Source organism: Phyllostomus discolor, chromosome 8 (genome assembly GCF_004126475.2).
Source record: "Phyllostomus discolor isolate MPI-MPIP mPhyDis1 chromosome 8, mPhyDis1.pri.v3, whole genome shotgun sequence".
NCBI lineage: Eukaryota > Metazoa > Chordata > Mammalia > Chiroptera > Phyllostomidae > Phyllostomus > Phyllostomus discolor.
In genome coordinates this window covers 49193532-49301930 of record NC_040910.2, presented here as the reverse complement: position 1 = coordinate 49301930, position 108399 = coordinate 49193532, and the positions used below count along the sequence as shown (strand labels likewise).

The 108399-nt window shown below is 51.8% G+C and overlaps 6 protein-coding genes across 20 annotated transcripts; 4 read left to right on the top strand and 2 right to left on the bottom strand.

The window, feature by feature from the left end:
- The first annotated feature begins 4643 nt into the window (after positions 1-4643).
- Positions 4644-6942, top strand: LOC114503366 (nuclear receptor 2C2 associated protein). Of its 3 annotated transcripts, none has more exons than XM_028520900.2 (6): positions 4644-4792; positions 4895-5021; positions 5164-5254; positions 5468-5573; positions 5656-5723; positions 5964-6942. In XM_028520900.2, exons 2-6 carry the CDS (start codon positions 4984-4986, stop codon positions 6078-6080), a joined length of 420 nt encoding a protein of 139 aa, XP_028376701.1. In that variant the 5' UTR covers positions 4644-4792; positions 4895-4983; the 3' UTR covers positions 6081-6942. The 3 variants fall into 3 exon arrangements, with proteins under 3 accessions (XP_028376701.1, XP_035888528.1, XP_035888527.1); XM_036032635.1 differs by having other exon boundaries at positions 4652-4785; XM_036032634.1 differs by having other exon boundaries at positions 4652-5021.
- RFXANK (regulatory factor X associated ankyrin containing protein) lies at positions 6133-11352 on the bottom strand. Of its 6 annotated transcripts, none has more exons than XM_036032630.1 (9): positions 11263-11352; positions 9771-9965; positions 9013-9093; positions 8813-8878; positions 8462-8616; positions 8181-8306; positions 7760-7826; positions 7424-7504; positions 6133-6364 (listed from the first exon to the last, which is right to left on the bottom strand). In XM_036032630.1, exons 2-9 carry the CDS (start codon positions 9955-9957, stop codon positions 6294-6296), a joined length of 834 nt encoding a protein of 277 aa, XP_035888523.1. In that variant the 5' UTR covers positions 9958-9965; positions 11263-11352; the 3' UTR covers positions 6133-6293. The 6 variants fall into 6 exon arrangements, with proteins under 6 accessions (XP_035888523.1, XP_035888522.1, XP_028376697.1 ...); XM_036032629.1 differs by having other exon boundaries at positions 11267-11336; XM_028520896.2 differs by lacking the exon at positions 11263-11352 and adding an exon at positions 10461-10660.
- On the top strand, positions 11332-37744 carry BORCS8 (BLOC-1 related complex subunit 8). 4 transcript variants are annotated; one of them, XM_036032638.1, is made up of 6 exons: positions 11332-11488; positions 14009-14121; positions 14577-14641; positions 17053-17163; positions 18770-18843; positions 37659-37744. In XM_036032638.1, exons 1-5 carry the CDS (start codon positions 11452-11454, stop codon positions 18801-18803), a joined length of 360 nt encoding a protein of 119 aa, XP_035888531.1. In that variant the 5' UTR covers positions 11332-11451; the 3' UTR covers positions 18804-18843; positions 37659-37744. The 4 variants fall into 4 exon arrangements, with proteins under 4 accessions (XP_035888531.1, XP_035888530.1, XP_035888529.1 ...); XM_036032637.1 differs by lacking the exon at positions 37659-37744 and adding an exon at positions 20445-21313; XM_036032636.1 differs by lacking the exon at positions 37659-37744 and adding an exon at positions 19177-19397.
- Positions 37662-42100, top strand: MEF2B (myocyte enhancer factor 2B). 2 transcript variants are annotated; one of them, XM_028520784.2, is made up of 8 exons: positions 37662-37741; positions 38242-38445; positions 39373-39507; positions 40482-40629; positions 40810-40943; positions 41037-41130; positions 41241-41352; positions 41654-42100. In XM_028520784.2, exons 1-8 carry the CDS (start codon positions 37688-37690, stop codon positions 41874-41876), a joined length of 1104 nt encoding a protein of 367 aa, XP_028376585.1. In that variant the 5' UTR covers positions 37662-37687; the 3' UTR covers positions 41877-42100. The 2 variants fall into 2 exon arrangements, with proteins under 2 accessions (XP_028376585.1, XP_035888521.1); XM_036032628.1 differs by lacking the exon at positions 41241-41352.
- A 5004-nt stretch (positions 42101-47104) lies between these two features.
- On the top strand, positions 47105-66855 carry TMEM161A (transmembrane protein 161A). Of its 2 annotated transcripts, none has more exons than XM_028520002.2 (12): positions 47105-47199; positions 49752-49855; positions 50652-50732; positions 51078-51175; positions 51316-51472; positions 52603-52754; positions 64037-64097; positions 64177-64320; positions 64422-64535; positions 64691-64865; positions 64980-65076; positions 65266-66855. In XM_028520002.2, exons 1-12 carry the CDS (start codon positions 47146-47148, stop codon positions 65517-65519), a joined length of 1491 nt encoding a protein of 496 aa, XP_028375803.1. In that variant the 5' UTR covers positions 47105-47145; the 3' UTR covers positions 65520-66855. The 2 variants fall into 2 exon arrangements, with proteins under 2 accessions (XP_028375803.1, XP_035888520.1); XM_036032627.1 differs by lacking the exon at positions 47105-47199 and adding an exon at positions 47730-48292.
- Positions 66856-72752: 5897 nt separating this feature from the next.
- On the bottom strand, positions 72753-103624 carry SLC25A42 (solute carrier family 25 member 42). 3 transcript variants are annotated; one of them, XM_028520813.2, is made up of 8 exons: positions 103521-103624; positions 82460-82572; positions 79530-79635; positions 77917-78187; positions 77380-77546; positions 76760-76876; positions 76059-76210; positions 72753-74860 (listed from the first exon to the last, which is right to left on the bottom strand). In XM_028520813.2, exons 4-8 carry the CDS (start codon positions 77965-77967, stop codon positions 74553-74555), a joined length of 795 nt encoding a protein of 264 aa, XP_028376614.1. In that variant the 5' UTR covers positions 77968-78187; positions 79530-79635; positions 82460-82572; positions 103521-103624; the 3' UTR covers positions 72753-74552. The 3 variants fall into 3 exon arrangements, with proteins under 3 accessions (XP_028376614.1, XP_028376613.1, XP_035888518.1); XM_028520812.2 differs by having other exon boundaries at positions 78162-78187; positions 103521-103619; XM_036032625.1 differs by lacking the exon at positions 103521-103624 and adding an exon at positions 86629-86948 and having other exon boundaries at positions 78162-78187.
- Between the last annotated feature and the right edge of the window lie 4775 nt (positions 103625-108399).

Here is a 108399-nt window from a genome sequence, read left to right as displayed (position 1 = left end):
ATTGATGATTACCAGGGGGGCTGGCAGCAGAGGGAATGGGGAGTGACTGCTAATGGGTACAAGGTCTCCTTTTGGGATGATGAAAATGTTCTAGAACTAGACAGAGGTGATGGTTGCACAATAATGTGAATATACTTAAAGCTACTGGATTGTACAGTTTAAAATGGTAAATTTCATGTTCTGTGTATTTTACCACAATGAAAAATGGAAATGAGGGGGGAAAAGAGCTTAAAGCGGTCAGCCCCTGCCCCTCTTCCTTCCCACAGTCCCAGTAGCTCAGGGCTGACCATAGGTTGCATGGGGCAGAGGGTCTTTAAGTCCACCAAGGGGCCTATGCCTGTGTGTGTGGTGTGTGTGTTTGTGTTTCTGAGGGTGGGTTTCAGCTTGGTGGGGGAACAAACAGGGGACATGTTAATACTTTCAGCAAAATTACCAAAGAGGGACTGGGAATGAGTGGAGGATGAGGCAAGACCCCGGGGAAGCAAGTCCACACATATGTGTCAGTTCTTGTGTGTGTGGATCCAGCCTGCTGGGTGAGCAGTGGCCCCAGGGGCCAATGCAACACACTGGGGAGCTTTGTTTACTCTCTGACTCATCATCCTAGAGGAGGGACAGAGGTCAGGGATCACACTGGTGTGTCTACAGGACAGGCTGGTGTGACAGCGTTGTGGCTGATTCTGGGGTCTGGGTATGGTTGTATAGAAGCTGGAAGCTTGGCTTCCACAAGTCCAGCATTCAAACCCCTCTCCACCTCTTCTAACAGAGTGACTCTGGGCCAGCCACTTTGTTTTCCTGTGCCTTAGCTTTCCTGTCTGAAATGGGGATAATTAAGAGTCCTCACCATACAGGATGGCTTGGAAAATGAGAGGGGAAGGAAATACACAAGATGGGGGCTGCTAGCATGCTGCTGCCCACTTTCCAGCCAGGGAAACTGAGGCTCAGGGGGACCCACAATATGGGTCAAGTGTGTGCCCAGGTCTGTGGCCTCAGAGCCAGGATGACTCCCACCTCAACACCCCCCACCCCTCCACTCCCTCTTCTCCCCACCCCATGGTCCTCCTGGCTGGTGCCAGGGCTGAGCTTAGAGGGGCTGGCCTGGGGCCCAGGGGGTGGGCTGTTGCCGGGGGCTTGAATGAGGTAACCTTGCCTGGGAATCTGCTGGGCTCAAAGAGCTACTTTATTTATAGACCAGCACTGGGATTGGGTGAGCCACCCCCAAGCCCTGAGTGCCTTCTCTGTCCCCGCTCCTCACAGGGGCCCCGGGCCAGGGGCTGCAGTGAGTGGGTGGAGGGAGCAGGGGAGGGGGGCTGGTGGGCCAGAGCAGGCTGGATCCTCAAGAGCTGGGTCTCGGAGGTAGACAGTGTCTCCCAAGTGCCTCTCAGTATACCCAAGGTGACACACAGACACAGCACATGCAACCAGACTCACATCTTTTTTAAAAAGATGTTATTTATTTATTTTTAGAGAGAGGGGAAGGGAGGTAGAAAGAGAGAGAAAGAAACAACAATTAGTTGCCTCTCACATGCTCCCAACTGGGTGCCTGGCCTGCAGCCCAGGTATGTGCCCTGACCAGGAATTGAACCGGCTACTCCTTATCTTGCAGGACAGAGCCACACCAGTCAGGGGGAGATTTACAGCTGTCTTATACAATGTCACAAACAACTGTGACACACAGTCACATCCTAGACACACAGTGACTGCACGGGGGGCTCATATATGACCACACCTGGCAAGACAACATATAAGTCAGACAGACCACAGAATAGCCATACACAAGCCACGCCTGCTGCACAAACTCACGACTGTGAGTCCAGCCCCATATAGAGTTCCCTCACATTTAAATACCTACTGCTGCTCACACACCCCTATACCTCAGACTTCTTGGCTGCCATAAACATCCCACATTTGCCCCATGTTGTTCACACCCAGCCATGTTTGCAGACGTGGGCATACCTACAGAGAGCCAGCACCCAGTCACTATCATCTGGCACCACATCACCAGCATGGAGACACACGCTCTTCCCAGGGCCACACTCAGCAAAGCCACTCACGCTCACCACTCAACACACCTAGTTGTGGCCCAGGGTGTTCCCACATGAGCTCACTTCAGTCCCTTCATGCTCGGCCACCCTCCCACTCCCGCTGTTACCCCCACTTACCCAGACTCCCAGGCTTACATCCTGCCAGGATTGACAGGTCCAGCTGGCACTGAGGGAGTGTCCATCTATTCTCAGCCAGCCCTGCTGGCCCCAGGCAGGACCCAGTGAATAAATCAGACCCAGACCTGTCCCTAGGGGGCTGCTGGCCAGAGGACCCCATCACACTCACCCTTGAAGACTCTCCAGGTTGGGGCCATGGGACAACCTATTCCCAGGGGGAAACCAAGGCTCAAAGCTACTAAAGCTTCTTTCCCTGCCCTCCTCCAAGATGACAAACTCATGGGAAGTACAACTATTTTCTGCCTTCCCAGAGAGTCCCTGCTGACCAATACTTGCTGTGTGACTTCAGCAAATCCCTGACTCTCTCTGAGCCTCCATTGCCTCTCCTGAAAAAATGCAGAACTCAGCTCAGTTGAAGGGAACTCCAGAGTCAGACCGGGGTTTGAATCCTGGGCCCCTTGGGTGACCTTAGCCAAATGATTTTGCTTTTCTGTGCCACAGTTTCCCTCAGTGAACCAGAATTGCAGCTTCTTGTTCTTCTAGAGCACCCTCTGCTCCACCCCTAGGGTGAGGGGGAAGGGACGGCCCAGTCTCTCCTCGCTCAGGCAAATGAATGGACCACTTTTGGCTGCCCTGATGGGAGCTTACAGCTGGTAATTCCTTGGAGAAACAGGAGGCCCTTTCATGCCCAGGCGCCAGTGGGGTGAGGAGGTGGGAAAAGGGTATGAGCTGGCTTCATCCCAGTGGGCAAGGCAGCTCCATGCCAAGACCAGGAGTGGCGTGGAGGGCCCTGGGACAAGCACATCCTCCCTGGGGGACCTTGGCCCAAGTGGCTGTACAGTCAGTCAGCTGTAAAGTGTAGGTAACACAGACCAGCACAGATGTTTTAATAAGCCAGTGGATGGAGACGAAACGTGGCTTCAAGTTAAACACAGGGTGAGCTCTCAACAAAGGTCAGCACTATTGTCATGTGTCATCCTAAAGAGCTCACTAAATTCTCCAGCGGTTCTAGAAATAGAATTCCCTCTAGTTCACAGATTTAAAAAAATGCTCAGATGCTCACATGGTTGGTTGTCCAATGTCACACAGGTAGTTAGTGAGTGGCCCAGCCAGGATTCAAACTGTATATGGGGCCTCTGGGGTCCATGCTCTTCCTAACTTTCTCTGGGGGGTTGGAAGTGTTTTCTGCCATGTCCAACCCTGATTCTGAGACCAGCAGAGCCAGGTCTGGATGGCACCAGGTCATGACTGAATGCAGGCAGTCCTGGCAGGCAGGGGCTGATGGGGCAGCTCTTCCGCTAGTGTCCCAGTTTCCCAGCCAGCACCGCCTCCTAGAGCAGGCTTGTGCAGACGCTAGTAGGATGCCAGGAGGACCATTCCCTCAGCCCTTGAAGAAAGGGACTGGGTCCCAGACCATTCAGCAGAAGCCAGGAACCACAGCCTCCTGGCAGTAGCTAATCTGTCTCAGAACCCTCCATTCATGTAGATCAGATGGCATCCTGCCCTCTCTCAAACAGTTTCCATGACTGCTCCAGGCTCAGGAGGATCTGGCTCCACGTATTTTATTCAAATTCATGGTCTTTCACCCAACCAGGCTTTTGGTTATGCTGTTTTCCCTGCCTGGACCCCACAAAGCCCCAGATTTTTCTCACTCTGGTGCAGCCACAATATCTCCTCTCCCAGGAAGCCCTCCTACACCAGTTACCTAGGCACTATCTCTTCCCCTGGCTCTGCCCTGGCCCCATGGGACTGGGAATGGGTGTGTATAGCTCTGTATTACCCAGATTGAGGGTTCATCACATGTGGGGCTGGAACTGAGGCCTCTCACAGTCTGCAGCACCATCCAACACAGGGCTGGGCAGTAGAGAGTGGCAGGAGTTGTTTAGTGTGAATCAGTGAACCAGGTCTTTAGCCTGGTATCTGAGACTTTCTGTAACCGGTTTGGCAAACACCTGTTTATCCTTCAAAACCCATTTCACAAGCCCCCTCCTCCAAAAAGCCCATCCCAGGCAGCGTTTACTGGAAAAACAGGTTTAAAGGTTGGGCCACACGAGACTGATGAAGACGTCTTGTAAACATTAATTAGTCCCCTCCCGTGTGCACCCTTTTTTGGAATCTTTTTAAATTTATTTTTTAGAGAGAGGAAAAGGGAGGGAAATAGAGAGAGAAACATCGAAACATCAATCAGTTGCATCTCTCACATCTCCAACCAGAGACCTGGTCCACAACCTAGGCATGTACCCTGAACTGGAATCGAATCATGGTCTTTCGGCTCGCAGGCCAGTGCTAAATCTACTGAGCCACATCAGTCAGCGTTGAACCCGCAACCTGCTGACGTACGGGAAGACACTCTAATCAACTAAGCAAACCCGACCAGGGCCACAAATGCTTGCTTTTAGGTACCAGCCTTCTTAACTCAAACACTGGACTAGGGCCCTTTAAGAGGCGGGCGCTGAGGGGCGGGGCCCAGTTCAAACCCCGCCCCGGGAAGGACGCCGCCTGAGTCACATCGCTTCTGCGCAGTGTCCATGCGGTTCCGGGTCTACGTTTTGGTTCTCCCTTCCCAGAGAAACTGAGACTCGGAGCCGAGACGACCGCCTGAAACGCACAGGACACCTGGCCTCGGGTCATTGGTAGTTTCCCCAAAACCCCCAATTTTCCGGCAAGGGATTAATCAAGGGGACATTTAGGACTGGAGTGAGTGGGGCAGTGACGGTTCCTGTCCGGTATTTCAGGTGAGGACGTTCAAACTCAGAAGATAAGTTCTCGCTGTTCTGGCTGCCTTGGATCGCACCTCTGAGCCGTGAGGTCTTGTGGAGCTGAAATGACCCACTCTTTGGTTTGCGCAGACACAATGAGCAGGTGAGGGCCCGGGGAGGTGGGGGCAAGCAGTGGCAGTACCCTCCTCGTCTTGGGGTTTGAGCTGTCTGTCGACAGAGCTTGGGGTTTGCGGAGCCGGTGCTGGGTTCAGTCCCTCTCCTTGCGGTGATTCTGGTGCCTCCAGGGTGAGTTCGGTGCTGAATCGCAACTCGCGGCAGTTTGGAAAGAAGCACCTGTTCGACCAGAACGAGGAGACGTGCTGGAACTCGGACCAGGTAAGGAACCTCCCTGGACCCTCTACCCATCGTATGAATCAGATTCAGGGGTCCAGGGTGCCTCGAGAACTACAGAGCACCACAGCTGGGCTCAGTCAGGTTGGTCAGGAGGGACCATGTCATGAATCCTCCCACCACCAATCGACTATTTGAAAGATTGCATAGTACTGCCTTCATCCTAGAGTGACCAGGGGGCTGTTTCTCTGTTTCCAGGGCCCCTCCCAATGGGTGATACTAGAGTTTCCCCAGCGCATCCGTGTCTCCCAGGTGCAGATCCAGTTCCAGGGGGGCTTTTCCAGTCGCCGGGGCTGCCTGGAAGGTACTGGAAGGCCCTGGTAGGGGGGTAGAGGAGGGTGGAGGGGGCAACAAGGCTTCACAGTCTGCTCCTTTCTCTGCTGCAGGTTCTCTGGAGAGTGAGGCTCTCAGTAAGATTGTGGACTTCTACCCTGAGGACAACAACTCAATTCAGATATCCTGCCCTGACCTCTGGAGTGGGGGTGGTCTATGTCTCTGAAAGCTGAGGGCCTTGCGTATGACCTTGAGCAAGTGGCCTCTAGGCCTGCATTACTTCATCTGTGAAGTGGGCTGATGGTAACCTGCTCTGTGAGTCTCAGAGGGGCCCAAAGCTTGGTGTCTGAGCTGGGACTGCTTGGGGCTTGGCAGACAGTCTAACAACAAACCACCTGTTTCCCTTGACTGCTATGCTCACACCTTCCCTGTGCCAGCTGCTGAGGTGGACCAGCTAAAGGTAACATTTGAGGACACCACTGACTTTTTTGGCCGTGTGGTCATCTACCACCTGCGAGTGCTGGGGGAGAAGATATGAGACCACGGGGCAGCCGCCCCCTCTAGGAAACCCTCATGGAAGCACAGCCAAATCTTTCAAGTTCTGCACAGGTTTATTGATTTCTTCTGGCAAGGACCCTCTCCCACCATCTGTCCAGGAGCTGCCTTTGAAGCCAGTTCTGGGTTCCCCCAACTCTGGGTCAACCATCTTGTTCCCTGAGTGTCTGAGTCCCTGGGGGACAGGTGACGGTCTTCACTCGGGGTCGTCAGGCACCAGATTACTTTGGAAGAGTTTGAGGATGTGGTTCTCAATCACCTGTTGCACTGGAAATAGGACAAGGAAAAGGAGGGCCATGAATGGAATTGGGACTGCAGAGGCACTAGACCCACCTGCATCCTCCCTTCATGGGTTGAGCTGGGGGATCCTGCCCTGAGAACTGCACCCTCCCCCAAGTCCTCTCTGCACTGGGACATGGATGGAGGGCCCACTTCATATATGGGTAAATCCACACCCCTTCCAGGACACAGCCAGGAAAACGGAGGCCCCTATTCCAGGAACCTCAATTTCCCCCAAGTTTATAAAAATGTGTTTTGGGAAGCATTTCCGAGTTATTGGTGAATTGTGGTATTTACAAAAGGACAAGAAGGGCTATGAGGACTGATGTCCCAAACAGAGGAGGACTCCTTGAAGCAAGGAGGGGTATTTCCCAAGACCTCAATTCCCCCTACAACCCCGGGGGATTGATTCTGTTACAGTCACCCTGTTTCATGGGTGGTGAAGTGAAGGCAGAAGTAAGGAATCAAACTGGGATCTGTTTACACCCACCTCCTACCTCAGAGGGTGGCCTCAAGGTCCTGTGTATTGTGGCCAGGCCCCCTTCCTCTGGGTGCCCTCACCCGGCCAGGCCTCTGTATATGCTGTTCCTCCAGCCTGGACCAGCCTTCCCTGGGGTCCTCAGGAAGCCCTCCCTGATTACCATCCATCCTGAGGTGGGGCCAGGGTCTCCTTTGGGCCTCTCAATGCCTGAGTGTCCCCCCATCATGACCCCAGTCACTGACATACATTGGCCTCCACCCCCAGCTCATGGGTAGCCCTCTGAGAACCAGGCCTAGCACATACCCAGGCCATATACACAGGGGCACTCAATGTTTGCAAACAGGAACTCCTGTTGCCAGCATCTGACATCCAAGAGGGATGCCCTGTGTATCCTGTGCCCTCTGAGAACCAGGCCTAGCACATACCCAGGCCATATACACAGGGGCACTCAATGTTTGCAAACAGGAACTCCTGTTGCCAGCATCTGACATCCAAGAGGGATGCCCTGTGTATCCTGTGGCATCCCACCTACAGCAAGCTGTCACTACCATGTGTCTCAGGCTGACCTTTCCGGTATCCCAGAGCCACGGCGAGGTCCATAGGGGTGTAGCCAGAGTCAGCCTCAGTGGTGAGATCAGCTCCTCGAGCTACAAAGCAGGGCAGGTTCTGCGAGGGGGGACTGGAAGCCCAGAATGGGGCACAGACTCTGGAGATCCAGTGACCACCAATAATGCAGCCCCAGGTCTATCAGTTGCCCATGTGGCCTTGGACAAGAGTCTGAGTTCTGAGAATGTGGTCAACAGAACCCCCACCTCCAAGGTCCCCGAGGCCAGACCCCTCAGGATTCCTGCAGTGCCAGCTAGGGCTCTGGGCCGCCAGGGCCAGCCTCTAATCCCACTTACCCAGCAAGGCTTCTACACACTTCACGTGGTTCCCACGCACAGCATACAGCAGTGGCGTCCCTCCATTCTGTCAGGGGCAGGAGCAATCATCACTCTATTGGATTCTTGTATCACCCAGCACACTCCAATTTAATGTGGTTCCTTTTGTTTGTCACCTGGCCCATCTAGCTCCTCCTTTGGGACTTGGCTTAGATGTTCCTCTTCCAGGTAGCCCTCCCTGACCTCCCTTGGTTGTACAGGCTGTCTATGCGCCTGCCATCACAGCTACATCTCAGCTAACTGTTTATGTATTGGCTTCTCACTACCCCCTAAAAAAACTAAGAGCTCTGTGAAACTTGGGAATAGCCTGCCTTGTGTTCTTATCATCCAGAGCAAGCCTGGCACCCTGCAAGGAACCCAAAGCTGGCAGGTGGTGCCTCACCCAGTCGTAGATGTTGATGTCCACATCACGCTCAAGCAGCAGCCCCACAATGTCTGTGTAGCCACCTGTGCTGGCCAGTGACAGGGCACTTTCCCGCTCCTTGGCCAGGATGTGGGGGTCGGCACCCTGGGGGAAGCAGAGGTGGCAGTGACAGGAGGGGGCATAGAAGGAGTGGTGATGGGAGGAGTAGGGGAATCCCCTGACATCCTGAGGTCCCCATGGCAGCTGAGACTTGGCCCGCCCTCAAGTCCCTGGAAGCCCCCAGCTGGACAGGGACGCACCCACTCAAGCAAGAAGCGGACGGTCTCGATTTCTCCAAAGGCAGAGGCCCAGATGAGGGGGGTGAAGCCACGCTCGTCCGGTTTGTTGATGAGGTTGTCGCCTGGCAGGAAGGGTTGGTACCACTGGGCTGCACCCCTGCCCACTATCCCCAAAGCTGTGGGAGTGGGATCATGTGGGCAAGCTAGGGCCAGATGGGGGGGACACATGTGATACACACAAGTGGCTGCACTTGTACACACGTGTAGACAAAGACATATGTACACTCACAGGTCACGACAGCACCCACATGCACACACCAGCACATGAGGTCAGACAAGGACGGATACCAGTGCATGGATGTGGACACATACCTTTCCTCAGATGCTCCTTCAGCTGGCTCAGCTCTCCCTGGGCTGCGAGCTGGTGGATGGACAGGGCTGGGGCCAGAGAGAGGCAGTGTTCTCACCTGTCCCATCCCTGCTCTGTGCCTTAGTTTACTTCATGTGCCAAGATGCTTCTCTCTGCCCAGCCACCCTGCTACCCCACACCCTGTTGGAGACGGGGTACTCACAGTCCAGGGTGGCCGGCAGGGCTGAGATCTCATTTCCCCGCTGCCGGTTGGTGAGGGTTGTGGAGTGCTTCAGGGAGCTGCCTGGTGGGAGACAGAGGAAGGGTTCTGTGTCTCCAAGACAGACCATGCTACCAAAGACACAGTGTGACTCCCCTATCACTCTCCACTGATGCTACTGGAGTTGAGCCCTGAGAAGCTGGAAGCTGCAGGACCCACTGCCCAATCTGGACATGTCCCCATAGACATCAACACGTCATTTGAAAACCTGAAGAATTTGAAGACTCTTGCTCCTCAGAAAAACGCAACTCTCAGAGTACCCTGAGTAGGTGCGTGGGTTCTGCCTGTCACCAAAGATGTTAAATAAGTTATGGGGCAAGGCCATCAGGTCTCCTGAGATACTGGCAGCTTTGGGGTCCTGCTGCTTGTGTGGAAGTCATACCCCAGGTTCCTGAGGAGTAGCCCAGGTGAAGTTCCCTTTTGGGGTGATGGGAATGTCCTAAAATTATAAACAGGCTGGGGTTACACACTACTGTGAATGTACTTACTGCCACAGAATTGTATGCAATTATGGTCAAAATGGTAACTTTTATGTTAGTGGATTTTACCACAATAAAAACAAATAAGCAATCCTTCACTTGGTAGAGCTGGAAGATATGCATGTCCTAGGTGCTGGAACATAAAGACAAAAGCCCACATCCAGGACCTGACATTCCACAGTCTTTGAGTCTCAGAGGCTGGAGCCCAGGGCAAGTACCTACCCTGAGGTGATGAGGCACCAGCATCCGGTTCAGGATTCCCAGGCTCTGGGGTGCAGGGAAAGAGACTGAGCACCACTGTGTCTGAGCCATCTGGGGCCTCATCGATGGGATCTTCAGGGTCCCCAAATTCTAGGATGGGGGGCTGCTGAGTCAGGCTGAGGTCCTCTGCAGGCTGAGAGGACTCCATGGGGGAATCTGGAGGCAACAAAAGGGGAGAGATGACAATAATTATCAAAGCTCTTGCTAAGTGGGTACCGACTGCTTAATCAGCCTAGCACAGTGAGGGTGGGTAAACTCAAGCTCCGCCAGGAAATTAAATCAGAGTCCAGTTGCTTTGCAGGCCCACTCCACCCCACCACCAGGACACATACGACAGGCATTGCTTAAAAGCCTTGGTTCTGGGGTCACTATTTGGGATGGAATCCTTGCACTTACAGGCTGTAAGAACTTGGGCACATGCCTTAACTACTCTGAACCTGTTTCTTCATTAATAAAATGGGGAAATAAGGTCTAAAATAAGTCATGTCTGTACATAGCTGGGCAGGGGGCCTGAAACACCGCAGAGCTTAACAAACGTTTGTTGTCGTTATGTTTTGGAGAGTGGTCCCCATAATGATTGAGGGCTCAACAAAGATGTAATTGGTTCCATCCCACCCGCCCCTCAGAAGGAGATCCGGGAGGTCCACTCACCTCCAAAGAGCTTTCTCTCACCCCTCGCCGCAAACCCGGGCCCCCCAAAACTTGGAGGCCTAATTCACAAACTTTTCTCCTCCAACTGAGGCACCGAGGAGCAAGCTGGAGCCTGAACCCCGGGCGCCCAGGTTTTTCTACGGGACAGAAAGCAACTTGATACGCGACCACTACCCCCCACCCCAGAGCTTCCCCACTGCGCCTGCGCACCCCGCCCCCCAAAAGTACGGAAGGGCAAAAGCAGTAGAAGCTGCTTCTGGCCCTTTAAGAGTTGGGGGAGGGGCATGCTTTCCGCTGGGGACCTAGTATTGCAATAGCGCTTGCGCGTTTTACACCCTGACCCTCCGGTAGGGGGCCCCTGGTGAGGGGGAAATGGGCGGAGCATCAGAAGGCTCTGAGGATCTAAATGCGGCTGTATTCCATCACCGCCCCCAGCTCCGCCCACAGTTTTTTGGGAGCCAATCGGCTCCAGTACCGGGCTGATGAGGCAGCCCTTTTGTCAGTGGGAAGGCGGGGGCAAGGAACCAGGCGGGGCATCCGGAACTTAAAGGGGCAACACCACTGTCGTCCAACTCCCGAACAATGTTCCTTCTGAGGTGCTAGGGGCTCACGAGCATGTGCAGGGATTTGATAGCAGCAGTGGGGTACAAAGAGGCCGTTTATACGGCCCAAAGTGATTGGTGTGTGGAGCATTTTCCTAAGCCATCCTCCCCTGGAAAAGGGGTTTTCAGGAAGGGAGGACGCCCTGGCCCCTCCCCGCTTTGGTGTAGATTCAGGGGGTCCTTGCTCCCTCCTCACCTACCTACCTGTGTGCCCCCTTCTCCAGTTTCTCACTCACGGCCCTTCTCCTGTCTAAGTACAGAGAGGAAAGGCTAGTTGGTACTGGAATTGTGGCAGGGCGAAGTCGCGTTTCGCAGGGGAACGTTTAGGCAGCTGTCACCACCTCCAGACTTCCGCTTCCGGTTCCCAGGTTTCACGAGCGGTTGGCACTATGGAGGAACCCGAGATGCAGCTCAAGGGGAAGAAAGGTGATGCGAGGTCCAGGGCTGGACAAAGGACCCGGGAACTCGCGGAGGGGCAGCCTGATAGAGGGAGGGAGGGAAAGGACGAAGGGAGGGAAGGAACGTGAGGGGCAGAGATTGAACTGCTATCGAATCCTCGCGGCCGCTGACTAGTTTTGGAACCTTTAGAAAGTCCCAGTGTCTTACTTTTGTCATCTGTAAAATGAGGAGTATAGTCTCCCTCCCTCCCCTCATAGGTTTGTGAGAACTCAATGACCTGATATTTGTACTGCATTGGAAGAAAGCTTGGGATATGGCAATCGCTGTGCGTATTGTTGCCATATAGACTTGTGCATTTGTGTATGTTTACATTGACTCAAATATTTATAAAGCACATAGTTACAAATTACAAAATGCCACAGACTTTTAAAATTATTAAGTTTTTTGTTATTTAATTGCACATGTTATTTCTAGTTAATTAGTTAGAAGGTACAAGTACATTTAATTCCACCTCTTTTGTAACAACACTGAGCTCATTTGTGAAACAAGGAGGCCTAAGAGGGTAAAAGGTTCTATAGTCTATACAGTTTGTTAGATTGTATTTACTTTTTTAGAGAGAAAAGAAGGGAGAAAGAGAGGAAGCAGAAACATCAATATGTGAGAGATACATTGCTTGGTTGCTTCTCACACTCCCCCAACTGGGGAACCTGGCCAACAACCCAGGCATGTGCCCTGGCTGGGATTCAAACCTGTGACCTTTTGGTTTGTAGGCTGATGCTCAATTCACTGGGCCACACCAGCCAGGGCTATAATCTATACAGTTTGAAGAGAGAAGGCTGGCCCAGTGAGCTGTATTCACACTGGATGGACTCATGCACAACCTCCTTGACTCCCGGACACACCAGGGTTTTCTGTCTTGCAACCACATTTCCCTGGGCAGTAGCACAGATTCCATCTCTGTAACAAACCTCGAGGGGGGTACTGTTTTCATTGCATTTTTACAAATGAAGAAACTGAGGCCCAGAGAAACCCCTACCCTCACAACTCCAAGCTTTAATTTTTTCCTGTAAACACATAACCTAGTAAAGAACAGAATTCACATATAAAAGAAATGAACAAGGTTGTTGAGAATGAGGGACATCTGATTAAGCTTGGTGACCAGGGGAGGCTTTGCCCAGGAGGTGACATTTCAGCTAAGATAGGAGGAATGAAGACTTAAGACAGAGGGAAAAAGGGTGTGTCAGTGGCAGGAATAACAGATTAAAAGGCCCTATGGTGGCAAAGTGCTCAGAGCCGTGCTTTAATATAGTAGCTACTGGTCACAGTATTTATGGGTGCTTAATTAATGTTAGATAAAGTTAAAAATTTAGTTTCTGAGTCACATTGGTGACATTTCAAGTGCCCAGTAGCCACCTGTAGCTAGTGACTACCATATTGGACAGTATGGACCATAGAACCATTCAGTCATCAGAGAAAATTCTTGTGGACAGTGCTGGGAGGGTCCAAGTAACAGCCAGGAGGCCATTGTGTCTGGATGAAAGACAAAGAGGATATGGAGGTCCACGGTAGGCAGAACACGCAGGACCTTAGGGGGCCATGGTGAGCAAGGCAGATTTTGTTCTCTGGCTAATGGGAGCCATGGGAGAATCCCAAACAAGGGAAGGACATATCTGATGTGTTCATTAGTTCACTCCATCTGTTGTGTGGAGGTGGGACTGCTGGCAGTGGGGGAAACAGGAAGAGCAGGAGGGGCTGAGTCTGGCGTCCAGGTGGGAGGCAGCCATACCTGGACCAGTGGAGTCAGTGCAGTGCTAAGAATGGGTGAAGCTGGGCTTTTGTTTTGTGGCAGAACCAGAAGGATCTCCCTATGGATGGCATGGATGACCAGCTAGCTAGGAATGCAGACCCTGGGGTGACGATTTGGGTGTAATTAACTTACCAGGAGAGCCCCACAGGAGAGAAAGGGAAATAGGACAGGGCTGGGGAGGAGGCTAAGCAAGGAGCAACCTCAGGTAAAATCCTTCAGAGTGAGGCCTCACCCTGCTTTGGCAAGGGAGTTTAGGGAGATGAGTCACTCCTCTTGATTGTCCCAACAGAGCAGGGGACATGGACTTTCATGTCCCTAAATGGTCAATCATGGCTGAGGGCTACCCAGAGATATAAATGTGTAGGCACTTTTAGATCCAATAACCAGTAGATTCTTCGAGGAGAAATCTCAGTTTTATTCACTGGGTTAAAAAGAATGCAAGGGGATGCGAGTGAGCAGCAGCAGTGTCCACCACCAGTGGGCTGGGGAGTGGAAAGACCACAAGTTCACCAGATGCATTGACAATACCATGAGCAAGGCCTCTGTGACCATCTTCAACCTATCACCTGGGCTACAGGTGACCCACCTGCTGGGGGTGGGGGAACACCAGACACTTTTCACTGCTCTGGCCGGACTTATAGATTGAGCAATCAGGAGTCTTATGCTTTGTCTCTGTATCTGTGCACCCCCTTCCCTTATTCTACTGCCTTCTACACTCTGACTGTCAATCCTGGACCCAGTTACAGACAAGTTCACTGAGAGCGTCTACGTCCTGGCCAATGAGCCGTCTGTGGCCCTGTACCGGCTACAGGAGCACGTGCGCCGCTCTCTGCCAGAGCTGGCCCAGCATAAGGTGAGCTGCATGCACCCCTGCCACCAACTCCCACAGGGTCTGCACATCATAATATAGGGCCTGCTGGTAGAGCAGGGGTATTGGGGTAACAGTCCAGGCTGGGCCACCAACAAGGAGGCATGTGGTCACTGGGCAGGTTGGGACCATGGGTAGATAGATCTGGGACAGATTTGAAAGAAGGGGCAGCAGGCCTACTTTAGTTGTGACCTGTACGATGAGAAGGAGGCAGCTGTATGAAGACTAGAGGGAAGAGCATGACAGGCAGAGGGAACAGTAGATGCAAAGGCCCCAGGACATAATAGCCAGCTGTTCACAGAAAGTCTGGACTCATGAGGGAAGGGAGGGGATTGGAGGGGGCCAGTCTCTGCAGCCATGGTTACCAGGTGCTCAGTCCTAGAGAGTTGGGAAGATATACGTGGCAGCCTCTCCCCCTAACAGTCCCCTACCTCCCACAGGCCGACATGCAGCGATGGGAGGAGCAGAGCCAGGGAGCCATCTATACAGTGGAGTACGCCTGCAGGTGAGCACCTAAGGTCGCCTCCTGGGCATTCAGCGGCATCTCAGCTAGCTCCCTGGTGAGCCTTGTCCTGCCGACCCTGAGTGGGGAGGCATATGGATCTCAACTCACCTGGCCACACAGCAGATTCCAGCCTAGGCCTGCACTTCTCACTGTGCTCAACCTCTGTGCACCTCTGGCAAGTGTCTTCTCGGTGCAGACCTCCTTCCCATCTGTTGTGGGAGGGTGTAATAAGGATTGGGAAACATAAAATTTATCATCTTAACCACTTTTAAATGTATAGTTCAGTGGCATTAAGTACATTCACAATGTTGCACAACTACTACCACCATCCATCTCCAGAACTTTCCATCTTGCATAATTGAGACTCTGTCTCCGTTAAACACTAAGTCCTCACCCCTGTTCCCCTATCCCCTGGTACTCACCATTCTACTTCCTGTTTCTATAATTTGACTACTCTTGGGCCTCACATGAATGGAATCACGCAGTATTTGTCTTTTTGTGTCTGTCTTCTTTCATTACGCATAATGTCAAGGTTCATCCATGTTGTAGTATGTGTTGAAATTTTCTTCCTTTTTAAGGCTGAGCAAAATTCCACATTTTGTTTATCCATTCATTTGTCAGTTGGCATTTGTGTTGCTTCCACATTTTAGCTTTTGTGAATAATACTGTGGGTGTACCATTTTTGTTTGTTTGTTTAATTTTCTGTAAATCTTCAGATTGGTTGTTTGCCCCAAGGGGAAAGATGCCTGAGGGTAGAAAGCAGTAGCTGGTGTCTCTTTACTTCGTGGCAGCTTTGCCAGCCTTGTCTCCTGTGCTTTTGTTGGTTCCCTCAATGGTATTCAATGCCCTGGCTGGTCCATTTGCCTCAAGATTTTGGCCACTTTATTTAGAGGTGCCATTTGTCCCTGGCATGACCTGTGAGTCATTTGGTGGAGGCTGGACACTCCCAGCACTTCTCATCTGTGGCACTGTGGGGTTTGCTTGCCTGTTTCTGTCGTGTGGGTGAAGGTTCCTTGACAGGAAGTCCTGCTGCCAGGGCCACTGAGCTGAGTGTTCTGCCATCAGCAGGCAGCCCCTCAATGGGACAGGAGAGGATTTGGACAGATGGCGTCTTCCTGAGGATGGTGGTTGCAAGCACTCTCCTCAGCTCAAGGAAGAGTAGGGAAATAAAAATGTTCTCTCTCAGGGCTGCTGAACAGCTCTGGGACAGCTGTGACCTCGTCAACAAGGTCCATGCTAAAGAAAAAGTGTGTCAAAGTCTCTACTTTCTCCTGGTCCCTCTAGCTGTACCATTTAACTCAGGAGCAGGGGCCACCAGGGCTGCACATTTAAATGCACGTATGCACTAAAATGAAATAAAAAGAAAGATTCCGCTGCTCAGTCTCTCTAGCTACATTTCAAGTGCTGAGCAGCTCTCTCAGTGGATAGAGAAAGTATCTCTCAAATTACAGAAAGTTCCACTGGCCCACGTTGGACAAGGAAGGAGGCCAGTGTGCCCTGAGCTGTGGGTGCTTCTCTTCAGTGAGATGTGAGTTTCTCCAGTGCTAAAAGAACATATTTCCTTTGTGGACCTGAAAGAGCCCTTGGCTTTTAGTTGTTTGAAATGCTTTATGCAGTGTTAACAGTTTGTGTAAAACTGAAAGATGTTAGATTGAGGTAAAGTATTCAGTAGTGAGCTTATATTAGTGAGTTTTTTAATCAAGTTGGGCAGCTGAATGCTAGAAAACTTGACTGCACTTGGTGGCCTAAGATGAACAAGCTAACAGAGTGGGTGACAGCAAACACCCCTCCCCTTGATCTCATTGCCATTTTCAAGCAGATCCCTCCCTGATAATAAATAGAAGTGATTTTTCTTCTTTAGGAGAAGGACTTTAAAACAACACTTTTACTTTTATTGGAGATGGTGTTACACGAGTGACTTCCTGGCATTAGCAAGGCCCTGTGAGGCTTGGTAAATGTTTGCCTGTAGTGCCATCCAAAGGGACATTCACTAGACGGTCATCAGTGCGGTGCTGCCCCGTGGGCTGAGTGCAGCTTTGCAGCAGTGCCCCCTAATGGTAATGAGTTATCCTGCTTCTGTCTAATTCACTTCCAGAGCTGTTGGGTCGAGTTGATAAGCTTCCTTCAGAGGCAGGAATAGATTATCTAAGAGGAAAGCAAGGTATTTATTTTTGAGGCCATCTTTACATGCTTATAGTTCCTTCAGAACATTGGATGGCCTTGCAGCAGGGATCGTCACCCAATGTCCTCTAGGCTTGTCACATAATGTCCTCTAGGCTTGACGGGAAAATCTAAACTTTGAGTTCATGATGACCCCTCAGGGAAGCCCATGGAATCCCCCAGGTACCTGCTGAGCTCCACTTGGTGAGTGAGGCAGGGTGGTGTCTACTGGGTATGCCCTCCCATTATAGTGCCGTGAAGAACCTCGTCGACAGCAGCGTCTACTTCCGCAGTGTGGAGGGTCTCCTGAAACAGGCCATCAACATCCGGGACCACATGAATGCCACCGCCCAGGGCCACAGGTAGCTCTCGGGACCACAAGCCCCTGCTGCTGTCACCCTCCTCTCTGTAAAGTCCTTTGCCACTCAGCCAGGATCTGCTGCTTATTGCTCCTTGGACAGCTCCCTTTCCTCATCTCATTGTGTCTAGTGGCTTCCTCTTGTCCTTTGGTGCCTGTGACAGAAGGGGTCAGTCACTCAGTATCCAGATCCTGAGCTCTGCTATATGCCTGGTCCTGGGCTGGGTGCTGGGGACAGAGAGGTGACCGGGACAGGCACATTTGTGGTCTCACAGGGAGACGCACAGCAACCAGATACACATGGAACAGATGCAGAGCTTTTCAGACATGTGCAAAGGAAAACAGGGAATATGGGGTTTCTCTAATGAGTTGGAGGGGTTGCGAGCAGAAGCCTGAAAGACTTGATGGAAAGACTCGGGATGATATTCAAGTGGGACAGTGGTGAGGACAAAGGCCCTGGGGCTGGGGAGCTAGGGGACAGTTGTGCCTGCAGTGGCTGAGCAGGGAGATGGGGTCAGGGAAGTGGGCAGCAGGGAATGCTCCCAGAGCTAGAGGAGGCTTTGAGCTGAAGACCAGATGGTCTAAAAATGAAAGCACTTACAGTCCTTGCACACTGGGAAGAGTTTTCAGGAAAAGAGTGCTTTTTGCTTTTGTTTTCATTATAACTTAATAAAGATGTGTTTGAACATGCACATACATTCTGTAACTCTACCTTGAGATGTGTCTGGCGCCTGCAGCTTGGGGGTCTGGCCTGCCTGTCCTCCACAGGGTATTTAGAAAGAAGACAACCTCTGTGTTGTTCTGTATGAGAACTAAGACAGGAGAATTATCAAAAACAAAAGCCTTGCCCTGACTGGTGTGCCTCAGTGGGATGGGCATTGTCTTGCAAATCAAAAGGTTATGGATTCCATTCCCCATCAGGGTATATGCTTGAGTTGTGGGCCAGGTTCTGGTTGGGGGCATTGCAAGATTGATCCATGTTTCTCTTGTATATGGATGTTTCTCTCCCTCTCTTCCACCTTTCCTGCTTTCTAAAAATAAATAAATAAAATCTTTTCTTTCTTAAGCCTTGAGAATTTATAAAAATGTATGTGCAACAGTTTCTCCTCTGAGGGTTGTGTGCAAGGGTTCATCTAGGTTCATTTGCATTAACGACTAGCTTTGGCTTCTGTGCCGCGGGATTTGGTGACAGCATCACTAGAGTTGACTCCACAAAGTGCCTCGCACAGTGCCCTGTTTACAGCAGAGCCTCAAAAAAGCAATAGCTTTTACTTTGAACTCATGGTTTCCCAAGTGCTTTCAAATGCCCTGCTTTTGCCTGCTGTTTTGAAAATGCCAAGTGCTTCTGAAAGCCTGGAGGCGCTGCTAGCACCTCTCTTTGCTAGGCCTGTGGGCTCGAAGTGCAGACATGCATGAGCCCGAAGCGTGACCTCTGAAGCTGGTGACTGGTCCCATCTTTACAGAGGATGCCCTGTAGGCTCAGGCCAGGGGTCTTAGGAGGGTGACCTGAACACACACTCCAGCCTAGTTAAGTAGACCTGATGGCCTCTGACCTCAGCTTCATAGCCTCTGACTTTGGCCTCATGGCTATTGCCCATGTTTTATTTCAGCCCCCAGGAGTTGCCCCCGCCCTCCTCAGCCTGATCCCAGAAGAGATTCTGAGGGCTTTGGCCCCTCCAACCAGGTCAGTGCTGAATAAAGCAGGGGCCTTTCTGTCCTCCACGCTCTGAACTAACCTACCCTTTAGTTGTCCAAGAAGAGACATGCCATCTAATCCTCAGGCTTGTAGGATGGTTTGGTCAGTGGGAGGATGCAGGGTGCGGGGGACCTTGTACCCTTTGCCGCTTCGGGTGACTGTCAGCCCATATCCCTCATGCTCTCTGCCATTTCCCCTTATTCAGGCCATAGGCCTTATCCCAATCCTACGGACTCCTCCAGGGCAGAAAGGGCATCCCACATTTCCCTGCCCTGCCATATGCCAGCTGCTGGCTTTACTTACACACCTTCTCTCAGGCAGAACCCAGCATGGCGGTTACCACCCAGCTCTGAACTCTTCGCTCCACTGCTGACCTGCTGTGTGACCCTGAGCAAGTTCTTCCCCTCTCTCTGCTTTTCTCTTCTGTGGAAGTGACTCAGAAGGCAGAGAGGGCACTGCTGCATATGATGATGTGTAGTGTAGCAGTCAGCTGCTGCATGACAAACTAGCCCAAAATTTAGTGGCTTACAGCACCAATCTAATTGCTCATGATTCTGTGATTGGGGCTGGGCTCAGCTGGGGGCCAATCATGTGGCAGTCAGAGCTCCGTGGGGCCAATAGTCAAAGGTGGCCTCACATATCTGACCCTTGACTGGTACCATTGGCTGCAGGGGATCCAATTCTCAACCTCCATGTGGCCACTCCAGCAGGCCAGCCTGGGCTTCTGGTGGCTGGGCACCAGGAGGGCAGCCCCAGTGCACTCAGGCTCTTCCAGTCTCTACTTGCTTCACATTTGCAGATGTTGCATTGGCCACAGCTAGCCATATGGCCAGGCTCAGAACCCGATGATAGAGAACTGCAGGAGGGCACTAATACTGGGAGGTGTGGTTGACCATGTGAGGAGAGTGTGGCCTCAAGACAGGAGTGGTATATTGTTAATTTGTGCCCATGCAGTACAGACCCTGGCCAATCAGAGGTACCTGAGGTAGTTACTGAGCCCCTGGCTTGTGAGCTCTCAGAGCCTCTGCTCATCTGCTGTGATGGTATTCTGTACCATGGGGGCCCTCTCTGAGGGTTGTGGATGCATGGACAGGGACCCTGTGGCCCCTAGAGCAGCAGCCCTCAGAGCCAAGAGGGAGCAGAGTTTACACACATGCAGTCAGAGCACCAGCCAAGTGCCAGGCCTAGCTCTGGGCTTGGGGGTGGCGAGCAATCCCACAGACTGTGGGTGGGATCGCTGGAAGGATATCTGGGAGGGGCTGCTGAGGTGTCTCCCAGTCCCATCCCCTGAGCCTTGGTCCCTCCCACCCTTATACCTCAAGGATACTGCCCTGCTGCACCCCCCACGCCCTCGGTAGTCTGCTGTCCCTCTGCTGCTGTACCCCTTGCTGAGTAAAACACTCGGTGCTCCTCCTGATCCCACCTTTGTCCCTACAGACACTGTTCTGCTCTTCCCCAGAACTGCCACCCAAATTCCCCTCTTAGAGCCTCCATTCCCACTACCCCCCCCCCCACCCGATGTCGTTGGTGACTTTCAAGGGGTGATGGCTTGGCCTCCCCCAGCCTCTTTCTTCACTTGCCTCTCCCAGGGTCCTACATACAGCTCTGAATTTTACAGAAGAGGAAACAGAGGCTCAGATGGGCAAGGCAGGGTCACCACTCATGACTAAAAGTGCAGTCACACCAAGACCTCCAGTGTCCTGGGGCTTCTCCTCTTCCCCTGCCCCTATCAGGCCCCTGCCTCAGGTATCACCTTACTGGGGTCATCCTGAAGCCCCAGGGGCCTTTCAGACCTCCTTGTCCTGACCCTTGTCCTGCCTCCCCGAGCCAGACCAGAGTTGGACCCTTGAACACAACCTCGTGAGACCTATCAGGGTCCAAAGACTGAGCAAGTGTGGCCAGCACAGTCCTCTCACTCCTGCCCCTAGCTTCCTGAGACGAGGTATTGTTGTCCTTGGACTCCTACCCCACATTAGCCACATCCCTTCAGACCAATACTGCCACTGTGTTAATCCCCATTGACCACGCTGTGTTTGTGGCTTTGCCACAGTCTTCTTTCATCTTTAAACAGCCCAATAAGGTGGGTATCACCCTTAAATACAGATGGGAAAAGAGAGGCTTCAAGAGTTGGTGTGACTTGTACAAGGTCACACAGCTAGAGGAAGCAACCCCCTCCCTGATTTGGTCCCAGTCTGCCTCTGACATGCTGTGTGACATGGGGCCTAGAACTGGCCCTCGCTGGTCCTCCATTTCTCCATATGGACAAGGAAGGCTGGACTGGACCTTCTCTGCAGGTTGAGGTGGACATTCATGTACATGCCTGTCTGGCCTCCATTCTGCCTCAAGCAGAAACACCCATCCTGGGTGTAGGCCATATGGTGAAGCTACCATGGGACCCTGGATCCAGCTGTACCTGACACTAATGCCTAAATTACTGTATTTGCCAAAATTGCTTTGAGTCTGTGTCTGCTAACTACAGAAGAGTCAACACTGCTCTCTTTGAATTCTAGGCCTGGGAAGTTATGACCCATAGTCTTTACACCCCCAAGGCCAGCTGTGTGCCAACACAGTGTTGTGCAAAATGTGTCAGGAAGATCAGAATGGAGTGGTTTGGGGTCCAAGGCCCACTGCTCTGGAAGGATCCCCCCATACTGCCCTTAGCACTGTGGGTGGTTAGGAGAGAAGGGTGGCAAGGGCCAGGGAAAAGCTAGGGCAGAGACAGAGGGTTCTGGTGGGATATCAGGGCTGTGGAGGACCCTGAGGGCCTGGGAGAGGGTTCAAGGACACAGGAGGTGTTAAGGAAAGAACCGCCTCCCACTACCTGGAAATGGGAGTCAGTCCTCTTTCCCCTCCTAGGGTGTACTGGGGGGGGGGGGCCCTGTGCTGCTATTCTGCGTCCCCACTGCCCCAGCTCTGTTTGAGGTCCATTCCATTGAGGCCCTGACTGGTGTGTGGCCCCTACAGTCACCCCTCTTGACTAATCTGACAGTGCCTCACATAGTCTCTCCTTCCGCCTGTCCACCATGAAGTCATTTATCCAGGATGTATTGACTGCCCTCTGTGTGCCAGGCCCTGCCTGCCCAGGGGATGCCCTGGTGAGCAAGCCAGGGCAGCCCTGGCCCCAGGGTTCAGACCTGCGGGACAGAAAGGCAGCTAAGTGAGGTAACTGCACATATCCCAAGGGCACTGTAGGGTAGTAGGGGGCAGCTCTTGGGTACCCCAGACCTTTCGAGGGCCACCTCCCACCCACAGCTCCTGGACACAACCTTAGCCAGAGACTGACTGACAGTCATCTCAAAGAGTTCTGTGCAGGACTCTGGCCAGTCAGATCTCCCAAACCGAGTCCAAGGGCCTGCAGGGGAAGCATGTGGGGAAAGCCTGGTAATTTGCATGATCATCCCGCCCTCTAAACACTTGTAAACGACCCATCCTAGCTGGTCGCTAGAGGGCGCAAGAGGCAAAGGTTTGGCCGGGCACTCGGCTTCCGAAGGGTCAAGGTCAGAAGTCCTGGCTCATTGAGATGGATGCATTGTGACCCTTAGCCCTTTTTCCCCTATGTCCTCGATTCCATTTTTCAGAGAGCCAACTAAGTCTCCTTGAGGCTGGACTACTCATCAAGATCTTGCATCTGCCCCCATGCGTTCTAGACGGGCTGGAGGTCTCCCTCCTCAGAGTGTAAGATGTTCCTGCTCAGTAGGACTTGCTCCCAACAGAGCCCCAGAGATAAGGAGGGCGGCTGGGAAAGAAGCAGTGAGCTCCCCGTGCCTTGCTTGGGCAGGAGTCTAGCACACATGAGTGTGAGAGGCATCTAGAAGGGATACCAGCCCTGGTGAAGTGTGGCTTCTCCACCCACTCCCACTCTTGCTCCACCCAAGTCTCTTTCAGATCTGTGGATAGGGTAAAAGGAGGCCCAGGAGGGCAGCAATGCCCCAGCTTGGGCCGCAGTGGTCAAGGTGGACCTCGGACTTGAGTTTGGCTTTTTGTCCTTATCCCCTAGTCCAAGTCATGGTTTTATTTCAGTTCTGCTCTGAGGGTCCTGCCCTGGTACATCCCTTCCTAGCTCTGCCATATCCCTCAGTGAGGCCTCTGCATGCTCCAAAATTGGTCCTAATGCTCCTCCACCACTCATATCCTCTCCCAGGCTCTCCAGTTCTGCAAGAAACCCCTGGAGATGCCCCTTTGGTGCTGCCACACACTGGGCCTGGCCCCAAGGAACCCTCAGGCTGGAGGAAACAGCTGCACACAGACATCCCAAACCACTGGGTCAGCACTGAACTGGGGATGGAAGAACCCCAAATGAGAGAGGGAGAGAGAAGGATTTTGGAGAAGGGGACATTAAAGGTGGACCTTAAAAGTGGGCATTGGAGCTGGGATGGGGACCCATGGTCCTTTAACTAAAGGCCCTACCTGCTAGACCACACTATCCTTGCCATGGAGAGTCTTTCAAAACCTTCCTCTGCTTGATATTATGGGAGAGGATCTGGAGGAAGAGGACTTGGGAGAGGTAGCTTCACCACACTACGCTCCCACCCCGGTCTCCCCCATCTTCAGATCCCTCCACCTGACCTCCTTCACCCATTTCTCCTCACAAACCCCCCCCCTCCACCCTCCAACATCTTACTCCAGTAACTAAGGTGCCTCCTCATCTGAGAAGACTGAGGTTGAAAATCTTGACTCCCAGTGGTGGACAGGGGTCCACAAAGAGTGACACAGCCAATGGTGGAGAGAGTACAGGAGAAGAGCATAGGATAGGAACAGCGGCAAGGGAAAAAGGAGGGGCCATTATAGGAAACAGGATGTGAATGATAGAAGATGGAATGGGGGTGCAGGAACAAAGGAGGGAGCCCAGTAATGGGAGGGGGCAAGAGGTAGGTCCCACCCTTCCCACTATGCCCCTGCTGCTCCCAGAGCTGCTCCAGCTGCTGCTCTTATGTAACCAGAGCCTGCCTGTTGCATCAGAGACAGCAGGCTGCCACAGGTAAACAGAGTGGCCCTCGGGGGGCCTGGGGCTCCCCAGCCACTTCCACACTCCCCAAGCCTTGTTCTGAACCTTGGAATCAAAGCAGAAGCCCCCCAGACTGGCCTGGGCTCCAGTGTGTCCTTGGGAAACCGGAGTATCTGTCATCGGACACTGAGGTGCAGTGGTGGCAGTGGTGGGGGAGGCAGAGCCCCTAGTCCACACCTTATGGCACAGCATGAATCCTGGGTTTATGTCCAAGGAGAAATCTGTGCCCAGCCTAGAAGTCCAAACTGCCCATGTCACAGATGGGTAAACTGAGCCGTGGGAAGGAGCACGAGCCTGTTCCCTGCCTTAGTGTCCCCCACACATATTTCCACATGCTCACTCCTGAGTACAGAGGTACAGCCATCTCCTGCTGTCTTCTCAGAAGGTGGACACCGGGCTGTCATGTAACCCACCTGCATCTGTCCGAAAATGACCACCTCCTCTCCATCTCCCAGCCTCTCCCTGGGCTCCCAGCCACATCTGTTCCTGCTCCAGCTTCATCTTCCTCATCTCTCCCACCAAAGAACCCTCTGCACTCTTCCTCTGCACCTTTGCAAAGGCTGTTCTCTCTTGGAAAACCCTTCTTCCAGTGGCAAACTCCTACTCAGCCTTCAAGACACAGTACAAATTATTCCCCTTTTCTGGGAAGCCCTTCCTGACATCTCTGGCCCAGTCCTGACTCCAAGGGGCTGGAGGAGTGTGTGGCAGCTGCTCTGCCTCCTCCAGACTGGGGGCTTCTCTGGGATCACCGAGTCCAGCATTATCTTCACCCTGTAATTCTTTTCACATTGATTCACTCACCTGTGACACTCCTCTGGACCTGGCTGGGCAGTTCTGGGATCCCAGGGAAGATGTGGATTTAGAGACCTGGGCTGGGGCCCAGTCCTAGAAGCCCCCATTGGCTGCCCTTTGAAGTGGAGGAGGGTGCCCAGCAAATCGAGGGTCTGTCACCCATCTGCAGATGAATGAGGTCACACAGATGACTCCAGAACCCCTTTCATCTGAGAGCAAGGGTCAGTGTTAGCTTTGAGAAGGGCTCTGTTACTGGGACCACCAGGGACGGATTTATATTTCACTCAGGATAGAGTAAGTCTAGTGCTGGGGCTGGCTGTGATTAAAGACAGGGTCTGAATTAGGGTCAGGATCACAGTAGGGTCAAGGGAGCCCAGTGCAGGCGGGGAAAGTCTGGCAGGTCTGTTCCAACCCCTTCCCCATCCCTTTCCCTCATTACACCCATCTCACCGTCCTTCCCAGTCTGTCTCTTGGTCCTGAGGTGGGGCCACGCCCTAGTGCCCGCCCTCTATGCAAATGATATCATTCCGCCCAATCATCTCCAGGCGGCAGGGCCCCGGCTCTGAAGGCACCTGTGGCCGCGGAGCACCGGGCGCTCCGTGCAGCTGCTGCAGTTCCCTGCGCTCTTCCGAGGGTCCAGGCGGACAGAGCAGGTGCGTGTGGCGTCGTCGGGACCAGGCTCGTGCGGTGTCCTTTGAATGTCATCTGTGGGCTGGGCTGCGCTTGGAGGTCTGAGTGTGCTGCTGTACATCGAAAGTTCTATGTCTAGTGGTGTGAGTCCAAGGAGTTGTGTGTCCAAAGGGTGTGAGTGAGTCAGAAGAGTGTGAACCCTAGGGGTGTGAGCCTGAAGGGCAGGGTATGTCGGCGGGGGGGCAGAAACACAACTGAGTCCTTCAGTTGTGTTTCTGAGAGGTTGTGTGTCCAAGGGGCATGTGGCTGAGGATTTCTATGTCAGCTGGAGAGGAATTGTGTGTCCAAAGTCGGGGTGCCAGACTCCCTGTCATGTGTCTGTGACCTGTGTGTCTGGTCTATGGGCTGCAGTGTCCTCCTCTCCTGAAACACCCTTTTCTGTACCCTTGAGGCTCCTGTGCACAACCCCATGCCTTCCTGCTGTGGATGTACCCTCATGTGTCACGGCCCCAGAGCCACATGCGGTGTGACCATCTCTGTGTGCCTGTGACCGCTATGACCCTCACCTGTGCATGGGGTCTATGCCTCATGCAACAAAAGTGGGGCCTCTGCTGGACCCACGGGGTGCCCATACAGTAGGCACAGAGCTCTGAGGTGGTGGGTCACAGCTGCCTTTAAGGGTGGGAGGGGGGCTACCACTTTCCTTGTGCCTCAGTGTCCCCATGTGGGACACGGGTATAGGAACAAGACTTACCACCTGACAAACTTGCGGCTCTTACTTTCATGGTAATGGTCCTCCTCTTTCCACCTTTCTCAGAGTCCAGGGCTGCAGATATTGGTCAGCAACTGGGGTCCCTGGTCACCCTCAGTCCCCAGCTGCAGACTTGAGAAGTCAGAATTAGCTGAGGCCTCCTGCCTAGCCTGACCAAGAAATCCTCCCTGGGGGATGTCAGGACCTGTGGTTCTTTGGCATCTGGATACAAGAACTCTTAGGCTCTTAGCGTAAAGGAACTAGGTTCCAAAAAAGTATTTAAACTTGGAAGGACTGGCGTGTGGGGTTTGAAGTAAGGCTCACCCCCTCCTGTCCCATGCCTGCCTCCTACCACCTGTCTGAGCTGAGGAGTGAATCTTGGCTTACAGGGAATGAAATTTCTGGATATTCAGGGCCCCGGGGACTCATCTAGGAGAGCTGGAAGCTGATTATCTGGTCTGAAGTCCCCACTTTGTAGGAGGAAAGACGGAGGCCAGATATAGACTCCCGGGCACCTCAGAGAAAGGACGGAACACAAGATGGACCCCCAGACCCTGAGAGAAGAAAGCTAGGAATGAGGGGCTCCAGCTTTCTGTGTGGTCTCAGACAGGTGGCTTTCTCTCTCTGAGCTCTGTAGCTGCCCCTGTGACCTGTCATTTAAGTTCCATCTTACCTCCCTCCCATCTCCAACTACCCAACCAGGCAGACATCTGAAAAATAGAAATTAAGAGGAAAAAGGGAATTAAAATCATTTATAACCTCAACTCAGATGCAATGAGTGTAGACATGTTGGGGATTTGGACTTCTGGAAGATTTGAAGCACGTGTACCTGGAGACAAATATGATTTTTCAGAGAGCATTTATCATATGCCTGGGATCCCATTTGGGGTGAGAGAGCTCACTGCAGCCCAGTCCTTGAGGTATACACAGAGGTTGGGTCCCGTTTCTGAGCTCCCAAAAGTATCTCTCCGGGTGTGTATCACGGGGATTTGTGAGGCTGCCCCGTCACCCCAGGCTCAGGAACAAGTGTCTCAGACTGCAGTGGTGCCCAGGCCCTCTTCCCAGATGGGGTGGCCACAGGACAACCCTGCGGTACAGGCCCAGGCTTGAGTAGGGATCTGAGGAGTCTTGTCCCATGGCCCTGGGAAGAAGCCCGCTTCCTCCTGTGTAAAATGCGGCAGCTATCTCCGCTTCACTGGGCTATCTATGGGTCAGGTGGGCCATGTGTATAAATGAGGTGGTGCGTGGGCCCAGGCATGAGGTGCCATCCGAACTGTGACCAAGCAGAGGTGCCTAAGAGCCCCATCCAGGTTCACCCCATCCAGGTCCACCCGACCCCACCCTCCACCAGGGGCCAAGGAGGCCTCAGGTCCAATGCCCTCACTGGCCTGTTCTCCAGGCTCAGCTTCACCCAGGGTCAAGGTGGGGACCTTGAAAGGGAGCAATCAAGACTTGGCACAATGAACCATGGCTGTAGGAACAGGATTGTGTCATCCACTTTCCACACCCACAGCCCTCACTGTCTCCTGATGGATGCTGTCCTGGCCTCCTGCCCACACAGGGCTCCTCCCTACTGCAGCCACTGGTTCTGCTGGAAATCCTGAATCAGACTGCAGCACTCCCCTGCTCACACACCCTTCACAGTTCCCCAATGCTCTATAGTCCGACCTCCTACCCTGATCCCCCAGACCCCTTGCAGCCTCCATGCCCTCTTTGGTCTCCATCTGCCCCTCACTTGCCCTGTCCCAGCCACACCAGCTTCCCCTGTGCCTGGAACCTGCTCAGCATGTTCCTGCTCAGGGTCTTTGCACCTACCATTCCTTCCACAAGGCAGTCTGTCCCCCACAGACCTACATGGCTGGTGTCCTGTCATCCTTGAGGTTCCCTCCTTTTCAGAAAAGCCCTCTGGCCCCTCTGTTCAACGCAGCTCCTACCAGCACCACCCACTGCCTCCCCCTGTTGAATTTCTTTCTTGAAGACCTCTGTCCCTGACACAGTTATATGTATGTTCCTACCTCCCCCACAAGACTTGGCAATGGAGGAGGCCAGGCTGAATCTGCCCTTTCCCTACCCTTGTGTCCCCTGGCACCTGGTGGGCTCTCAGACATTTATGGGAATAGAGTGGAGACCAGGGATGTCCCAAGGCCCTGTCTTGGAGTCCCTGCTGACTGTGTCTTGAGTCTGTGGGGCTGTGGGCTGAATCCCTTCCGCCCAGCACTGACAGATGTGCTAATTTCCCAAGCAGGGAGGCCTGGGCCTCTGGGGATGAATTTCTGGGGCCCCACAGGGAGATCTTTCTCTGGAACAAAGAGAGGGAAAATTTGGGCTGTTCCTGCAGCTGCATTGCAGCTTTGGGGACCTTGCTGGGGGTCTTGGGTGGCCCTGGGCTCCAATCTGCCTTGGACAGCAGCATTGGGTTCTGAATGTAGAGTCTCTCTGGCCCCAGGAGTCAGGATCCCGAGTCCCTCGGGAAATTGGATTGGACAGCAGGCCTCCATTTGCATTGTCTGTGACAGGGAAACCGGCTCAGTGTCAGGTGAGCATGTGCTAAGCTGGGCCTGTCCATCCTTGGGACATGGTTTCTTCCGATGTGGCCATGGGACCTTTGCAGGGTCAGTCCCTCGGCCTGAGAGGGCACAAACACCATCCAGCAGGCTGTTGTGCTGTTGGCTCTTCAGAGCAGGGATTTCAAACTGGCAGCCTATGGGCCAGATGGGAGCCTCAAATGGGTTTTGTGGGTCACAAGGTGTTTAAAAGAAAACTTCAACAGTTGCCAATGTTTCTTCCATTTGCTAAGTCAGTGTTTGCTCGTTCATTTGGGAAGGGTGACTGGCGGCCTGCTGTATGCCCAGTGTGGAGGAGGCCATCCTTGCCCTCACAGAGTAGAAGCCCTCATTGGGGGGACACTATTATTGAAGAAAGCAACAGAGAAGCACAAAAGTATCCGTTAGGGCTAAGTGCTGCAGGGAGAGAGGGATCCTGCCTGGGGAAACTGGTGCTGCCGGTCCTGGAAGGACAGCTACTCAGACCTGGGCATTCCAGGGGGAGGGCATAGCCTGGGCTTTGGGAAAGTAGAAGGGCTCTCTGGGGTTGGTGTGTCAGGTGCCCAGAAAGGGACAGAGGTTGTATGAGAATTTGCTGGTACTTGAGGCCTCCCCAAGAGTAGGAACAAGGTGTAGGAGGAGCTCCTATAAACAGGGAAACTGAGTCTTGGAGCACTTCAGGCAATGAGTGTGTGGTGGAGCCAGGATTTGAACCTTGGTCTGGCCAGGTCCACAGCGGCAGCCCACGCCTCTCAGTGCATGGCCACAGTGGGCCCTCCTGGGAGCAGGCCTGGGGAGGGGTCTATGAAGGTGGGTCCGAGGGTGCCCCAGTGGGTGTCAGTTTCCCCATGGGTGCCAGAGGGAACTAGGAACAAAGGGGTCTTCTTCATCTGGAATATTCTGGGCTTCTGGAATTCAGAGCTACATATGGGTGATACACCCCACCTTCAGACCCCCAGCTTTCTAGGGGTGCTGACTGCCTTGCCTCGGAAAGCCAGAGGGTGGGTGACACCACTGTAGGGATGAGGCCCCACCTGTGTCTGGGTGCCTGCACATAATGGGACACCAGCTTGGCGACTGCATGTTGTTGGGGGGCCTGGTGTGTTTTGGGGTGTTTGCATGTATTTGGGGATCTATGTGCCTTTGAGAGATTGGCATGTGCTGGAGGCACAATGTCTATATGTCGAGGGGTCTGTGTTTGGGGGCTGTAGGGTTTTGTAGAGTGATGTGGTTTTGGGGGGTATGTATATATTGCGGACTGCATGTTTTGGGGTATTTTGTATGCAGAATCCATATGAGTTTGGGTGACAGATGCTTCTGGGAAACTGTGTTTTAGGCACCTGTGGATTTCTTTTTGGGGGGCACTTGGGGCTCTGCATGTGTTTAAGGGAATCTCCCTACCTCTGCTCCGTCAGTCCATCTGAAGAATAGGCCTTCTCCCCACCCGCTGTTTCCCAGCCTTCTTCGATATGCCTGGGGCCCTCTCTCTAGGCTGAGCGCCCTCACTTCCTGCTGAGGAGCAGTGATCCAAGGTCAGGGCCCAGTGACAGATGAAGAAGAAAAATAGCGCCTATAGAGCACCTACATCTGAAGCCCCCCTCAACTCAGGCACCCCTGACTCCCTATTTTCCAGAAGATAAAACTGAGGCCCAGAGTATTTTGGCCACAAGAGAGGCACTGCTGGAGCCCACCTCGTCCCCAAGGGCAGATATGGGGCTCCAGGGGCTGCTGTGGGCTGAGCCAGGCCCTAGGTCACACACAGTAACCCCAATCTGAGGTGTCACCTCCCAGGCCCCAGGGAGGAGGCAGGCTCAGGTCCTAGCTGGAAGGGGGGGTCATGAGCAACTGGGGTCAGAGCCACTAGAGCCCTCAAGGGGCGGGGGGGAGTCCTGGCTTTCCAAGGGGCTCTTCCTGTCGCCAGTAATGAGGTACTTGGGGAGCAGGTGATGAAACCACCGCCTGAGTTGCATGAGGCAGGCCCCTGGCCTGATTCGCTGCAGCGGCCCAGGAGCAGCGCCCCCTCCCCGCTTCGCCGAGTCCCTGTGCACCCTCACCTCCCCCCACCACCCACCTGCCTCTCACTTCTCCTTTCCTACCCTCCTTTCCCGGCCTGGGTCCCCAACAAGCTGTGCGGCCTCTGGGCTCAGGGGTCTGGCAGCACTCTGTCGCTCATCCCCCCTATTAGAGTCCCACTGGGAGACCAGAAGAGGAACTTGATTCGTTCCTGATCTCTTCTCTTAAACACTCACAGCAAAGCCTTTGAGGCCACGGTTCTGAGACAGATTTTATAGGGGAGGAAATGGGGGTTTGATGTCGCCAAGCGTGTCCTGTGCTTTTAGCCATGATCTTGCAAGATGGCATGCTGATTCAGTGTCCCCAGTCCCAAGGCACAGTCTTTCTGACTTCTGAGAGGCCACAAGACAAGGTTGAGAGGCATTTTCCTCCCCTCCACCGCCTTCCTCCCCAGCTGGTGGAAGAAGGATTCTTACTCCCGTTCACAGGTGAGAAAACTGAGTCCTCCATGGAGCGAGGCCAGAGGAGAGGGCCAGTGGGAAGGTGACATCCATTTCAGCCCCCATTTCCATCACCAGGGGCCTCACCAGGCCAGGAAGTGACAGTCAGCCCTGACGGACCCCAGGGATATTTGTCAATTGAATTAGTGACCACATGTCTCAACGTAGAGAGTTTATGATACTCCAGTAGCTCATGAAAATCTTCCTTCATACCCCCAGTGCTTCCCCAGCATAATGCTCAGGCCGGGGACCTTGGACTCTTCCCCCACCCCAGGCATGTGCTACCAGTGTGTCCTGTCCCCTCCATCAACAGCTGGTCCATGCACTTCTGCCCACCTGTAACCCCGTCTCAGTTCAGGGCCCCGTCTCTAGCCTGGATACCTGCTCTAGCCTCTTCCTGTCACCTCACTCCTACCTGGAGCCAGACACCATTCCCCATGGCAGCTGGAGCAGGCAGAAACTTTAAAAAAAATCTTTGATAGAATTAAGTCATAGGAATCATTCTGAGTAGAACTAATGAATGTGCACAAACTGAACACATCTTTGTGCCCAGACCTTGAACCAGGCCAGTAGAACACCCCTGGCCCCAGGACCCCCGCTGCCCTGCCCTTGCGCCCATGTGCTGACTGACATCCATAAGTGAGCTTTGCCTATTCTGGAACTTCATGTAATGGACTTACACGGCATGTCACCTCTGTGAAGTCCAGCACTGTTGAATTGGGACAAGTCTGGGAGACTCCCCCAGATGGCTGCGTGGGGCTTGAGTGCATCCTTTTTCTGTGCTATTGTAGAAACTACCATCGAGGGCATTTGGGTCATTTCCAGTTTGGGGCTATGATAAATGAAGCTGCTGAGAACGCTCTTGTCTGTGTCCTTTGATAAAGCATAGACCCATTTCTCTTGGGTGAATACTGAAGGGAGAGATCGCGGTGTCCCAAGGCAGACATATGTTGATGTTTAGCAAAAGCCAGTTTTCCGAAGTGGCTGTACCTCCTTCTCCTCCCACCAGCAGTGCATGCGAGTGCTAGGGGATTTTTATATCCCAACCCTCCCCTGCCCCCAAACTCTCCATGGCTTCCCATTGCCCTCAGAATAAAGCCCACAAATACCGACTGACCCAACCCCTCAACCCTCCCCACCACCATCCTACTTGCTTCTTCCCTTTGATGCACTGTCAAGCCATACAGGCTTCTTTGATTTTTTCAAAACACTAACCTCACCATCATTCTGACTCCGGCCCCTGCTGTTCCCGGGATGGGACCACCCTCCCCCCAGATCTTCCCACCACTGACTCTCTTCCTTCATTTGACTGGCTCTTTCTTATGCTTCAGGTCTCGGGTCAAATGTCACCTCTTCAGATAGGTATTTCTTGAAATCCCTAGCTAACAATGCCATTTTTGTAGTCAATACTTCACTCTTTTTGGACCTGGGTAGTTCCTATTGTTTTCAAAGGTCTGAGTTTGTTTAAATAACATTGCATTTTCCTGTCCTATAAGGTGTGATAAAACAGTCATAAAACCATCTGAGCCAATAGTATTTTTATGATAGGTCACTTTTCTAGTCATCTGTGGCCACTGGTCTACTTATACTTTCTACTTCTAATGAGATTCGTTTATCACAGTGATTGGGACATGATCTTAATAAATGAAGCATGAGAGTACAAAGAAAGGGGTGAGGAGGGGATTGTCTCTCAGCTTCAAATGCCCACCCCACTGCCTGTTTGCTCAGGATCCCATTCAGTCTCTCCACTGAGGCCCAAATACATGCTTCCTCCTCTGAGATGCCCTCCTGGATTTCTCGTGACCCTCCATTCCCTGTCGATGGGTCCATCTCTCTGCCTCTCTGCTGGGCAGATGCCACAAGCTCTCCGCTTTCTGGCTAGACGTTGGTGTGGGGGGTGCACAGAAGAGGCTTCCCCAAACCTCAGCCTCCCTCCTCGTGCCTGGCACATTCAGCAACCACCACCACCTCCCCCCAGCAGTTCCGATCACGCCAACATCTGGAGAACCGGCCGCTGGTTTGTCTGCGGCTCGGAGTGGGGATTTGCATGTAAGTACAAATATATATGCACACCCTGGGCCTTCCACCCCCACATTCCTTGGCTGGCCCTTCACACCTGGGCCTGAGACAGGTCCACTCAGTGGTTGGATTTGCATGCGCGTGTATTTCTGGGTAAGGGAGTCAGCTGGGGGAGTCTGAGAGGAAGTTGTTGAGGGAAGCTGTGGGGAGTTCAGATGTGCCTCTTTTGACCTGCTCTATTCACCAAATCTACTCAGTCACCCCTGTATCTTATCCTGAGGGGCTTCCAGTCTGGAGGAGACAGAGCTGGATACACACATTCCTGGCCCGATGGGGTCAAAACTGAAAGGAAGGATGGGGGCTGTAGCAGTCGGACTGAGGGCAGGGACGGCTTCCCGGAGGGACGAATTTTTTGAGCTGGCATTTGAAGTGTGAAGAAGAGATGGCCAAGAGCCCTGATCAGTGTAGCTCAGTTGGTTGGGTGTCATTCTGCAAAGTGAAGGGTTGTCCGTTTAACTTCCAGTTAGGACACATGCTTAGGTAGTGGGTTCAGTCCCTGGTCAGGACACACTTGAGAGGCAGCCAATGGGTGTCTCTCTCTCTCTTTCTCACATTGATATTTCTCTCCCTCTCTTTCTCCCTCCTTTTCCTTCTCTCTAAATAAATAAATAAAGTCATTGAAAAAATATATAAAATTTACTATTTAAATTTTTAATTTAATTTTGTTTTTTAAAGATTTTATTTATGTATTTTTAGAGAGAGGAAGGGAAGGAGAAAGAAAGGGAGAGAAACATCAGTGTGTGGCTGCCTCCTGCACACCCCACACTGGGGACCTAGCTCGCAACCCAGGCATGTGCCCTGACTGGGAAGCAAACCAGCAACCCTTTGGCTCACAGGCCAGTGCTCAATCCACTAAGCCACACCAGCCAGGGCTAAATAAATAAAATCTTAAAAAAAAAAAAAAAAAGAGTTGGCCAGATGAAGAAGGTGCTAAAAAGCTTTCCAGCAGAGAGCGTCTGTTGAAGGCAGAGGAACGTGGCCAGGAGCTGACTGGGGCAGGGCCAGGCTGGGAACTGAAACTGTCTCCTGATGGTAGCAGGGAGCCATGAAGAGTGTGTGAGCAGCGAGGGTCATGATCAAAGCTTTGTGTTGGGTCGATCCCTCGGGGCCAAAGCTGGGGATGATTTTAGTTCCTGGGTGAGGACTAGGGGTTCCAGGGTCATTGAAAGTCAAAGGAGTAGAACCCCTGGGTGAGCCCATTGGTGCCTGTTGGGCCCGGCCCCAGAAATGGTGGAGGACCTGGTGCCTTCTGGAGGACCCAAGGAGCCCTGGAGTACAATGACTTCACCCACAGTCTCTGCCCAGGTGGATGCAGCCCTGGCCTCCCCTCCAGTATCCTGCCATCTCTACCCCGCACCTCCCCCCCACGGCAGCCACGGAAAAACATTTCAATCGTAAATCAGACTCTGTCCCTTCTTACTCAGCCCCCCCCCGCCCCCATGGCTCTCCGTCACTCTTAGACTCAAACTTTCAGCCTTCCCCACAGCTCAGAGGACCCAGAGTGGCTCTGCCTCTGCGACCTCTCCCCCGGGCTCCGAGCGCCAGTCTTGTTGCTGTGTCTCTCCCTCCTCGGGCATTTGCACCTGCTGTTCCTTCTGTCTGGAACTCATTTCCTGTCTTGGCCTTTGGGTCTCAGTTCAGAGAGACCCCCTTTACTTTTTGGCTCATGGGGCTCCCCCATTATGTGACCCCTGCCATAGCAAGGATGTCCTTGTCTAAAATGGGGACGGGCTGAGAAGTTGGATACTCCAGGCCCAGATTCTCAGGTTTGAGTCCCGTGTTCCCATGAGACCCTAGGCGTGGGGGGCATTTCCGGAGTCATCTTGGCACTGGGACCTCCGGACCAGTGCCCCTGTATGCCCCCAGGGACCCATCAGGGCAAGAGCAACACATCCTAGTCGTGGGAACCCGCCCGATTCCAGCCAGGGATTAAAATTAGCCCCAGAGGTTAAATTTAGCAAATCAATCTGGAGCTAGGGGGCTGGGGCTGGGGCATCTGCCAGGCTCTGAGTAGTTGTGACTGCTCAGAAAGCCAGTCCAGGGAAGGTAGAGGGCACTCCTGGGATCTCACAGCAGGCCACGTAGGACGGTCAAGGCACCTTACGCTCCTGGGCCCTAGGACCCTGGGAAGCAGATGTGACTACTTGTGAAGACAGACCTACAGCACCATACATTTCCCTACACTTCCCCAGAGCATGTTTCCAGGTCTGTGCCGGCTGCTCTGCATTTCATACCCACCTCACTCACAGAACAGCAATGTGAGGCCCAGGGAGAGGTGTCCCTTCCTGAGGGCTGCCCAGTGGGTCAAGACTGGCTAGGACCTGAGCGCAGGTCCACTTACCCTGGGCAAGCCTATGATATGGCCTCAGTCACCTGTGACATAGAAGTAGCTTGTGGTCACAGAATTGGTGGAGGGGTGCCAGGGATCTTGGGGACCTTGGGGTGGCTGACTGTACAGCACGATGGGTGCCACTCGACAGGCAACATGATTTCTTCTTCCCAAGGATCCCTGTGTGGTGGGCACTGGGGAGGGCCCAGACCCCAACACGCTCCTTGTTTGAAGACACGCTGCCCTGCTTGAGTTGCCCATCCTCACCTCTGGGGACTCCACTGGGGAGATCTGAGATCCCCGTGAGCAGGGTCTGAGGTGTCTCCCAAGCTGCTCTGGGCCCAAAGCGTGAGCTGAGGGCTCCAAGCCTGAGACCTTTCCAGGGTGTCCCCACCTCCTTCTGGCAGAAGATGAGACAGGGTTAGTTTCTGTTATTTAAAAAAAGATTTTTAATCAGGGCGGGTGGCTCAGTTAGTTGGGGAATCACCCAGGGAGTATGTGCGGGTGGTAGGTGGGGTGCGACAACCAATCAACATCTCTCTCTCTCCGTCTCTCTCTCTCTCTCTCACATCAGTGAACATGTCCTCAAGTAAAGATAGAAAAATAAATAAATAATTAAAATTTTTTAACAGAAAGAGTCCATAATCACTGGGGGTGAAAGTTAGAAAATTCAGGTAATCAAAAACAAACAAAAAAAGCCCTGACTGACATGGCTCAGTTGGTTGGGCATCGTTCTGCAAACTACAAGGTCGCTAGTTCAATTCCTGGTCAGGACACATGCCTGGGTTTCAGGTTCAGGGATTGTAAGAGAGGCAACCTTTGATGTTTTTTTCTCTCTCTCCCACCTTTCCCCTCTCTCTAAAAATAAATTAATAAAATCTTTTAAAAATTATTTTTATTTTTGATTTTAGATAGAGGGGAAGGGAGCGAGATAGAGAAGGAGGGAAACGTTGATGTGAAAGAAAAATGTCATTTGGCTGCCTTCCTAAAGTGCCCCTACTGGGGACTGAACATGCAACCCAGGCACATATCCCAACTGGGACTCAAACCAGGGACCTTTCAGTTTGGGGGGACAATGCCCAACAAACTGAGCCACACCAGCCAGGGCAATAAATATAATCTTTTAAAAAATATCATCAGCTGAGGATATATTTTTAAAATAATTCTTTAAAACATGAAAAAAAAGACACAAAGGGTCACACATTGTATGGTTCCATTTACATGAACTATCAGTGGTTGCTGGGGCTGCGGGAGGGGGTGGGGAGTGACTGCTCATGAGAGTAGGGTCTCTTTTGGGGGGATGAAAAATTTTTGGAACTAGATAGAGGTGATGGTTCTACAACATGGTGAGTGAACTATATGCCACAGAATTATGCACTTTAAAATGGCAAATTTTGTGTGATGTGAATTACACCTCAGTTTTTTAAAAAAGGAAAACCAACCTGTAAATTTCCATCAGATGGTATCTCCCACAACAAGCTTTTCCTTTTAGTCTTTTCTCCACACTCAATACAGTTTTTAAATGTATATTTGTTTTGTGGGGGGGGGGGGCGGTTTACTGCAGCCCTTGACCTTGTTCCGGGGGCTTTTGTGTGCTGAATGAGTTGAAAGGTCCCGGTGGGCGGGCCAGGCACAGTTTCAGAGGCTCAGGATTACTGAGTGCTGCATCGGGTGTCCCTCTCACCTGGCCTGTTGAGGGCTTTTTTAGGCTTTTGCCAATATTCATAAGAGCAGCACATAAGTGGCACCTGCTAGGTGCCAGGCAGATATAGGTTAGCTCATTTTGTCCCCAGCAACAATGAGCAGTACACAACACTGTCAGCCCTACTGCACAGATGGATGTCCAGAAAGGTCAGGCTTCCTCAGGTACCAGTTACCAGGGGGTAATTTTTTTAGATGCTGCGACAGAAGCACCTGTACCTCCATCTTTAGTTCTGGGTCAGCCTTGTCCTCACGTGGAATTGGTGCAAAGCTGTTCTTTGAGCATCTACAGCATTCTGGGCTGGCTGAAAATGGGGGCCGTGGGGGTGGCCCAGCCTACTGGGTTTCCCCCAACACCTCAGCTCAGAGTCGGGCAGGGGAAGGTGGAGCGGAGAAGGAAGGCTGGTCGCCCGGCCCCCTCTCCACCCACGCACTCTGTCCTCATTTCTTCTTCCCTCAGACCAAGGTCGCTCTGCCCAGCCTAGGACAATGGGGAGGAAAAAAATACAGATCTCACGCATTCTGGACCAAAGGAATCGGCAGGTGGGTTCACTGGGTAGAACAGTGGTTGTGGGAAGGCATTCATGGCAGGGGACGTGGCCTGGGCAAAGGCCTGGCCGTTTGGGGGAACTGTAGGGGAATGAGCCCTGATGCCAGGTCTGTAGTTTGAGATGTAGCATTTGCTCACTTTCGTGATTACGGAAGCCCTGGTCACAGAGGAGATGGAGCTTGACACAAAAACACCCAACTCAGGGCTGGACCAGAGGGAGGCACAGAGCTGGGGAAGCTCAGAGAGGGTGTGGGCTCTGCCTAGGAGGCCGAGGAAAACATCCCAAAGGAGAGGTCACTTGGTCTGGGTTTTGAAGCATCAGTAGAATTTTGCCAGGTTGACAAGTGAGACGTACAGCCAGAAAGAACAGCCTGTGCAGAGGCACAGAATCATGAGGTGTGTTCAGGAAACTGTTACACCCCTCCCCCTCCCCCTTCCCCATGCCACTCCAAATCCTTGTTTTCTCCTGCTCACCTGTGGGTCCTGGGTCTAGGTGACATTTACCAAAAGGAAGTTTGGGCTGATGAAGAAGGCCTATGAGCTGAGCGTGCTCTGTGATTGTGAGATTGCGCTGATCATCTTCAACAGTGCCAACCGCCTCTTCCAGTACGCCAGCACGGACATGGACCGTGTGCTCCTGAAGTACACGGAGTACAGTGAGCCCCACGAGAGCCGCACCAACACCGACATCCTTGAGGTACCCTGGACCCTGCTCCCCGGGCCCACAAAGCCAGCACACTGTGGGTTGGCTCAGAGACTAGGGACTCTTGGTTTGTACAAAAGTGTTGCAATCTGGCTTTGCTGCCAGTTATAGCAGGTTTGGGGGGGATGGATTGTCCCTCTGGGGCAGTTACCTGGATAGTAGAAATAAAAACATCAACCACTTCACATGGACGGCTGCACCGTGTGCCCCCCACACATCATCCCATTTAATCCTGCCACCCATTTGGTGAGCATAGAACAGAAGATAAAAGGCACCATGGAGCAAGCAGACCTTACTGAAATCCAAGACCATGCAGGTCACTGGTCTCAGGTAGCTGAGGAAATCCCATAAAATTGTCCTCAGGTGCTCAGTTTCTCAACATTTATTGAGCACCTCCTGCATGCAGGCTTGAAAGTAAATGTAGATCAGGGGTATCAAACTCATTTTCACCGGGGGCCACATCAGCTTCGCGGTTGCCTTCAGAGGGCCTAGTGTAATTTCAACTCCTTAACTGTTAAGGAGTAGTTACATTTATACAGTCCTAAAATTATTTTGGCCCTGTGAAGGCAACTGCGAGGCTGATGTGGTCCCGGTGAAAATGAGTTTGACACCCCTGATGTAGATGCAGAATGGAGATACCCAGAGTTGTGTTCAGGAGGAGTGTTAGGACAGTGCTAGCAGGCCTCGGTGGGTCTCTGGTTTCAGGACAGGACAGTCCCTCTCTCACACACAGTGAGAGGGAAAGTTGAAACTTACCATACAACTCACTGAGGGCTTTGGTCAATGGAATTTTACTGGAACAGACTGTACCTTCACTCTGCCCCACCCACAGTGCTGGGTAGGTCTCTCCTGTCACCCATACTATCAGACTCCCTGGCTAGGATGGGAGAAGTTTCACCCTGTTATGTTTCCTCCCCGCAGACACTGAAGCGGAGGGGTGTGGGCCTCGATGGACCAGAGCTGGAGTCAGATGAGGGACCTGAGGGGCCCGGAGAGAAGCTGCGGAGGCTGGCAGGCGATGGGGGCGATCCAGCCTTACCCCGGCCCCGACTCTATGTAAGTGACTCCCTGTCTTGCCATGAACGTGGCCCTCTCCCCATCTCCTAGGCCCAAATGGTCAAGACTAAGGCTGAAAAAAGGCCAGGAAACCTAGAGTTTGATGGTAGATCTCTGCCTAGATAGGCAGGAAAAGCTTCCTGGAGGAGTGGGCATTGTAGCTAGGGCTTTGAAGGATGAATGGGAGTCCAATAGGCAGATAGTTTTTCTTTCTTCCTTCCTTTCTCCATCTCTCTCTGTCTCTCTCTCTTCCTTTTCTTTCTTTCTTCCTCTTCCTTCCTTCCTTCCTTCCTCTTTCTTTCTTCCTTTCTTCCTTCCTTTCTTTTTCTTTTTTTTTTTAAACATTAGGTGATATGTTTTTTGTTTTTTAAGATTTTATTTATTTGTTTTTAGAGAGGGAAGGGAGGGAGAAAGAGAGAGAGAGAAACATCAATGTGCAGTTGCTGGGGGCCGTGGCCTGCAACCCAGGCATGTGCCCTGACTGGGAATTGAACCTGTGATGCTTTGGTTCGCAGCCCGCGCTCAATCCACTGAGCTACGCCAGCCAGGGTATTTCTTTCTTTTTCTTTCTTTCTTCTTCCTTCCTTCCTTCCTTCCTTCCCTCCTTCCTTCCTTCCTTTCCTCCCTTCCTTCCTTCCTTCCTCTTTCTTCCTCCCTCCCTTCCTCCCTTCTTCCCTTCCTCCCTTCCTCCCTTCCTCCCTTCCTCCCTCCCTTCCTTCTTTCCTTCCTTCCTCATTCATCAAACACCTGGGAGGCCTATGCTGAGTGAGAAACCACATCCCTGGGCCTGGCTGTCAAGGAGAAACAGATCCAGACACAGGCATGCCGGGCCATGTAAGGTTAGGCCACAGGGAGGAGTAGTGAGGGCTTCTGAAAGATGGAGACTGGCCCTGAACACATTGGGATATTCTGTCTTGGGCTTGATGCCCTCACCTCCTCATTGCTCCAACCAACCCTGTCCTCTCTGCCCTCAGCCAGCAGCCCCTGCTATGCCCAGCCCAGACATGGTATATGGGGCCCTGCCCCCACCAGGCTGTGACTCCAGTGGGCTTGGGGAGGCCCTCCCTGCCCAGAGCCGCCCATCCCCCTTCCGGCCAGCAGCCCCCAAAGCTGGGCCTCCAGGTAAGCATGAGGCACAGGCAGAAGCAGAGGGGAGAGGCAGGGGAAAAGATCCCAGGGGAGCATGTGGGGGTGTGGATCTTGACTCTAGCCCTCCTTGGCTGTGTTTATCACCTCTGGACCTGAGACTTCAGTAGATGACATGTCTGCCTGCCCTCTCTCTCGGGGTCTCCTGCTCTGCAGGCCTGGCCCACCCTCTCTTCTCACCGAGCCACCTTGCCAGCAAGACACCACCCCCCCTGTACCTGACAGCTGACGGTCGGAGGTCAGACCTGCCTGGTGGCCTGGGAGGGGGCCGAGGGGGACTGAGCACCTCGGTGAGTGAGGGGAAAGAGGGTCAGGGCTGCCGGGGGCAGGCAGGGTGGCCTGAGTGTGGGCCTCAGTTCCCCCGTCCCCCTTTCTCTGCACAGAGAGGCCTCTATGGTAGCCTGCAGAGTCCATGTTCTGCTGCAGCTCCAGGACCCCCACTCGGAAGCTTCCCCTTCCTCCCAGCAGGGCCCCCAGGTATGTGCCCCCCACAGCCCTGCCTGCTGGGCAGCCCACACTCCCCCACCCACCACCTCCAAACTGGCTAGTGGGGGCCTCAGTTTACTTCTCCTGCCCCCCCCCCCCAGAATATGGCCTTGGAGACCCCCCTCCGCCCCCGGGATTGCTGCAGCCCCCTACCCTGGCCCCCTGGCAGCCGTCGAGGGGTGATGGGCCCCTAGCCGCCTCTGCCCAGCCCAGGTAAGTGCTCTGACTGCTTCTCCTACCAGTCAGGCTCCCCGGTGGGACCTCTCCACGTCTTCCGAAGCCCCTAGCCACTGCTGACACCTGGTGGCCACTCCTGTTCCTGCACTCAGCCCTTCCGGAGTGCTGGAGGAGGTGGGGGTGGGGGACGGCTATTTTGGAGGCCCCAAGAGAGATGACCACCCCCTCCTTTCCCAAGGTCCTCCTGCCGAGCCTTTGCCCAAGCCATGCCACCTCCTGGTTTCCCTCCCTTCCTCGCAGAGCTCACGGCTCTCTCTCCCTCCTCCTCTCTTTGCAGTGGGGGCCGCAGCCTGGGCGAGGAGGGTCCACCAGCCCGCGGTGCCTCCCCAACGACCCCCCAAGTCAGCATCAAGTCTGAGCGTCTCTCACCGGCACCCGGGGGCCCCGGCGACTTTCCCAAGACCTTTCCCTACCCCTTGCTCCTGGCCCGGCCCCTGGCAGAGCCCCTACGGCCCGGGCCCCCGCTGCGCCGGCTACCGGCCGACGGCTGGCCGCGGTAGTGGACTTGGGGGTGGCACTGGCCCTGCCCCCTATTCCAGGCTGGGCGAGGTCACGTAGGCTCGCCACCTCCCTCCCCGTGTCCTTAGAGAAGACCCAGTGGATACGGCCTCCTTCACGGTGGGGGTCTGGAGAAGGAAGGTTGGGTTGGGATCCATGGACATGGGGCTCTGTTTCCCCTTCCTGAGTGTGTACCCACCAATAAAACATGTATGGCCTCCGTGGATGAAACGATCTGTCGCTGCTCAGAGCCACCCCTACCTGCACCAAGGTCCTCCCACTTCCTCCAGTAGCCTCATTCCAGCCTTGCCTGGGTGTGGGGTATTCCCGCCATAATTCCGCCCTGAGTGAGGATTCAAGCACGGGTCGGGTATGGGGAGAAATTCCTAGGGTGGGATGGCGATGTGAGGACAGGGGCTCTGCAAGGGGCGCAAACGAGCACGTGACAGCAGCAGGGCACCAGGGCTGGCCTTTGGGGAACATGTGGAGTGTGCCTCTAGAGGTTCCATCCCCAGGGTGGGGAGGGGGGGCTGGCTATTTACCCTCCAACTTTGGGGGTGACTGGTGGTAGGCTCAGGGGCAAGTCCTCAGGCTGGTCAAAATTGCTTGCAGCAAAAAAGTAGCTGAGAAATTCCAATGTTGGGGTACTATGCTGTTTCTCTTTTAAATGTCTTGTCCCTTGACCCCTTGACTCAGCAGTTTTGTTCCATGGGAGGGAGGAGAGAGCCCCTCGGTTACCCGCTTACTCTGAGGTGCACACTACACTCCCCCCGCTCCCTGGCCTGTCCCATGTGTGGGCAGACTTGAGGATATCCAATAGCGCAAGGGAGCTCTCTCTGCTCAACCCACCTCCAGTCACCTTGCAGGTGGTCTCAGTGGGACCTTTATGACACTCAGATAGGCCCTTGACAGTCATAGCTCCTCAGCTGCCCCACACACTCTGCCCCTGTCCCCCACACTGACTCCTGATGCCCCTAGAAATGCTTGCAGTTCCATCCCCAAGACAATGCTAGTCCTTCCTCCTGGACCACCTCCCTCATCCCCCAACTCATTTTTTTTAAAAGGCTGCTTCCTACCCTCCAAGGCCTAACTCTATGTCCGCTCCTCCAGGAAGGCCTCTGCACTGCCCCAAGCCAAGAAATGGCTGCGACTGCTAAGGCAAGCAGACAGAGCGTTTGTTGAGTGCAAATCACCAATTTGGACAGGAATGTGAACACAGAATATTGGCATCAGCGCCTAAAAGATGTGTCCACCCCCCCCCCCCCCCCACAGCATTCTACAAAGATCCAAAGCTGATTGGTTCAGCTTGGCTGTTGAAGACCCTTGTCTCCTCTTGTCACCCCAGCACCACACAGAGGTGCTTTTGCAGTAAACTCCAAAGCCTTGCATCCCACCATTCATTCACACAGTCACAGATGGTGGGTAAAGAGGGGAAGCATGTGCAGAACAGGCTTCAAAGTCAGTCCCAGTCCCTGGAATTCAGCACCTCCTCTTCTGTAGTCCTCATTTCCCCACCAAGACTTAGGGCTGACTCCTTCCAGGGGTGGGGAGAGGGCAGAATATGTGAGGTGGCAGAACTTTCTGTGAGGTGGGGCACTCTAAGTGGTTGTGCGCAGGGAATCAACACCCACATGCCAGACCCCAGGTGGGCTTTGTCCTGCACGGAACTTTGAGTCCTTGACACATCATCCCCAGTAGAGTAGGGGTCTTGGGGCCCCAGTTTCTCAGGGAAGGGACATGGCATGATCAGGACTCCCATGGTGGAGGGTTCATTAGGGGGGGCAATGGGCAACAGCAGCAGGAGGCTGAAGGGCTGGGAGGGAGGCGTGTTTGGGGCAGAGCCACCAGGATCCCTGGATGGCTCTAATGTGTGGGTAAAGGGAAGAGGGTGCCATAGACAACTCACAGCCTCTGACCTGGATAAAGGTGTTAGGGGGGCCCCCACCTGTGCTGGGAGGCCTGCGGAGAATGCAGAGGGTGTGGGGTGAACTCAAAGCCTCTGTAGGGTGTCCAAGTTAGGGTGGGGAGTCCTCTCACCCAACTCAGACTCAGGTCCTAAATACTCTTCACCTGCTCCCTTGTGCCCCAACACAGCCTCAGAGGAGTGAACCCCTGCCCCACACCAGCCCATAACAGTGGACTCTGGGATCCAGGCCGTGCAGACACCCTCCGCCATCCCCAGCAGCAGCATCAGCACTGGCATGGTGGTCACCTCGAGAGTGCAAATTTTCCACCTTCTGGGGATCCCCTCCTTTGGGTCACAAGGACCCTGGCCATCTCCATGAGGTGGATAAACTTCCCACCTGGTGGATCTCACAGTGTCATGGTCACAACCCCCCATACAACCAGACACAGGACCCTTGGGGGACACTGAGGCAGAGCTAGAGAGGGTCCCTTCTCAGCCTCTGGGTCTCACCCTCGCAGTGGACAAGAAGCCAAGCCAGTCTCTGTAGTCTGTGCGACAAGCTAAATGCTCAGTGTGGAGTTCATAAAAACATGGGCTGCTTCAAAGAGTGGGGGAACCCCAGGGCACCTGCATGTAGCCTGCACTTTTGCCATCTGCCATTAGGTGGCGCCCAAAAATGTGCTTTGGACTCTGAGCTTCCCACTCAATATTTTAAAATGAAATAGAAATAGTAATACATACATAAAATCCATCTTGGCTTCCAGGGCGTTCACCCCATATCTTTAGGCTCCTAGCCTGGGGACTCAGAAAAAGGCTGTGGCATGTGTTGTGTGTGTGTGATTATGCATGTACAGTGTGCGATGTCCTAGCCCACAAAGGAACCGTGGGCAGGCTACTGGGTTCTAGAAAAACCTCTGCATCCAGACCCTGGATATGTCCCTTGGCTCTATTGGGGAGGAAGCAGGGAAGGTTATATGGAAGTGTCCTCCCACCAGCCTTGCTAAGGACCTCCTTTGCTAAGGACACCGTAGTGACATTGGCCAGGGCCAGTGTTACAGTAAGGCCCGAGTCCTCTAGGAGCTCAGTCACTGGCTGGAAGCTCCGTGGGAATTATGGCCTGGGCACAAACACAGTGAAGGGCGTTGGATATCTGAGAGATGCATTTTCTAGAGTACTGTAGTATGACAGTCAGTGTGGAATGAGAGTGTGGATCTCAGTATGGTCACAGAATGTGGGACGCTGGTGTGGACAGACATAGAAATCATCCAGTAAGGATCGGGGGAATGGAATGCCCAATGGAGAGGACAGAGACCAAGGAATGTCCAGTGGAGAACACAGATGTTGAGCAAACAATGAAGAGTGGAGCACAGAGACCTTCCAATGCAGAAGAGAAGGCTTTGGTTTTGTTCTGTGTGAGTTGGGAGTCATGGATGGTTGCAAGCAGAGGAGCAGAGGAGGGATGTTAACGTTTGAGTCATGGCTCAAAGTTAACAGGTGCTCTCAAACTGCTCAGGAGAAAACAGACTGTGAGGTGGGGCTGGGGAATAGAGAATGGAAGCCAGAGACCAGGGAGAAGGAGAATGCAGGCAGGAGATGACGGAGGCGGGATTGGGTGGAGGTTGTGAAGGGAGTGAGGCTGGGTGGAAGTGGGTTGCACTTGGAAGGTAGTGCCATCAAGAGGAGCTAACAGATTAGGTGTGGGGTAAGAGAGGAATCAAGGCCAACTCCAGGGTTTGTGGATAAGGACCAGGAAGATGGAGAGGCAGTGGAAGGAAGATTGGGAGCTTCTGGGGCCAGGATGTGTGTGAGTTGCCTGTGACTCACCATGTGGGGGCACTGTGACACTCGGACACAGGAGTCCCATGCCCCAGGAAGAAGTCAGGTAGAAGCAGAGATCTGAGCCTCTCGGGGCCTCAGTATTTTCATCAATTAAATGGAGACAAGTGTCCCACTATCCTGGCCTGCTGCAGGGAGTCCCATTGTGGCATGTAGTGGGCCTGCAGCAAATGCCCCCACACCCCACCTTTTCTTTCTTGTTCCCTCTTTTCCGACACCTTCCCCAATCCCATCTTCCCTGGCTCTCCTCCCATCTTCCCTGGCTCTCATCTCTTCCCTGGCCCTGGCCCTGAGGGGCATGTCATGACCTTGATGTAGGTCCTGGTAAATCCCAGAGACCCTCACTATCTCTGTCATCTCTCCTCTCTCAAAGGGACAAAAGTCACAGGGAATCCTCTGCAAAAACACATCCACAAAGACAAAATCAATAAAGACAAAATCACCCATAGAAATAAGACAATCAACCATACAGGCCCTACTAACAGGTACCCACCCCATGAAGACATTGCCCCACCCACCTGTGCATCGACACTCATGCAGACATACATCCATAGAAACAGATGACAAAACTTAGGCACCTAAGCCCTTACTTCCAAGCCTGGAAAGAGAAAACATTGGATTCCGTTCTGTCTCTCCCTTATGGAACACGGTACCTTCACCCCAGCCCACTCTAAGCTCTAAGGGTTCTTCTTCTGACTCTGTAACTTGTTTCTGAGCCCACGAAGCCCAGTTTGATCACTTTTTTCTACCTCTGTGAGGTTCTAAATAAACTTTCGCTTGCACTTGAAAGAAAGAAAATATAAGATTCCTGAGGCTGATGTTTGATTCTTGATCCAGCCATGCCTGAAGTTGATGCTATTTTTAGAGTTTTCTGTTAGAGGAACCAAAATTTATCTTTTTTTGCTGGAGTCTATTTGAGTTGGAATTTATTTATTCATTTGTTTGCTTGTTTGCTTAGGTTCACAACCAGAGTTCTGGATGATAGAAATGAATACGACTTTTGTCAAGTGGAAAAGATTGAGAAAGGAGTCATTCCAAGATGGAAGACAGCATTAACAGAGGCTTGGAGGTATGAGATAGAGTGGCTGGTGGCAAGCTGTACTATAAGATGCACAACCCTACTGGCAGCCAATTGAAGTCAGGCAGAGGGTTCTGAATTCAGCACTAGCACCTGAGCGTCTAGTCAACGGGAGCCATTTAATGTCCTTGATCAGGAGGGTTTCATGTTCAGAACTGTCCTGCAGGAGACAGTGAGTGAGAGGACGAATGAATGTATTGGCCGCAGACCTGTGACACAGGTCCAGATGAGCAGCCTGAGCCTCAGGGAGGGAGGTCACACAGGTGTCCCTGATACAGTCCCGATTCAACCGTGGCGTGAGCGCCTCTGGAGTCTTTGAACTACGACTTCCGGCATGCAACGGGAACGAACCCGGTTCCACTGTGTATGCTCCGCACACAGGCCTAGTGATTGGTCGCAAGGGCTGCTTGTCATACCAGAGTCAGGCTCCGATTGGTCGAGTTCCCAGAAAATGCCCAGAGCCTGGACCCGTGGGTCCTCGAACCGCGCTCCAGCCCGCGACATGGTAAAGGGGTGTCCTGAGACTCAAAGGGAGGGGGTTTCTTTTGTAGGGATTGGAGGCTCGCGCAGAGTGACGTGTGTCTCTCTCTGGGGTCAGAATCTCGCTGCGGGACTTATGAGGGGTTGGAGGGTCTTGCCGAGAGGACTGGAATCCCCTGAACATTCTGAGGGTCCTACTCTCTAGGATCCTGAGATCCCCTGAGAGTACTAGGGACCTGAGCTCGTTCGCGACCCCACAAGGGAGGTCTGGGGTCCTTCTGGGACTCAATCTAGGGACAGGGTCCTGCGGGAGCGCCGGCGAGTCCCTGAGGGTACTGGTATGTGCAGAAGGGCCTGAGGGCCCTGAAAGGAGGGGGCCAGGCTGACGGGATCTGGGTGACCTGAGGGCGGCAAGAATCTCAGTTTGGAGACAGCACAGTTGGAGCACTCAGGTCTCACACGGCTCTAGGTCCAATCTTTGAGTTTGTTGTTAAAATTTATGCCAAGCTGGTGCCTAGCGAGGGTGGGGATCCCCTCAGAAGGAGGCCTGACCCTACTAGAGGCGAGGGGGCAAGGGTTTCCGAGGAGGAGCGTTGGAGGTGGGCCTGAAGTGAAAGCACTGATGAAGGGGGTGTTCTTGAAAGTGGGAGTCATTCTGGGATGGGTGGAGATGCTATGGGCGGTGAGGGACATGGCTCTCTGGACCAGAATGGAGGAAAGATCCAGAGAAATGCCCTGAACGGGGGAGGGAGTGGCAGGCTCCAGAAGATCTTTGGAGATCTGCAGAGTGTGGATCCCAGGATGCTGCTGGTGGCGGGATGTGAGAAACATCCCTGGACAGACCTGGGGGGTGCTTAGGTGGAGGACTCATGCCTTCCTTCTATCCTTCTTAGCTTCCCTCTGGTCCTCTCTTCCTGTTATGGGTACTGGGACCACAGTTCCTACTATGGGCCCCCTCCCTGGGAGCTGTGGGGTGGGGCCAGGCATTGTGGTGGAGTGATCTGAAGCTGGGCCTGCCAAGCCTTGCAAGCTGTGGAGCAGAACTGCACATTGACTGTGAGACTGAGAAGCTGTGGGGAGCCCTGGAGGAGCCACATGCTGTGTTCTTGGAGTGAGGCGTGGGTGCTGCCCCCTCCCCCCCAAAATGCCTGGGGAAGCAGGGGTCTGCAGTTTTGGCAGAGAGGTCCAGGCTGGGGGTGCGGCTGTCTTGAGGTCTTACTGGGCCAGGTCAGCGGTTAACATCCAGGCAGAGTGGGGTTATGGGAGAGAGGCCCACAGAGGGAGGAGAAAAGGAGGCGAGGGCGCTCAGAGGCTGCGAAGTTTGGAGAACGTTGGTGGGAGGCACTGGGGGTCCCCAGAGGAGAGGAGAAGGGGTCCTGGGGGAGAAGTGTGGGTGGGAAGCCTGGCCCTCAGGGCTTGGGAGTGCCCACAGACCTTGACAATGCCGTGGTCATTAGTGCCCGCTGGCCAGTTTGTACTTGGTGGGGGGAGGGTGAGCAATGAGACTAGATCAGTGAGATGTAGAGATCAGAAAGATGGCACCCCACCCTCATTACTGAAAAACTACTTATGGTCTCAGTGTACAAGTCACAGGCATAGAGAAAATGTCCAGTGAGTTGGTTATTTTAATGATGCATTTCCCAGCCGTTACTTCGATTTACAGTGCTAGGCCTGATATTTATCCCACTGGAGCTTTTCCTTTTCAAGTTAGCTTAGTTTTGCCTGATTAAGGGTAATTTAAATAATTAATATTAATCCATCTCATTTTAGTTGTTAATTATAATGTCATAATACTAGTAGATAACTCTCCTGAGCACGTTTTACATAATTACATAATTACTGATAGCAGATCAGTATTTTCTACATTCAAATAGCTTCAGACTGATTATCAAAAAACATTTCTCCTAAAGCGTTTTAAAATAAGCGCGTGAAATGTGTTATGGATTTTTGTTAAAAAGGTTGGTGTATAGAACTTGGTGAGAAAATTCCCAGTGAAAAAACAGTCACCCCGCTCAAAGGGTTGAGTCTGTCCCAGAACAGGTAGCAGCCGGCCGAGGAGGTTGATGACAAGGGGAGGTGCAAGAGGAGAAGTGGGTGACCCAGCCAGCAGGGTGAAGGTTGGAGACAGAAGCTTGCCTGAAACAATTGGTGCCAAGACTGGGACCATGATGGGAGAGGAGCCGTTTTCACTGGGTGCACCGGGGTCATCGTAGGCCCAGCAGGCAGTCACAGTGGGAAGCACTTTGTTTTCAGCTGACGAAAACCAGGCTGCGGAGGTTAATACCTGAAATTCATGGTGGGGACTGGAAGCAAACCTGTCTGAGCCTGTCTCTGCCCCAACACATGCTCTCCATCCCCCCAGCCAGGTATGGGGTTCTGTGCTCAGCAGAGGCTCCCAGGATTGGGTCTGACCTCACCCCAGTCCTCTTCCCCCAAGATGCATCTGGAGCCAGGGAAGCCACCCTCCCCCACCTGGCTCTGCATCTCTATAAATAGCTGGGTTAAGAAGGAGTGATCTTGGAGGGAATGATCTTGTTACTCTCTGGCCAGCTCTACCTGTCATGTCCCCTCCCCCAGGCTGTCCTTGGAGTGCAGCTGGTGGTGACCCTGCTCACTGCCACTCTTATGCACAGGCTGGCCCCGCACTGCTCCTTTGCACGCTGGCTGCTCTGCAATGGCAGGTGAGCAACAGCCCCTCCCAGAAGTGGGAGGGGCCCAGTCTTCTCTGGTTCTCCTCCGCCCTGCCTTGGGCCTTGATGGTAGTTTTTTTCTCTTTTTTTAAGATTGTATTTATTTACCTTTAGAGAGAGAGGAGGGGAGGGAGAAGGAGAGGGAGAGAAACATCAATGTGTTAGAGAAAAATCAATCAGTTGCCTCTCACATGCCCCCAACCAAGTATCCCACCCACTACCCATACGTGTGTCCTGACTGGGAATGGAACTGACAACCTTTTTGTTAGCGGGCTGGCCCTCAATCCTCTGAGCCACACCAGTCAGGGCTGGTAGTTTTTTAAAAACAGCTTTACTGAGATGAGTTAAATACAGCAAACTGCATATTGGGAAAGTGCACAGCGGATTGGTTCTGACAGGTGCACACACAGGAGACCACCTCCACCCTCGGAAGAGCAGCTGGTTCCCCCACTTCACCCCTCTTTCACTCCACTCTCATTGTTAGATGTAGATGTTTCCAGAACTACTTTCTGTCCCTGTTCGGGTCTGGGGTTTGGTGGAAACTGCACACTTGCTCCTTAGGACAGCGTGCACACCTGTCGTGCTGGGAGAATTAGCCAGCAGACACGGGGGTGTCCATGACCCCTGCTGCACTGCCCCAGCCCACCTCCTGTGCCTTGCCCTGGCCTTCCACAGTCCCTGCTCCACCTGTTGCCAGGTGTGCTAGGGTGCAGCCCTCCCTCTGGCTCCAGTCCTGGGTTCCGGGGTTCGCCACTTTGACATCCCCCCTGCCTGTCTTTGTCCTCAGTCTCTTCAGATACAAGCACCCTTCAGAGGAAGAGCTTCGGGCCCTGGCGGGGAAGCAGAGGCCCAGAGGCAGGAGGGAGCGGTGAGTGAGCCCCCTGCCTTAGGGGAGGTTGCCCACTGCAGGCACTGCTGTGGGCACAGAGGAGAATCCGGGACACTGTAGGCTGAATGACTTTTATTGTCATGCATAGGCTGCCTTTAGTAGGCATTGAATGCTTAGAAGTTTGCTGTGGGAAGGCCCCATGGGTGGGTGGTACCCACACTCGGGTGTTTAGAGGAAATCCAAACTAGGGGAGAAGGTACCTCCCAAGCCAGCTCCTGTGCTCTGTGGGTGGCACTCGGCACCTCCCAAGCTGGGGTAGGGAGAGGTGCACTGGACTGGGGAGGAGAGAGTGGAGGATGCTGCTCTGACTCCCCCAACCTGCAGGTGGGCCAATGGCTATAGTGAAGAGAAGACTTTGTACGTCCCCCGAGATACCCCTTTCCAGCTTGAGACCTGCCCCCTCACAGCCATGGATGCCCTAGGTAACAGCCCAGTGGGTCCCCAGCTCCCCTCACATTGCCCACACCCTGGCAGGGTGAGTGGGTAGGGGGAGACCCTGGGACCTCGGGGGTTTGGGGGAGGCCCTGGGCAGGCGGCTTCAACTGAGCAATGTGTCCCACAGTCCTGCACTTCTTCCTGGAATACCAGTGGTTCGTGGACTTCGCCGTGTACTCAGGTGGCGTGTACCTCTTCACAGAGGCCTACTACTATGTTTTGGGCCCAGCCAGGGAGACCAACATTGCTGTGTTTTGGTGTCTACTTACCATCGCATTCTCTCTGTATCCTTCCAGCTCCAGGTGGGGCAGGTGGGGGCACGTTCGAACCTGACTAGGCTCCCTGTCTCCCTGAAATTAGTCATTGGTTGTGGGCTACTGTGACACAAGCCTCCCCCAAACTCAGTGGGGTAAAGCAGTCACTATTTCAGTTGCTTTCCTGGACCAGGCTCAGCTGGATGCCTGGTCTGTGCTCCCTGTAGTGCCCCTTCTAGCAGGCTGGGCCAGGCTTCCACACTGCAGTTTGGCAGCAAGGAGGACGGGGTGCCGCGGGCCTCCAGAGGCCTTGCCCCAGCTGGCCCGCCACGTCCCTGTCCATCCTCACAGTGAAAGCAAGTCTCCAGGCCCACACAGACGTAGGGCTGGGAAGGAGACGCTCCTGCTACAATTTTTAAATTTTTTTACTTCATGCAATTAAAAAAATGTTTTATTTATTGATTTTTAGAAAGAGGAAGAGAGATAGAAACATCAATTTGTTGTTCTGCTTATTTATGCATTCGTTGGTTGATTCTTGTATGCACCCTGACCAGAGATCGAACCTTCAGCCTTGGCCTGTCCAGACGATGCTCTTGCCTATTGCGCTACACGGCCAGGGCAATTTTTCTGTTAAGCTGCACAGAGAGCAGAGGTGAACCCGTGACTTTGGGGACCCAAGTAGGAGAAAATGTCCTCATGGAGTGGGCCTGGGAAGAAGGGAAGCCCATCCTGGGGTCCACACGTCCCTGAAAGCACTGGGGTCTCTTCGGGGCACGTTGGGGACACAGCCCTTGTGTCTGCCAGCTTCTCAGAGAAACAGGCCGTGAAGGTAGCCAGGTAGCCAGGCGGGCCTCCTGAAGAGACTGACCTTTTGGTGGTTTCTAACTGGCCATGCACAGAGTGGTAAGCCAAGCCGGAGACCTGGCCCAGGGGACCTGCCACGTGCATGGCCCCATGCTGCGGTCACAGGTGTGAGCAGCATTCTCGAGTTATGTCCTGGGCTTGTTGATCGGCTCACTCTTCTCTTTGGTCACTCCCCTGCTCCCCAGAACCCCAAACCTAAACATGGTGTTTGTGCTCTGGATTTGGGGTCTCACTGGCTCGGGGTGGTGGAATGGGCAGGGGCATCGCAGGTGGGGCCTCCTTAACTCTGCCCCCAGCAAGGTGTTCCTGACAGTGACCCGGCTGTACTTCGGCACTGAGGGGGGTGGCGAGCGCTCCGTCTGCCTCACCTTCGCCTTCCTCTTCCTGCTCCTGGCCATGCTGGTGCAGGTGGTGCCAGAGGAGACCCTCGAGCTGGGCCTGGAGCCAGGTATGTGCATTAGGGGTGTGGTGTGGACACCTGCCACCCCCCGCTCCTTCCCGTAAGCTGGTGAGTGGGGGGTGTAAGTGGTTTGTTTTACCTGCACACTGTAAGTAAAAGACGTGGCTCCTGGGGCCTGACAGTCTCTGTGGGTTTCTACCCTCAGTCCCCTCCCCGCCCCCCACCCCGGCACCCCCTCGGGCTTTGGGATGAGAGGACATCCAGCCTCACTCTCCAACGGACGCCAGCGGCTGTAGCTGTTCACACGGCCCTCCTGTTCCCCCGCAGTCTGCCCTCCACCCAGCAGCCACAGTGAACATTTACCTATTTTTGTTTAATTTATGGGAGGAAATAGGTAAATGGTACACAATTCATAAAATACAAAAGGCTATAGAGTGAAAATTACCCTTCCACACTGGTTCTCCTCCCTGGGGGACACCTAGGTGCCACTTTTCCTTATAAAAAAAGTAGTGTAGGAGTCTCTACATCTTTTCTTTTTCCCTTAAAAGCAATAAATATTGGAGGTTGTCCCACCATGTACATACGGTACTGTTTCTTGGGACAGGCACATGGTATTTCATCTTTTTAAAATGTTTTCCTTTCTTATAATGAAAAGGTATATTTAGGGGAAAAGGGGCTGGAATCCCCGTGAAGGTTAAAACCTTATCTCTTCCTTTTGAGAACTAAACTAAGGAGGGGACCGAGAAGGTGACAGTGAAGGTCAAGTCGGAAGGTAGTATTATAGTTAAGAGATCCATTCACAGGCCAGACTTCCTGGTCTCCCAGTTTGTATTGAGGCCAGGTCGTGTCGCAGTAGAGAGTCAAGCACTTGGGCTCGAGGTCGGTTAATCCCAGAGCCTTTCTTTTCTTTTCTTTTTAAAGATTTTATTTATTTATTTTTAGAGAGAGAGGAAGGGTGGGAGAAAGAGAAGGAGAGAAACATCAATGTGTAGTTGCTTCTCATGCACCCCCTACTGGGGACCTGGCCTGCAACCCAGGCATGTGCCCCGACCAAGAATCGAACCAGTGACCCTTTGTTTTACAGCCCATGCTCAACCCACTGAGCTACCAGCCAGGGCAGCCTTTAAGTTCTTTTTTTTTTTTAAGTTTTTATTTATTTTTAGAGAGGGAAGGGAGGGAGAAAGAGAGAGAGAAACATCAATGTGCAGTTGCTGGGGGCCGTGGCCTGCAACCCAGGCATGTGCCCTGACTGGGAATCGAACCTGCGACACTTTGGTTCGCAGCCTGCGCTCAATCCACTGAGCTACACCAGCCAGGTGAAGCCTTTAAGTTCTTAAGTAGACATCCCAATGGGGAGACCTGGGGCGGGATCAGCTGAGTATTGCCCACAGTGAGAAGGAAGCTGGGTGAGGAGGAGGCTGTCTGTAGAGACCAGAGAGATGGAGAAGGATTTGGATGCTTTCTCCAAACCTCGCGGAGACAGGGTTAGAGAGTGAGCCGGGGAAGAGCTTCTGTTGCCCACTGCTCCCCTGGCCTCAGCTGCCCACAGGTCTCAGCTGGCCGGAGGAGTGGGAGAAATAGAGATTGTCTCCATATGGGCCACCAAAATGTTAGGGCCATTGGTGATGCAGGCTGTGAAAGAATTCACAAAGAGAAGAAAGAGATTTTATTCGGTCTCCAAGAAAGAAGAGGGGCATGGTGTGGAGAGATGAACCAGCTGGTATTTCATCTTAAGGATGCTCTATTAATATTTACCCAGGCTCCTGAGTATAGACATCTAAGTCTTTTGCCATTAAGTGTTTTTGCACAAAACCATGTTGTTGCAGAACATGGTTTTGGATGTTGGGAATAGCTTTGTGCCTGTGGCCCTGTGCAACAGAGTGTGTTTGTAATTTTGATAATGTTGCAAGTTGACCTTCAGGAAAGATGCACCATCCAGCCTGTTTCCCCACATCCCGCCCCCACCCAGTGTGTTTCCTCAGACTGTTTCGTCTTGGGTAATCTAAGGGGTGAAAATGTAAGTGAGGCTGAGAATCTTTTTATATGCTGAAGAGCTACTCCTCTTTCACTTCCAGAAAAGGTCTGTTCTTTTGCCCAGTTTTTAATGGGTTGTGAGCCTTTTATTGATTTGTAGGAGCTCTCTCTTTCTATATTAAGGAAATTGGCCTTTGTGTGTGATAGGAGTTGCAAATATTTTTTCTTAGTTTCTCATTTTTCTTTTCACTTTTTTTATTACTTGATCGGTCTTTTAAAAACATAATTTGGATCATGTCACTTCTCTGCCTGACACCAGACTCGAATGGTCCTTGGAAAAGGACCAAAATCCTCACTGTGCCTTACATGGCCCTGTTGATTACTTGAGCTTCATCTTTTCCAATTATCCCCGCTCTTCTAGTTTTAAAATTATATAACGTTTGATGTACATAAAAGAACACATGTAAATTACAAAGCAAAATAGTAGCGTAAACACCCATGAACTAATCTTCCAAGTAAGAACTGGCCCATTCCCGCCGCTCATGTGTGGCTCTGGTGTTCCTCGATCCTGCCGCCTTCGCCCTGTTCCCTGCCTCAGCCAGTCTCCCAGCTTTGTGTTCATCCTTCCTTTGCCTTAAAAAACAAACAAACAGTTTCATCACATGTGTTCCTGTCCCTGAAGAATTTATCGTGCAGTTTTACAATGTGTTGTCTTCCAGCCGGGCTTTGCTGTCTCTCTCAGACTGTTTCCAAACTAGGCTGCGTGGGTCTGGGTGCCTTTGGCTCGTCCCTCATCACCATGGATGATGTGGTCAGACTCCGCTCCTCTCTGCTGGCCCTTTCTCCTGTCGATGGACATCTAGGTGGTTTCCAGAGTTTAGCTTTTTCCAGTTGTTACAGGGAACATTCTTGTACATAGTTCCACATATTCACGGCAGGCATTTCTTTTGGGTACAGACTTGGGGACTGTGGGGACATGTTTACCTTTATGAGATGGTGCCTCAGCATTATCAGAGCAGTTTCCAGCACATCCACCAGCCATGTAGCCTGGGGTCCAGAGCATGGACGCAGGGTTCAGGCTGCCCACTGAGTCCCAGCTGGTTCGATTCCCAGTCAGGGCACATGCCTGCACTGTGGGCCTGGTCCCTGGTTAGGGCCTATGCGAGAGGCAACCAATCCATGTCTCCTTCCCTGTCTTTCTCCCTCCCTATAAATGAACAAACATAAGCAAATAAATAAAATCTTTTAAAAAAACCTATGGTACTGGTCTAGCGATGTAGAATGAAGCCTTCTGAGTCCTGATGTGCATTTTTCTAGTGACCTGTCAGGGGCGGGGGTGTTGAGCCTCTTTTCCTCTTTGTTTTTTTCCTCTCGTTTCCTGTTTATTCACAATTTTCTTTCCTCTTTTGTCAAAAGCCTGTTCATGTTGTTGCCCATTTTTCTTTCAGGTTGTTTGTGTTTTTAAAAATTTCTTTTGTGGTAAAATATACATAATATTATTAACATTTACCATTTTAACCATTTTGTAAACCATTTTTAAGTGTACGGTTCAGTGGTGTTCAGTCCATTCACAATGTTGTGTGACTGTCCCCACCATTCATAGAAATTTCTAGTTTTGCAAAACTGAAACTCTGTCCCCATTAAATACTAACTCCATCCCCCACCCCCTAGCCTCTGTTGCCCACCATTCCACTTTCTGTGTGAGTCTGACTACTCTTGGACTTCCAAAAGTGGAATCATACAGAATGTGTCCTTTTGTGACTGGCTTATTTCATTGAGCACAGTATTCTCAAGGTTCATCCATGTAGCTGGTGTTAGAATGCCCTTTTTAATGGTGCATAGTATTTCATTGTATGAATGGACCACATTTTGCTTATCTATTTACCAACCAATGGACACTTACATTGCTTTCATGGTTTGGCTCTTTTGAAAAATGTTGCTATGAATATGTCTGTACACATATCGTTTTGAGGCACTGCTTTTTTTTTTTTTGTCTTAAACAACAGCAACATTTGTTTTGCCTCAAAACTAGCGAAAAATTCAACAAACATTTTTAAAAAGTGACAGTGCCAATGAATTCAAACAAGACTATTTAGCCCTGGGTTGAAGTGTCATCCCACACACCAAAAGGTTGCAGCTTTGATTACCAGCCAGAGCATGTGGCTACGTTGCGGGTTTGGTCCCCAGTTGGGGCACATACGGGAGGCAACTGATGGATATTTCTCCCTTATATCACTGATCAATGTATGTGTGTGTGTCTCTTCTCCCTCCCCCTCCCTCTTTTTCTCTTTCCCTTCCTCCCTAAAATCAATCAACATATTCTTGGGTAAGGATTAAAAAAAAAAAAAAAAGAGCCCTAGCTTGTGTGGCTCCATAGATTGAGTACTAGCCTGTGAACCAAAATAAGGCACATGCCCAGGTTGTGGGCTGGTCCCCACTTGGGGGCAAGCAAGAGGCAACCAGTGAGAGTTTCTCTCACACATCGGTCTTTGTCTCCCTCGCTCCCTCTCTCCCTCTCTCCTCCTCTCTCTGGAAATAAGTAAATAAAATCTTTAAAAAATAAAATAAGATAAAAAATACTTATGATAAACAGTATTCTTTCAGTCAGATGGATTTGGGGGGACCCCTCTGCATCTCTTATATGTTATTTCCATGATTTTATTTTTTAGTATTTTTATTTTTTAAATTACATTTTATCGATTGTGCTATTACAGTTGTCCCAGTTTTTCCCCCTTTGCCACCCCACTCTCTCAGGCAATCCCCCCACCACTGTGTTCATGTCTATGGTTCATGCATAGGTTTTTTTGGCTTCTCCATTTCCTATGTTGTACTTTACATCCCCATGGCTATGCTGTACCTATTTGTACTTATAAATCCCCTCACCTCTTCACCCATTCCCCCACACCCCCCTCCCATCTGGCAACCATCAAAACTCTGTCCGTATCCATGATTCTGTCTCTGTTCTTGTTTGCTCAGTTTGTTTTTTAGATTCACTTGTTGATACATTTGTATTTGTTGCCATTTAATTGTTCATAGTTTTTATCTTTTTCTTAAATCCCTTTAATATTTCATATAGTAATGATTTGGTGATGATAAACTCCTTTAGTTTTTCCTGGTCTGGGAAGCTCTTTATCTGCCCTTCGTTTCTAAATGATATCTTTGCCAGATAGAGCAATCTTGGCTGTAGGTCCGTGCTTTTCATGACTTGGAATATTTCTTACCAATTCCTTCCAGCAGGCAGTTTCTTAAGAGAAATCAGCTGATAGTCTTATGGGAACTCCCCTGTAAGTAACGAAATGTTTTTCTCTTGCTGCTTTTAAGATTCTCCCTTTATCTTTAACCTTTGGCATTTTAATTATGATGTGTCTTGGAGTGGGCCTCTTTGCATTCATCTTGTTTGGAACTCTCTGTGCTTCCTGGACTTGCATGCCTATTTCCTTCACCAAATTAGGGAAGTTTTCTTTCACTATTTTTTAAAAATATATTCCAATTTCTTGATCTCTCTCTTCTCCTTCTGGCACCCCTATGATGAGAACGTTGGAATGCTTGAAGTTGTCACAGAGGTTGCTTACATTATACTTGGGTTTTTTTTTTGGATTCTTTTTCTTCTTAATTCTGATTGGTTGGTTTTTGGTTCCTTATGTTCCAAACCATTGATTTGATTTTTGGCTTCATCCACTCTACTGTTGTTTCCCTGTAAATGTTCTTTATTTTAATTAGTGTGCCCTTCGTTTGTGACTGGATCTTTTTTATGCTGTTGGGATCCTCACTAAGTTCCTTGAGCATTCTTATAACCAGTGTTTTTAACTCTGCCTCTGATAAATTGCTTATCTCCATTTTGTTTAGTTCTTTTTCTGGAGTTTTGATCTGTCCTTGCATTTGGGCCACTTTTCTTTGTCTCCTCTTTCTGGCAGCCTTCCTGTGTTTGTTTCTATGTATTAGCTAGAGCTGCTTTGACTTCTTGTCTTGATAGCATAGCTTAATATAGTAGGTGTCCTGTAGTGTCCAGTGGCACAGCTGCCCCTTTCACCCAAGCTGGGTAATTGAGGTGCACATTTTGTGTGGGCTGAGTACACTGTCTTGTGGTTGAGCCTTGATTACTGTTAGCAGATCAATGGGAGGGATTTACCCAGGCCCATCAGCTGCAAGTATTGGCTGTGACCACTGACTACCACCCTCTGCCCTCAGTGGAGGATCAGCTGTGCAGGGGCAGGGTGGTGGTGCTCCAACATTGTCTGTAGTTATCCACTGGGTGCACAAGCTCTGGAGTTTCTCAAGCGGTACAGGCCAAGGTCAGTCCCCACTTGTGTTTTGCCTGTCACCACCCTGCCTGAGCTATAAAGCAATCTGAGATGGCTGCTTCTTGTGCTGGATTGGAGGTTCCCAGGAGAAGCCAAGCTGTGAATCTAGGCTGGCTGCTGCTAGTGCCAGGCCTGTGGCCCCTTAGCAAGAGATACGGGGGTTGGGGGCTCACTGACACCACCCACTGCTTGTTTGAGAGGATTTAGGAAGTTGTGCAGCATGAGCCAAGACCAGCCATTCATATGGAAAAGTCACTGGGGTGGGCCTGTAAGTTGATGGGACAGAATATCTGGGGATCTCCAGGACAGGGCAAACAGTGTGAACCAGGTTGATGGAGTCTCGTGGCTCTGTGGGTGGAGGGGTGAAAAAGGAACAATGGCCTGCCTTTCTGTCTGGGAGAAGGCTGTCCCCCAGCTCTCACCTTGATGCCAGACACTTTACTTTCTCCCTGTATGCCACTGGTCCCTTTCAAGCTGCTACCCCAGTGCTGGAGCTCAGAGGGAGTGAGTATGATTAAGTCCATGTGTGGGTTCTTTAAGAGGAACTGCTTGGGACTCTAGAAGTTTCTTCTACTGACTCAATTCCCACTAGTTTTTGCAGCTAGAAGTTGTGGGGGCTTATCTTCCTGGCACTGAAAACTTTGGCTGGGAGGCCTGGTATGAGGCTGGGGTATCCCTCCCGAATCTCTGTCCACCACCACATGACCACACGTGGGTGAGGGACCAACCCGTTTCTCCTCTGTGCCCCCTGCCCACCCTGCCTCCTACCAGTCTGGATTTTAAAGATTTTATTTATTTTTAGAGAGAGGGGAAGGGAAGGAGAAAGGACAGGAGAGAAACATCACTGTGTGGTTGCCTCTTGCACGCCCCCCACTGGGGACCTGGTCCGCAAACCAGGCATGTGCCCTGACTGGGAATCAAACCAGCGACCTTTTGGTTCACAGGCTGCGCTCAACCCACTGAGCTATACTAGCCAGGACTGGATGTGTTTTCTTTAATTCCATAGTTGTCAGACTTCCATGCAACTCGATTTCTGACATTTCTGGGTGATGACTGATCTATACTTTAGTTGTAATTTTGATGTGTAAGTGGTTGTGCGAGGAGGCAAGCAATGTTTACCCATGCCACCATCTTGACCGGAAGTCAGTATTAGAAAACATTAAAAAATAGACAAATGATAACTTTGAGGATGACATGAAATCAACATATGTAGATGTCCTTTTAAAAATTTTTTGCAAATATAAAATACATACATATTTTATGAAAAGGATTTGTCAGAGGGAATGTACTTGAACTGTGATAGAAGAAAACAGAAGTGTGGAACAGAAGAACATTATAAATCACTACAAAGCATTCTGTAAGAACAGATATGCATGTACATATGTATCCTCCCACCAAAAGAAAATGAGACTGGGTGCTGGACCACCTTCTTTAGACTGAGATTCTGCTTTTAATCCTCTTGGGTATGTGCCCAGAAGTGGAATCGCTGGCCCATGTGGTAATCCTGTGTTTAATTTTTGAGGAACTGCCATAGTGTTTTTTCCACAGTGGCTGCAGCATTTTACATCCCCACGAGCAATGTACAAGGGTGTCAAGTTTCTCTACCACCTCCTCACTGACACTTGTTGTTTTGTTTTGTTTTTGGTTTTGTTTTTATTATTTTTTTGTTTTTTTAAAGAGTAACCACCTAGTGGGTGTGAGGCAGTATCTCATTGTGGTTTTGACATGCCTTTCCCTAATGATTAGTGATGTCAAGCACCTCATATACTTAATGGCTGTTTGGATGTCTTCTTTGGAAAGATGTCTGTCTGTTCAAGTCCTTTGCCCATTTTTGAATTGGATTGTTTGTTTTTTTTGTCGATCAATTTTAGGAGTTCTGTATATGCTGTGGATATTAATCCCTTACCAAATACCTGGTTTGCAAATATTTTCTCTCAAAGGGTTGCCTTTAAAAAAATGATTTTACTTATTTTTAGAGAGAGGGGAAGGGAGGGAGAAAGAGAGGGAGAAAAACATTGATGGGAGAGAAATGTCGACTGGTTTTCTCTTATGTGAACCCTGACTGGGGACTGTACATGCAACGCAGGCACATGCCCTGAACGGGAATTGAACTAGCGACCTTTCAGTTTGTGGGGGGATGCGCAACCAACTGAGCCACACCGGTCAGGGCTGTGCGTTGACCTTTCACTCCACTGATAGTATCCTTTAATACACAACATTTTAAAATTTTCATGAGGTTCACTGTTTTAAATTTTTTTCTTTTGTTGCCTATGCCTTTGGTGTCATATCTAAGAACTCACCGCCAAATCTAGCATTGTGACGCTTTTGCTGAGCTACATGTCTGTGTTTTTCTTTTTGATTTGTAGGGTTTCTTTACATATTCTTGGTACTGATCCTTTGTTAAATATGCGGCACGTACTTCATCCTATCAAATTTGACACCATTATTTCATGAACTGCCAAAAAATTATTAAAAACACTGTTAATTAAACAATTGCATGCTGTTAATTATTATATGTATCCCAATTTTAGAGAAGTTAAAATGTGAAAAAAATGTGTATCTTGATACTGACTGATATATCCCCCATCTCAAGGCAGTCACGAGTAAAATTAGGTTAAATGCAAAAACAGAAAGTATATCATGGAATTAAATTCTCAGTTTATGGTGAGAATTGGGACAGTGAAAAGACTTTCACTGTCTTTGTGCTTTTTTTCTTTATAATTTTTTTCTTGCCCTGGCTGGTGCAGCTCAGTGGATTGAGTGCCGGCCTGTGAAGGTCCACAATTTCAATTCCCAGTCAAGGCACGTGCCTGGGCCACAGGCCAGGTCCCCAGTAGGAAGCACGTGAGAGGCAACCACACATTGATGTTTCTCTCCTTCTCTTTCTCCTTCCTTTCCCCTCTCTCTAAAAATAAATAAATAACATCTTTAAAAATTTTTTTTCCTCTAACAGAGAAGTTGATAGAAAGCTCTAATGACCTCACATGCTCTTGACCTAGATTCATCTGACCACACGTGCACTGTTTTCTGTGCACATACACCACATTTGTTTTGGCTGAGCCTTTGAATGTAGTTGCTGCCATCACTTCTGGTGTCTTTTGACGAACAGAAGTTTTCCTTCCGTTCTCAATGATCACAAAGATGGTGTATATTTTCTTCCAGAACATTTCAAGTTTCATCAAGCCCTTAAAACTCCTGGGCATTCACTTTTATATTATGAATAGGGGTCACACTGACTTTTTTCTAGGATACAATCTTGAGAAACAATTGCGTTTTAGTGAATTGTGGGTTCTTTTCCAATCCTTCTCCTTTTATGTGGCTGGGACTTGTGGATTTTAGAGCAGTACTCTGGCAGACTTCCTCTCCTTGTTTCAGTTTCTTAGTTGGCTAATTAATTCACTAATTTTCAGCCTCTATCTGTTTACAGCAGTTAAGGCTATAAATATTTTCTAACTCCCATTCTGTCTGCCGCAAAGTTTTGACTTGTATTTCCATTATCATGCAGTTCTGGGTATTTTATGTTTCCATTGTGAGTTTTAGCCTTTTAAAAAAACTTCAAACATGGAACTTGAAAAAAATTCTTGTTTATTTCTAGCTTAATTGCACTGTGGTTACAGAAGACGGTCTATTTGAAATAAGTCCTTTCATATTTGTTAAAACTTGGCTTATGGCCTAGAATGGGATCAGTGTCTGTGGCTGCCCCGTGTGTTCTGGGAGAACACATGTTCACTGCCTCTCCGTGTGCAGTGAGTTTGAATCTCCCTCTGGAGGAGAGGTCTCAATTTCTGTAGCCTTTACAGTTTTCTTTTGATTAGTATTTATTAGCCTTCGTAACATCTCTTTTCTTTCAACCTTCCAGTGACCTCATGTTGAGGTATGTCTCTAAAAAACACGTAGCTGGGTCTTTTCAGTCAAGTCTGACCATCTATGTTGTTAACTTCGACATTTAATCTGCCTGTGATTATTGTGATTAGACATACTTGGCCTTGTTTCTGCCATCTATTTTACTTTATATCTGTCCCTTTTCTGTTGTTACTGGTGACGTTGGCTGCCAGTCTAATTGTTCTTCCTTTCTAGGTGATCTTGGCTTAACTCCCTGGCTGCTTTGCAAGCTCTTTGTGTTTGGTGTTCTCCAGTTTCACCAGCATGTCTAGGTGTGGATTCCTTTGTGTCTGTGCGGTTCGCTGTCCTTTGTGTGCGGCATCCGTCCTGCAGACTTCTCAACGCTTCTCTGGCAGTGGCCCTCTCCCCCTTCATTCTCTCTCTCTCTCTCCTTTTGGGGCTCTGACCTGATTTTTGCTGGGTTTTTATTCTGTCCTTACCTCTCCATCTCCCTTCATCTTCCCCACCTGCTTGCCTTTCTGAGTTGGAATCTGAGTAACTGCTTCAGATCCAATGCATGAATTCTTCTTTGGCCGTTTCTAATTTCCTGTTTCATAACCTATCATTCCAGTAATTATATTTTCCCTTTGGAAGAACTTAATTGGCCTCTCTGCAAATCTGCCTGATCATCTGAGGTAGTCTTGTGCCACCTGTTCTGTGATTCCCTCAGTCAGCTTTTATTTCCCTCAGTCATTTCACATGTAATTGATAACACCATTTCTGAATTTCTCTGGGGTCGACACTTTTCTTTTGCTGACCCTCCTTTCTGGTGATTTTTTTCCTTGTGTGTTTGGTGATTTTGGTTGTGAGTTCATGTTTACTTGTTTTTACTCCGTGGAAAATCTGGGGGCCTGAACTGAGGGTCCCTCCCAGGACTCCGGTTTCCTCCCGTGGGAGCCCATTACGCCCCCCGATTCCTGGTGTGGTCCTGTGAGCTCCTGTTCAGTGCTCCTTTCCCGGTGTCCCCCAGTCCAGTCAAGGGTCTGCCTGGCACTTTCTCCTGTTCTTTGAAAAGAGCCACAGGTCACTAGAGCACTAAAGCCCTGGGCATGGGTCCTGGCTGCCACCAGCACATTCCTACCTGAGAAGCAAGAGACATCTTGGAGGTGGTTGGAGAAGGCTCTGAGGCCCCAGGGGTCTATTCTACCCCACCCTTCTCCTTGTCTTCGCCAGGCCTGGCCAGTGTGACCCAGAACTTGGAGCCACTTCTGAAGTCACAGGGCTGGGACTGGGTGTAAGTCCTGGGAAGGGAGAGGGGGCAGGGGCAGGGGCAGCCAGGCTATGGGGTTCCCTGACCCATCTCTTCTTCCCAGGCTTCCTCTGGTCAAGCTGGCCATCCACGTGGGGCTGGCGATCTTAGGCTCCATGCTGGGCGCCTTCCTCACCTTCCCAGGCCTGCGGCTGGCCCAGACCCACCGAGATGCACTGACCATGTCGGAAGACAGGCCCGTGCTGCAGTTAAGTGGGGAACTGGGTGGATGGGAGGTTAGGGAGCCTAGGGGAGAGGATGAGGAGATGGTAAGTGGCTGGGCCTCACCCCGCTGTATCCTTGCCCCAGGTTTCTCCTCCACACCAGCTTCCTGTCACCCCTGTTCATCCTGTGGCTCTGGACCAAGCCCATTGCACGGAACTTCCTGCGCCAGGCACCCATAGGGGGCGCACCCGTCTCCCTGTGCGTATGTGGGTGGGGCCAGGAGGGAGCACAGCTGGGGGCCCATCTATGTACTCCAGTCTCTGAGGCTCAGGGAGGAGCCTTGGGAAAACTGTGGATCCTGGGGAAAGGCCCTGGGGCAGAGGGGGGCCTCATTAGCCCCCTCTACTGTGCAGGCTGTCGGACTCAGCCTTTGACTCACTGCGCCTCTGGGTGTTGGTGGCACTGTGCCTACTGCGGCTGGCAGTGACCCGGCCCCACCTGCAGGCCTACCTGTGCCTGGCCAAGGGCCGCGTGGAGCAGCTGCGGCGGGAGGCTGGCTGCATCAAGGCCTGCGAGATCCAGCGGCGGGTACGGGTGCCTAGAGGAGGGAACCTGGGGTGCGGGGCAGGCCTTCTAGTCCTCCCATGCATGAGGCCCACCGGCATCCAGAAGGTCACCTGCTACCTGCTTCCTGTCCACCAGGTGGTACGGGTCTACTGCTACCTGACAGTGGTGAGCCTGCAGTACCTAACGCCAGTCATCCTCACCCTCAATTGCACACTTCTGCTCAAGACGCTGGGTGAGAGGAAGCGGCCTTGTGGGGAGAGGGTGGGCTGCGTGTGAGTCCCTGAGGCCACCCTGGCCTCAGCCCCCCTCCCTCTCCTTCCTTCCACCTCTCATCCTCCTGCCCCTCCATCTCCTCATTCCACTCCCCTCCCCCCACCTATCCCTCCCTCCACTTCTCTCTCCCTCTACTCTCTTCTCACAGGTGGCTACTCTTGGGGCCTGGGCCCAGCCCTCCCTCTATCCCCAGTGCTGGCAGCAGCCCAAGATGGCTCAGTGGGCCCAAAGGAGGACGAGGCCCAGCAGGCAGTGGCCCGGATCACTGGGGCCCTGGGTGGCCTGCTCACACCCCTCTTCCTCCGTGGCACCCTGGCCTTCCTCATCTGGTGGACTGCTGCCTGCCAGCTCCTGTCCAGCCTCTTCGGCCTCTACTTCCACCAGCACTTGGCAGGCTCCTAGCCACCTGAAGACACTCCTAGGGCCCTGTCGTTGCCCCCTGTGTGCGTGCCTCCGTATATCCAGGTGCAAGTGGGCCTGGGAGTCCCCACTGTGCTCACCTCCTCACTGCAGTGCCTGAGCGGGCCCCTGAAAGCTTCTGTCTCAAAACTACATCCTAAGGCCGGTGGCAGAGGGCCCCTCAGCCATTGTTCCTGGATTGCGTGTGGACATTCAGGTTTGACAGCAGAGCAAGGGAGCCATTCCTCTGCATAACTGTGGGGCGGCATTTTACAAACAGGGAAGCCAAGGGAGAGAGGGGTGCGTGAGCCTGTGGTGCTGGGCTGGCCACAGTGGCTACTGCCCACTGCCACAGGTGTGTGGGGACTGCTTTCCTATAAAGGACGCACACGGACCAGTGGGCACATTATCGAGGCCATGGTGACCCAGGGGACAGAGGATGAGAGGCCTTCTCCGACTCCAGCATTTTTCCGTCACCATGGCTGCAGTGGGATTCCGGTATGTGTGTGTGTGCAGGCGTGTGTGTGTGTAACAACATATGTGTGGCTGAAAAGCCAAAATTCAACTGAGTAAATTTTAATGATTTTAATTGGCTTTATTCAATGACTCATGAATCAGGCAGCATCTCATGCTTTTGTTATGTGGATAAATATGAAAAGTGTATTAAAAACAAGGGTTAAAACTTGGGTTGAGGCCAAACTAAACACATCATCCAATTCTGATCCTTCTCAAACCCCTAACTACAGAGGCTTCAGTGTGTTCCAGAAGGTGGAATTAAGGGAGGAACCACAATTGACTGCTAAACCCTAAGGCCAGGAAACAGCCTGATTTACCTGTAGAACCTTCCAGAGGCACTGAATGCACCAGGTCCTAAGAGGCAAGGCTGAGGGAGCAGGGAGACAGGGAGGCCACTGGCGTGGAAGCTGTTGGAAAGTTCTCAGGTGCGTGTGTCCCTCCCACAACACCATTGCACAGCCAGGAGGGAAGCCAGGCTGGCAGGGAGTGTGGTAGCAAACAGGGTTAGGCAGCTACACGTACGAATGCTAAGTGGAAAGTGCTACCATCCCTCGCCCTGCCCGTGGAATTCAGAACCTTCCAGACGTGAGACTAAAGAACTCTGGGGATTCCCACTGGCCCAGGAAGGATCTAATGACAGTGGCACCACGGAGTTCCCATCAGCCACCAGCTTAGCTGTGAGTCCATGTGTCCCCCACACTCACTTGGTCTTCCACCTGCTCGTCTCAGCCATATTCCTCACTGTGAGCAGACAACCAGGAGGACCCAGGGGTCTGAGGAAGTGTCCAGTGTGGGGAACAGACCCAAAGAGAAAAAAAACAACTTTGGGAAATGGACTCTACGGGGGGAAGAGAACTTAAAGAACAGTTCTTGGAGAAAAGAGATTGTATTCATGAAACAAGAATGCTACTGCAGCCCTGGCTGGTGTGGCTCAGTGGATTGAGTGCTGGCCTGTGAACCAAAGGGTCACTGGTTTGATTCCCAGTCAGGGCACATGCCTGGTCGTGGGTAGAGGGCGTGTGAGAGGCAACCACACGTTGATGTTTCTCTCCTCTATCTCCTTCCCTTGCCCCCACCCCAGAATAAAAGATGTAAAATAAAATTGTAGAAATCTTACAGAAGGAACAACAAGATAAAAGATAAGCAAAACAGCTGTGGCTGGTGTAGCTCAGTGGATTGAGCATGGGCTGCGAAACAAAGGATCGCCAGTTCGATTTTCTTTCCCTCTCTCCCTCCCTTCCCCTCCCTGTAAAAGTAAATAAAATACAACCTTAAAAAAAATAAGAAGTAAGAGATTTTATTAAAAGATAAGCACAACAAGAACTGATCAAGAGGAAATTAGAAACTTGGCTCAAAGAAGAATCTCCAAAATAGCGCTCTGTCAGGAGAGACCTGAGTGGATGCTGACGGGCACTTTGTGGGGTGATGCCATGGAGGAATGCAGAGGGGATTCACCAGGGCCAAAAAGCTCCAGGGCCTTTTGCTGCCTTATGCTGAGTGACAAGAACCCTGTCCCGAGGGATGTCTGAGAAGCCTGGAACAAAGCCAGCTCCCAGTAAGGACGGAACAGGCCACATCTAGTGGCCCAGGAATCAAAGCTGACGAGTGTCATCTTCCAACTGTGCAGGACCTGCACTACCTGGCACTTTAGGAGTCACCAGGGACTCCCTGTCAGCTGACACCTGGGAGACTCAGAGCCCACTGAGCACAGTTCTTCCTGCAGCAGTGCCACAGGCTGCCTGGACCCGCTCTTGTCCCACCACAGCTGTGCATGCTCACTGCTTTGGAGCTCAATACCATGCGGTCTGGGGACACAGGAAGGGGGACACGCCACAGACAAGGAGTGACAGACGCAGACGTCAGGCACAATGGGGTGGGTGCAGCGCTCGTGGGGCAGCCACAGCAGGAAGAACCAATGACAGTTACAGCCCTCACTGTCGTGCATCAAACTGCAGAAACATTTACAGACTCTTTGTGGCACATTTTGCACACACAATAAAGAAGCTAAGAATGAAAAAATACGGTGGAACCGCAGTGAGAGAAAAATAGGGAAGCCTGAAGGTGGTGGTAAAAACCCTGCATTTTCAGGGAGAGGTAAGTATTTTAGTTTTTGTTGACACGTCAACAGCAACTACCACGTATCAGTCCTACTCAGTGACACTTATTCAGTATCTGGAGACACTTGATTGTCACGACAGGAGGGAGAGAGGCCAAGGATGCTTCCCGACACCCCACAGTGCCCAGGACGGTCCCCAACACAGAACAACCTGACCCCAGACATCGGTAGCACCGAGGCTGAGAAACCTACATCACAAGAAACAGACTATATAATTTCCAAACCAGGTGAAGAAAAGGAGGCAAACTTAAAAAACAAACCCCCAAAACAAATCAAATGTTTAACTCAAGAAACAGCCAAGGAGAAAACTAGTACAAAGACAAGACCCCACAAACTGAAACGGGACTTGGGGTGTGCCCACATGCATCTGCAACAAGTTCACTTTGTCAAGTCCTCTGGCCTTCTGCTCGCTATCCCCACCCCACTAGTCCCTGCCTGATCACCACCCGCCTCCCTGGCTGCCACTGCGCTCCCCTCACTCCCCTCTGCAGGCTCCTCGCTCCCTTCTCCCTGTCTCTCCATCCTTACATATTTGTCAGCAAACCCCACTTCCATTTCTGTGGCCCTCAGCGTCTTGGGCAGCTTCACCAGCACGTCCAGTGCTCTTGACCTTCCCCTACAACCCCTCAGTCACATCAGCTCCATCTTTTCTGTTACCTTTCTCTTTCTCCTCATACCCAGCCTATTGGGAAACCTGGAAACCAGCAACATCTTAAAAACCACTGTGACCCAAACATCCACCCTGCCACCACCCTGCTCAGCCTACACTGCTTGTTCCCTTTGCAAATGACTGCCTAGCTGCCAGAGAGGGGCCTATGAAAGGCCCCATTCCTACCTGAGACCCTTTATTCCCTGAGGAGCTGCCTCAGTTTGGGGGCATGAGGGCTTTGAAGGGTGCCCAGCTCTTGAGGGAAAAACCCAGACTTCCTGCCATGCAGACTCTTCTAGAACAGCTGGGGAAAGCCATATGGGCCACAACTTAGAGAAGTGCTGCAGTCCGGCCGCAGCTAGGTCCAGGGGTTCCTGAAAGGTGGGTAAGGCGTCGGCGATGGGAGACAGATGACAACATGCCTCAGAGGACAGTGATGCTCTGTTCCGTTTATTGCAAGTACAAGCAGGTTTTTATACTTTCATTTTTAGCAGTGATTGACATTTGTGGTTAGGTGAAGCAGAAAAAAATCAATACAAAGGTAACCAGGAAAAATATGAAAATTCCCATAGATTCAATTATATTAAACAAAGATTATTTTGACCAGGAGAGCCATAAATTAGACAATTAAAAATAGCTGTACATACAGAATTTGAATGTCTTACTGTTTATTAAAGTTCTCAGAATTTGTCATGGGGCAAAAGGATACGCTAGATTGAATAGAGGTTATAGGAAATTTATTATAAGGCCTTTGTGATGTCTAACTTAGCTGTTTACCTTTTCTGTCTAAAATATTTCTCTATGCACCATGGACTCTGACTCCCTGGTAACTGTTTCTACGTGCTTAATTTATAACAGTTAACCAACTTATTTCTTTGCCTGTCTAATTCTACTTGATATATATTCCTATTCAAGGTAAAGGCGGGGCTGTTACTCCAACAACTTTTAGACATTCAGGGGCTGTTTCATTAGAGGGGATTTTATTCTCTGGTCAAGAAACTATTTTATACAACTTCATTGGAATTATGCAAATCAATAAACCTGAGATACAGGTATCTAACAATCCCACCACCTTTTGATCACCAAAACAAACATGTAAGGAGAGGTAGACAGGAAATTCAGCTACAGTAAACACTTTTTGTTCCTTAGTTAATGAACACCAGGGAGGTCTGCTTCGAGCTAGCCTTTCCATGAAATTTAGACTATTATAAGGCACTTGGACTCCCATCCTTATTGACCATTCTAATGCCACCCTCATTATATGCTCCTGTATAAGGCAATGGGGGATCTGGAACCCTCTGGAAACTTAGCTCCTTTTGGGGGATACCATAATTTGCCAATAATCTAATATGCTACTCAGGGGTATCTCTGGGCTGTGGGTAGGGGCCTATATAGTTTTTTTCTTGTTTTCTTTAAAGACTCTTTGTATCTATGGGTAAGGAACAGGCATGGGAGAGTCTGCCAATAATTCAACCTGTTGTAACTGATTCATGAATTCTTTTTTGGGAACAACTGGGGCTAATTTCTTACTCAAGTTTATAAACACCTTGTTTAAAACAATTTTGGCAGGATTCAATAGTCTAGGGAAAACTAGTTGTCCCTTCAGAATTTCCCTCAAAGTTAATCGTTGACTGTCTTCGAGACTTTTTCTTCTCATGGCCTGTTCTTATGGCAATCAGGGTACAAAGTAAGACCATGATCAATATTAGCAAGGAAATTATTAAGAGCAATCCCCAGGAAAATTAATGCCCCCCTTTGTATGCCACACTCTCTTCCAGGAAGATGGATTCCTTAAATTCCCTTTCCATGTTCAAACCTTGTCAAAAAACATGGTTGGAAGAGGGCGTGGCAGAGAAGGACCAGTTTGCCAGCGGCTTCATCCATTCTAACTGCTGTGACACAGTGCCATAGCCTGGGTGGCTGACAGTAAAGGAAAGTGACTTCTCACTGTTCTGGGGGCTGGAAGTCCAAGCTCAGGGCACTGGCATGGCCAGGAGAGGACCTGCTTCTAGGCTGTAGATGCCACTTCTCATACAGTGGAAGACGGAGAGAGTAGCCAGCTCTTTGGTGTGACTCTTTTAAGGGCACCAATGCCATTGTGAGGGTCCCACCCTCCTGCCCCGTCTGCCCCTAAGCACCTTCCCAAGCTGCACTTCCTAACACCACCATGTTGGCGTTAGGTTTCAGCATAGGGATTTGGGGAGCTGGGGAGACATTGGTCCATGACAGTCTGGAAGATAAAATAGCCAGGACCTGGGCCCCCCACAACAGCATGGAAAACAACACAGGCTGAGAAGGCAGAAGAGTCACAACCAAGGCAAAGACAATATGATCTTAATGGAACACTAGGATTATCAGAAGTCATCTAGAGGCAATAATTTTCCTAGCAAATTGCAAATTAGCGACGTGAGCCTGGGTCTGGTCTCCCAGGTTGAAGGCAGATGCCAGGGCTGAGCCTGGGTAGCTCTTGGTCCAACCCCTTACCCAGAGTCCTCTGGAACCTCAGCCTACACACCGTGCATCCAGACCCGAGCCTGGCCCCCTGCCCGAGTTCCCGCCTCCCCCTTCCCGCATCTGCTCAAACACCCTTCTCGGCTCCCCAGTGCCAATTTCAGGGCTGCTGCCTGACACTCACCCTGTGGGGAATTCCCAGGCCTTGGGGCTTTTCCCAGCACCCCCAGTGGGGTCTTTCCTCCCCTCAACTGCCCTCCAGGATTCCACCTGCCTCCCAGGGTCCACAGCATATTTTTAGACATTTTGCATCACGAACCAGAGCAGCAGCACGCATCGTGCTGCCCATCCCAAGAAGAGCCCCCAGGGTAGACACAAGTCTGAGAACCTTGACTCAGCACAAGGCCCATCGCACATGAGGACTGGGGGGCCACTTCTTGCATGAAGAAGCTGCAGCCACTTCTCTCCAGTGTGTCACTGTCACACCCATTGCTGACTTGCTGGGGCACAAAAACACAAAATGCAAGATTCCTGTTCACATCACTCGACACCATCTTGCCTCAACCACTAGGCCTGCTGTCGTGGGCGGCAGTGTGCAGAACAATTAAGAGGAGAGAAGTAAACGGCCAACACTCATGAAGAGACGCCCGGCCTTGAGAGGGATCACGGGAAGATGTGACTAAAACAGTAAGGAGGTACCACTGGCACCCCCAAGCAAGGAGTCAGGCTGCCAGTCAAGATGTGGCCTGAACCCTGCACAATGCCTGTTGGCACCTAAGTTTACACAGCTGGGCTGGGGAGCACTCTGGCGGTGCCTGGAGGGGCGAGTCCACCGATCACAGTTGGCTGGCCCTTCAAGGACACATCCTAGGAGATTCTCACCGGTGTGTGCAGGGGCCAGAGTGGCAGTCACAGCATCATTTCTGAACTCAAAAAGCTGGCCCAGGAACAAGTAAATACATGGGTTAAACAGTAAATAAGTAAGTACCGCGTTGCTCACCACCTCTACACGAGGCTCCCACTTCTGCCTCGGACAGCGTGCCCGAAATGCCATGGCCACTGGGAGACCTTTTGTGGCCTCACCCTCCTGCACCTGAAGACAGCAGCACTCGTGCCCAAGGCCTCACCCAGCTGCGGAGCAGAGCCCCCAGCACAGGCCAGATGGTGCGGGAGAGAGAAACCTCAGGCCTTTGGGGCCGTGCTTGCTGAGCAGGACACAGCCCACCCTGACCAACCAACGGCCCCGTCCTGCGTGCGTACAGGTCTCTGGAAGGACACTCGATAAACTGATAGCAGGGACGACCCTGCAGGAGGGCCTGGGAGACCCGCTTACTCGGTAAAGGCTTTCATGCAGTTTTCGTGTTCCAGAAAACTATAGTAGAATTAAAAATTCAAACAATTGCATTTTTAAAAAGTTTTATTCACGACTTTATTCAAAAATCTGTCAAAATAAATTCAACCCTGTTTTTGGTTCCTGGTGGAGCCTAAGAAAAGAGACATGGGCAGGAGGAAAAGTCATTTTAATTTTTATTAAATATACTCTCTTGGCACAAATCTTTAAAATATATAAACATTATTTATAAACAAAGTGTCTTCATGGCATCAAAATAACTCCAGACCAGGACAGGCAGCCGGTGGGGAGGGGTATGACCATGGAGGGTGCCAGCCAGGCCCTGTGTGGGGGTTGGGAGAGTGGTGGTGGCGCTAGTGAGGCCCAGGGGTTGGGAGCCACCTTGGGGAGGCACATGGGAGACAGCAGGACCTGGAGGGCCCTCCTGCTGCTGCCCAGCCTGCAGCTCAAAGGAGGGTGCCGCCCAACCAGCCACCCGGTCTCACCCGCCTGGGGCGGACCCCAGTTCCTGATGCTCTCTCTGGCCCAGGGCCCTTGGGCCTCCATCCTGTCTCCCTGTGAGGTGTGCCCCTGCCTCTCCTGAGCACTGGGCAAGACTGGGAGTGGTTAGACACCCAACAGGACAGCATCACAGGCTGCTTGGGCCCCTGGGGACAAGAGTCTGGGAATGATACTAGGGCTGGCCAGCGAACACATGCAAGAAAAGGCACCTCACAGGTCCAAGGCAAGAACAGACATGGAACAGAACGAAGAAGTCACAGTCACGACTGGAAATGCACGTGAGGCAAGCACACAGACCATTTCTCACATTGTAGGCTGGGCCAGCCTTGTCCTGACACCAGACTGGGCTGGTTAGGCACAGGGTCGGCCAAATTTTAAAACCAAAGTCAAGAATCTCCAAACATCATTAGGAAATGGGTGTTTCTGAGTCCCTGTGACACAGAGGGGGCCCAGGAACTTCTCTGCTAGACCAGATACTTGGGGGTGTCCTATGGTACCTCGAATCTCCTGAGCTTCCTACCACAGGCCACACACTGACATGGGCTTTCATTTGGGGAAGATTGCAGCTGCCAGCCACCACCATTCATTCCATTCATGGAAATCAGACAGCCCCATAGTCCTTAAATTTCCCCATAACCAGGCCAAGCACCCGCTCAGATGGGGAGCCAAGGATGTACCAGATGCTACAGGTCCCCCCAGAAGCCCATGGGTGCTTATGGGCTGAGGGTCAGGGCCCGAGGCTCTGCCTCTGTGGGTGCAGCTGTGGGGCATCCTACAGAGGGGAAGACTGGCCCCAGGGCCCACCATGGTGTGGAGCGAGGATCAGGGTAACACTCAGAGAAGGCTCTGCAGCAGAGGAAGGCTCTGGGAAGTGGGGAGTCATGTCACCGGGGAAATAAAGGCAAGACAGTGGTAGGCCGGGGCGGGGCAGGCAACAGGCTGCATTTGTAGCCCACGCTGAGTAGGAGACTGGTCCCATCGTGGACAGGCAAGGCAGGCTCTCCCACATTCTCCAGCTCCTCTGCTCTGAGCACGGACGGGGCCAATGGGCAGGAGGAGTCTGGCTTTGGGCCCAGGGGGCACAGGGTCACAAGAACCAGGAGCATGTCCAAGAGCACAGAATGCCAGGAGGCGGCACTGGTCACTCTGGCATCAGGGTGTTGGGGAGGCAACTCTGGGAGGCAGGGCCAGCCCCACAGGGAGGAGGGAAGAGGAAAGGGGGGTGCTCACTCATTCCAATACTGCACTTCAAGGGCCCCTGGCTTTCCTCGAGGACCCATGGGCGCTGATCCCAGGCCCCCTGGCCCACCTGTTTCCACAAGGCGCTCCCATGTGGCTCTAGGTCAGAGCCAAGGGTTCCCTCACTCCCCAGTCTCCCAAACATTAGGGGTCAGCAGTCCTCTGTGTGCTGGAGCTTGGCTCCCCGACTCAAGAGCCACCAAGTGTGAGTCCCTAGCTCTGCAGGCGCCGCAGCAGGATCTGCATGAGGTCAAAGGTGGTGAAGCTGATGCCCACGGCGATGGGGCCCTTGAGCCAGTTCATGCTCAGGCCCTTGTAGAGGCCACGCACCAAGCCCTCCTCCCGCACGATGGCACCCAGAGTGCAGGCGATGGAGGTGCGTGGGTGGCCTGTGACGCCGGCTGTCTGCATGCGCCTCCGCACCACGTCCAGCGGATACGAGGCCGACTGCCCTATGATGCCCGCGCAGGCCCCGAAGATCATGCGCTCGAAGGGGTAGGGCTGCCGGTGGCCACTGTATTCTGTGGGGAGGGCCACGGGGGTGCTGTGAGGGTGCCACGGGAGCGTACCCCACACCCACAGGCACACCCGGCACCAACACACACTGCTACTGTGTCGCCCCTGCACCTTCCCACTCAGCTGCTTCCTTACCTTCTGGTCATTTTGTTTTTTAAGTTGAAAAATATGTTGTTGTTTTTTTTTTTAAGACAGTAAAGCACAATGAATCATATAACCAAGTCCAAAGCCCCAGAACGAGCTCCCATCGAATCACTCTAGTTCCCTGATAGTGAAGACACCGTCCACCACCCTGCCGCTCCCGCCCTCCCCAGCACGCCCCGTGCAGGCCCCTGAGAACAAACCCAGGATGCCAAACACCCAGCACCACCTCCTGGGACCAAAGGCCCAGAGGATGTGAAACCTACCAACAGGATTTCTCCAAACATGTGTTGTAAATTTATAACTAGGAATTAATATCAGGGAGACCCCATCGTTCACTCGCCACTTTGGAAAAAACCATTAAGCGCCCTGACAGTACCACCTGAGGTGAACATGGGGACAGGGCCCCACGGCAAGAGCAGTGCCCAAAAGAATAAAACCAAAAATGGGGTCTTACACTCCCCACAAGGAGACACTCCTGCATGTCCACCGATAACAAAATCTGCCAACGGCCTAAATGTCCCTCCCTTACCTTGGGGTGAGGGGGGAGGCCGACCCAGGGCTAAAGGGGGAGCCATAGGCCAGCGGACCTCCCACAGGATGGACTCAGTACCAGCGGAGGCAGAGCTGTGCTACCCAGAGGTGTGGGCGGTGGCTCAGCTCTTTACTTTTTACAACCAGGAAACAAGATGAGGCCTTGCTCCTGCCACGCAGAAGCGCCCAAGTGTTGGTAACCACAGAGAGGAAGCAGGCGGGGTGGGGGGGATGGTTACAGTGCTCTCTCTAGTTTTCAAATCCCTCAGAATTATCAAAACACAAGAGGGCACTCCCACTGCACCTTGGTCCCCGCGGGCTTTGTGCAGGTGTCTGTGCTTGCACAGGGGGCTGCCAACACTCTGGACAGCACACTGGACTTTACAAGGCTGCTCTTAAAACTTAGCATTAAAGGTCATGAGTCTGGGTTGCTCGGGCATGGTGTGACGTCATGTGTCTTCTCTTGATTTGGACCCTGAGCTAGTGTCCAGGTCCACGTGACCCATGGTGCTACCTGCCTCTCCTCACCTCTGTGCAGGCTCTTGAGTGTCTCATATGTGAAGAAGCTCAGCCCAGCGTAGGGGATGACCCCCAGCACGGTGGGCGTGAAGCCATGGTAGAGGGTCTTCAGCCCCTCTTCCCGGGAGATGCGGATGAAGACTTGAAAGATGTTGCTGTACCTGCCAGGAGAGAGGGACGGTGGGTAGGCGGCAGACTCTGCCCAGGGAGCAGCCTCCAGCCTCAGTCACGAATTCTCTGCTCCTCCTCCTCGGGCGGCGTGGGTGGGTGGGGTGTGGGCACTGGTGAGTTCCTTCTTCAAGGAACATAACTGCCTTGGGAAAGCTTTGGCATTAGAGGGGAAATGGGTGCCCAGGGCCATACTCTGCCGTCACCACTGGGATCATCTGGGTGTTCAGCTCTCGCCTATTGTTTCTGTGTGTTTTTAACGCATCTATGACCAATCCAAAATGAAGACTCTAGTTTGATGGAAGCAGAACAGATACCCTGGCTTAGAGAGCTTCTTGGACCGGCTACAGAACAGCCTGCCTGGTCTGCCCTGCTGTACCAGGCAGGGTCCACATGGCAGGGGTTGACAATACAGCTTCCTTTTCAGGCTAGACACTGAGGCCCAGACCCAAACCTGGGGGCATGACAGATGGATTCAACCTGTGGGCCCCAATGGCCACAGAGTCCCTAGTGCTGGTGAAGGTCACCATGGTAGGACTCACATTTCCTTTGGGGTCACGGCCATGCGGGCTCGGACCAGATCCAGGGGGTAAGTAATTGAAGCAGCTGTGGTTCCAGCGAGTGCCCCTGCGAGGAGGCGAGGCCAAGGGGGCAGGGCTCTGAAAGGGGGAAAGGGGTTAGGAGAGATGGTGAGACCTCAAGGCCCGAAGAAGGGAGGCCCAGCCCAAGGCCCACAGGTCTCAGTGTGGTAGAACCAAGGACAGGTGGGTTGGCTTCCTGGTAGCTGAGCTGGTGGGGTCTCTCGGACAATTTAATCAGTGAATGATAGGGACTTTCCCTTGCAGCCCTCCTGGGTTCAGACATGGTGAGCACATGAAAAGAAGACAGGTGAGCAGGCCCTGACTAGTGCGGCTCAGTTGGTCGGTCACTATCCTGCCAAATGAAAGGTTGCCAGTTTGATGCCTAGTCAAGGCACATGCCTGGGCTGTGGGCCAGGTCCCCAGTCAGGATGCAAGAGGTGACCAATTGATGTTTCTCTTCCTCTCCTCTCTTTCTCCCTCCCTTCCCCTCTAAGAATAAATAAATAAATAATGTAAAAAGACAGGAGAGCAGGGTGACAGGAGAGAGTTGAGAGAGTTGGGAGGCGGGTGTATGTGCTCACTCTCCATGGAAGCCATAGTAGCAGCCCAGGACTCGCTTGTACTCTTCGTGTGCGCTGAACTGGATGGCAGCGTAGGGCACCACGCGCACCATGGTGGCCGAGTTCCCACGCCACAGGCTGAGGAAGCCCTCGTGGAGGTAGGTGAAGTAGAGCAGCCGGAGGGCCTCCTAGATGGGGGGGAGGGGGGGGGGCGGGCGGGGCAAGGTCAAAGCCTCCACCTGCCTCTTTCCCACTCTGCTTGCCCTTTCCCCTCCCCACTCCATGAACGCCTGGCCTTATTTTGTCCAGCCTGTGTCTGGGAGCCCCACCTCACCCCCCACATTCTCTGCCTATGCCCAGTCCCCGGTTCTGGGAACTGTAAAGTGACCAGGTTTGCAAAGCAGGCTCAGAGTCCCACACAAAGGGTGTCTAGTTGATGTCTGTCTGGTAGCCTAGCTTTGAAAAATATTCTTCTTTTCTTTATTAAGTAACACTTGCTCTGTGTTCAAATATAAATCAAACATGAAAACATTGGTTTAAAACGTCAAGTCCCCTCACCACCGCCCCAAGGGTAGGTGCTCTCCTGTCGGTTCCCAGGGTGGGCTTCATCCAGGCGGAGCTCGGAGTGCCAGGGCTGAGGGGGACGCCTCGGTAGCCCGGGCTCCTGGGAACCAGCCTGGGGAGGACCAAAGGGGAAAAGCCTCTCCCAACTTCCCAAACCCGGGCCGCCACGGACACCTGCCAGCCCAGCAGGGCAGCTGCTGCCAGCCCCAGAGCCAGGAGTTGGTGACCTAGTGGCTCACCTTGGCAGAAAATCTTTTTGAAGACACTGGAAAAAATACAAAGGCACACACACACAACACAGACCATTAGATGCGAAGGATGGGACCCCCCCACCCCAAGTCTGTGTGACCCCATTGTAGGAAACTGGTCTGAGCTGGGCAGTGACCACAGCCCCCTGAGAATGCCCGCCCCACCAAAGAGCTGAGTGAACAGTGTCCTGAGCGGGGTCACTCCCCTCCCAGGAAACTCCTTGCCCTCTGTGCCTGGCCCCTCTGCTTGCCCACTCGGCCCCAGGAAGGGGGATGAGCCACCATCTCCCACCCTCCCAAGCTGCCTGGCTGCACTGTCACCAAGGGCCAGAGCCACGGTGGCCGCAAGGATCCAGAGACACAGGCCATGAGGGTGTTGGTCTCACAGCCTCTCCCTCCTCACTTCCTGAGCTTCTGCTGTGTTCCCAGGACACCTCTGCACTTGCGTGTGCGCAGACGTGTGTGCACCTGTACTGCCTTTAGGGTTACACGCAGCTCCCCGCAGGGTGCTACACTTCAAGTTTGCCAGGTAAAGATGCAGCCAACATGGGGGAACAAACACGGAACGAACACAGGGGGGCGCAGCCTCATGCCTGCCCTTCCCACAGCCCTTGGGTTGATGTTACTGTCCTCGTTGTATAGAAGGAAACTGAGGCACAGAGAGCTAGGGGCCAGCTCAAGGAACAGGGGAGGTCTTCTCTTCCCAAAGAGCTGAGGGAGGGGCCCAGGTGGTGACCATGCTCGTGCCCGGCATGGAGCAGGGACCGGCTGCCATCTGCAGTATGGAAAGGCCTCATTTTCAGGGCACTCTGGGCTTGCTTAACCCCAAGGACAGAGAGAGATGGTTTCTTCAACTGTGTTCCCCAAAAAGACATATTCATGTCTTCACTTCCAGTACCCACAACTGGCCTTAGGCAGAAACGGGGCCTTTGCAGATATCATAAAATTAAACTGAGGTTGTACTGGAGTGGGGTCAGCCCTCATCTAACGGGTATCCTTGGAAGACGAGGAGAGGACCCAGGCATAGAGGGGAAGGCAGAGACTGGGGTGACACAGCCACAGCCAGGGATGCCTGGGGCCTCCAGAGCTGGACAAGGCAGGAAAGCTCTCGTCCTGACCTCCAGGGGGATCCAACCCTGCCAGCACCTTGAGTTCAGACTGCTGGCCTCTGAAAGCGTGAGAATAAACTCCTGGTGGGAGGTGCCTGGTGTGATGGCCACCCCAGGATGCCAACAGGGTTTCTAAGTGGATTTAGGAAGCACTTTAAAAACCAACTTGCAGTACAGTTTGGGGGTGCTGTGGAGGAGGAGGGTGACCACCTGGCTGTATCTCTATCACAGATGGACAGACAGCATTTACCTTGGAAGATGATTTTGGTTCGGTCCAAGGGAGCTACTGCCGTTTTGGCAAGAGCGCCAGCCAGGGCCCCAGACAAGAGGGAGCTGAGCACTTGCCTGTGATCACTCTGCAAGAAACACACACACACGGTCTGTTGTGAGAGAGGGAGGGAGGGAGGGTCTGCTCCACAGAGTCGGCACTGGGAGGCTCGCTCACCTCGCCCCTCCACCACCCCCTACCCTGGTCCAGAGCTGACAAGTGTCCAGCAGCTTGAGTATCATGGCTCTACTGGGCCCCACACAATCTGTGGCCCTCGGACACTTTGAAAGCCTCCCAAATGACAGGGACCGCCCACGTGAGAAGCAGTACCCCGCCTGGACCATCCAGTGAGGTCCTGCGTTCCCAGGGGCAGCCCACAATGAGAATAACTCCAAACACAAGAGTCACCCCTGACCCGGTCCACTTGCAAACCTTGGTCCTGCCCACCCGGGTGTGCCGGACCCTTGCATCGCAGTGTTTCGGGACAAAGTCTCGAGGACCCTTGTGGTGGTGGGGGGACTGGCAGGGGTGTTGGACAAGAGGATGCTGCCTGTGTCAGGACTTCAGGAACCAGTGTCTGTGGCCATTTGGCCAAGGCAAGGGTGACGATGCCAGTGGCCAACCCATATCACATGCTCCCACAACCGTCTTGGGGCCAGCACTTCCCTTGCTTCCTTCCTTCCCTCACATGTCCATCTGCACCCTAAGCATCTCATCGGTTTGGAGTCTCCATTCCTCCAGCTGATTCTTACAAGCAACCACAGGGAGCATCCTGGAACATTCCAGACTGGAGATGCCCCTATCTTGCCTCAGCCCACAATGAGCGAGAATGGCAAGGGTCAGGTCATTCAGTGATCCCAGGAATCCATGAAGTCCCATGCAGACCAGGTGCCCTGGGGACATGCAGTATAGGGTGGGGGTAGTTATGATCCCCTTGCCCTGCATGGGGCCACCAGTCTACGGAGAGAGCAAGACATGAACTAAATCTCTGACAAAGGCACACAGTCACCAGTCCAGGTAGCGGCTCCGCAAGGAGGCTGGCTTCTGCCCAAAGAGACATGGAGAGCCCCCACAGTGAACAGGCCATTTCCACTGTGACCAGAGAAGAGGCGGCTCCTGTGGCAATCAGGATGGAGTGGCGAGGCTGAGACCAGAGAGGGTGCAGCCAGGGGAGGCTGCCAGGCATTTGGGGGTAAAACTGGCAGCTAGCTCAGGGCAACCCTTCGCCAAGTTTGCTCAGCTCAGTGGTGACCCAGGGGTGCGGGGCTGGGCCCTGAGTCTGTCTGCACTCCTGGCCTGATTCTGACTACAGTGACCAAAGGATGGCCTCTCTGGCCTCCCCTTTGTCCTCTCTGACACACTGAGTGCTGTCTCCTGGTCCAGGAGACACCCCACTCCCAGATCCTCTCCCATGTGTCCCAGCTGCTCCCAAGGGATGTGTACCCTGCAACCTGGCCTCTACCCTGCATGGCTCCAGCTCCTTCCCATTAATGCCCTAGCATGCCTTCCGCCTGCCTAGCCCACCCCTCCCTAAAAGAACAACTTCTAGAGAGGCATTCTTCCTCCTGTTTCTGAGGCAGAGCTTCACCAGAGGTTCCACCTGCTCCTTGCTTGACATGGGCATCACTGGGGACTCCAGCCTTTCCTGGGTTACACAGCAAGGTCCTGCTCGTTGGTCCCATTGGTTTTGAGAGATGTGGATGTCAGAAGGATCAGTGGTACTCCTAGCACCAGTTCCCTGGCTCAGTTTCCTCTCTGTGAACCAGTGAGCAATGCTCACCCCCACTGTGAGCAAAGGGAACAGCCCACAGCAGCCCACATGCCTGCCCGCACCGGAGGCAAAGCCAGCGTGTCCTTTTCGCCTCTTTCAGTGGGTTACTCCCAGTACAGTCTGAGGTTCTCACAACTCCAAGGCCAGCTCTGCGAGTCTGGAACATGTGTCCTTAAACCCTGCTCTCAAGGTGGCTCTGGGACGCTCTGAATCCACTTCCTGGCTCAGCATAGAAGGCTCTTACTGCCCACAGCAGTTTATTCTTTGAAGAGCTCAGGACGGGCATCATGAAGTGGTCAGTGTGCCTGTGTCCTGCATGGAGGGATCCTGCAAATGAAGTGCGAGGCAGATGGTCCGATGGAGAGAATGGGGCCATCACGGCCTGGCCGTGAGCTCCACGAGAAGACTCTGGGCTTCTTAAGCAAAGAAATAGGATTTCCAGGGTGAGCTCCCATGTCAGGTTGGCCAAGAGGACCAAGACTGATGTCAGGTGGGTGGCTAGCACAGAGGAGGATGTGCACTGGGTGTCCAGGCATGTGATGGAAATGGACAGATCTCTTGCTGGCCAGCTGAGGGGATGTCTCCCTCATGCTCTGCTGGGAAGTTCACGCAACTGGGAGGGACATGCACATCTACTGCAGGCTCACCCTCACTGCCCCACATGGTGTGGTGATGGTGGCCCGACCCACTGGCCCCTGAAGCAGTCCTCCCACCTGCCTGACTCTTTGCAGGGCCATCTGACTCTTTGCAGGGCCATCTGGGAAAGGTCAGGAAGGTCGGGAATATTCTGCTGCACTGCCCCAACCTCTGAGCTGGTGGACTCTCAGACCTGCTTGAAGGCACCTGAGCTGCACCCAGAGCTGGGGTGGCCCATCCTCATGGCAGACCCTGAGTTGGCTGAATCTTTTGTGTGCACAGATCTGAACGAGAACAGGGCTTCTGGGCACCTTCTGATGTCTCAGCTGGTTTGGGGCAAGGCTTTGGCTTCTGGCCCAGTGCTCAGGGGGCTGAATTCACATCACAAGTGGGACTGTCAGCATCCCCCCCCACCAGTGTGTGTGTGTGGGGGCTGATATGTGATGGGTGCATATGCACAGAAGAGGGACCCATGAGGACACACACGAGGAGGCCAGGTACTTGCCTTTGAAGAAACGGGTGGGGACAGGATGGCCTCGGCATCCTCCTGCAATCGCACCGCGCCTTCCTTCACACCATTACCCATTCCAGGCTGCTGGGGACAATGGAGACTTGGTCCTGTGGAATGAGGTGGACACGAGACGTGGTGAGAAAGGGCCTCCCCCATCCGCCTCACGCCCTGGTCACTTGAAACCAGAACCATCTGAGTGTGATTTTCCTAACCTGGTGTCTGTCTCCCTACAGGGAAAAGATGCTGCACCAGCATCCAGATGCCACAGTCCTCTCCACTGATGGCATAGTCATTTACAAAAGCCTTTCTACTTGATCATCACAAAAGGCCTCTGAGTCATCTGCTATTTTAATCTCGCACATTGCAATGGGGCAGGTGGGCTCAGAGAAGTCAAGTGCTCCTGGGGAGGTCACACAGCGGGAGGCAGGGCATGGAAGGCTGAGAGGCAGAGGAGTGGGACAGCCAAACACCCACCGGGCTCCAGACAGCTCAGACCCGAGCCTCTGTCCACAGAAACAATTTTAGAAAGTGAATCTTTTCTTACTGTATGGCTGCCTCTTCTTTGTGGCCGAGCTTATAGCAAAGGGCCCTAATGCTTGAGGATTCCTCGCTGGGAACCTACATTTATCCTCTGGGTGGAAGCGCACACAAAGCTCAGCCAACCGCAGTGAGGGGACCGAGAAGACAAAAGGGTAAAGGACAGGTGACACCAAGAGGCTACCATGCACCAGTGTCCTTTGAGGTCTCGGTTCCTATGCTTTAAAATGATCCAATGAATCAATACATTTTCCTGTATAATGATGCAAATGACGCAGATGTGCCCTGAGCAGGCCGGGGAAGTCCCTCTTGCCTCTGGGTCCTGCCAGGCACTCTACTCCAGTGCCAGTGTGGAAGGTTCTAGAAAGCACAAGTGGGATTCTACTTCACTGACCCTCTGCCATTGTTTCCTACTCAAAACAGGCTCTGGAAGGAAGCAGACCCAGCTGCTTTCAGAATGGAGCAGGAAACACAGGGACAGGCCCAGAGCCACCTAGAGTGCCCAGGAGAAACCAACACCCAGGGGGTGTGATTACAGTGCGTGGGAACAGAGGTGAGTCAGAGACTTCCCAGTGGCCAACTCGGGAACAATCTGAGCAACAGAACCAACAGAGCAGTTCTGGGTTACAATCCAAAGAATAAAATATCCCCACGAGTCCACACTAGTATAAATGAAGGATTGAATGAATGATTGAATAAATAAATAGGGAGACAACTATCCCATCAGAAGAATCCCAAATAATTTGTGCCTATTCTGCACCCTCAAGGAAAGGGAGCAGGACTTCCCACCCTTAGGTGTGTAAGTAGTGACTTCCTCCCAAAGGGACAGGAAAGAGGGAAGAGGGCAGCTTTACAGAGAACCTGACAGACACCGCCTCAGTCAGGGGGTCAAGGCCAACATCACAGTGAAGAGCCATGTTGACGGCATGTGCCCTGGTGTCTGTGTGATGAGAAGAGCCCTTCACGTCTGTGGTTCCCCCCACCCCGTCGCCCCAGTCCAGCCGTAAGAAAAACACCACACACATTCCAACTGAGGGCGCCCTACAAAACACCCCACCAGCTTCAACAATGTCAATGTCACCAACCAAGGAAGTCTGAGAAATTGTCTCAGCCCAGAGGACCCTATAGCACATTAAGGAGCCATGATGCCTAAATATTGTATGAGCTCCTGGGACAGAAAAGGGACATTAGGGAAAACAGAGAACATGTGAATAAATTACGGACTTTAGTTAACAGTAATGCATCGGCATTTTGGAAAAAATACAAACAGAGCCACTTTAAAATGGACCTGGAGCTGCCACCCCAGAGAACTGCCGTGCATGTCTTATGCCTCAAACCTTTGGAATGTTGACACAGGGCAAAACAGCCCTCAGAAGAACACTGTGTGCCAGACAACTGTTTGCAAGGATACCAACAAAGCCAGCTGGACTAAAAATTTAAAACATTGTTTATAATTAGTGTCACTATGTTAGCTTATCTGCACCAGTAGAAATGCATTCCTGCTATTGATGTCACCGCTCCCCTTCCTTTCTCATCGATGCCCGTTGCCTTGTCTCCTAATTGGAACACGATTTGCGTTTCTGCCTGAATCAGTGCTTTCCTAATGGCTATTCCTTTTGATCTTAAATACATGCTTGTTGCCTTTCATTTTGGCCCTTTTTTTTAGATTCACAACTTGTTCATTAGTTTTGATCTACGTACCATACTAAGGTAAGATGTTAAAAGGGAAGAAGCTGCGTGTGTGGGGTGTAGGGCCTGTGTTATGTGTTGTGTAATTTTTCTGTAAATCTGAAGCTGTTCACAAACATAAACCAGGCCTCAGCAGTGTTTTCAAGGCAACCGCTGGGGTGTTGGCCTGTGGGACGCACTGAGACTGCATCACCCCCACTCTAGCACCTCCAGCTGTGGCTCACACCACCTCAACGCTCGAGGCCCTGGGGATCATCCTTGCGTCTAGGCGCAGATGGTGCTGCAGCTTGTGAGCACGATGAATGTGAACACATTCTGTAGAACCTTCCTGAGGAAGGAGCCAGCCCTTTGTGTACCTGCAGTGGGTGAGGAGCCTGTGGCTGGGCTCCCTCCCCCAACTCCTGCTCCAAGTTCCCTAGGAAGGTAAGTACTCACGGGCTCAGACCCCGGGGCTGCTCCTGGAGCCCACTGGACCTGATGCAGGACCTGCCCTGGTAACTCAGTACAGACGGCTCATCCAGGGCCTTAGTGGGGTGGAAACAGTCAGAAACAAAGTCTGCACACAAACTGGTGCAGACCTGTAAGAGCGTGTCACTGCAGGTGGCAGAGGTTTGAGGTTGGTCACGAGGAAGTCATCTGCAGGGAGCTGAATGGTGGCTTCCAAAAGACACATCCACACAGAACCTATGAATGTGATGTTCTATGGAAAAGGGTCTTTGCAGATGTAATTAAGGTAAGAATCTTGAGATGTGATCATCCTGGATTTAGGATGGGCCCTAAATTCAAGGACAAGTGATCTGTTAAGAGACGGAAAAGAAGCCCTGGATTGAGCCCTGTCCTATGAACCAGTCGCTGGTTCGATCCCCAGTCAGGGCACATGCCTGGGTTGTGGGCCAGGTCCCCATTTGGGAGCTTGAGGTTTCTATCACGTATCAATGTTCCTTTTCCTCTTTCTCCCTCCATTCCCTTCTCTCCAAAAGTAAATAAAATCTAAAACAAAAAGAGAGTGACAGAGAGAGAGGGAAAAGGAGACCTAGAAGGTGAGGCTGGAGTGCTGCCTCAAGTCCCTAGCTGCAGAACTCCTGGGGCTCACAGCAGCTGGAGCTGTGAGGGACGATGCTGATGCCACGATATTATTGACTACAGCCCCTCCCTCCCCGAGAGCCTCTGCAGGGAGTGGCCCACACAGACTTTGAACAATTTTGAACATCTAAACTCCAAAACTTAAGCCACAAAATTTTGTGGTGATTTATTATGGCAACCACTGGAAACTAAGCTAGGGCCCTTGTTAGGAGAGAACCTGGGGTGTGCCAGGGCCCCCTACACCCGCAGAGCAGGCAGTCTCAGCCTGACAGCTACTTCTGCCAGGGCCCCTATGCCACCCTGCCCAGCTCCCCAGGATTGCAGGGTAGAGAGAATGTTCTTGCCCTGGAGGATTGCAAAAATGGAGGGAGGGGGTATCTCAGGGTTTCATCCCTCAGGCCAAATGCTAATTTCTCTAAGAAATAAAGAGCTCTTTGCTCTTTCAAATCAGTTTTCAAAAAACAAACAAACAAAAAACACAAAAAAACAACCAACAAAGACAAAATAAGGCAAAGAAACATCCAGGTCACCTGAATGAAACAACTTAAAAATATGACAGGTGCCCACCTGTGCATGTGATGGGAAAGGCAGGCGCCACCCTAGGGAGGGCTGTTCGCATGTCCGGGGCCACAGTGCAACCGTGCGGCGTGACAGGGTGTGGAAGGAGGGACACCCAGGGTGGCACCTCTTTGCCTTAGGATATGTGCTGAGCCCCAACACTTGAGTACAAAGACCTGCGAGCCGGTAAGGCCACCGCTGGCTGCTGGCCCCAGTGAAGGGGAGGAGGGAGACATCTCTGTCTTGTATGGCCATGGGAGACTGCCACCTAGGTTTTTACTGATGGGCAAACCGACCTGGATCTGGTGGGGCGCTGCCCAGGGGTGAAGCACAGGAACAGACCAAGAATTTGCAGTGTGCTGTCAATGGCCATGGGGACGTGCCAGATGTGACAGGGGCCGAGGTAGAGGGGACTGGACTTTTCCTCAGTTATAGCTGACATACGATATTATATTAGTTTCAGCTGTACAACATTGATAAGACAGTTATATAATGACAAAATGATCCCCCAATAAGTCTGTGCCCATCTGACACCGCACACAGTTGTTACGATGTTATTGACTATATAGTCCTATGATGTAGTTTACATCCCTGTGACTTTTTATAACTGGCAATTGTACATGCACTCACCAGTAACAGAGAGAGGACGTAACCCAGGTGTGACCACCCCCCCGCCCCCAGCCATAGTGCCCTTCTGTGGTCAGACCCTCTCCATGCTCTCCACTAGTCTCCCCCCACAAACAGCCACGTGATTCTGAATTCATGCACACTGGCCCCAGGGAGGCCTCCCTGCACTGAATTGCACCTCCTACTGCCCTGCACGGCATCCGGGTTCAGGGCAGTCACCAGGTCCCTTTGCCACTGGTGTGGGGACACCCTGGCTGGGTCTCCTGTGTATATGCCCAGCACCCCCAGGTTGGGACCCCTCATCTATGCTCAAGAACGTGGGCTCCTTGGGCATCATCAACTAAATAGTGACCAATGGCCCACATGGCCCAGGTTGAGGCCTGTATAGTGGGAGGTCTCAGATGACACAAGCAACCCACGTGTCAGAGCCACCTGCTCCTGCTCTGACTTCCTTCAGCCTCTGCAGCACCTGCTACCCTTCCTCTCCCTGGAGCAAAAGGCCAGGGATTTGCACCAAGGGAGGCAACTGGGCAAGGAGGGCTCTTAATGTTCTTTTGTTTCTCTTGTACCTCATTCCTTCTCTTATTGCTAGTAATACCAAATTTCTTTCTTTTGAAAAAATGTTTTCATATGTTTATTAGCTAACTAGTTATTTGTGTTAAGAAATCTTTTTAACAATAATCTGCACTAAGAAATACATTTTACATCATACATTCACTTATATTCACATATACTCATGCATTCATGCCATAAAGAAAACGTTTCAGGAAGTAAAAGATAGCTTTTATTTTTTTTAAAAGTGCCATTTGCTCTCCTCTACTTAATTTCAGTAAACCTGATTACAACCAAGTAAATTTACTTCATGAATAATGGGTCTCAACCAGCAAACACAAACCACTGTGTTACACACTGTGATGTAAGAAGTGATCTTCATCTCTTTGTTGTTAAAAAAAAGAGACAATAAAAGACAAATGACTCATCACATATCTAACTTAATTACAGTTTCAGCCAATACCAGGAGTGGAATATTAAATCAGTCAATCTGGAGTCACCTGGTCAACAATGGTAAGATCACCTGCTTGATATACATACCCCTGCTGTCCTCTAAATGAAGGTGACCTTGCCACACAATCTACTCATTGCTATTAACCTCCTTGTCCCACCCTTCCGCCTATAAAATTGTACAGGTTCTCAGAGCTCCTTTCTGTTAGATGGGATGCTGTCTGATTCATGAATCTCTGAATAAAGTCAATAACATCTTTAAAAGTTAGTTGGATTTTGTTCTGTTAACATTATATATTACATTATATATGAATATACGTGTACACTCAAATACATGCACACATCTGGGAGGTACCAGGCCCAGGCGGTGCCCTCTTGTGTCTCCCGTCACAGCAGAAAGGTGCTCTCTGGGGTCACAAGTGCCCTGAGTTCTCCAAGGTTGAGGAGTATGAGAGGGAGAAGCAAATCACAGCCCAGCTGCAGGGGGTGCAGGGTGAGATGGGGTGGCCACTTGCTCAGGGTAACACAGTCTTCCTTGACAAGCACTTGCACACCTGGCCAGGACTTTTAGGGCGAGGCAAAGCCCAGCTGGTACTCGCAGGCACCATTTTGAAGGGGACACAGACTTTGGTTTTGCTTCAAAACCCACAATTGGTCTTTTCAGAACAAGTCACTTGCAAACTCAAAGATGGATTCTTAATAAAGTGGTATCTGGGCAGGGGAGATGGGATGTTAGATCAGGCCAGTTATAAATGTTTGCTCCTAAAAAATGTTAACTCATACAACTCGATACTAAAAAAACAAGCAACCTGATTTAAAAATGGGAAAAGGATCTGAATAGACATTTTCCTAAAGATATACAAATAGCCAGCAGGTAATGAGAAAGTGCTCATCACTAATCATCAGGGAAATACAAATCAAAACCACAGTCAATTATACCTCAATTTAAAATATCGAAATTATAGTGAGATATCACCTTACACTTGTTAGAATGGCTATTCTCAAAAAGACAAGAAATGCCCTGGCCAGGTGGCTCAGTTGGCTGGAGCCCTGTCCCACGCACCGAAAGGTGACGGGCAGGTTCTCATCCCTGCTCATGGCACATACCTTGGCTGTGCACTCGGTCCCCAGTGGGGCCATGTGTGGGAGGCAGTCGATCGATGTTTCTCTCTCCCCACCCCCCACTCCCCTAAAATCAATAAGTGTATCTTAAAATTCTTTTTAAAAAGTTCAACTACACAATCCTGAATTCAGAGTGAAAGCTGAGGAACCTCTGAAGTGAGCCGCCTGCATGGCCTTGGATGGTTCACGGACGTGCAGAACAATGTGGGGGAATTGGGTTTATGTGAGGTTTGTGGTGGAGTCTGGGATTGTTCCCGAAAAGTACCTTTAGTGCAAGAAAAAAAAATCTGTAACTATGTGTGGTGATGGCTGTTAACTAGACCTACTGTGATTATTTCTCAATGTACACAAATATAAAGTGATTATGCTGCACACCTAAAAATACTATAATGTTATGTGTCAATTATATCTCAATAAAAATGCAAACCCCACCCCCACCCTTCAGGCAAGAAAGGCAATATACACAGGGACAAAGCACAGACTGTGCATGACAGCAGGACCTGACCACCACTTCTGCATCAATCAGTCTAATCTGATGGGGACTTGGTCAGTGACTGCAGCCTCCCTAATTTTTGCTCCTGCTTTTAACTCCAAATATACAGCCCAACCCACAGGCAGCAAACACAAGGCCAAAGGGCAAAATCTGGCCCTCCACCTTGTTTTATCTGGCCCAGCACCTTGTTTCTACCCGGCAGCAGCACTGAGCTCTCGCTTAACAGTTAAGGAGTAGTTACATTTATACAGTGCTAAAACTACATTCAGCCCTTTGAAGACAACTGCGAAGCTGATGTGGCCCCTGGTGAAATGAGTTTGACACCCCTGCCCTAACCAGTCACATAGGCTTCCCTATGCCAACAGCCTTTGCGGGAGCCCTGGACCCTCCCTTCTCGAGAAAGCCCCTTCTCCCCTGCCTGCCTTGAGTCTCTGCCAAATGCAGGAGTGGCAGCTGGCCCCCTGGCTCTGGCAAGCTCTGAATAGCAGGCTCTGTTCTCAGTTGGGTTGTCTTCCTTTATTTCCACAGGTAACTTATGAACAGGGAAATCCCACAGAAGCATGTTGGGGGCACTGGGAAGGATACAACATCGCTTCTGTGGGGTTCCTTCCAAAAGCACACAGCCTCCCTCTGATCATGAGGAAATACCGGACCACACTGAGGCATGCTACAATGGATTGAGACGTTCTCAGCAAATGTGTGAGGGCTGAGGAAAGACCAAGGAACAGTCACGGATCAGGGACGAAGTAAGAGACGGAGGACTGAGTGGGAGTGTAAGCCTGGACCAGAACGGGAGCATCACGGCAAAAACCGGGCAAATCTGAATTGGCTCTGGAGATGAGTCCGAGCGTTGCATCAGGGCAGATTTCCTGGCTCAGAAACTCATGTGGTGACAGAGATGCTAACACAGGGAGAAGCCAGGTTGAAGGCAATACGAGACTCTCAGTAACTTTTGTCACTTTTCTGTAAGTCTAAAATTTTTTCTGAAAAACCCTACTGGAAACAATGCATTGAGAAATCCAGTAGCTTCTGGGATGTGCCAAAGCATTCAGAGAAACACATTTCAGATGCCTGTGGCTTTTGAAGAGCTGGCCCAGTGACCTGGCTCCTGTCTGTCCACTCTGTGTCCGAGCCAGGGGCTCAGCATTGTGGGCAGGGTAGGGGGCACCAGCAACCGTTGGAGCCCCGTGAGAGCGATTTGAGCTGTGTGGTCTGTGGGGTGACCAGTGCTCTTCCTGGCAGGTACACTCTGACCGTGGCGTCTCCTTGGAGCTGGGTGCTGGGGGTCGGCAAGTGTGGGGCCTCAAGCCAAGGCTCTCGCTGGGGCCCAACTCTGGCTCTGCCATGGGGTGAGAATGGGGCAAAGGGAGACGCTCTATACAATGGCAGCTATTGTTTATTAAACCCTTTGCTCTGTGCTCTCTGACCCAGTTGGCATCAACCCAGGCTGCTTCACAGATTGCAGAGGCTGAGGCACTGGGAGTCCTTGCCTGAAACCACTATGGTGGTAACCGTTGCTGCCGACCGCTGGGGCACTGCTGGCTTATCTCCCCACTTTGGCAGTGAGACTTGGAGAAGCATGACCAGAACAAGGGCCGAGGCAACCCCTGTCTTGATGCACATGCAAAACAAAAACAAAAACAAAAACAAAAAAAAACAAACAAAACCAAGCTTCAAAGCCACAGGGAGCCCAGCTTCCAAGCAGTCTCAATACTATTTCATCCTGAACGATTCCCCTTTCCCCAAAGGAGCTCCAGTGCAGGGGAGGCAGACAGGAGGCTCTGGCTGCACCCCGAGGGCCCCTGAAAGCACAGACAAAGCCCAAAGCACAGATCCCGGCAGCTGCAGGAGCCAATCTGGTGAGCTTAAGGGATAGACATCAACGTGTGGCCTGTGGGTCTGAAACCCCACTGTGTAGACGGAGGTGTAGAGTTGGTGCGGGGCACAGGGCCGTGGCAGTATGGGGTGGGGCGCCTGCTCCTGCTCTGCATCCTGGTCCCTGCTGCCCTCACACCTTCCCTCCACCCCAACGCTCACTGTGCTGCCCTCCCCCTACACCAGCCCAGCCCTCCAAAGGGCACTCAGGGCCTGGAGCCTGGCCAGTGGGCACTGAGGGGAACGCACTCCTTCACTCCTGGTAAGAAGACCTGACAACAGGAATGGTACCACCAGTAGGACCAGGTTGGGAGGCCCATGAGCAGGGGCCGGAGGTCCTACAATCCTCTTATCCTGACACTGAAGGATATGGTTCTAGAAAGGGGAGCCATAAGGATCACCTTGGTTCAACATTTAAAGGGCTGTGGAGAGCTGAATAAAGGCCCCCCGAGATGTCTATCTTAACGCCCTGGAACCTGTGAACATGCTACCTTATATGGCAAGGGGACTCTGCAGGTGTGATCAAGCTACAGATCCTGAGGTGGGGAAACCTTCCTGGATTATCAGCATGGCCCCCGTGTCATCTCATGAGAGGGAGGCAGAAGGGTTAGAAGAGATGTGACGACTTCAGAGAGCTGTGGAGATACTATAGTGCTGGCTCTGAAGTTGGAGGCAGGGCCATCAGCCAGAGCTCGGACGTGCTTCTGGGAGCCAGAGAAGGCCGGGCACAGGCTGCTTCCTAGAGTCTCTAGGAGAAGTGTGGCCCTGCACACTCATTATGGGCTCTGACCTCAGAACTGAAAGACATAGGCCTGTGTGGCTCTCTGCCTCTGTATGTGTGACAGTCTGTTACAGCAGCCACAGGACACTGACACAGGATGTCACAGGAAGAGGTGCAGCTTTTGGGGGGTGGGGACCCTGTGGACAGCTCAAGGGAGTCACAGAGAGGCTGATTCCAGGCCAACGTAAGACAATGAGATGCCAGAACAGCCAGCACTGCCTGAAGCCCAACAGCTGCCCAGGAGGATGGTCATTCAGTCTCCGTGCCTGCCCTGCCAGCCCTGGGGGCATAGCAGTGAACAGGCACTTGGCCTGCCTTCATGAAGCAAGCAAGTCACTCAGGGAGTGACACAACTCTGAAGGAGGCAAGCAAGGAGTTGACCATGTGAAAGGGGCTCAGACTCAAGACTGGGTGGCTGGGCCAGCCTCCCTGAGAGACGGTGTTGGGGCAGAGGCCCCAATAAACAGAGAGTAGGCAGAGAGTTTGGTAGGTGCTGCTTTCCAGGCAGTGACACAGGAGGTGCCCAGGCCCTGGGGCTGGAGCTAGCTGACCAGTGAGAGGGAGGGGAAAAGAGTTGGGTTGAGGGAGGCAAGGGTCACTCTGGGCTACAGTTGGGGAGGGCACAGTGAGGCGGGGAAGTCCAGAGAGGACACCTATGGGGTTACTCAAGTGAGAGGGTAGGGTCTTAAGGAGGGACTCAGGAGCCCACCCAAGCTCTGCCTGAGACCTGGGGTTGGTGGGGCTGTTTTCCAGCGGGGGAAGCTCGGGTGGCACCAACGTGGGGGCAGGAGGCCCCTGTTTGAGGGCCTCACCCTCGACAGCATTGGCATTCACGTCCCTGTAAGGGACAAGTGGCCCTTCCCCACTCCCCCTCTCCAAGCTTCCCCAAGGAGAAGGGGCTGTCAGGATTTCCAGTCCCACCTGGTCCCACCACATCACCAGGGAGGGTATGAGAGAAAATCATACAAAGCATCCTAAGTTTAATGAAAAATACTCTAAAAACCACCCATTTGGTCCTGTCCTGGTGTCGCTTCCCTCACCCACTCACCCCTGCTTCATCACCCCCTGATGAGCTGGTCATAATGGTCATCCCTGTGGTCCCCATGGGTCTAGTGGTAGAGGGCTGCACCCTGACCTCCCCCACTCACAGGTCAAGGAAGTATCTCCTTGCGCAATTGGGGAGGCAGAGTCACAGGGTCAAAGCTGACTCTGCCCTTCACCAGGTAAGCACCCTTCATCTGCTCCTGGGTGCCTTGTGGCACCATCGGGACCCAAACACAGGACCATGTTCTCTAGACTCATCCTGCCAAGGTCTGCCTGAACCTGCCCCAGAGAACCCCGAGTCCTCCTCACACACAGGGAATATAGACGGGGCAGCCACTCTGCAAATCAGTCTGCAGGCTCCTTAACTAGCTGAATTTGGGGTTACCACATGACCCTGCAATTCTGCTCCTGGGCATGTGCAAAAATTGAAGACAGATCTTCTGCCAAATCCCTGTACACAAGGTTCACAGCAGCACTAGTGCCAAAATGTAGAAAGAGTCCAAATGTCCATCAGCGGATAAATAGGTAAACAAAATGTGGTCCACCCATACAGCGGAATATTATTCAGCAATAACAAAGCATGAAGCCTAATCAAGCTGCAATAGAGATGAACCTCGAAAATATCACACTAAGGGCAAGAAGCCAGACACAAAAGACTGTGTGCCAAATGACCCCATCTACACACACAGCAACATGACGTGATCCGGCCACACAGTGGAGTCTTATTCATTCTTAAAATGGAGTGAAGCACAGACACAGGCTACTACATGGATGAACCTCGTGAGTCAGTCACAAAAGGACAAATACTGTGTGATTCCACTTATGTGAGGTCCCTAGAGTAGTCAGCTCGTAGAGACAGAGAGTAGAAGCGTGGGTGCCCGAGGCTAGAGAAGAAGGATGGGGTGTTCGTGTTTAATGGGAACAGGGTTTCGGTTGGGAAGATGAAAAGTCCTGGAGATGGATGGTTGTGGTGGTTGTACAACAATGTGAATGCACTTAATGCCACTGAACTGTGCACTTTAAAATGGTTAAGACAGCCCTGACTGGTGTGGTTCAGTTGGCTGAGAGTCTTCCCCAAAAAGCAAAAGGCTCAGTTTGATTCCTGGTCAGGGCAGATGTTTGGGTTGCAGGGCCTCGTCTGCAACTGATCAGTGTTTCTCTCCCTCTTTCTCCTTCCCTTCTCTCTCTCTAAAAATAAATATAAAATCTTTTTTAAATCTTTAAAAAATAAAATGGTTAAGATGGTACATTTTATATTGTATACATTTCATCACAATTTTAAAAATTCAAGCACAGACAAAACTCTTCGGCGGTGATAAAGATCAGAATGGGGTTGCCTGTGCAGGGTATGACAGGCGGGGCACGGAGGAGCCAGTTGCAGGCTTGCAACACTCTGTACAGGCAACACTCTGTACATGTGTGAACACATGTGTAACAATTCTTTGAGTTGTACACTCGGGAGTTATTCAGATTACTGTGTAAGTTCTATTACAAATAAAGAGATTTTTAAACAGTAAAACAAACGAGCAAACAACCAAACACCAGACCTGCCCAGCCCCTTCTAGGCCCACTGAGCACTGTGTTCCTACACACCAGGGGACTCTAATAGGACCAGAGGGACAGTGTGCCCTACTTGCTATCCTTTCCCTTCCCCTTCCCCTTCCCCTGTGGAGAACACCTGCTGACGACTTTGGCAACGACTGAAAGTCTGGAGAGCGTTAAGCTGAAAGGTGGGCCACATGTGCAACGGATGTCCAGCCCCCTTCCTGGAGACAGCACCCTCGGCAGCCACCCCCTCCACCCCCTGTCACCTTGGACAAGGGGAGCTTACCCTCCTCAACAACCTGAGGGACCCTGGCCAGGTCATGATCTCACACTCCTGGGTTCAAAGTGCAAGATCCAAAGAGATTTTGAGGGTGTCCCTGGGCCAGGAGGTCCTCTTTCCCAGGGGAAGGGAAGTAGGTTGGCCTGAGGGCAGCGACTCAGAGTCAAAGCCAGGAGTGGGGAGGCAGTGTCTGCACACTGGGGATGTCCAGGGACCCAATGTGTGGGAAGAGCCTGGACTTTTCCAGCCTAGAGCCACAAAGCCCCCTTTCCAGTTCAGCCAGTTTGGGATGGGTTTCCAATCCCTGCATCTCCCAGAGCCCTGACCTGTGTATTTCCCTGACTCCTCCAGCCCTGGGGTGCATCTCCTACCAGACATAGCATCCTGTGGCTCCAGCGGGCCCAGCCTCAGCATGGTCTCCAGGGGCACCTTTAACAAGTACCATGAACTGGGATTCAGGTGTGTCTTCCCCTGTAGTGGGGCAAGAACTGGGGCACAGGTGCAGTGGGGCTGACTCCCTCTAACCCCTGCCCGCCACAGGGGGGTGGCATTTCCAGACCAGCCCCAGTGAACAAACGTTCATCTTTTCACACAGCATTTCTGTTCCGGCAATCTTTCCACTTATCAAACAAACAAACAAACAAAAAAAAACCAAAGTGAAGTGGGGTGGAGTAGGTGGTCATGTCAGCAATATAACTGACTGAACACCATTGTCTAGAAATTGTGAACCTGGGGTCACAGGATCCTAGGGATCCCAGCCTGTGAGCCCCACACTGCAGCCCCACTCCTTGTGCATGGTTGTCCTAATCCGCAAATGCAAGCAGGTGCACACAAGCATACATGTGCACACAGCCACACCCAACACCCTTGGAAGCTTCCTGCCCGGGGGACCATTCATGCCAGCACAGACATATTTGCACAAATGGGCAATCTCTTGGTCAATGGAGTGTACAAGCAGCCACGGAACAAATACCATAATGTCTTGGTAAATGGAAACCAATTAACATCCTATCTGGCTGTTGATAAAGGCCTCTCCTTTTTCCAGTTAATGAGCATTAACTTCTGCTTAAGAGAACCAAAGCATCTTACATAACCACGGCTCCCTGTTAACCCGAACCCAGCCAGCAGCTGTGTGTTCCTCCCTGCTTCACTCACTTCTGTGTGTGCCTTTCATACAAACTCTGGTAACTACAACCCTGTGCTACAGCCTCTACAGGTCAGACACACAGGCATCCAGTACTGAAAGCTCCGGAACATTCTGTAGTTAATCATTCTCCTTAGTCCTTGCACACAGTGCTGCCACACCTGTTGCCAATTGCACGTGGTGCAACCTAAGACAACTGAGGCCCTCAATGGTACTAAAAGGGTGTACTTGTATAACATCCAAACCCCAAAAGCCTGTGTTCTCACCACACTGAGCCTGGCCTGGCACTGGCACCTACTTAATTATTTGCTGGATGAGTGAATCAATTCCCTGGACATGCTGAGTTCTGCTCTGGCTGCATTCCCTCCATGCCTAGTGAACCCCTTCAAATCCTTCAAAGCCTGTCCTAAACATCCTGGCCTCCCCTCTCCAAAGTTAGCTGTCCTGTCTTTCACTGAACACTCTATGGTTCTCTGCTGTGTTGAGAGGGGCCACTTTCCATTTGCTTCCCCTGCTAGGCTGGGGGTTCCCAGGAAGGTCAGGGCCTGGGTCATGCTAAGTGTTCACACCACTGCAAGGAGGCAGGTACTTTTGTTCCTGCCTCCACAGTCTCTGCCTCATCCCCCAAGTGGGAACACATACAGGCTTCTTGCCACACCATGCTGGTATTCTGAGGGTTCGGCATGTGACTTTGGACTAAATCTCCCCAGACCTCAGTTTCCTCATCTGTTACTCTCTTCCCTGCCTGGTGCTGCTCAGATGGGTCACCGGTATTGGTTGAATATTGTTCGGCCTAACAAGGAGTCAGACAGGGCTGGGAGTGAGCCCACCTACCACCACTGATCTCCTGGCTTTCACCATTCAGCTGGCCACCCTCCATGCCAGGGCCTCTGAAATGGCTGAGCATGGACTTCTGGAATCCAGCCTCCCCACTCTCCCTCCTCCAGGTTCATCTCCCCACACTGTTGAATAAACTTGGATAGCAGTACCCCACTGCCCATCAAATGGTGGTCATTTAGGAAGCACCTGCCCCCCACCAAGCTCCCCACCACACCATCCTCACTGCCCAGCACAATAGTGGTTCAATCTCCAACTGACAGTCAGGGCTGGCCATCATTTGGCTCTGGCCAATGTACTCCAGGAAAAGGGGCCATGAGAAGCCCCCAAACTGCCCATTCTTCAAGGCCTGGTTCTTATGCAACCCCTTGCCAGATCAATGATAGACCAGCCACAGGCTGAAGCCTGACCAGTAGTGGGTAGCATTTCCCCATAATGCTACAAGCCAGGAGTGCCACCCTGTCCCCTCCCCTCTTAAGGCCACAGGGATCTTCCAACAACAGGCCAGGGGGAGAGTCTCACATACTCCCCTAGCTCTGAACTATTCTGACAGGTATTTTCAGGAGCGCCTATCCCAGAATCTCTGGGGATACTCATGCAGGACTCCTAAGCCCTCACCCAAGACTTCAGTCAGAGCCACTAGAGTGAAGCTCAGGAATCAGCCCTTTAGACAGGACATGCTGCGCCGACAAATACTGGGGACCTTGTGGGTCTTGGCTCAGCATGGCTATAATTGAAATATACAGTCACTTTTCCAATTCATCCCATGGCAAAGGCAAGGGGCCTGGAGAGGAAGCAACAGCTCTGACATCTCCGGGGCACATTTCATCACAGAAGCCTGGAAACCCTTCTCAAGGCCTGTCTCCAGCTCAGGTCCCCATCTCACAGCTGGGAAGGCCACCAGAGGCTCTGAGCCCACGCCTGCTGACCATGCTGACCCACAATGGCCTCAGCGTGAGCCGTCTCTTCCACTGGCCTTCCCGGAGTCTCTCACCAGTGCTACAGGTCAGGTCTCTTAGTATCCTCTCGGCTTTCTCTTGGGTCTCACATGTCCAGGCTCACTCATTCCCACTGTTCACAATGCTTTGCCATTGAGCAAACTCCTTAATGGCTTCAGATCTTGGGGAACCTTCCCGGGCCCCTGAATTAGCACCCTAGCCTCTGATCAGGACCAATCAATTACAGTGCCCTAATCACTTGGTGAGGGTCTGATCCACATCTGCATACTCCACTTCTGAGCCCCTATGTTTCTGCCTCCTCTGAACCTGTCCCCAGGACTGGCACCCAAATGCTGTATTTAGATTGTAGAATGAGGCTTTGAGTTTATTCCACTCCTGGAGGCCCTACTGATGGCGACATTCCAGGATGGTTTACAAACATCTGTGTTTAACAGCAACTGAAAGCACAGTGCTACAGCTACTTGTTTGGATTCAGACCAACCTACATTTGTCTGGGCTTCCCCATGTTTTCCTGGTGTGTCTTTGGGCAAAAGCCCCCTTGAGCCTTGGTCTCCTTTCTGTAGAACCGGGAGAACCTAGGACCAAGCTCTCAGACCAGTAAGCACTTGCTAAGGGGTGGCAAAGAGCAAAATTGACACATACACATTCACTTCTCTGGGTCCTTACTAGCTCGGGGCAGATGTCTCCACCCCAAGAAAGGGGGGCATGTGATCAAGGGAGCCCACAGGGGCTGTCCACGGGGCCATCTGGAGGGGCTGGGAAATGTACTCCATTCCACTGGCCTCATCTTGCCAAAAACAGCGGAGGCAGCTGGACAAGCACTTCTTCAAATAATGTCCTCAGGGGATTCTGGCTTCACAATTGTAGAGGTTAAATTGGGTCCTCCAAAGTTCCTATCTACCCAGAACTTCAGAAGGTGGCCTTATTTGGAAATAGGGTCTTTGCTGATATAATTAGTTAAGGATATTGAGAAGAGATCCTCCTGGACTTAAGGTGGGCCCTAAATCCAATGACTGGTGTCCTGAGTAGAATATACAAACACACAGGGAAGAGGGACCATGGAGACGGAGGCAGAGAGCAAAGTAATGAGGCTGCAAACCAAAAGACCCAAGGGTTGCCAGCAGCCATCACAAGCCAGGATGGATTCCTCCTCAGGACCGTCGGTAGGACCAACCCTACTGCCTTAGTCTGTTCAGGCTGAGGTAACAAAATAGCACAGATGCAGTGGCTTATAGACAACAAAAAATTATTTCTCATTGCTCTGGAGACTAGAAGTCCAAGATCAAGGCTCTGATAGCGCCTATCTTCTCACCAGGTCCTCACATGGTGGAAGGGTCTAGGGAGCTCTCTGGGGTTTCTCTCTAACGGGCACTAATCCCATTCAGGAGAGCTCCACCCTCAAGACCTAATCACCTCCCACAGGGCCCACCTCCTGATAACACTGCACTGGGGATTAGGTTTCAACAGATGAATGTAAGCATGAGACACAAACTTTCAGTCTATAGCACCTGCCAACACCTTGATTTTGGCCTTTAGTCCTCCACAACTATGACGGAATTTCTGTTGTTTTAAGCCAGCTAGTTTGCTATAATTTGTTACAGCTGCCCCAGGAAAGTAACATAGCAGGAGCCTGAGACCAAACCTGCCATTGCTGGCCCATCTCTTGGCTAGTGGCCTGGCCTTGAGGTCACTGCTCTCCTTCTGGACTGAAAGGGCACTCTGCTGGCAGATCTTCAGCAGAAAACCTGGCTTCTGGTGAACTCTGTTGAGACTCCGGAATCCTAGCACTCAGCTGCGGAAAAAGGTACTCAGTAAAGAAAACAAATGTTGACAAGTGCATTTTAAAAACAGCACAGTAACCAGGGAGGGGCTGCGGGAAGGGGAAGGTCGCTCTAATTTTTGAGCTGAGTATGAGTTTCATTATTCCTTCTACTTTGTTCTTTCATGTGCACACTATATACTTTTTGTTAAGCAGTAATAAAACCCAAACAAGCTAACAGCTCTGATCACCGCAGTATTCCTGTAATGCCTAACAGCCAAAATAGAAAAGAATGAAAAAATGGGATGGCATGTGGGAAAAGGCCTGATCTCAGTCTGATGACGCCCTCTACCTGGTGCCAATAACAGGAAAACACCAACGACTAAATCTTGAGATGGCTTCCGAAATTTAACATCTGACTTCTCTCAATCTCATCTGACACCCTCTTTCTTTTGCTAGATCCAAGTGGAAAAAATATTTAGCGGTAGCTGAATGGCTCTTCTAGCCAACTGTTCTTGCCAAGGTAAGACCTCTTGTGCCAACACCTCAGGACGTGTCCTGGGACTCCGGGCTATGCCCCATCAAACCCAAGGTTTCCTTCAGAGCTTTGCAGAGGAGGAACTCGAATAGTTCCTGGATTGAACTTTAATTTAACTTTGGAAGAGAAACAGAAATCTAACATTTAATTACCATCACATGGGCCAGAATCCCTAAGAGATGGACAGGAAGCAGGGAAGCGACATTCAAAAGGATCTCTTGGGTTGTTTTTTTACCTATCAAATTGGAGAGATCAGAATACTTGATTTAAAAAAATACCCTGGCTGCTGGAGGAGGAAACAAACATTCCAACTTCACAGCTGAGAGACACTTAACCACTGAACCTCTCTGGAGGAACATTCATCTTTCTAATAGACACATCCTTTGGCCTGGCCATTCCTAGGAAGTTGCTGCCTTGGATGTAAGCTCCATGAAGTCAGGGAGGTTTCAAAGTGCCTGCACCACACATGCTTACTACATATTCGCTCATGCATGAGTCTATCTATTCGGTGCAGCTGAATTTATAAAAGAAAGTATGAGTGACAACTTAGAGGCTGCATATAAATCAACATTATGTGCTTGATAAAATCTGATGCAAATTTACCAGTGGTTTAAAAGGGGCAGGGGATACACTTCCCCCCGCCTACGTCCCGCATCCCCCAGGCACAGTCTATCTCTGAAGGAAACAGAAGAAATTAACCATGGTGCCTCTGAAGGGAGATGGGGAGCAGGTACAGGAACACCCACCTATTTCACTATATGCCTTTACAACTGTCTTTTTGTTTTTTTTCCATGTACATAAATTACCTTGTCAGTTTATATACAAGTTTATATATTTGCATATGTATATATAAAATATATGCATGTATGTATACATGTATATATAAAATGGGTACACAGTATATGTACGTATAAATCTGTATATATATATCTATATCTGTGTATGACATCTACATATATGCACACAAAACACACACATTTTTAAAATGATGCCTTTTGAATTCAGACAAAATTCCAATGGCTTCAGTTTCCATAGGAGAAGCTGAAAGTGACATGACCCTCCACTGTCCGGCACATTCCAACATCATCTTCACAGGCAGAGATGGGGGCTGGTAGTGGTGGTGGGGTGGCCTTATAAGAGGCACTATACAATGGGTCCAACCTGTGGCCTGCAGACCATATGCAGACCAAAATGGCTACGAATATGGCCCAACACAAAATCATAAATTTACTTAAAACCATTTCTTTGCTCATCAGTTTGCATTAGTGTGTATTTAATGTGGGACCCAAGACAACTCTTCTTCCAGTGTGGTCCAGAGATGCCAAAAGTTTGGACACCCCTGCCAGGAAAGGAAATGTTATTGCTTTTTTTTTTTTAAGATTGTATGTATTTATTTTTAGAGAGAGGAAAAGGGAGGGAGAAAGGGAGGTAGAGAAATATCAGTTGGTTGCCTCTTACATGCCTCCAACTGGGGACCTGGCCCACAACCCAGCCATGTGCCCTGAATGGGAATTGAACAGGTGACCTTTTGGTTTACAGGCTGGTGCTCAATCCACTGAGTCACACCAGATGGGATACATTATGCTTTTTAACAACAGAGCCACTGGTCTCCTTCTGTGCTGCACACTTGCAAATCATACTCCCAGGATTGAAAAGTTTCAGAAAAAGTAGCCCCAACACCACACCAGGCTCCAGTTTCGCAGTTTAGGTCTAAGTGTCTGTTACATTAACTCCCTCACTGAGAGTGTTTCCTTACTCTGGGTTCATCAACTTCAAGGGTCCAAGGACCTCCTATGGTTCAGCAAGGTGCCTCAGTCTGTGAGAGTGGGGACCAGAGGTCCCACAACTACCTTCTAAATGACCCTGTTAGGGGCAGCACCCCAGAAGTTAAAGCCCTGCTCTCCCAGAATTCCCACCCCCATCCCAGGGTTCAGAGACTGGTGCTCCAGCAGCAATCAGGGGCTGTCCTTCCAGCTCAATTTTTCCAGACCCAGTCAAAGTCATGATGCCTGAAGAACAGCTGCAAGGATGGTGGGAGTCCCCTACCTTGCCAAACTTTCAGAGATAAACACAACAGATGAGCAAAAATGGGGGTGGTCCACAGAGAAGGATAAGTAATGCTTATGTAAGGGTGAGCTCTGTCTCAATTCAAGTCACTTTAGGCTTGTTAAATTTAAATTAAAATGGAGATAATTCTGGTTTTGTCTGGGATGGGACTATTCTAAGCCCAGAAAGCACTTTATAGACTATCATAAATCAAAAGATAATATTGGGTGGGCTTTTTTTTTTGGCAGGGGTGTTGTGCAGTGATCCTGAGATAGCAAGGTTTGGAATATTGAAGGGCCTTGGGGGCTGTTGGGGATTAAGAGGGCCGTAAGCACAGGTGCATGTAGAAGTACCAGCACATGCACTGATGATGGGATACGTGAGTAACTGGAGTGCTGCTAGGGCCACAGGGCAGGTGGTGATAGTGGGAAGCACCGGAGGGCCCTGAACCAGGTTGCTGAAGGGAAGGGCAGGGAGAGGAACACAGACCTGGATGTCAGCAAAGTCAGTAAAGGGATATCAACAGGCCCAGATGTGAGTAGAGGGCTGTGAGTTTGGGGTCACAGGCTCAGGTGTTGGTGTGGAAATGCAGGCCCAGTTGGAGAAGCGAGGTGGGGTGAGATGAAGGGGGAGACAGCTCAGGGTGTGGGGTATCATCAAGAGGGACGGTCTCAGGCGATGTGGGGGTGTCCATGAGTGGGGGCGCGGCATCAGGTGTGTGAAGGGGACCATAAGTGGGGACACAGACTCAGTTGCATGTAGGGGTGCAGATCCAAATGTGCGGGGCATCTAAACGTGGCCCTAGGGTATGTCAGTGAGGCGGACAGTCTCAGGTGTGTGTCAAGGAGAACGGACCAGGTGTCAGGTGCGCATGGACTGACAGTGAGAGGCTCAGATCTGGCTACGGTGGCCCCCAAGGAACACCAGACGCAGAGTGTGAGGGTCGGGGTGGGGGTGGGGGGGGAGCTTTGTCCTCTCCCTGCCCCCGAGACGCTGCTGTCATGTCTCGCCTTGTCCGCCCCCGCCCCAGGACCCATGACAGGGCCATGCCTCGTCCTGGCTTGGTCGGAAGGGCACTGGCCCCCCAAAACCTGCGGCTCCCCCCCACCCCGCCCGTGCCCCCCACGCTTGCTCACCGGCTGGGACTTGTCGCCACCACCGCCACTGCCACCTCCTTCAGCCGCCGGGGCTCCACCTCGAGCACCCCCTAGCGCGCGCCACGGGGAGGGGTCCATGATGCCCTCCTATTGGCTGAAAGACGACCAATCAGTGCTTGAGACGGCAATGACTGGTGAGCATAGAGAAGACGGGCAGCCCCTAATGCCAATCGCTAAGGGGTAGAGGCGGGGCTGTTGGGAGACATTCTGGGTCCCTGGGGTAGTCCCGCCTGGTGCGAGGTGCTGGAAGGTGAGGGTCTGGAGACAAGCGAAAATTGGCAGAAGACAGGCATCCCCGATGATCAAACGCTGGAGAACAAGAACGGGGCTTTGAGGTGGCCGGAGCAACTGGTGCCAGTGGAACGGAGGGAGTTGCCCAGAGGGCGAGGAGGACTGGTTGCGAAGCTGAAGATGGGCAGGCACGGCGACCAGTCAAAGGGCCGTGGGCGTTATGCCATGGGCGGGGCTTGAATACGCAAGGTGCTGCGTTTGTCCCTGAGCATGGCGGCCAGAGGTGCTCTCCACACCCTCGTCAGGTACCCTGAAGCTGTGCTGAGTGAACTTGAGCCATCACGGCTGCCGAACTTGTGGATAATGCTCGGTCCCCTCCCCGCCATTCCCCTGCAAACGAGGCGGAGAGGGTCAACTCGTTGGAGGTCACTCAGGCTCACCTCTGCAGTTCTGGGTTGGTGTGAAGACGTGGAAAGAGGTGGGATCTTACGCACTTTGAGATCTTTCTAGAAGGGTGTGACTTCTCTGAGTTCCTGCTTTCTGTCCCGGGATCCAATGACACTTCAGTCTGGCCTGATAAATCTTCTGTGAATTGTAAGCCTTTCCTTAATTTTAACCATACTCCCTTTAGTTCAAAGCGAACTTGGACCCTTTTACCGAAACTGAAAGGAGCACAGAGAGGTTAAGCTTCTTGCCTGACATCACAAAGCTTTTCAGTGGCTGGATTTGGGCGTGAACCTAGAACAGTCTGCTTTTTGGAAGGGGGTAAGGCAAATGTCAAAGAACAGCCACTGGAGGCCTAGGAGACTTGGGTTCCAATTTCTGTTCGACCACTGACCCATGGCACAACCCTGGGCACATTGATCCTCCATTTCCTCATAGGACAGTGATTCCTATGCCTGGAGAACTTACATCCCAGCCCTTGCCTTGACCTTGTGGTGAAAGCATTTGACCCACAGCAGGTCACATCAGGTCTGTGAGCCTCAGCCCCTTTGAGATGTGGTTCATGGAATTCTTTGCAAACAGACACCAGCAGTTTAGGGAGCCATCTGTCATCTAGTGTTCTGTCATCACTGGCACCTCCCTCCAGCCCACCCTGTTCTCTGACTCCCTTAATCTCCCAGGCAGAGAGGGTTACAAATGTTCCCAGTTACTGGCTCTTACTACTCCAGGTGCAGACTTGGGGTTGGTGGAAATCCAGTTCACAACCAGAGAGACCTGGGAGGTTAGCAAGGCTGAGCTAAGCGTTAATAAAGGTTCATATTTCAAGGCTGTACTAGTCCCTGGTAAGTGATTAATCCATGACGTCTCAAAGGGCCCTCTTGGAGGAAATGACTTGGGCTCACACCATGAAAGTCAGTAGTCCAAGGCCACCACCTGACTCCTGCTGTTCCCATGATATTCTTGCCTCCTCCTCCCATTCCTCCTAGTGTTTTCTTCCCTGAAACTTCAAGGCCCTGGTATCCATGTTCCCGTCCAGAGAAGAGGAGGAACCAGAGTCTGCCTACTGACCACCTACTGAAAGTGTCAGTTCCTTGCCAGGCCTTGTGCTTCCCAAACACCCATGTTACCATGTAACTTCCAGATGGGGGTGACGGTGCCCACTTTGCAGATGAGAAAACTCTCATCTCTCAAAACTCTTTGCAGATGAGAAGTCACTCGTGTGACTTCTGTTTCTTCCTGAAATAGTCAAGGGCTAGGTTTGAATCCCTGCTCCTTTTGACTTGCTGGTCACAGGGCCTCCAGCAAGGGACTCAAACTCTCTGCCTCAGTTTCTCTAACTACCTCCCAGGATTGATGGAAGCATTAATTAATTGAATGGAAGTAAAACTCACAACTATATTGGTCTGTAACAAGTGCTCTCGAAGTGTCTGATGGACAAATTGTTCTTGGGGCCCTTTTGCAAATAGCACTTTATGGAATGTAGACAGAGACCAACTACGGGTGTGGCCTGTCATCCCAAGAGGGAGATATTAATGCCAGAGGAGGTCCTACTCACAGCACCCACCTGCCAGACACTGAAAGGGAAGCAGCAAGCTCCTGGAAAATCCCACAGTACCCCAAGGAGAGTGCCAACTGAGGCAAGGGTCAGGCAGTGGCCTAGCACCCAGCTGCCTATCCTGACGGTGCCAGAAACACTGGCTGGGCTCTGGCTTCTATGTGCTTATCAGCAGGCTGGTGCAAGCCAACCTTTCTATAGCCTTCCAACAATGTCAGGCAAAGCTCCTTGGCATCAGCAACTGACACCCCCACTCTGGGCACCCTGGATGTGCCTGGCCAGGGTGTGCAGGATCCTAGCTCTTCTGAGCTGGCCTGGCTGGCCCTGGGCAGGAAATTGCCTCTTTGCCCTCTAGTTTCCTCTACCTTTCTGGGTTCCCAGGAATCATCTCACACAACAGCAATGAGCCAGGCCTAGGCACGGTGACAGGGCTTAATCTACCAAGACCAGAGAGCCATTTGCCCAAGGTCAGGTTAGCAATGTTGGCAACAGAGGAGGTGACAGAAGCAGAATGAGCTGGGCTCTCATCCTGCTGTGGCCCCACCAAATGTCAGTGAAGTCTATTTCTCATCTGGATGATGAAGTTCACAGGTCCTGCCTCTCTGAAATATGTTTGTAATCCCAGAGCCTAGGCCCTTCCCTGGCTAGAGGGACATATCCTAGACACAACAGGGACTACAGCCAAGCCCAGCTGGTCTCACTCAGTCTCCCAGAGGCTCTGAGAGGCCTGGCCACTCAATCAAGAGTACCCAGCAACAGAGGCATGGCCTGAATGTGCCGGCACCTCCCTTGCAGTGGTGTCCCCCTCATCCCACGTTTTGATGTCATCAACAATGTTGATGAGAGCTCCTTACAGGGGTGCTGTGCTGGGCACCCCCCAGCCAGGCCTTGTAGGGAGCTATGGCCCAGTGCAGTGACACACACTTAGCCCATTTTCAGGTGAGGAGGCCAAGGCTAACTTGAGGTGGCAGAGCAGTGACTAGAACCCATACGTGGGCAACTTCTGTGAAATGTACGGAGTTCAGCTGGGTGTGGGATACCCAGCCTGAGGACATCCAAACAGGCCCTCAGCACACCCACTGAAGATGTCCATTTCTTCAGGCTAAGGTGGAGAGAACTGATAAACAGGAGTCACCCCTCCCTAAAACCTGCAGCTGTAGGAAGGCTAGCCAAGAGCCCGGGGGAGGGCCCCAGGCTGTGGAAGAGGCCCTCTCTCCAACTACCTTGTGTACTTATTAATTTATTCAGGTATACACTCAGAAACGTTTACAGGAAGCTGGAGCAGAATGGGGAGAGAGGAACCTACCCACATGGGCAGGGGCAGACAAACAGGAAAGCATACAAAGGGACCTCAGATGGTGTCAGAGATCAGAGGCATAGCACAAGGGGTGATGGGATTGTAGTACTGAGGAATGGAAAGGGCAGAGGGAAGGGAGCTCCAAACAGAGGGCACAGCACATGCAAAGGCCCTGAGGCGGGGAGGCTGGTGTGACTGGAATTATGATTAAAGGAGAACACAGGGAAGATAATGGTGGGGAATGGGCAGGGCCTGCAGTCTAGTTTGGTTTTATGAGAGGAGTAATGGGGAGCCATGGGTGAATTAAGAACATAGCTGGGGCAGGAATCACAGGATAGCACTTCAAGCTTCCTCAGAAACTGCCTGGCAGCATCCATGCCCCCATGTGACAGATGAAAAAAGACAAAGATCACAGGACCTGAGGGCTGCCCCGTGGTCATAGAACTGTTCCAAGGTTACACATGTTGCCAACCCAGAAGTCAAAGTCAAGACAGCCTAGAGTAAGCAAGGGGTCCTTCTCTGAAACCCTGGCCAAGTCCCTGGTGAGGGGAGTCAGGGCACAGTGACTGGGGCAGAGGGTCATGTCAGTCCCACTGAGCTGGCAGCACATGCCCAGCTGGAAACAGGGGAGACATGGACACAACAGGGAGGTGGGACCAGGGTGATGCTTCAACAGATATTTGTATCAGCCAATATCCATGAAAACCAGGAACTTTCTGGGAAAGAGGCTTGAGCTGACATTAAGAGTGGAAATGGGGCCTTTCTCAGGCTAGAAGAAGTGAATGACCAGCACAGAGGTGGGGATTCTGAGAGAGGAAAGCGGTCAGATGCGATGCCTGGAGCCCAAGGGTCTTGAGGCTGTTCTGACCCTGACTGGGCCATGTGAAATTCATGAGCTGCCAGGTGACCACAAGCTACCCCCTGAGTGTGACTGCAGAGAAGGAGAGCTAATTCTGCCAGGCATAGCTGTCTGGGGACCCCAAGAACACTTGGGAAGTAATGTGGGTATCAGGAATAGTAACAGTGATGTTTATCCTACAGATGGGAAACTGAGGTTCAGAGAGAAAACGCAGGCTGCCCAAGCCACCCAGCAAGCAAGGACCTCAATGTGGTCAGGAGAGAGCGTGCAAGAGGGTCCTCCTGGGGTGACCAAGGTGAAGCTAAGAACCAGGCACCTTCCATGTCCTAGTTCTGCTCCAACACTGAGTGGGGCTATCTGTCTGTCCCTCCACTCCATTTTACAGATCAAATGGGAGCTCAGAGAGGCTAAGTCACTTACTGAAAGCCACATAGCTGAGTCGGGGCTGGATGCTGAGCCCCCCCAGCTCCCC

What these genes read in the sequence shown, in the direction of transcription:
- LOC114503366 (XM_028520900.2), top strand. Translation starts at nt 4,984, where the DNA reads ATGACCCACTCTTTGGTTTGCGCAGACACAATGAGCAG. An exon ending in TGCGCAGACACAATGAGCAG is followed by an intron (nt 5,022 to 5,163) that starts GTGAGGGCCCGG and finishes TGGTGCCTCCAG; the next exon opens with GGTGAGTTCGGTGCTGAATC. An exon ending in TCGCCGGGGCTGCCTGGAAG is followed by an intron (nt 5,574 to 5,655) that starts GTACTGGAAGGC and finishes TCTCTGCTGCAG; the next exon opens with GTTCTCTGGAGAGTGAGGCT.
- RFXANK (XM_036032630.1), bottom strand. Translation starts at nt 9,957, where the DNA reads ATGGAGTCCTCTCAGCCTGCAGAGGACCTCAGCCTGACTCAGCAGCCC. An exon ending in CCTGCCGGCCACCCTGGACT is followed by an intron (nt 8,879 to 9,012) that starts GTGAGTACCCCG and finishes CTCTGGCCCCAG; the next exon opens with CCCTGTCCATCCACCAGCTC. An exon ending in ACATCAACATCTACGACTGG is followed by an intron (nt 7,827 to 8,180) that starts GTGAGGCACCAC and finishes TGCCCCTGACAG; the next exon opens with AATGGAGGGACGCCACTGCT.
- BORCS8 (XM_036032638.1), top strand. Translation starts at nt 11,452, where the DNA reads ATGGAGGAACCCGAGATGCAGCTCAAGGGGAAGAAAG. An exon ending in ACAGTGGAGTACGCCTGCAG is followed by an intron (nt 14,642 to 17,052) that starts GTGAGCACCTAA and finishes CTCCCATTATAG; the next exon opens with TGCCGTGAAGAACCTCGTCG. An exon ending in GCCACCGCCCAGGGCCACAG is followed by an intron (nt 17,164 to 18,769) that starts GTAGCTCTCGGG and finishes GTTTTATTTCAG; the next exon opens with CCCCCAGGAGTTGCCCCCGC.
- MEF2B (XM_028520784.2), top strand. Translation starts at nt 37,688, where the DNA reads ATGGGGAGGAAAAAAATACAGATCTCACGCATTCTGGACCAAAGGAAT. An exon ending in TACCCCGGCCCCGACTCTAT is followed by an intron (nt 39,508 to 40,481) that starts GTAAGTGACTCC and finishes CTCTGCCCTCAG; the next exon opens with CCAGCAGCCCCTGCTATGCC. An exon ending in CCCCAAAGCTGGGCCTCCAG is followed by an intron (nt 40,630 to 40,809) that starts GTAAGCATGAGG and finishes CCTGCTCTGCAG; the next exon opens with GCCTGGCCCACCCTCTCTTC.
- TMEM161A (XM_028520002.2), top strand. Translation starts at nt 47,146, where the DNA reads ATGCCCAGAGCCTGGACCCGTGGGTCCTCGAACCGCGCTCCAGCCCGC. An exon ending in CACAGCCATGGATGCCCTAG is followed by an intron (nt 51,176 to 51,315) that starts GTAACAGCCCAG and finishes TGTGTCCCACAG; the next exon opens with TCCTGCACTTCTTCCTGGAA. An exon ending in GAAGACAGGCCCGTGCTGCA is followed by an intron (nt 64,321 to 64,421) that starts GTTAAGTGGGGA and finishes TCCTTGCCCCAG; the next exon opens with GTTTCTCCTCCACACCAGCT.
- SLC25A42 (XM_028520812.2), bottom strand. Translation starts at nt 82,540, where the DNA reads ATGGGTAATGGTGTGAAGGAAGGCGCGGTGCGATTGCAGGAGGATGCC. An exon ending in GCCGTGACCCCAAAGGAAAT is followed by an intron (nt 76,211 to 76,759) that starts GTGAGTCCTACC and finishes CTCTCCTGGCAG; the next exon opens with GTACAGCAACATCTTTCAAG. An exon ending in ACTCAAGAGCCTGCACAGAG is followed by an intron (nt 74,861 to 76,058) that starts GTGAGGAGAGGC and finishes CCCTCCCCACAG; the next exon opens with AATACAGTGGCCACCGGCAG.